This window comes from Alosa sapidissima, chromosome 6 (assembly GCF_018492685.1).
Source record: "Alosa sapidissima isolate fAloSap1 chromosome 6, fAloSap1.pri, whole genome shotgun sequence".
NCBI classification, from domain to species: domain Eukaryota; kingdom Metazoa; phylum Chordata; class Actinopteri; order Clupeiformes; family Clupeidae; genus Alosa; species Alosa sapidissima.
In genome coordinates, this window is record NC_055962.1 from 14,476,997 (window position 1) to 14,621,175 (window position 144,179).

At 40.3% G+C, this 144,179-nt stretch overlaps 3 protein-coding genes and 5 long non-coding RNA genes across 19 annotated transcripts; 7 read left to right on the forward strand and 1 right to left on the reverse strand.

Moving 5' to 3' along the window:
* The first annotated feature begins 8,063 nt into the window (after positions 1 to 8,063).
* LOC121712211 lies at positions 8,064 to 8,753 on the forward strand. Its single transcript, XR_006032549.1, has 3 exons — positions 8,064 to 8,174; positions 8,324 to 8,391; positions 8,513 to 8,753. It is a non-coding gene; the product is annotated as an uncharacterized LOC121712211 (long non-coding RNA).
* Positions 8,754 to 10,718: 1,965 nt separating this feature from the next.
* On the forward strand, positions 10,719 to 12,032 carry LOC121712207. 2 transcript variants are annotated; one of them, XR_006032545.1, is made up of 3 exons: positions 10,719 to 10,821; positions 11,298 to 11,364; positions 11,607 to 12,032. It is a non-coding gene; the product is annotated as an uncharacterized LOC121712207 (long non-coding RNA). The 2 variants fall into 2 exon arrangements; XR_006032544.1 differs by lacking the exon at positions 10,719 to 10,821 and adding an exon at positions 11,064 to 11,131.
* A 6,707-nt stretch (positions 12,033 to 18,739) lies between these two features.
* LOC121712206 lies at positions 18,740 to 20,019 on the forward strand. Of its 3 annotated transcripts, XR_006032543.1 has the most exons (3): positions 19,085 to 19,152; positions 19,319 to 19,385; positions 19,628 to 20,019. It is a non-coding gene; the product is annotated as an uncharacterized LOC121712206 (long non-coding RNA). The 3 variants fall into 3 exon arrangements; XR_006032541.1 differs by lacking the exon at positions 19,085 to 19,152 and adding an exon at positions 18,740 to 18,842 and having other exon boundaries at positions 19,319 to 20,019; XR_006032542.1 differs by having other exon boundaries at positions 19,319 to 20,019.
* Positions 20,020 to 24,609: 4,590 nt separating this feature from the next.
* Positions 24,610 to 54,191, reverse strand: LOC121712188 (cartilage intermediate layer protein 1-like). Of its 2 annotated transcripts, XM_042096290.1 has the most exons (9): positions 50,523 to 50,541; positions 40,956 to 41,048; positions 40,325 to 40,365; positions 38,707 to 38,776; positions 38,403 to 38,417; positions 34,911 to 35,082; positions 30,965 to 31,077; positions 25,215 to 25,389; positions 24,610 to 24,937 (listed from the first exon to the last, which is right to left on the reverse strand). In XM_042096290.1, the coding sequence occupies exons 3-9, from the start codon at positions 40,334 to 40,336 to the stop codon at positions 24,850 to 24,852; spliced, it is 645 nt and encodes a 214-aa protein (XP_041952224.1). In that variant the 5' UTR covers positions 40,337 to 40,365; positions 40,956 to 41,048; positions 50,523 to 50,541; the 3' UTR covers positions 24,610 to 24,849. The 2 variants fall into 2 exon arrangements, with proteins under 2 accessions (XP_041952224.1, XP_041952225.1); XM_042096291.1 differs by lacking the exons at positions 38,403 to 38,417; positions 38,707 to 38,776; positions 40,325 to 40,365; positions 40,956 to 41,048; positions 50,523 to 50,541 and adding exons at positions 53,137 to 53,172; positions 53,825 to 53,860; positions 54,135 to 54,191.
* Positions 54,192 to 63,354: 9,163 nt separating this feature from the next.
* On the forward strand, positions 63,355 to 64,147 carry LOC121712209. The gene is made up of 3 exons (XR_006032548.1): positions 63,355 to 63,644; positions 63,794 to 63,861; positions 63,982 to 64,147. It is a non-coding gene; the product is annotated as an uncharacterized LOC121712209 (long non-coding RNA).
* Positions 64,148 to 66,664: 2,517 nt separating this feature from the next.
* Positions 66,665 to 76,696, forward strand: LOC121712185 (pre-mRNA-splicing factor CWC22-like). 8 transcript variants are annotated; one of them, XR_006032527.1, is made up of 8 exons: positions 66,665 to 66,739; positions 73,612 to 73,698; positions 73,786 to 74,302; positions 74,489 to 74,536; positions 74,773 to 74,914; positions 75,035 to 75,093; positions 75,823 to 75,923; positions 76,370 to 76,696. XR_006032527.1 is itself a non-coding variant. In XM_042096284.1 (6 exons), exons 3-6 carry the CDS (start codon positions 73,795 to 73,797, stop codon positions 76,379 to 76,381), a joined length of 627 nt encoding a protein of 208 aa, XP_041952218.1. In that variant the 5' UTR covers positions 66,665 to 66,739; positions 73,612 to 73,698; positions 73,786 to 73,794; the 3' UTR covers positions 76,382 to 76,696. The 8 variants fall into 8 exon arrangements, 2 of the variants coding, with proteins under 2 accessions (XP_041952218.1, XP_041952217.1); XR_006032524.1 differs by having other exon boundaries at positions 74,773 to 75,119; XR_006032523.1 differs by having other exon boundaries at positions 74,773 to 75,093.
* A 2,749-nt stretch (positions 76,697 to 79,445) lies between these two features.
* On the forward strand, positions 79,446 to 83,408 carry LOC121712162 (zinc finger MYM-type protein 1-like). Its single transcript, XM_042096251.1, has 3 exons — positions 79,446 to 81,009; positions 81,285 to 81,399; positions 82,013 to 83,408. Exons 1-3 carry the CDS (start codon positions 79,475 to 79,477, stop codon positions 82,538 to 82,540), a joined length of 2,178 nt encoding a protein of 725 aa, XP_041952185.1. The 5' UTR covers positions 79,446 to 79,474; the 3' UTR covers positions 82,541 to 83,408.
* A 4,747-nt stretch (positions 83,409 to 88,155) lies between these two features.
* LOC121712195 lies at positions 88,156 to 95,299 on the forward strand. Its single transcript, XR_006032528.1, has 3 exons — positions 88,156 to 88,426; positions 88,623 to 88,738; positions 94,996 to 95,299. It is a non-coding gene; the product is annotated as an uncharacterized LOC121712195 (long non-coding RNA).
* The last annotated feature ends 48,880 nt before the right edge of the window (positions 95,300 to 144,179 follow it).

A 144,179-nucleotide genomic window follows, 5' to 3' on the forward strand; every position in this document is an offset into this window, starting at 1 on the left:
ACTTCTCGTGGTCTGAGAGTCATTCAGGTGCTTTTTGGCAAACTCCCGGCAACAAATGGCTTCTATCTGTCCACTCTACCATAAAGTCCTGATTGTTGGAGTGCTGCACTGATGTTTGTCCATACAGGATTACATTTCCCCAGCATGTACAATCATTTATTTTCTGATAAAAGGCTATATGCCTTTGAACTAAATACAACAGTGAATCTATTTTATTTTATTTATTCATTATTCATATACTGTACTGGTGATATCCATGCACTAGCCGCATAAACCATTACAACAGTTGAATGGGGAATGTGTGCAATGGACACAAAAGGATTAACATGTAGTGCCATAACAGTAGAGAACAGAAGATATTTTCACATTGAGGTAAGGGCAGAGAGACCCAAGAGCCACGCTGTCTCGCTGCTCATCTCTCACTGTGTCAAAATTAATACACACACATACACACACACACACACACACACAGAGCATTACTGACCCACATATCTCCATCTCCGCAATGGCAGTCGTAGCCCCTTGCGTTGGCCGTGATGCCCCTTTGAAAATCAGAGGTTTACAGGCCACGGTGGCCTTGGTGCCCCCTTCTTTCAATATTCTGCTTTGCATCCTACTAATAGCGATTTTTATTTAGCCTGTGGCCTGTCAAAATAATCTTAGCATTTACAGCGCAAATTAATTTAGTCTTTTACGCAGTGGAGAAAGTGACAGCGCAAGAAAGAAAGTGCGTCCAAATTCACCCATTCTTCTCAGTTGAACTACTTGCGAAGTAGCCTACTCATCATCACACAGACATCACAAATATCACACGAAAGAGCTTTTTCTCAGCTTTTAAACGATGTTAGCCGATAATTGCTGTGTTGAACGGTTCGCGAGAAAAGTAAATAATATAATTCAATTTAATTTAAAGGTTTTGCGTCCATGATCTCCCTACCCATTCATCTCTTATACTTCACGAACCCTTCTTTTAACACATGACAAACCAGATATCAGAATAAACAGCAGACCTTACCGAACACAAAGGTGTAAAACAGTCCCCTGTACAGTTAGCCGTTCCAGAGTAATCCAGTTTTGAATTTGCAGTAAATTTCGACATGCATGGATGTCTCCAAATTCAGGCTTTAAGTTTTACAATGTGGTTAAATTGTTCCACATGATTTCATAACGGACCAAATACAAAATAAATGTTCCAAATATCGCCTAGATATTGGTAAATCAGAGGACAGCTGACTGAGTTTGTGAAAGTAGCCTTAGCCTAATGATCACAAAATGCTAAGCATGCATCTAGGCTATTTGAGTTTCTTAAAGCTGACTGTGCTTAAATTGTTCAATACATGATTTCATAGCAGGCCAAATATAAAATAAATGTTATATATAGCCTAGATATCTGTAATTATTAGATCATCAGATGATTTACAGTTCTATGTAATATGTTATGTTTCATGTTTTTGTAATGTTTCATACAGTGATGCAGGTCTACTGCAATGAATAGGCTAAATACAACTTTGATCATTTTTATATGCTACTACTGTATAGTTAACTTTGGCCTTGGTGCCCTGACATGTGGCCTTTGTGCCCCCCACCAAATATGCCCAACTGAAGGCCAAGTGGCCTTGCCCCCAGAATGGTGAAATTCCAAGCCTGTCCACCACACATATAAGACGAAGTTTGGTTATGTAAAACACATCTTAGATAACAAAATATATCATAAATCTAAATTTTGTATTTCCAGACACTGCAAAAGAAAACCAGGAAACAGTCAAAAGTTTAGAAAACCGACACAAAAGTGTGAGATGATGAGTCTCCACTATGCAAAGGTTTAATCCAAAAAACAGTGTCCAAAGTCAAAATCAAACTGGAAATAGACATGACTGGCAATGTAATACCACATAAACGCATCCACAACAGAGTTGAAATGATCCACAACACAGAGTTAAAGCAGTAATTACAGTGGTAAGCCCCCCCCCCCCCCTTTCCCCTGAGGTTCGTTTGCTTTTTTTTGTTTATTATTTTTGTTGTTTTTTGTCTTTTGTAAAGTGACCTTGAGTTTGAGAAATGTGCTATATTTATAAATGTAACTTATCATTATTATTTAATTTTTATTATGTATTATTGCTGATGAGAGGATTGAACTCAGGTGATCTTGGCAGCTGAGTGTGTGGAGGTACATGATAAAAACAGAGTAGACAACATGGTATAAAGGGGAAAATAAACTAAAAACATAAACCATTAGGTATATAGTTGTTAGTAATGACACCTGTTTCTTATGTGCATACAAAACGATAGCCGTATAAATTGTAGAGCTTAGAAACAAGAGAAAATACAGAAATAAGTGACATGAAAAATAATTTATTGACAAGTTTACTTCGAATAAAAATAAATAATAACCTTCATAACATGATTCAAAAATAAAAGGTGTAATGAAAATACATATGTTTCCATATTCATATTTACATGTATATCATATTTACACATACAGTATAAATTAGAGAATATATTAGGCTAGATTTGTTTCCATATTTACATGTATATCATATTTACACATACAGTATACATTAGAGAATATATTAGGCTAGATTTGTTTCCATTCATATTTACATGTATATCATATTTACACATACAGTATAAATTAGAGAATATATTAGGCTAGATTTGTTTCCATATTTACATGTATATCATATTTACACATACAGTATAAATTAGAGAATATATTAGGCTAGATTTGTTTTACAATACATAACAAGTACACTTTAGTTCATTTCTTTCTGGTCATCCTTGTCCCTGTCCTCATCTTCACCGCTGGTTTCGGCATAAGGGCAGCTGGTCAACTGGATGGGATAGTTTAGTAGCAGCACCTCTGCATCATGGTACAAATAATCAAAGCATTGTGATTTCGACCAGAACAACCTACCGGGAAAAAAGGCTACAAGTTAGACATCACATCGGCATGGACTGTAATGCATGAACAAGTAGTGCAGTATGCATGAACAAGTCATAACATCGCACAAATGTTTATAGTAAAATCTAAAGTCAAATTATTTACTGTCACATGAGAAGAATTAAATGATATGTAGGCTCTGTAGCACACACCACATATGTGGGCCCTTTGTGTTCATTCACACACGTTCATTCTGGATTTAACCCTCTATGATACGGTGTTACCTGTAGGCAACATTATGCTATTTTGCCTTGTTGAAATAAAATGAGACATCCCTTAAAGAAAGTAAATACCTCTTTAAGAACTGGACAACTCAATACTAACCAATGAAAATGCAAAATAGTGGTCACATGCCCCACAGGCGGCTATTTTGACCCTTCTTTCAGCAGATGCACACGTTTGGCTGGGTATCATATTTTCTCCATTGAGAAGTGTAAATTTCACTAATTTCCCTCAAGTTCACATTCTTCAAAAAAATGACAACCATCATTTTATGTATATAAAATAATGAATATTGTAACAACTGATGCAGCACACAGATGACCAATCAAAGGTTTATTAACGGAAATGGGAAACACACCAAGACACCTTTACATAGGAACCACAAGGGAAGTCAATAAAACAAGCACAATACACGAACAGGGTAGTCACATACAATACACCGGGTAAAACACATGAGGTATAACCTAAAGAAAGACTACACAAGCTAACACATACATGACATGGTAAACATAATTACACTCACTAAAACCGACATTACGCAATCTAGCATTCACACACATTGCATTCTGGGAGGCTAGCACTCAGTCCAGAAGACACCGACGTTACAATATTTTAAAAAATAGCAAAAATCTGCATGTACCGTAATGGAATCACAATAGGCCATACGTGATATAATTGAGGGAATGTAGGGGATTTTTTACTTATTGTAATGCTTTTTACTACTTTTAATCTTAATAAACAGTCATTTAAAATAATCTACATGATGATTTGAAGATATTATGATTTGTTTATGATAGTGTTTCACAATGGTACAATGGTACCTGTGGGCAACGGGTGAATACGAACGGGTATGATACGATACTTTTTTGAGAAAAATAAATAATATTAGGGGGTAAAAACCACATAATTTTGTTTTCTATTACTTTGGTTAAATAAAAATATATTCTATAAGAAAACCTACATAGTTTAATGTTTTCCATTATGGTATAATGTTGCTTACAGGCAACGGTTTTATAAAAATAAAATAAATCTGAAATTTTACACATTCAGATCATAATGCGTACAATGGTCTTGGCAGATAGTCCAAATCAAAGATTCTAGAGCAGAGCTCTGTTCTAGAATCTTTGGTCCAAATCATGATTTATGTACAGTAAGGGATAACGGCCGCCGAGGTGTCCTGTTATACGGAATTAATGGACGAGGGCGAGGGGCAAAGAACTCCCGGACGCGCAGCGGAGGGGAGTTGCCTCCGCCCGAGTCCATTAATTCCGTATAACTGGACACACTTCGAAGGCCGTTATCCCGCTTATCACCCAGTTGCCACTGTAAAGCAAAGGAAACACACGGCTCCGTTTAAAAAGAAGCTCACTAGTTCAGCTTGTTGTACAACTTTCGTTGGCCCTATAACAGCAATAGCATGGACAGTTAGCTTGTTTACAGTTGATTCCATTGTTGCGAAGCCTTCCTCCAGGCTCAACCGTCATCCTACTATCGTTGTTATAGTTACTATTCATAAGCATTGATATGGAACGGCGATTAAACGTTTTTTTTACCAGATCTACTTCATAGGTGTCCCGTTACTCAGAATTAAAAGCCACCCCGCCAGCCAATCAGAAAAGAGTATTTCTTCTCTCCGGGTGATAAGCATTCCTAAAACAGGTGAACCTTAATCAGACAAGGAGGTTTAAACAAAGAAGTCTTTGCATTTTACAGAGACCTCGATATTGCCTTTGATTTCTATATGGGGAGGAAACCCTTTAAAAAAAGAGGTTCATAAATACTATCTCCACACAAGCTCTGCAAATTAATCAATGATCAATTCACTTGTAAGTTTAAAGCTGGCTTACCAAAATAAGGCCACTTAACCCATTTCACCCCATCGGTCACAATTGTGACCGAAAAAAAAAAATGTACTTATGAGCCTCTAAAACTGTAACTGGGGAATATCCCAATACTCTTTCAGTAAATATTGAAACAATAGAGTGTTTCAATGTAATGTGTGCAGTGACAAATGTTTTGAGTAAATTGTCACATGACCAGAGCTGTTTACTTCCTGGTTGCACCTTGAGAATGATGAGGATGTACGTGTATATATATATATATACACGAGCACACACACACACACAATATGCACACTAACTCTCACACCCCATGCAGATACACACACGCAGACCATATACACTAACTCTCACACGCACGCAGACATACACTTTCAGGGTTCTATTTTAACGAACCGAAGCTCCTGGTAAATAAACAATGTTTACATATTTTTCATATTTATTATTGCCATTGGTCTCAGTGTTCATATCAGTTTGAAAAGTCCTGTCAGAATACCTTTATTTTAACAAAAAAGCAATTTGAGCAACCTTTAATTGAGTATACACATATTATCCCACCGGTCACAATTGTGACCGGTAATAAAACTCACTTTTTCATCTACTTTTCTACATTTTAAAAAAATAAATAATTATTGATTCCTTCAAAGGGTTGCTAATAGCACATGATTTGCATATTTGCATGTCTGGGAAATTTTGGGCTTAAATGGGTTAATAGCTACGGTATTTGTGAGAATTTCAGCTTAAGCCATTATTTGGCATGGGATAATTCATCTTTGGTTAACCCTAACCCAGTTTCACACATTGTGTGTGTGTGTGTGTGTGTGTGTGTGTGTGTGTTATGCTAACAGAGAGTGAGGATTTTGACACAATGAAAGAGGTGAGCAGTGATACAAAGAGGTGTGTGTGGCTCTTGGTTCTCATGGTCACACACTCCTGACCCTTGTCCTGAACTCTGACTTTTCTGAGGGTGTAGATTTACAATCCAGAGATCCCTATGTGGGATTGTTTTGATATGTTGAGTGGTGATGTCTCCATAAGGATTGATGATGGTATTGTGGTTGCAGAACTGGGCTTTGAAGTGGAAGCTAAAAAGGTTTGGATTCAATTCCGGCCTGCTAATGTTTTGCCCCTGAGCAAGGCACTTAACCCTGACTTGCAACCAGGGAGACTGTCTCTATAATGCATATATGAATGAATGGATGGATGAATGAATTAATGAATTAAGTAATTATTAAATATTTTGAATAGCCTCATGCCTACAGTACATGCCTTGTGTTTGACCCCAGTTCATGCCCAGTTTATGACCCCACTAGAAATGTCATTGGAGTTGGGAGATAAGTGGCAAAGACACATTTCTCCTCTCAGGTGTGCTTAGTTACTCTGCCTCATTTGCAGTACAACATCTCTCACCATTCCTCCTTGTTTACTCCTCTGACACACTGATAAGTCTTGGCAGAATCTTCTCTTTACTGTAGTTTACTTGACTCTGTGTGCGTGTATTTTTTTAACAAGCCTATTGGTAAGTGATATTTGTAACAGGTGTTCATGTAAGCTTCTTACTGAATGTGTATTTCTCATGAGCGGTCAGTATTAGGGCCCCTTTTCTCTATTTACACCACTTCTTTAGGTGAGATCATTCACTCTCATTGATTTGGCTATCGCTGCAATGCAGATGATACTGAAATTTACCTGTCTTTCTCACCTGATGACTACCGTTTCAGGTCGTATTTCAGCATGCCTTAAGGATATTTCAGTTTGAATTAAAGATTGGAACCTCTATCTTAATCTCTCCAAGAATGAAACTGTTGGTGTTGGCAGCTATTACAGCTATTGCCCAACAGATTAATATCCAGCTTGGCTCATCTTTACTGACCCCAACTAAATCTTGGGCGTCACAATTGATGACCGATAGAAAAAATAGTTTTTTCTGAGTGCGGAGCCTCAGAGCGTCTGCTGTGTCGACCAGTCATTAATGCTAAGAGGTCACATCCAACACTCTATTTAATCTGTTGGTCCTTGTTGATGGAATGAGTTGCCTAGTGTTCTTGAGGGGTTTAATGACTCATCTGTTTCATTAATGTAAAACTAATTATTTCCATTATTGATATTTTATATTGTTATTGATATTATTGTTATTATTACTATTATGCTTAATGTAGGCTCTGCATGCATGCGAGAGAGAGAGAGAGAGAAAGATAGAGAGAGAGACGTGTTAATAGTTAGTGGGAATTTTGACACGATTAAAGGTGCTTGTCTGGCCAGGCTGGGGTGTGTGGTTGCTGGTTCTCATGTTCACACACGAGTGACCCGTATCTTGAACTCTGACCTCTCAGTACAGTTCTATCTGTGTGAGTCCTTGAATAACATATGTAATACAGCTTACATAATCCAGCAAAATAAATTATGTCTGTGGTGAACACATGAACATATGTAATGTAAGTTTATGAACATAAGCAGTAAAACAACAGCATTAAAAATGCAGTGAACTGAACAGTAACTGTAACATTCTCTGTCAGATAGCATTATCAGTTCCAAAGATGATTTCAAGACGGTTGAAGAAGGTACAGTTCAAGTAATTTTACACCACATGGAAAAGTTCTAAAGCACCGAGATGTTTAGGTAAACTGATATTATATAGTTCCTGCAATTGCATGAGATTATTTGACTGGTGATTAGGCCTACTGCTGTGGTGCAAGATTAGCCTACTACATTTCTACAAAGCAAGCAATGCTTGCCAAGTAGATAAACTCACCTTTAGAATGCTATTGCAAATCAGTGCATACGACCATTTGTGCAGTTGTCACCTCAACACACACCCCTTTCTGGCACATGTTTGCGCACCTACGTTGCACGCGTTGCCTGGCAGCGTGCCAAAATGAAGGTGTCAAACCACAATTTGACACGAGCTGCGTCTCCTTTATAAATGGATCCTTCGCTCAGATTCGTGAACATACTTCACCACAGACTCGAAGGATTAAGGACTTGCATCGCTCGGGAATAATCGTATGGAGTGCTCTACTTGTCAAACTAGGACTATGGAGATAACCATTCATTCTTGCCTTGGACATACCGGATATAATAATGAAAATACAACACACGAGCCAACATACACGCGTGCTCTGTTTTGGAGACCGTGGACACAAGGACAGTTGGAACAAAGGGACTCTCATGGAGTGAGTTTATTTTAATCAAATGATGGATTAAGAGAGATAAATGAACGGCTGGACAAAAACCTGTAATGTTCATATAAAAAACATAAACCGTGTTATTCTCATTGTTTCTTTGATCCCGCTAACGTTATTTTCTTTCCTTTCTTTCTCAGTTTTACGGCAAATCTCCAGTTGAATTATCAGATGCAAAGAAGCCCAACAGAAGCCCACATCCTGTAAAGTGAGTCTTAGCTCTCAATCACATCACGTTGCCAGAGTTTCTGTTTTCATCATACGTGACGTAGGCTATCAATTGTATTGGATTCCTGTGGTTTCTAACACAAACCTTGTTTCCTTGGTAGGTTATTCTGGCCTCGATCGCGCTGCTATGATTATCTGTATCAGGACGCCGAAGCGCTGCTTCGGAATTATCACGTCCAGGCGACTGTCTGTCTTTACGCAGACTCCAGCAGCGACGAGGACAGTGACGAGGAGGACGAGAAAGAAATGTACTTGACAGATTTATGAATGACAATTAGATGGGACATAATATATTTGGTAATTTATTTCGGTGCGAAATTTGTAAATACGTAATTTAATGGATGCTTATCGACACCTTTATTTTTGTATTACTCTTTCAAAGTATCACTATTTATATTAAAATATTTAAAGTATAACTACATTGTCCAGCTTGGTATAAAAATAAATATACAAAAATACATATTTGTTTACATAATGCCCAATTTATTTGTCGTCCATTTTTACCACATGATATGCTGTGATTCGACTATAAAATGAAATATGTTCAGAGAAATCATTAAAACCAATAATATCATTATATATTGTTTGGCAACAGTGGACAAATCATGTATAATATATACACCTTTGAAAGCTACTCTTGTTTTCATTGCTGTTACATCTCATGACTGGCTACCTGGTAGTGCCAACCAATTTAAGGTCTAAGTTGGTATTTATTGCATGTCTGAAGGATTGATGCATCATCCCTGCAAAACTGTGCAGTATGCTCTTTTGAACTTGATGAGAGAGAGGTAGATAGAAAGAGATAGATTGATAGAGCAATGACAGTGAAGAAAAAGGCAAGAGAGAAAGAGAGGGAGAAAGAGTATCAGGAGGAGAGAGATGGGAATTTTTTCTCCAGCTTTGAGGAGGCTACCTGCAGAGACATTTAGTGACTGTACACTATGCACACACACACACACACACACACACACACACACACACACTCATGAACACATGCAAACACACAAAAAGATACATGCACAAACATGCAGGCACACACATACTGTAAACACACACACACGCAGGCCAGTGTTTGGGAAGTTACTTTTTCATGCAGACCAGTGTTTGCTCGTTACTTCTTTAAAAAGTAACCCTTGACTTAGTTACCCTGTATGGAAAGTAGCTGTTTACGCTACTCGTTACTTTTACGTTATGTTGCTCGACTTTGGGCAGAACCCAATATCTGTCCTAAATGTGTTCTACATAAAGTTCTATGGAGGACATAACAGGTTCTTTTGTGCTCTTTATTATAAAAAATGCCACAAACAGAGCACTTGACAAGAAAACATTTTTATATATTATATAGGCTTCAACACCACCACTAAAGCACAATATCAAACAGCCTCAATGCACGTTATGGGCATATAGGTGAACACAAAATCCATAAGGGCTTATTTTATAGCCTTAAACAGGCTGAAAATGACACATTTAGCTTGCAAAAGGCTGTTACTCTCTCAAAACACTTAAAACATGCAGCAAAAGTTTACCCGAAATGAAGTGTTGGGTCTTCTATTCACGGACCCTGATTCTGAAGGGGAATATCTGCCTTCAGAAAATGACGGTGATTCGTTTAGTGAGGCTTCAGATGCGTCCCTGCCTTGCAATGGTGCAGCTGGACAAAGTGAGAGTTTAGCTTACACCAAGCACAAACGTTGAATCGTTTGCCCAATGTCAGTGGTGGGAATAATGTTTCACGGGGTTGGAGTGTTCATCAGGAAGTTAGCAGGGTGTTAGTGGTGTGGCGAACGAGGCTGGAGGTAATGTCCATGTAGCGCTAGCTTCTGTCTTCTGACCGTGTGCTTCTCCGCAATCGCGGCGACAGTAACGTGGTGGAGCCTTTGTCTAATGCCACTGGGTATGTTAGACGAGGTCGAAGTGCTCATAGGATAGTTAGGGAGGAACGTAGAGGCAGTGTGGGGAGTCGCAATGAGAATGACAGTAGGTCTAGTCCGAGCTGCGCAAATTCTCTCCACTCGGCGCGCGCGCGAGGCAGATCTGGCCATGCTGCTCGCAGCAGGAGGAGAGGTGGTGACACGGGGCAGGGGAGCCATTAGGCTATGCATAGTCTTTCACAAGATGATGGGAATGCCGGCCCTGTATGGATAAGGATAGGGAGTCATTATCTCTACAGCAAAAGGCCTGCTACATAAAAAAAAAATTGTCAGCCATTTATTAGTGTGAGCACGCCTACTGATTAGGCGCACACTAATTGTGCCCACCTGTGGACATGACACTGAGCCAATGGGCCCATCACTCCTTGGAAATATAATGGTGTTCTGTGAGGCTCGTAGGATGAAAGTTGCCGTCGCTGGCAGTAGGCTACTCTGGAGGACAGGAGCGTTTTCTTGTGCTTATTTCACGCTGGGCATCGGTAGGTGGACTTTTATACTAGGCTAACGTATGCGGTTGTGATTCATCTTGAACTGCAGTATCGTAGTCGATGGGCTTTAGCTATGTTTGTTTCTCTTGCTAACCAACAAACAAACCTTGGGCTGCTTGGTTAGTGACGGTAAGGGGGGGGGGATGATTCATACTGTTTAGTTTTATGGTGGTTTTTAAGGATGTTGGCTGATTGTGCTGTTCCGTATGGCCCAATCTCACTGCAGTGTGACAAAAAGCTCCCTGGAATCCTGCCTTATTTCACCCGACATTTGACTAGTAGACTACCCATGTTCATCAAGGTAGGCGATGCATGCTAATGAGCCTAGCAAGTAGCATAGTTGAGTGTTAATGTTCGTAGCGCAGCAATGACGTCTACAGCTGTTCTGTCTTGCCGTAACCAGGCCCTGCCTTTACGTTAGCTATGCCCTGTACATTGGCTCAATATTCCTTTTTTTCCATTTATAGCTGACGCGCCCTCCCTCCTCCACTCTGACCCCTCGGGCCTCTTGCCCATAGCACAAACAAGGCCAAGGTAGGCAGCAACGGCTTACTTGTACTGCCAGTTAACCATGCAATAATGATTGGGGTTGCTACATGGGTTTAGAAAAATGTGTATTTGTATGTTATTTATATTTTAAGATTTAAGTGCATCCATTTTGTACTGATTAAAAGTTCTTTGTATTGATAACTGTAAAGTTATGACTTGTGGCATGTAGGTGATAATTGAAGATGATGTATGTTATTAGTAAAATCTTGTTTTCTTGTTTGCTATAGATCACAGCTGGCTGTCAGTATGACAGCCTGACCACTGTTTTCCCCTGATTAAATTTAGTTTGTGTTTTTTTGATTGTATGCTCCCTAGTGGTGACCTGCTCTGTCCTTAGCCCATTATTGTGCCTTCCAACGCCAAGTAGCGGCGCTAGGTTGGTTTATGGTCAGGTTGAGTTAGTTGGTTGTTCATCCCCAGTTTGTTTGTTTTCTGCTTTTCCCTTCTCCTACCCTGTCGGCACTGGCCTAGTCGGCCAGTGTTTTTGAGCAGCCCTCTTAACCATCCGCTCGAGGGCTGCCTCAGTTAATGTTCCCCTCCTGATTTTTCTCCCTTTTACTGGTTTGAGTTTTATTATTTTTATTTGTCTCCTCTTGTCTCCTTGCCCCTCCTAGCTGTGACCAATTGTAATTTTGCTAGATAGCCAATGCCTGTATAGCAGTAGGCTCCTCCTTAGTATATGCCCTAGTGGCCAGTGTGGGTTTCAAACCATTTCATGAGTGTTCTTTAGTGTGATTGATTACTCACTCCTGATGATTGCAGTGTAGTGGCACTTGTGGGTGCGTGTGAGCAGTTTTGTTCCCTCCTAGTCGAGCGACGGCATATGGTATTTTGCTAACTAGTGCTTAAAAGACAGTCACAGCTGTACCCAGGGGTCCTTGTCTTTGTGTTATCCCCAAGTTTATTGGCTATTATTGTTTGTTTCTGTTCTGACATTCTCCCTGACCAAATCTCCTTTCCCCCTCCTGGAGCAGTTAAAGAGAAATAAAAAGCAAAAATTATTGACCAAAGCTCTCTGTTCCTATCCATTTATTTGGGTCACCTGCAACACACTTAAGGTCCACCTTGGTACATTTGGCGCTGCGAGCAGGGTGCTTTTGAACAGAGGCTGTTCTAGGTGTTTGTTTTAGCATTGTTGTTTTTTTAGTTTTGGGGGAAAACAGTGGTTGAAGACCATAGTACTTCGGACGGTGAACCGGCAGGAAGGAAGCCATCCATCAGAAGGTCCCGCCACATCCTACTGCCACCATCTGGCAGTTACCTACTCTGTGTATTTGATAAGTCTAATTTTGTTTGTGTTCTTCCCATTTTTTTCCCCTCTCTCTCAAGTATGGACGGGGAAGAGATGGCAGCTCAACTTAGAGTCTTAACCGAGCTTGTGCAACAGTTACAGGCAGACAACAGTAAGCTCAGGGAAGAGGTTACTAAGATGGCCACCCCCACTCCAGATAATGTGGGTCCTTCAGGCAGCTTAACAGGTCAGCCCTCTACCCCTAATTCCCCTACACTGTCTAGACCACCTGCACCTGTAGCTCCCCATATACCTACTCCAGCTGGAGTGGTGGAACGTTATGTCTATATACCTCGTGAACGTAAATGCCCTAGATTTTCAGGGAAATTGTCTCACGACTCCCTAACAGCAGAGGACTGGGTGGAGGAGGCCCGTCGACATCTGTCTTCACGACCCATGTCTCGTTCAGAGCAAGCTTTGATTGTTTTTGATTTATTAGATGGAGAGGCCAGGGCCGAGATCAAGTTTCGTCCTGTAGTTGAAAGGGATGAGCCTGACAAGATATTTTCAATACTTCTTAGCATCTATGGGTGTTCTCAGTCTTACGTTAACCTCCAGAAGCAGTTCTTCCAGCGGCGGCAGCTTGAGGGGGAGTCTTTGAGGGAGTATTCCCATGCACTTTGGCACCTGCTAGAAGCAGTGAAGAGGAGAGATCCAGCTTGTTTTGCCCACCCAGAAGTAGTCCTGCGTGACCAATTTGTGGAGAATGTGCGAGATGGTATGCTAAAGCGAGAATTGCGTCGTCAAGTCCGACTTCATCCCACCCTCACTTTCCTGGATGTTCGCAGTGAGGCTATACGCTGGGTAGAAGAGGGGGAGCACTCCAGTGGCCCTAGACCCCGTGCCCACTCCGTTAGCACCCATGCCATACAAGACTTGGAGGCAGCCTCCAGTGCAGTGAGGGTACAGCCCACTAACGAACTGGCAGAAGTAAAAGAGAGCCTTCGAAAACAACAGGCTCAATTGGATAGCATCCTACGGCGCTTGGACACCCCCTCCTTTTCTGGCCTACCACCATCTAGAGCACCGACCCGGGGTCCTCGCTATCGGTTTAACGCTGAGGGGAAACCCATCTGCTTACGATGTTCCCAGCCTGGCCATATAGCTCGTTTCTGCCCAGCATCTTCTACCAGTTCTCAGGTGGCGGCAGGCTCTAATTCTGTTGCCCAGCAACCGCAGGAAAACTAGTGCCCCCTGACGTTATGGCCCAAACGTTGGGTGGGGATTCTTTGGGCTCCCATTCAGTAGGCACATCACAACTCATTGGCAGATGTCCGGTCGTAGAGGCTCAGATTGGGGGTGTGGCGGTGGCCTGCTTACTGGATACTGGGTCAATGGTGACCACAATCACACAGAACTTTTTTTGAACAACAAGTGCACCCCCGCCTTCAGCTTGGCTTACAGCCCTGTAATTGGCTTACTTTAAAGGCTGCCAATGGCTTAGAGATACCCTACTTGGGGTATCTCGAGTTAGATGTACATTTGCTTGGCCGGACTCTTCCTAAAATGGACATTTTGGTTATCAAGAGCCCAGCTGACCCAACTGCCCAGTCCCAAAAGGATTCCGTTCCTGGCCTCCTTGGCATGAACATCATTCGGAATTGCTACAAAGAATTATTTGTAAACCATGGAAGTGCCCTGTTTCAATCTCTTGATGTCCAACAGGCAGGCAGAGGGTGGCAGCAAGCCTTATCAGAATGCCAACAGCTGGAACATGCCCTAGAGACGGGGAGGGTGGGCCAGGTCAGAGTACAGCAGGGCCCTGCAGTACGAGTGCCGGCTGGGTCCATGAAGTTAGTTCCAGCCACTTGCCACCAGGGTCTGGGGTCCACACTGTCCTCAGCTCTCTTAGAACCAGTGTCCTTCGCGGATGGCCAACTGCCGGGCAATTTGCTCGTGCCTACAGCTTACCTCTCAATCACTTGCGGCAGCGTTCAGGTGCCAGTTATTAATATTGGGAACCAAGACCAGTGGCTTCGGCCGAAGACCATGCTTGGAGAACTGCATATGGCCATGTCACCAGTCGCAAACTCATCCATCCACTTTGAACATCAGCAAGCTCATGGCGAGCAGGTAGTCTTCATTCAGTCAGTCAATGCTGAGGCCAATGATGGTGTCAATATCTCACAACTGGACTGGCCCACCCTGTCCGACAAAGAACAACAGGACGCTCGGGCCTTGCTTGAGAAGTACCGTGGCACCTTTAGTCGGGGTGACGGTGATCTAGGATGCACCACTCTTGTCCAGCATACCATCCCCCTGCTTGATGATGCCCCTGTGCGACAACGGTATCGCCGCCTCCCACCCTCGCAGTATGACTTAGTCAAGCAACATGTCCAAGAGCTGTTAGACCAGAACATAATCCGGCCCAGCTGTAGTCCTTACGCCTCACCGATTGTGGTGGTACAAAAGAAAGATGGTTCAATTCGACTCTGTGTGGATTATCGCCAGCTTAACTCCAAAACACGCAAGGATGCATTCCCACTACCTAGGATAGAGGAATCCTTGGATGCCCTGAGTGGAGCCACTTTGTTTAGCACTTTGGACTTAGCTAGTGGTTATAACCAAGTCCCTGTGAGCGAAAAGGACAAAGAGAAAACAGCCTTCTGCACACCGTTTGGGCTCTTTGAGTTCAATAGAATGCCTTTCGGATTGTGTAACGCTCCAGGAACGTTCCAGCGACTGATGGAGCGCATATTTGGCGATAAAAGTTTCCATGCACTGCTACTGTACCTGGATGACATCGTTATCTTCTCCACCACTTTCTGTCAACATCTTGAACGCTTAGAGATGGTTCTGGCCAGACTTCAGCAGCATAACCTGAAGTTAAAGCTCAAAAAGTGTAGTTTTTTCCAAACCGTGGTGAGCTACTTGGGACATGTAATATCTGCTGCGGGGGTGGCCACAGACCCAGAAAAAATTCGGGCCGTGGCAGAATGGAAGCGGCCATCTTCAGTTAAGGAGCTTCGCTCATTTCTGGGCTTTGCCTCCTACTATAGACGGTTTGTCGAGGGCTTTGCTGGTCTGGCATCCCCTCTGCACAAGCTGGTTGGAGCTCTACAGGGGACCAAGAAGCGACCGGGCCCAAGGGTTCAGGGGTCATTTGAGCAACACTGGAGCCAAGCCTGTGAAGATGCGTTTTTAAGCCTGAAGAATCGGCTGATCCATGCACCTGTTCTAGGGTATGCAGACTTCACTCGACCGTTCATTGTGGAGACGGATGCAAGCAATTCCGGGCTGGGGGCAGTGCTGTCGCAGGAACAGGACGGGCACAGACGGCCCATCGCATATGCCAGCAGGGGGCTACGTCCTAGTGAAAGAAACATGTCGAACTACAGCTCGATGAAACTGGAGCTTGTAGCCCTTAAATGGGCAGTAACGGAAAAATTCCGTGAGTATCTCCTCGGCAATAAATTCACTGTATATACGGACAATAACCCCCTCAGCTATTTGCGGTCAGCAAAATTGGCAGCTGTCGAACAACGTTGGGTGTCTCAGCTGGCCCTGTTCGACTACGAAATCAAGTACCGCCCTGGGACTGCCAATCGTAATGCGGATGCACTATCCCGCTTGCCTTCAGCTTCCACCCCCCTGACCCAGACTGCAGTTCTAAATGCCCCTGTTCCCCTGCAGGGTGTTGCACAAGGCCAGGCCCCCGGGCTGGGCCCCCGGGTGGGAACATCAAGTGTGAGCACCATCACTTCGGGTGCAACGTCAAGTGCCACCCTCGGGCTGGGCCCCCGAGGGTTGGAAACATCAGAGGTGAGCACCATCACCTTAGCTGCCACACCTGGGCTGGGCCCCCGGGTGGGGGAGGCGACAAAGGTGGCCAGAACACTGCAGCAGGAGCGGGAGCTACTTGTGCAAGGTATTCCAGTCCCCTTACAATGTGCACAGATTGGCGTGACTGCTGGGTTGGGCCCCCAGGAGGCAAGGTCAGAGGAAGTGGACGCAGCACCTTCGCGCAGCAAAGAGGACCTTCAGGCATTGCAGGCCACCGACCCTTGTATCTCTGCCTTCATGCACTTCTGGAGGCGGGGTCGCCCACCTAGGACTGCAGAGCTAAGGACCGCACCGGAGGGACTTCGAGAACTAACTAAACAATGGTCTCGAATCAGGGAGCGTGGGGGTGTACTGTATCGGGAAATTCAGATCCCTCCCTCTAGGGCCCAAGTATTCCAACTGCTATTACCAGTAGTCCTGAGGGAGGAGGTCCTGACTGGCTTACATGACAATCACGGCCACCAGGGAATAGACCGGACCACAGATCTAATCCGGCAACGGTGCTATTGGCCTAAAATGTATCTGGACATCAAGCGGTGGTGCGACCAATGCCAGCGTTGCACTGTGGCAAAGGCTACCCAACCCAAAGTCAGGACATTTCGGGGCAGCCTGATGGCCACTAGGCCTTTGGAGATCATAGCGATTGACTTCACTACATTGGACAAGGCAAGTAGTGGCCACGAAAATGTACTGGTGGTGACGGATGTTTTTTCCAAATTCACACAGGCCTACCCCACCCCAGACCAAAAGGCAAAGACTGTTGTGAAAGTCCTGACAGAAAAATGGTTCTTCACCTATGGAGTGCCTCAGCGTATTCACTCCGATCAGGGGCGATGTTTTGAAAGTGAGTTATTAACCCAGCTCTGCTCATTGTATGGAGTTCGAAAGAGCCGTACCTCCCCCTACCACCCTGAGGGAAATGGGCAGTGCGAAAGGTTCAATCGCACGCTCCATGACCTCCTACGAACTCTGCCTCCAGAAAGAAAGCGCAGGTGGCCACAGCTCCTCCCACAGCTCCTCTTCGCCTACAACACCACCGCACACCACTCCACCCAACATTCACCTTACGAGCTCATGTTTGGGCAGAAACCAAGGCTCCCAGTGGACCAGCTATTGGGGATTTCTGAAGAGGATACGCCTTACCAAGACCCGTCAGACTGGATGGCACAACATAAGGAACATCTTTCAGCTGTGTATAGCACTGCCAGACAGCAATTGGAAAGTGCTGCTGCCTACCGCAACCGGAATCACAACCAGCCCGCCCCCACCCTGCTCAGAGGTACACTTGTGTATCGTAAAAACCATCTCCAGGGCCGGCATAAAATTCAAGACATTTGGAACCCTGCCATCCATGAGGTATTAGAGTGCCTAGATGAGGTGGGAACCTTGTACAAAGTTCGGCCTGTGGGTGATCAGGGCCCAGGAAAAGTGCTTCACCGTGCAGAGTTAAAGTTGGTCCCTGGTGAACCCAATGGCCGGCCCAACGATGCAACCCACAGCTCCCTACCACAGCCAGATGCTGATGGCCCATTGTCAGTAGTCCCAGTAATGATTACCCGACCCCCTGTTGCTGCTACCCTCCGCCCAAATCCCTCAGCCCCCAGTAGGCCGCCCGACTCTGACGAGCTTGAAGATGACCTCTGGGCTATTGCAGTTACACCTGCAAGTCTAATCCTTACGGAGGAGAACAATCCCTCAGCCAGTGCCGGATCAGACGACGTGTTGACTCACCCCCTGCACCCCAACAGCATAAGGCCACCCCCACTGTCAAGTGGGCATTCTTCAACACTGCCACTTCATGGATCCTGCAGTGGTAACCCTATAGCCGAGGTCCCAGTGGGTTTTAACACGGAGCAGACTGGGGAAGGACCCGCTCCCAACTTTACCAGTCCATCTCCAGGGGAGCCTCCCTTGATGCCTCCAGCTGGACCTTTCAGCAGACCCTCTGAGGCCCTACAGAACTTGTCCCCAGAGCCAAACCTGGATGACGCAGCCTTAGACCATCAGCCCAGCATTAGACGCTCTTGCCGTAGTACGGCTGGCCAGCACTCCAACCCCCACCGTCTACCGCTGTCTGTTTTCCATGAACTGGGCCATGATGCAACGTCAGGACTCCGTAACGTTCCAACCCCTTGCCCCCCGAGCCACCCAGAGACGGTTCACCGGGACGGTGAACATTCAACGCTGGAGTGTGTGTGAGCACGCCTACTGATTAGGCGCACACTAATTGTGCCCACCTGTGGACATGACACTGAGCCAATGGGCCCATCACTCCTTGGAAATATAATGGTGTTCTGTGAGGCTCGTAGGATGAAAGTTGCCGTCGCTGGCAGTAGGCTACTCTGGAGGACAGGAGCGTTTTCTTGTGCTTATTTCACGCTGGGCATCGGTAGGTGGACTTTTATACTAGGCTAACGTATGCGGTTGTGATTCATCTTGAACTGCAGTATCGTAGTCGATGGGCTTTAGCTATGTTTGTTTCTCTTGCTAACCAACAAACAAACCTTGGGCTGCTTGGTTAGTGACGGTAAGGGGGGGGGGATGATTCATACTGTTTAGTTTTATGGTGGTTTTTAAGGATGTTGGCTGATTGTGCTGTTCCGTATGGCCCAATCTCACTGCAGTGTGACAAAAAGCTCCCTGGAATCCTGCCTTATTTCACCCGACATTTGACTAGTAGACTACCCATGTTCATCAAGGTAGGCGATGCATGCTAATGAGCCTAGCAAGTAGCATAGTTGAGTGTTAATGTTCGTAGCGCAGCAATGACGTCTACAGCTGTTCTGTCTTGCCGTAACCAGGCCCTGCCTTTACGTTAGCTATGCCCTGTACATTGGCTCAATATTCCTTTTTTTCCATTTATAGCTGACGCGCCCTCCCTCCTCCACTCTGACCCCTCGGGCCTCTTGCCCATAGCACAAACAAGGCCAAGGTAGGCAGCAATGGCTTACTTGTACTGCCAATTAACCATGCAATAATGATTGGGGTTGCTACATGGGTTTAGAAAAATGTGTATTTGTATGTTATTTATATTTTAAGATTTAAGTGCATCCATTTTGTACTGATTAAAAGTTCTTTGTATTGATAACTGTAAAGTTATGACTTGTGGCATGTAGGTGATAATTGAAGATGATGTATGTTATTAGTAAAATCTTGTTTTCTTGTTTGCTATAGATCACAGCTGGCTGTCAGTATGACAGCCTGACCACTGTTTTCCCCTGATTAAATTTAGTTTGTGTTTTTTTGATTGTATGCTCCCTAGTGGTGACCTGCTCTGTCCTTAGCCCATTATTGTGCCTTCCAACGCCAAGTAGCGGCGCTAGGTTGGTTTATGGTCAGGTTGAGTTAGTTGGTTGTTCATCCCCAGTTTGTTTGTTTTCTGCTTTTCCCTTCTCCTACCCTGTCGGCACTGGCCTAGTCGGCCAGTGTTTTTGAGCAGCCCTCTTAACCATCCGCTCGAGGGCTGCCTCAGTTAATGTTCCCCTCCTGATTTTTCTCCCTTTTACTGGTTTGAGTTTTATTATTTTTATTTGTCTCCTCTTGTCTCCTTGCCCCTCCTAGCTGTGACCAATTGTAATTTTGCTAGATAGCCAATGCCTGTATAGCAGTAGGCTCCTCCTTAGTATATGCCCTAGTGGCCAGTGTGGGTTTCAAACCATTTCATGAGTGTTCTTTAGTGTGATTGATTACTCACTCCTGATGATTGCAGTGTAGTGGCACTTGTGGGTGCGTGTGAGCAGTTTTGTTCCCTCCTAGTCGAGCGACGGCATATGGTATTTTGCTAACTAGTGCTTAAAAGACAGTCACAGCTGTGCCCAGGGGTCCTTGTCTTTGTGTTATCCCCAAGTTTATTGGCTATTATTGTTTGTTTCTGTTCTGACATTCTCCCTGACCAAATCTCCTTTCCCCCTCCTGGAGCAGTTAAAGAGAAATAAAAAGCAAAAATTATTGACCAAAGCTCTCTGTTCCTATCCATTTATTTGGGTCACCTGCAACACACTTAAGGTCCACCTTGTTACATTAGTAATGATTTACACTGTTGATTTGCTACCTATTTCCCTGACCATTTAGGACATACACTAGGCCTATGTGTTCTTTTTTTATGTGTTCATGTCCTTGTGATGTGTGTGTCTTTGTCAGCTAAGAAAAAAAACCATCAACATAAACAACAAAAAGAAAAAAAATACTAATATTGTCTCTTGTCTTGTCTCGTCATCTCACTCCTGATCTGTGCCTTGCCGTGGCAAGTGAGGTTTTGAACTAAACAGGTCTTGTCTACTTGTGTTTGTGTGTCATCTGAATAATATATATTTGCCCCATACATGGAATCAGAGTGCCTACTGTATGTAGTAAATGGAAAATCTCTACAGCAAAAGGCCAGCCTACCGCTACATGCATTTGGTTTGTTTCTGCCATTTATTAGTAATGATTTATACAGTTTGTTTACTACTTACTATTTACCTGAGCATTCAGTATTGTGCAATATAGCATACAGAAGGTGAGGGACATTTGGGGGAAAAGAAGTGGTGCATTTTATCATTCAAACATGCAACTTTTCACGAAAATTCTATAATCCAAGATGGCCGCCACCATATGACGTCATAATATGCAAATTAGATATAAACATTTAATCTCTACATAAACTTTGGGTCATCCTTAATATTTCTCTAATTTACAGAAAGTCTCTATCTCTTATCACTTTTAAGATATAGCCTAAAATCGAACGTTTCGAAAAAAAAACCTCTGGCGCCTAAAGGGTTAAAGGAACCATATGTAAGAAATGTATTTCAATTAATCATAAAATGGCCCTGATATGTCACTAGACATTAAGAAATCATGCTAATTTCAAATACTTATATCACTGACAACAGTAGTCCGGCCAGGATATTGTCATTTAAAAAGTGAAGTTGCAACCCTCAACTCATGTTGATGTTGTGTTTTGTCATGTCATGTGTTTTGGCCTGATGCGCCACCCTCCACCTATCTACTAATCACAAAGTCAGTTGTGTTTCAGCATCCGGGTTGGCAACCTCAAATCAGGGGGGAGGGGGAGGGCATACACCGCTCTACAGTAATTTGAAAGTGATTGCAGTACCAGTTTTGGCCACAATCTTACATATACAAGGATACAAGGAAGTTTATTGTCACATGCATATAGTTACTGGAAGTAAGAAATGCAGTGAAATTATGTCTGTTGTCAGCCTATTTGTGCATTAATGGGGGGGGGGGATAAAGTGTGCTGTAAGTATGTTGGGGATGTGTGTTGGAGAAGCTTCCTGATGAAATAATGTGCTGTGTATGTAGGGGATGGGGGGGCAGTGTACTGCAAGTATGGTGAAGGGACTTACTATTGCAAGCAGAGTACTGTATGTATGATGTATGTGAGTGATGATAGTGAAGATGTGTGTGTGGGCGGGAGGGGAGTGGAGCAGTGACTGTGTGTGGTGTGTGTGTGTAGTGTGTGTGTGGGTAGGTGGGGGCAGTGTGCTGTAAGTATGTAGAGGATGTGTGTTGGAGAAGATCCTGAAGACAATGTGCTGTGTATGTAGGGGGGGGGGGGGACATATGGTTCCTTTAACATTTTTATTCTTTAATAAATGTACTTATGATTTAAATTCTGTGTGTGGCCTCCCTTTCCTGTTTCCACGCTAGAGTCGGCATGTATTAAAGGTGCCCTGCCACCTGCCACACTTATTTCATTACTTTGTGGTAATGTCTGAAGTTCTACCATAGATTCTGTAACATTTTTTGTGAAAAACATGCCTTGGTTACCTTGTTTAAAGCCATTCTAGCTGTATAGAAAGCCTGCAGGAAGACTCCGCTTGATTTGCGCCACTTCTCATTAATATTCAACGAGCTAAGTTGCTTGACTGTAATTGGCAAACAGCTAGTCGGTTTTGTCCATAACATGACAGCTATCAACTAATTTGGCATGAACTTAGCTTGGCTAGCGAGTGCTAGCATTGTCCAAATGGGCATAAAACCTGCTAGGCTAGCAAGTGCATTAAACCTAATAACACTTCCTTGAGTTTACAATATCGTTTTACTTACGGACTGGGCACTGGTCGTAGACTGCCGCGATGGTAGCTGTTATCAACTAATTTTAGCTTTATTGCATGAACTTGGCTTGCGAGTGCTAGCCTTGTCCAAATAGGCATAAAACCTGCTAGGCTAGCAAGTCTATTAAACCTGTATAACATAGTGTAGTGAGAAATTCCAGAGTGTATGTACTGTATTTTAACATTCATTTTAATCATCACCCTAGTCTTTGATTATGCCAAACCCTTTGTCGACCAAACTGCTCTTGTGACCTTTGTCAATCAAATGCTCACGTGACCCATTGTTACTAGACGATCATGAGAACCGCATGAGGACACATGACGACAATAGAGTGGTGAAGTCCCGCCCCTTCCGTTTGCCTCCATGGGACCTATCTTTCAAAAAAATTTGAACGGCAGTCTATGGCGAAAAAGAAATTATTTTCTGGTCCCGGTTGACTTGTGCCTTGAATTACCCATATGATGTTTGTCAATTTTAAAGACAATTTTTCATGTAAAGACATTTGCAGTTTGTTTCGTAACTATTGAATTACAACATTGTGAAAGATCGTAATTCCAACAACTACAAACCCATCAGTCGCGCTAGTGACGTTAGCTCATTCACAGCCACACTAGATTGTACAAGCATACCAGCAACAGGTCTTAATTGGGCTTTCCTTGCCGAAGAAAATACCACGAGTCAGAGGATTAATTAATTAAGTAAGTTGTATTCGTCCATAGACTGTACATTACATACTGTTAAGTGACATAGCAGGCAGCAAGATGCAACCGTTAACTAGCATAACAGCTCTTATCGTTTCATTACGTTGGTGACGTACATCGTTCGAGACGAGAGATGTAGTCCACTGAGTGGAATCGCACAAAACCAACATAACTTTTGAAGTCTATCGAACAACAGTACTTTCTTGACGTGAAAAATTATCTTTTAAATTCACACACATCATATGTGAAATTTGTGGCACAATTCAAACTGGACCAAAAAATAATTGTAATCTCTCCATTAACTCCCGTTCATAATTTTTTGAAAGATAGGTCCCATGGACCGGAAGTATAAGGGGCGGGACTTCACCACTCTATTAATCATTTGATGATGAGTCCTTTCCTCTTGACACAATCAAAGAGGGTGGGCTACGCTTTAAATGCAGAGGGAAGACGCAGCTCTAGAGGTTCAGTTGGCCACCGCCATAAGCGATGAGCTATGCTGGCCTCTGAGCTCGTAGTTCTAACACCATTGTTAACCAATAAACGTTTCACCATGTTTTCAAACCTGCCTCTGTCTGTTTGCACTCAATTTTTCTTACAACAATAGCACTTACTTGAGTTGACAATAACGTTTTACTTACGACTGGGCACTGGTCGTAGACTGCCGCGATGGTAGCCTATACTGCTCCAGGCTTCAGCAGCAACGTTTTTGCAAAGCCTGTGGTATTGTTCCAAAAAATAAACTGAAGCCATTTGATCCTCAACTCAATTTTATCAACCACGTCAAACTGAAGAGCTATTGCAATTGGTCTGATGTCTCCGCTTATTTCTTTTCAGTGGCTAGAGCTGACAGAGGAGGTAGCTGTTCATTTTCACATTCACGACATACTGTAGCACAAACACATATGGACCTATAATGTATTTTTAAAAATACAAGTAAAAATGATTGTGTGGCAGGGCATCTTTAAGGGCCGTTCACACCAAGAACGCTAACTATAACAATAACGGCAAAATAATTATCATTCTAGCTAATATGAATGACGATGTCCACAGATAAACTATAACTATAACAACATGAAGAACGATATAGTTAGGGATCACTTTCAGAGCGATTTGAGAATGATAAAAGCTGACAGCCAATCAGAATCTATCAAATTTTAGCCATCACATTCATCAACACGAGGAGAGACTTTCCCTATCGTTGGTCAGTGTGGAAGCTTTTATCACCATAGTTATCTTTACTGTTCCTGGTGTGAACAGCCCTTAACACTTATGCACACAACAGCAACTGATATCTTGTTACACGCACGTAATACAGATGATATACATGTTTCCTTTCTGATATTAAACACGCCTTCTTTGAGAAGTTTGAACACAACACAACAAACAAACAGGTTTACAAACGTGTTTTTTTTTTTCATGCTACTTTTATTTTTACTTCACATGCTTGTTGACTTTTAAATGATCAAGACAGCACAATAACAACAGCTGTCATTGCTGTTACAGAAATACATCTCATCAACACAGATCACTGCTACACCAGTGTGGGAAGTCCACTTTAATGCATGTACTAATGGTCAATCAAACCCTTGGGTCCTCAGTGGGAGACTCATCCTTCCAACAGCCAGTTCTTCCTCAACAAGGACACCCAAACCGGACTTTGTAGTCCCGGCAGTCTTGTTTGGGCCCGTTCTGGCATACAAGCCCAGTCGTCGGAGAGTAGCTGTACAGAGAGGGGTGGGGGTATAGACATGTGCCAGTCATCGTACTTATAGAGCGAGACATTAATCTTACCCTATGTAATGGGATTTCCCATTTTTACACTTACAGCCCTGAAAAGCCTTTCTTAGGTAAAATCAACTATTTGTTTGTCTGTTTTAAACTCAAACTCCAAGATATATTTTACATTAATACTCACACTCTTGCTGACATATACAAGGGAAGTACATTGTAGTAAAATACATAAATAACTATATTTTGAAAATAAAAAAATCCCTTACTGGAGGAAGTCTTCGCCAGTCAAGGTCGCGGGCTTGTTTGTGTCCACAGTTCTGCTCTCAATGGCGATGGGATTGGCGCAGATCTCTCCAGGGTTCGCATTTTGCAGGTTGGTGAGTAACTCCCAGTCACCCGTACCGGAGGGATCGTCACGATCGTACCACTTTGTCCAGCACACTGCACGAGAGCACAAGAAAGGAAATCTGGTTTAAATAGAACGTCAGATGTGTTGTAGCAGTTATTGTTTTAGTGTACCTATACGGACCCGGTTGGATGAACATGTTAAGATGTGCATGTGAAGGTTTTTCACATGTATCACAGTTGAATAAAGAGTTGCCCTTATGGGCAGAAACAATATATTCAGGGCCAGATGTACGAACACTTTTGCGTGCGTGCATGCGTGCATAATCATTGCCAGGTATGTACAAACAGGCCGCACTGAGGTAAAAGCGCAAACTGCCTGTCGCGGAAGCTGAAAATGGCTACAGAATGCAGAAATGTTATGGACAAAACCGACTAGCTGTTTGCCAATTACAGTCAGGCAACTTAGCTCGTTGAATATTAAAGGTAAACTACATACATTGAGACCAGCACCGATCGGCACGCTGCAGCCAGGGGCTTCTGCGAAGGTAGCACACAGTCGAAAGTGGCACACAGTCTATGAATATGGGGGCGACATATTCCTATTTCGCCCAGGGCGCAGGATTGCCTTACCCCGGCCCTGAGTCTAGCAGCTGTGTTTTGTACCATTTGTAATCTGGCAATGTTAGATTGGGTCATGCCAGTGTATAAGGAGTTACAATAGTCAAGCCTTGAGGTGATAAAAGCATGGATAAGAATTTCAAGGTCATTGTGAGATTAAAAAGGACTTTACCTTAGCTATGGTTCTGAGCTGATAAAAACTGCTTTTAACCACACTACTGGTTTGTTTGTTGAAATTAAGTGAGTTGTCCAATAAAACTTCTTTCCACACTGATTTCTGACCACACTGCAGGCTGGCAGACAGGGGACCAAGTCCATTACTTAGACTGGTGACAGAGCCAAATAAAATTACTTTGGTTTTACTACCGTTTAGTTGAAGAAACCGTAAACAGTATCTTTAGTGAACCGGTTACATCAGATGTGAGTGGTAAGTACAACTGTGTGTCGTCTGCATAGCAGTTATATTGAATATTATGCTTCTGCAGGATAGAACCAAGTGGCAGTATGTAGAGAGAGAATAAAAGAGGACCTAAAATTGATCCTTGAGGGACACCATCTAATTTGACTGAGAAGGTTCTATCTTTCAAATAAGTCAAGTCAAGTCAACTTTATTTCTATAGCACATTTAAAAACAACTGAGTTGAACCAAAGTGCTTACAAACAAACATAAAACAATGACAATGGTACAACAACAATATAACATGGGGGGGAAAATAAATAAATAATTGAAATAATAAACAAATTGGTCAAAAATAAAATAAAGAATAAAGAGTGTGTATGTGTGTGTGTGTGTGTGTGTGGGGGGGGGGGTATTAAGGTAGATTAAAAGCTTGGGATAAAATGAAAGTCTTTAAGTTAGACTTAAAGCAGTCAATGGTTGGAGAGGACTTAATATGTACAGGTAGACTATTCCAGAGTTGGGGGGCAACAACAGAGAAGGCTCTATCACCCTTAGTCTTAAGGCGTATTTTGGGGATATAGAGAAGATTCTGAGATGAAGACCTAAGTGATCTTGGAGTGCTGTAAGGAATTAGTAGGTCACCTATGTAACTAGGTGCCAAACCACTGAGGGCTTTGAAGACAAAAAGTAAAATTTTAAACTTAACTCTGTGCTCCACAGGTAACCAGTGCAGCTTAGCCAACACAGGAGTTATATGCTCACGTTTCTTAGAGCCACTTAATAATCTAGCTGCTGCATTTTGAACTAGCTGAAGTCTGTTGAGAGTGGAGTTGGTCAGGCCTGCATATAATGAATTACAATAATCTAGTGTTTATGTTATGAAAGCATGTATAAGAGTTTCAAGATTGGAGAAGGACAAAAAGGGCTTCAGTTTTGCAATGGTTCTTAAATGGAAAAAGCTGCCTTTGACCACACTATTTATTTGCTTATTAAAATTTAAAGAGGAGTCAAAGAAAACCCCAAGATTCTTCACTGTGGCAGTTTGCAGAGAGAGGTCCTAGTGCATTTTTCAAGACATTTTTCGTTCAGTTGAAGAAAATTTCTTGCCATCCAGCATTTGATGTCACTGAGACAGTTAAAAATATTCTCCAAAGAACAAATGCCATTAGTGTTAACAGGCAGGTAAAACTGAGTGTCATCTGAATAGCAGTGATACTGAATGTTATACTTTTTAAAAATTGAGCCAAGGGGTAGCATATAAAGAGAGAATAAAAGAGGGCCCAAAATGGAACCCTGAGGAACACCACACTTTATAAGGGCAGAGGAAGAGGAGAAATTGCCTAAACTAACTGAAAATGATCTATCACTAAGATAAGAATAGAACCATTGCAAAACAGAACCCTGGAGACCAACTTCATCCTCCAAGCGTTTTAATAGGATGTTATGGTCAATGGTGTCAAATGCTGCACTCAGATCAAGAAGCACCAAGAGGGCGCAAGATCCAGAATCAACTGCTAAGAGAATGTCGTTTTGGACTTTAAGCAAGGCCGATTCAGTGCTGTGCAGAGATCTAAAACCTGATTGGAATTTATCACATATATTGAACTCACTCAGATAAGAAGAAACCTGAGAGAGGACAACCTTTTCTAGTATCTTTGACAGAAAAGGTAATTTAGAAATAGGCCTATAATTCTTCAGGTCACTGGGCTCAAGGTTAGGTTTCTTAAGTAAAGGTTGCACAATTGCACGTTTAAAACCTGAGGGGACCACTCCATTGGTTAGTGAGTGACTAATTATGGCCAATACAAGAGGGCAGATGATGGTAAAAACTTCTTTAAAAAGGTGTGCAGGTAAAACATCTAAGTGGCAGGATGTAGATTTCATATGGGAGACAACCTCAGAAAGCTGGGAGGAAGATATAGCCTGAAACTGTTGGAGGCAGCTAGGTGAAAGTTCTATCACTGAGGGATCCGAATCTGGAGGTGAGATTTGAGATTTTATTTTGTCAATTTTATCGATGAAGAAGTTGAGGAACTTCTCACAGATTTCTGTTGAAGAAGCAAGAGTAGATGACGCAGAGGCAGGATTTATAATAGAGTTAATGGTATTAAATAAAACTTTTGGCCTATGAGCATTATTGTTGATAAGCTGAGCATAATACTCAACCTTTGCTGCCTTAACAGAGTTTTGGTAGGTCTTTAGAGAATCTCTGAAAAGGTCATAGAAGACCTGAAGCTTCTCTTTTTTCCATTTGCGCTCTGCTTTCCTGCAAGATTTTCGCTTTTTTTGATTTTTCAAGATAAGAGGTGAACCAGCTTAACACCGGGCCCCCCAGGCCAACTGTATGTTCCAGGCGTTTTAGTAAGATGACGTGGTCAATCGGGTCAAAGGCAGCACTGAGATCAAGCAAGACCAGCAGAGTGCAGGAGCCAGAATCACCTATGCACCTTTAGCAGGGCAAACTCTGTGCTGTGTGGAGCCCGGAAACCAGACAGAAATGTATCCAGAATATTAAAATTGTTCAAGAAAGACGAGAGCTGTTCAAATACCACTTTTTCTAGGATCTTGGAAATGAAGGGTAGCATAGATTGGCCTGTAATTTTTAAAGTCAGCAGGGTCACGGCTGGGCTTCTTTAGCAGCGGTTGGACAATAGCATGCTTAAAGCTAGAGGGGACCACTCCCTTTGCTAGGGAGCTATGACTATGGCTAAAATGAGGGGGCAGATGATAGTAAAAACATCTTTATGGCTTCATGTGAGAGACCTTAGACAGCTTGGAGGAGGACACTGGTGTGTGCGGAAAAATCAGCCTTGCAACTTTCATCTGACTGGCCGCCAACCTCAGAGTCAGAAGTCTCGTGATCTCTCGATGTAACAAATTGCTTTACAGCACTACACACATACACGCCAGGCACTATAACAAGGTAGTGATAGAGTTTCTCAGACATTCGTCATGGCAGAGCTGGCGACAGGGGCGTAGCACCAAATTCTGGGCCCTATGCACAAGTGGTGGCCAAGAAGGCTGTTAACACTTGTTTTCCCTCATTTCTTTTTTTCTCCCTTTCTTGCCTCTCTTTTCTTTTCTGGGAACCGGATTTAGCTTTCTTAGACTTAGACATCTTCACACAGTGACCGTCTGCATTGCCGCTTCGGCAGAACGTTACTTCAAAAATGCGCCTAGCAGGGGAAGGCGGACTGAACCATTTCGTGCAAGGGAGAGGGAGCCTGTCCTCAAACAATGTTGGCTTGGAAACACAATTTAATACATCAATCAACTGATGCATTTACCCGAAATATTTGCATCTATATTAGTTAATAACATTTATTAAGATCTTTAAATTAAGGAAATTATTTATTATTAAGGAAAATAAAATTCAACTCCTTAGGGGCCCTCCCCCCACTTGGGGCCCGGGTAATTTATTCCCACTCGTCTCCCCACTACGACACCCTTGGCTGGCGAATAGAAGCACAAAGCGAGTACACCGTTGTTGGAGGAACTGGGTAAGAGGAAACGACAGACTGACCTAGCGAGGTGTGTCGTAAAATGTGTATTCTGAAGCTGTAGAGGGAGCTCTGTAGAGAAACTACGAGCAAAATGCGAGAAAACAGTGAAGAAATTGAACAATTGACCCTGAATCAATGCAAACATCCGCCCTTTAAAGTGGAACTTGGCAACTATTTCAACTTAATAAACCCGTTTAGAAATCATTTGGATGGTTAAATGACCCGTTCCGGTGAAAATGGTGACTTTCCCCGCTCCCCCTAGCGTCCCCAGGCAGAAAACCAACCTTGCAACTTTGGGACTACCGTCCTAGTAAGAGAAGTGAGAAACAAGAAACTCGTTTTAAAGGGACACCAGGCAACGTTTTTGTGTTAATTAATCATCTTCGGAAGTTGGTATATGGTTAAATGACTCATTACGGGGCGAATGAAGGCTCTCTCGCCCGCCCCTACTGCCTGTTGGAAGAATATCCCACTTGCAAGTTCGGTGTATCCTACCCGCCGACCGAAGCAGGATCAGTTTACAGCACAGAGGCAGGCTAACGAAACGCTAGAGATTGTTGCAAACGTGTCTATAATGGCAGAGCCGGCGAAGAAGCAGCGAAAACCCTTGACGGAAGACGCAAAGAAAAGGAAAAGAGCTTCAGACCGAGCGAGGGCAAGTTTCGTAGAGAAAAAGCATCAGGCTTGCCTGGTGTCCCTTTAAACTCGTGTTTCTTACCTTGTAACATCCACATTGTTCTACAATGTAAACAAATCCATGTGCTTTATTGTTATTTTTTTTCCAGAGTTTGAAATAGCATAATGCACAACTTCTCCAGCACAGGGGGAAATATAGCTAATCCTGCCAAGTTTCCCTTTAAAGAATCCTTGGACAAATAAAGATTTCTGTTATAATCCACTATTCAGAAAAAAGGTTTCCAATAGCCAGTTAAAATACACTCCTCAATGGTTAGACCTGTAGAGCAACATGTTGATTGGCTAGAATGGTATGTGACTTATTTGGTCTAATGTCCCATCTACACGCAGGAGACAGGTAGCTAGAGGACCACAAGGACAACACAGATGAATGTAGAATTTGACAAATGGTGTACTATATTAAAATCACAGACTGGGACTAATAGGAATGGTTGTCTACAGGTTCACATACTTTTCTCTGTGCCACAGAATGGAGGGTGGCAGATGAAACGGACTTTGTAGTCCCGGCAGAAGCATCTCTCCTGATCTGCGTTCTTACAGATGAGACCAGTGATGTGATCATTCCTGTGCCAAAAATAAACCACCATTAAACTGTATCGTTGCCAGCTCAGCAAACATTTGTTATATATGTCCTTACTGACTATGATAGTGACTACGCCACCCCCCTATATCTAGAGAGGAACCCCTGGAGCTACCCACTCAGCCCCCCAGCTGTAGGCTAATGTTCAAGACAGGGTATCAGGAGGCACAGGTGATGATGATACAAAATTTAATTTATTATATTCTTAGACAAAAGCTTAAAACATCATTTGCGCCCATACAAGCGTGTGGTAGCGAATGGGCAATTCTTGGACTAAACAGGCAAAGGCAATCCTAAATACCGTCCACACTCCCCAGCGAATGGGAGGAGAGGAATACAGGCCAAATAGTAATCAATACTAACAGGTGAAATAACATTAGTCATGCACAGCACACCGGTATCAAATCAAACTAGGCCTAAACCAGAAAGAAATTAAAGAAATAAAAATAATGAATCAAATAGGTTAAACAACACCAATATCACACCAGAGGCAATTTGCACTGCAAATCAACAATGGACCAAGTTACTAAAGCCTATCAGCAACAGAATACCAGTAGCCTTTTATCATAATTAACTGCTGAATCCAACTAGCCCTGTTCCCAAGCAGAATTTTGAGTGTTTGACCATCTAATTAGCATAAACAAAATGGCTGCCAAAATGCTGCCAAAATGGCGATTTTGGGCACTTTCTTCGGACGGGCATCATTATACCATGTAAATAAATTAATATTGTTCACATCTGTGCATCTCAGAAATCTCCCGTGGGCAATAAATAAAAAGTAAAGGCTATGAAAAATATAAAAATGCAAAAAAAACTAGTATTATGCTAATTAACCTTATTATCACCTGATTATACTCTTGACTATGTTTACGGTCCTCTTTGGCAAAGAGTGTGGCCTGACTTCATTGGTAAACATCTTCTTTGTCGTGGGGAGACACATGTTTGGAGTTTAAAATCATTGGAGTTCCTTTGAACTAATCATGAACAACCGTTAACTAACAAGCTAGCATCATATCCTTGATTCCAAATGGGAAAGATGGCCAGCAGTCACATGTTTCATTTGATTAGATTATCTTAGATTCAACTTCATTGTCATTGTGCAGAGTACTGAAAATATATAAGTGTATGTGCAGTATGAACAGTATAAATATCAGTAGAATATCGCTATGTTTAAGTGTAATAAAGTGTGTACATTTATAAATATAAATAGAATACTATGGGTGGGATAGGGGCAAAATGTTCGCCTCCTTGTTGTCCCTGTGAAGGTTGCCATCGACATGGACACCTCCAAGGGCGTAGCTTTCGTCTGAGCTTTGGTGGGGACACTACCCACTAATCCCCCCGAAAAAAAAGGAAAAGCCACTCAACTCTTTCACCAGCCACTATAGATATATAAAATGATTAAAATGTGCTACTGTCCAACTACCCATGATTAAAATGTGCTACTGTCCAACTTGATCTATACTGTGTAGCACATAATCTGATTTTAATATGTATACATATGTAGGCTACTGTATATTTAACATTTATTTTCTATTTGGTCTGTTATGATGTAAAGATGGCATCCTCTGTGCTCCTGTTCTGGCAAATTCTCTTGAAGCACTCTATACTGCAAACAAAATCTACCTCTGGGTACAAATAAAGTAACTTGAACTTGAACTTGCACTAGTTATAAAGTTATTAATCTAGCTATTAATTCACAGGACATTCAATCATTTTACTAACACAAAGGTTATGAAGAAATATGGGTAACACTTTATGGTAAAGGTACATGAATTATCATGAATTCATGCATGAATTAATTCATGATTTATGCATTACTTCCTTTATCCTTTATATCCTATTAATCATCAGGAATTGACATGAATTCACATACTCTCATTCATGATGACCTCACGTATGAACAACACATCAACTAAAGCATTAGGTGTGATGGGTATATCATTGTGATTTATGATTTCTTAAGCATGATCATCATGATTACATGAATTTTAGGATAATTGCTCATGCATTCATCATGTCTGTGGCCCCTCAACTAAAGTAGTGAATAATGACATGTGTTTAGAGAACTCCAGTTATGAGAATTTGAGCAGTGATGACCACATTTTTGGTAGAAAAATAAAGTCATGATCATGGTTAATACATCTTAATTCATAATGATGTGCCCATCGTACCTAATACTTTAGTAATGTGTTCATGTATGAGGTCACAAATGACAAACTATGGACTCAGTAAATTCCTGATGATTAATTAGATATTAATGAATGAAGTAATACATAAATCATGAATTACTTCATGTATCCTTATCGTAAAGTGTTACCGAAATGGGTAAAGGCCTGTGTAACTTAATCCGAGCCTACATACATTACCAACCTAATTAGATAGATAGATAGATAGATAGATAGATAGATAGATACTTTATTGATCCCCAGGGGAAATTCAAGAAATTCGCTTCAATTATGTAAAATGTAATGTAAATCAGGTTTTATGGCCAAGTATACTTGGGTATACAAGGAATTTGTCTCTGCATGTATCCCATCCGTGAATTAGTGAACACACAGGTCACACATTAAAGCACACATTAACCTGGAGCAGTGAGCTGCCTTGCTACAGTGATGCCCGGGGAGCAGTGAGGGGTTAGGTGCCTTGCTCAAGGGCACTTCAGCCGTGGATGTGGGCATGGGAGACTAGTGCTCAACCTTTCCACCACCCACATATTTCCTACTGGTCGGGGATCGAACCGGCAACCCTTTGGTTTCAAGCCTGAAGACCTAACCAGTAGGCCACAATTTTAAACTTTACATATCATCACTACACATCTTTCTTGACCCTCAAAAAAGTCTCATTCGTCAAATACCGTGTGCCTGCTCAGTTATAACATTTTAACAATTACATTTTTCAAAGGTTTTTTCAGGTAATTAACATAGGCATAATACTAGATTTTTTTTCTTTTTTTCACAGCCTGTATCCTTGATCTATTGGCCAAGGGAGATTTCTGTGAACAATATGAATTAATTTACATGGTATGACATCCGCCCAATGAAAGTGCCCAAAATCGCCATTTTGGCAACCATTTTGTATATGCTAATTCGATGGTCATAAACTCAAAATTCAGCTTGGGAACAGGGCTAGCTGGATTCAGCACACCTTAATTATGTTAAAAAGTCCTGTTCCCAACTTTTACTAAAAAAATGCCTCTAGGAAGCACATATCTCAAAAATATCACCTGTCTATGTGTAGATTTTAACAATATCTGCTTTGGTTCCTAACGGGAGCATTTACTGCCTGAAATATCCGATTTTGTTTACCATGCTCTGAGTTATAGTGCTGGCCTGATGGGTCGCCTACTTACGCCGTTTCAATGGCACATGAACGGTTAGACCGAGAATTGTAGCCATGAAATTAAAATGCCACTGGAGCTCCAAGCGGTTGTGTACACACAGCCTTACAACACTGTTTACAGCTCTTCATGTTACGGTAAAATGTCGTTTTTTGGTACATAGCTAATTTAGATACGCTTATGGTGTGGGTGGTTGCGTTTCTTTAGGAGTCCGTTTACCGTCGATCCTGTATTTCCGCCGTCTTGCGTGTATGTGGCACTTAATATCCATTTCTATACAACAAAGACGGCGGAAATACAGGATCGACGGTAATAGGGGGAGTTCCGATAGTTTTTTAATTGAGACAAGGCATTGCCCTTTTCAGCAAACCATTTGTGGTGGGGTGTACGAAGAAAATTATTGTATTATTTTTGAATACATATGCTTACATTACATTATATTATATATTGTATTACAATGCTCTTGTAAACACTCACGCATAAAACACGTTGCCTGCATCAGCCAGGCTGATGCCATCCACACTTGCCACCTCGATGGCGGTGGGGTTGGGGCACATGGTCTTGGGGTACTCCGTCTTCAGGTCACTGACAGTCTCCGAGTCTCCAGTTCCAGTTGGGTCATCATGGTCCATCCAGTCTGTCCAGCACTCTAATGGAGACCAAAGCGTCTGTCAAATCCCATAACCATAACACACCATAACAAACTAGATGTACCGCATAGCGGTACAAAATATGACAGCCGCTCAGTCCTGTACATCCGTTCCGTGAAAATAAATCACACTTCAATTTGTCTCCATATTTTACTCCATCCCCCACTCTTGAAACTTTTGTATGCTTGTTTGGCATGCCTGAGTGTGTGTGTGCGGCTGCACAGAAAGTAGCCTACTGGTGCTGAAAAGGTGGATAGATTGTAGAATAGCCAAAGAAGATGTAGCATTGTTATAAAACCTTTAAAATCTCTGAACAATCACAAGTAGGGCAGTTCATCACAGTTCATCCATTGCAACTGGATTGATGAAAGGTCACTTACACCTGTAGGCTACATTGTATTTGGGAAAAGCAAAAGGTATCAGCATAATGTTATTTATTTATTTATTTATTTTTTATGTATTTATAAACAAAAACATCTCTGTCAGTTCCATGCCGTTTTCAACAGCTATCAAAAACAAAGGTCATTTTTGGATGGATTTTTTGTGAATGTTTCTTCTTCTACATAAGATTTTAGTCATCTTTAGTTCATGTAATACTTTATTGTCAATGCACAAATTAAGTAACAGTAGTCTGAAACGAAATGCTGTTTTACATCTAACCAGTGGTGCAAATAACTGACATGTCCAAATGGGCCTTGATGAAATGCGTCGCTAGACTGAATACACATTTTAACGGGCCAAAGTTGAAGAGCTTTTGTCCGCTATTGTTCGTGCAAATATAGGCTGATTCATGTTCCCTTGCATTCCAGGTCCATGGCTAGTCTGGCTTTCATCAGACCAAGCTCAATCTTTTAAGAAATCAAAAAATAAATAGCGGGCAGATCAGGCTGGGTTCACCCAGCCTAGTCCATAGGCACCCGATATCGTTTAATTTTCCGATTGAGATATACACGCTCTGGCTATTCTAAATGCAAAAATGCATCAGGGAGTTATGACAAAACTGTAACTAACAAACTAGATCCTAATAGAAAGCTGTTAGCTTCCCTAAGCTACAGGTAGGATTATAAGGTAGGCCTATTTACAACATAAATTGGGAATCTCCTTGGGAAACCAATGGCTTACGCCTTACAGTATCAAGCGGACTTAAACTGCCATATCGTGGCGAAAAGTTGTAATAACATTCACGCAGCTCCATGAGTCAAGGAAAGCGCGAATGAAGTAGCCACTTCTAAATGGGACCCACTACACAGTAGCTTAAGGTGTGTTGCTAAAGCAGCCATAATGAAATGAAGGTGTCATTGTTTGGATACTTGACACACACGTGCTTTTTAATTTCACAGACTACAACTACCAAGCTGGAATCAAAGCACATCGATTCCCCTCTCACACCCTGCACACACTTAAAACAAAATAAACAGGCGTCTCAGTCTCACGCATGTATAGGCAAAACTGTATCAGACTGTAACGTTGGTAAATCTTCCATTGCACAGAATGATTTTGTAGCACGTGCAATAAATGACAGTCGAAAGATACAAACAGTGCTGCTATCAATTTGCTTGGTATAACCGCATTTATAGTTTTCTACAAATGCAAGCAATCAAATAGGCCTCCATCACTCAACCAACGCTAACGGTAACATTACCTAGGTCCTTATTGATATTACAAGATTAACATACCTGCAGTAAAAACCAAGCATGTCCGATAAACATCCTCAGATTTATTTCGGCTTCAAGAAGAAATGGGAATTACACTTCATGTGAACATCGTCCTATCCTTATTAGATGTTCGCTGCGGTAAATTACAGTCCTTGTAGGAAGCGTCCATTGTTTTTCCAACCCACTTTTAACTTCCAACAAAATTACGTCTCACTGCAACGATGCGCCATCTAGTGGACAAACGACTACTTATCGCCAATACTGAAAATGCAGCCATGATGATGATGAATATTTATTTTGGCTTTCTTTTAATCCTACTGAATTTGTAATTATGTATCGGCTGTTCTAATACCGATAGTATGTGGGTGCCTGTGTGTGTGCATGTGTATATGTGTGCACCGCCATTACAATGTACACATAACCTAATTTTTTTAGACCCCCCCATGGATGAAATTCTACGAAACTTGGCATACCCCCAGACCTCCAGAGAATGCCAGGTCAATCATACACATAAAATTTGGTGCAGTTCTGAACATCTTAACTGAAGATAGGGGCGATTAAAGCAGAATAATATTGCATTTTCATTTTTTACCGGGGGGAGACCAACATACCATAAAAGATTCTTCATCCTCAGTGCCACGGTTCAGGTAGTTATTTAGGAAAAACTGTTTTTTTTTTTGCGGTTCGGGGGGGCCCAGCACAGGGGGGGGGGCGGGGTGGGGGCATGCATTCAGAGGGTGTCATAATGATCCTACACTTTTAATTTCGTGCAGTTTTGACCTTGTCAGCCAGAGATATTGTGATGAAAACATCTAATTTTTTGCTTTTTAATTTTTAACTAGGTGGCGCTATACATGAAATAAGTGGTAATGGGATGGGTTGACATGCCCCCTTAAGACCTCCTAGAAGGTGGACCTCCTAGGCCCTACGGTTCTCGAGATATTCACAGAAAACTGTCTCCGGCCACCTACAGGCCAGTTGGTGTATAGTAACATAAATTAATTTATTGTGTGGCCCCCCATGAACGGAATTCCACAAAACTTGGCGTGCATACAGAGGGTGTCATAATGATCCTACACTTCCAATTTCGTGCAGTTTTGACTATGTTAGGTCACAGATACTTAATAACAACACCTCATTTTTACTTTTTTGTGTTTAACTAGGTGGCGCTATACATGAAATGAGTGGTTATGGAATGGGTTGACATGGCCCCTTGAGATCAACATACAAAAAAAAATGGTCCTCCTAAACCCTACGGTTTTCGAGATATTCACAGAAAACTGTGTCTGCCCTATCCTCCTTTCGGGGGGTCCAGTCCAGCTTGGGGGCTACAGATCAAAACGAAAAACGATGGTTCCATGCTATCCATGTGGGGTTACATGCCCACCAAGTTTCGTGTACCCCGGTCATTCAGTGTCCCGGGAATCATTGACGGAAATTTGGGCATGCGAAAAAAAAGAAAAATCAGACTAAACCTACAGTATATGACCGCCGCTTCGCTGCGCGGCGGTCATAATAACACACAATGACAAAAATGCACATCTCTTGTATATGTTTTACGCACTGTGTAGTGTGCAGACACTCAGAGAGTGGAACTTTACACAAACACACACACACACACACACACACACACACACACACACACTGCATGTTTTATCACTTACTGATGTGTTCATTGTCTGTGAAGATGAAAGAAAAGAAATGAATGTTAACACAAATATAAACAACACTAACCGTGGAATGATTGGTAGGTTGAGAATACATTTTTGGTGTTCCCCATGGTTCCATTTGAAGTACTTTATGTAATTTAATAACCCATTATATATGTGAAAAGGCATTCATTAATTGACTACATATCCAAAAGTAAAATGAAACAGTCATTTTCTTTTTACTACTTTCAGCAGGACCACATTGCAGACCAACTTTCTTTTAGGCATAGATCATACCATGGTGGTATACGATACATACATGAAGGCTTGGTCAGTTCCGGCAGAGGTTTTATTTGTGCCAAAGAAACGGCAACCAACGCACACACTACCTGGAACCAAACAAAATCATCACCTGAGTTTAAAACAACATTCAGTGTGGGACAAAACCAAGCAGTACCATCTTCACCAATACCATAGTAAAAAGCTTATTTGGCCTGCTATGGTCGCAATGATTTGTTTTGGGATGCTATGCTGTATTTGGATTGGTTGAAATACAAAATACAATACATTGTCTATGTGACGTGTAACAAAAACTCTACTGTAAGAGCCAATTTGAGTTTATTATTTGTTGCAAATTATTATTTGTTTGTTAATTACAATATTGTATTTACCTACTGTAAATTCTTCATTTAAGTTGTGTATAATTATACTTTTATTAAGTGCTTTAATTATATTCGTCAGTTCATCCATCAGGGGAGAGGTGCACTGGGATTTGCTAAGTAGCCTAAGTCATGTGATGCATACGTGTGCTTAGGTTGCATGAGACGGTCAGGCTAAGAAGGCAACACAGTTTTCTGACCGACACTGACGATGAGAAAAAGAGATAGAGCTAATGAGTTTATTCGAACGACGTCTAAAGATATTATGCCAGATTTGTATAGTTTGGTTACCTAGCAACCGAGGCTTATAGACGACAAGTGGGTGCGTTCAAAGTCGCAAACATTAGGCGAACGTTCGCGATGGATTTGAAACATGTTTCAGTTTGCCTTCAGTTTTCCATGAATGTCTGCGAACGTAGTTCTCCACAAACGTTACAAGACTTTGAACGCACCCACTTGTCGTCTATAAGCCTCGGTTGCTAGGTAACCAAACTATACAAATCTGGCATAATATCTTTAGACTGCTGACAAACTGACTGTTTTATGCGTTCGCTCAATAAAGATTATGGAAATGAAACACCACTTTTCCATCAGAAACATATTTGTAAAAAACATAACTTGTATGATATAGAACATTATCGGAATATAGAATCAACATTAACAATTTCGTCGTTATAATAGGTAGGAATGTGGCTCAGTAAGTAGCGCGGCAATTCACGACGCAGGAGATCGGGGTTCAAATCCTGCTCGCTGCAGCAATTTTGAAGGTGCATTTCTCACAGCTTAACCGAGTTAGATAGATAGATACAGTAAATATATAGAGATAGAAGGTTGGGCTTGTGGAACTATAGGCTACGTGGACCTCGCTTTAGATTGGGGGGCTGCAAAATTTACTACAAAAGGTTAAGAAAGGTCTTATAAGCGTATTAGTTATCCACCCTTTTATCTTATACACCATTAACTAGCATTAACATGCTGCTTGTTAACAGTTACAGGCTGCACGTCAACTGTTAACAAATATGCTTGTAAGTAACTTAAAAGGCTGCTTATAAACACTTACAAGCTGCATGTTAACAGTTACTTAATGTTATGAACAGTTAGCTAGCTGTTAGTTATGAATTGTTAACTGCTTATTATGCACTGTTAACGCCTAATAAGCACATGTTATTCTAAAGCGTTACCGATTATTGTAATAATGAAAATAACTTGCCGGACTTAAAATACATTTCTACTGGTGTAATGCAAGACTATTGGAAAAAGAGGGGATGGATTTCATACCAGCAGGATCATGGTGAAAGGCAGGTGAAATCTCAGTTACTCTGTGGGGGAGATAAAAGTAATCTATAAGAATGGTCTTTCTAATATATGGAAAGAACTGGGCTTTGCACGATTATTTAGGCCTGATCATTTGAGATGCTGGTATATGAAACACAAGTAACAGAAGTAAAATTACACTACATTACTGTTCTTGTTACATTGTAAATATATCAGTCTATGAGTAATATTCTGGTACACTCTAGAGTATTAAGGCTTTTACACTACCCTTACTTGAGCTTAACAAATGAGCAATGACAAAATAACAGATTTTTTTTTATTGTGCTCTTAGTGTACAATAAGGGACTCCCAAGTGCAATAATGTGTTTAACACTCATCAGTGTTAAAAGATCCATGTTTATTCATTTAGCTAGTTATCATCTTTAATATCAATTATTTATTTACCTAATATCAATTATATATCTAACCCTTGTCTACACCACTGCACTGCGAATTAGGTTGTATTATTTGTGCACTGACATTAAAGACATTCTATTCTGTTCTATTATATTATATGTATGCTATTCTGTTCTATTCTATGTTATGCTATTCTATTCTATTAATTTTCTTTTATATAAGAAAGAAAATTGCTTACCTGTAAGTCAGAATAAGGACACTGTGTGGACATGTACTGCCCAAGACACCCTGTATTTGTGAAATGGAGTGGACTGCCGTTCTTTTTTATATGCTGCAGACACACACACACACACACACATAACACACATAACACACATAACACGCACACACATACGCACCCCAGGCGATAGGCAGGATATTTTAAAATACTCAGGTAAAAGGAATCCACATGTGACCCAGTCAGAGATTAGTAACAAAAATGCATTCGGACATTTTGTTTACTTGTTTGTTTGAACATACTGTAAGACAAACACAGACACACAAAAATACCAACACACTAAAAGCTGCCCTTGACTGCGTGCATACAGTATGCTATAGGGAAATCTGAGACATGGGAAGGACACTCTAACCCTCTGTAAGACCCTGCGATTCTGAATAGACTGGGATATTATAACTCAAGATTGTTTTGTTTCACCAGCCATTTGAGACTATCATTCACAAAAGGACTGTGTACCTGTAAGACTATGCCAATACAGTCAAAACAGGGGATTCTGGTAGGGGATTCTGTTGTGTAATTACGGTAATGTTGCAGAGGCCTGTGGGAATTTTGGTCAACTCTGGTATATGGGATATCTCAGGGCAGGTTTGTTTATAAAAACCCTTTGTCACACTACCCTCCCATTAGGGGAGTTGGACCAGTTTAGACATTTTAGCTGCTGAATTACTTGGAGTTATTTGAACCCCAGATTCCCCAGGCCAGGACACCCCCAGGCGAGCTGGATCTATGCAAATCTTATACAGTATGTCTTGTCCCTGCTATGTAAGCCCCACCCATCCTCTGTTAAGCAAGGGACAAAAAGTTGACGCTGGAAAGTACTCACATTGTAAAGAGAAGATTGTCATCTGACAGGCACATCAGGAAAAAAAAACATGTTAAAATACATTTGTTTTTTATTAGAAATTTGGACTATTTGTATAGCTGTCTTTTCATTTATATGAACTATATTCAAAGTCCTTCAATGCCAATTGCCAGAGTTTTATTTTTTTTAATTGGCTGATTTTTTTTCATCAATGGCAGTGGATTTTTTCCCAAAGTCGTTGCGATTGTTTTTTTGTTTAAAACATTTTAAAATTACCTAATATCAACTGAATCAGAGGAAACAACACGTATGATATATTATCAAAACACCCATGCTCTGTCCCATAGGAAATAAAATGTCTAAATAAGATCTTCCTTTGTCTATTCTGTAAGGATTTCTGGGAAATTGAATTTGGGTCTCCTGCGTGAGAGTCAGGAACCTTACCCCTAGGCTACAAGTGACTGGAAGACTCAAGTGCAGAGACAAATTCAGTTGAGTTATTTACGTTCAAACGTTCTTTACTTTAAGGCTATGCAGAGGTATCCAAAAACAAGTAAGAGTAATCCAGGCACAAAGGGGAAAAAAATCCAGGCAGTCAATCAATCACTCAAATCCAACAGAGAAGTAGCAAAAAGGTACGGGGGAAAAAAGGTAAGTGGTAGGGATGTGACGCTCGAAGCTGACGTTTCGAAACAGTGTCGAGCTTCCGAAACGTGTTTCGAACAGTGTGTCGAAGTGTGGTTCAAAATGCCCATGTCACGTGACCATGGCTTAGTGAGGCTTCGTGGTGTTTCAATTTGGTTTGGACAGGTGGCACACTTGCTGCGTGAGCCAATTACCCGAATAGCCTAAACACCTGTTTGATCTAAATTACAGTCCCAGAATGCTTAAAAGTCATTCAAACACATCCTATCTTTGTGGGTTTTTTGTGAGGAGAGAGATTTTGAGAGATATAGCGACATAGAGACATATAAAGATATAGCGATTTATAGGTTAGTGATATAGATTAATTGACAGGCTAGACAGACAGTGAGCGATAGTTTAGATAGATAGTCTAGTGACGTTAATATTTAGATAGTAGCAGAAGTAAAAAAAATATATGACTGATGCCTTTATTTCAAGAACAGCTGACCCTTTGAAATACTGGCAGGAGAGGAGAGTGGTTTATCCAAACCTAACTGTGATGGCAAAAAAATATTTGTGCATGCCAGCAACAAGTGTGCCTTGTGAAAGAATTTTTTCCAAGGCTGGGGAGGTTTATTCAAAAACAAGAAACAGATTAAATGCCAAGACGGCAGAACAACTGTTATAATAAAAATGTATGTTGACATACAAAAAATGTGTTGTTTATTTTTCCCATGTTGTACCTGATTAGTCTAACCTGCTTCACATGTATCCTTTATTTCCCTACAACATGTTCCAAAAAAAAACCCTGGGCCATAAGCATAGCCTACACCTGTGGACGAAATCTTGCGTTCCATGTTGGCTATTTATATTCTTCGTCTGAAGCAGTTGTGCTTCACGGTCAAAATGTAATGTTAGCAAAACTGGCCACTAGATGTCACCATGGAGTTACGTGTGTCGGATTGTTTCGAAACCTCGACACATTCCGGCGCAATTGCTTCGAACGTTTCGTTGTTTCACAAAGCCTCGTTCTGCCCATCCCTAGTAAGTGGCCACAGCTCAGAAGTCAGATCGCTTTAACTAGCGTTCAACTTACACGGTGCCGTCATCGAGTATCAATTCAAGACTGAGCAAAACACAAAGGCTCAGGCAGCTTATATAGGAAGGTAAACAAGACTCAGGTGGACATAATTCCCTAATTGAAAATTAGACATGTGACTAATCAAGCACGCACACAGAGTTACCCACATGGGCAAAAGAGGCATTACAGTCCAAAACAAAGTCAACCTGCACACTGAGGACCCCACATGGCCAAAAGGAGCATTAAGTCCTATTCACACCAAGAACAATAACTATGGGCCTTATCATGACATTCTAAAGTGCATCGTCACTCGTCAAAAGTCTATTCAAATTTAGTAGGATGTCCATTTCACATTGGGAGGGGTTTCGTCATCAAACGTGGAGCGCATGGCGCAACAAGGTGTTCCTAGGTTTTTTAATCAGGCATATGGGTGTGTTTGGGGTGTAACATCATTTTAAACCAATGAGAATGACATCTGTCATTCCCTTTAACGGCGCAACGCGCAATATGTCAAATAAATGCATCGGTAATTTGGCATTCAACGGTGCATTTGAAGGAGGCTGCTTGCGAGACCGTATGGAATAGTCATTCTAAAACCATGCTTTACTAAAAACCTAGCATAGCCTTCACGCATTTGCACTCGTCTATTAATTGAACTCATTGGCAAAGTGAAACTAACTTCACCAAGGAGTCAGTCAACGACAAGACAGTTATATGCAGTTACTTTCACTATTGACTGACAATGGGTTACCACCGAAAACATTGGCTGGAAAAAGCAACACTTACCAATATTGCTCAAATGACTGAATAAAACAACATTTATCCTGCAGAGGAGTTGCTTATATCTCGTGACAGTTCGTCTTCAGCTGTGCTCCATACGTGTCTCTCGCCTCTCCCCTAATCACTTTTAACCATCATTACCAATTTGCAAATGATGGTGAATAACTACTCATTATGAGATGTACAGTATTTCGTAATATCTTTATTCTAATTATGTTTCCCATTGTAATCGTGCAATTTGTAATGCTTTGCATGGATGTGCACTGGTGTGCATTCATGAATGATAGAAGGATGGAGCGGGCACCTGCCAATATGACTGGTGACATGCGCTCTTAAAATAGCATATGAACAACTCGCCATTGACTTCTGACCAGGTTTAGGTGGTGTATGATAGCGATTTTTAGACAACGCACTAGGCCCCTCCCTAGGTTGTTAATTGCCACACCCCTGGGCGCAATAAACGTGCAAAATACCGAATTCAACTTTGCGCGTGAATAACGAGTATTACGCCATGCGCTGGTGACCCAAAATACAGCCCTATAACTATAACCATAACGATAAAAGCGTTCACACTGAACAACGATAAACAAAGTCTCCTTGTGTTAATGAATGTGACGGTTAAAATTCAATGGGTTCTGATTGGCTAGTAGCTTTTTATCGTTCTGAAAATCGCTCTGAAAGTGATCCCCAACGATATCGTTCTTCATGTCGTTATCGTTATAGTTTATGTGTGAACGTCATCATTCATATTAACGACAACAATATTTATTTATAGCCAGGGTAGGAATTTGGCCGTCTTGCGTTGGCCGTGATGCCCCTTTGAAAATCAGAGGTTTACAGGCCACGGTGGCCTTGGTGCCCCCTTCTTTCAATATTCTGCTTTCCGTCCTACTAATAGCGATTTTTATTTAGCCTGTGGCCTGTCAAAATAATCTTAGCATTCACAGCGCAAATTAATTTACCCAGCTAACACATGACGTTGCAGCAACTTCGCCATAAAGTTGTCATTTGGTCACCGCGACATTACCTTCTGGCTACGTTGTTGCAACGTCACAGATACTTTACAAGACAATGTTGTCACTTGGTACCATTAGTGACATTGCAGCGACGTCGTGACCTGGTCAGCTGATGATGTTGCAATTTGGTACCGTTAAGAAAGGTGCCACAACATTGTGATTAGGTCAGCTGGTGACATTGCCATTTGGTGCTGTGGGAAACGTTTCCGCGACATCTGCCTATGACGTTGCCATGTAGTATTGTGAGTGATGTTGCCACAACATCATGATCAGGTCAGCTGATGACGTTGCCATTTAGTATCAGGAAATGTCCCCGCGACGTCAGCCAATAACGTTGACATGTAGTATTTGGAGTGATGTTGCCACGACGTTGTAAACGAGTCAGCTGATAACGTTGACATTTGGTTCCGCGGGAAACGTCCCCGCGACGTCAGCCGATGATGTTGCCATGTAGTATTTGGAGCGATGTTGCCACAACATCGTGATTAGGTCAGCCGATGACGTTGCCATTTGGTGCTGTGGGAAAGGTACCGGCGACGTCAGCCGATGATGTTGCCATGTAGTATTTCGAGTGATGTTGCCACAACATCGTGATTAGGTCAGCCGATGACGTTGCCATTTGATGCCGTGGGAAATGTACCGGCGATGTCAGCCGATGACGTTGCCATGTAGTATTTGGAGTGATGTTACCACAACGTTGTAAACGGGTCTGCTGATGACGTTGCCATTTGATGCCGTGGGAAACATCACCACGACATCAGCCGATGACGTTGCCATGTAGTACCGTGAGTGATGTTGACCCAACGTTGTGAACTGGTCAGCTGATGACGTTACCATTTGATGCCGTGGGAAACGTCACCACGACATCAGCCGATGACGTTGCCATGTAGTACCGTGAGTGATGTTGACCCAACGTTGTGAACTGGTCAGCTGATGACGTTACCATTTGGTGCCATGAAGAATGGTGCCACAACATCGTGATCAGGTCAGCATTTTACCTATTGGTAGGGGATCGAACCAGCAACCCTTCGGTTTCAAGTCCTGACCAGTAGGCCATGACTGCCCCAAATTAGTTAGAAATATCCACCATAATGTATTCAGATGTATATGGGGAAATGTATTGGTAATATTTGTAAAGATATATGTACATATATATTGTAACAATATATGCACAATATATGTTACAATATATATGTATATATGAGACCATGCACATACAATGTATGCACAATACATATGTGGTGATATATACAGTATATGTACATTACATGTAACATCTAAAATATATGAGTACTTACAGTTTTTCTTAGTTGCTAAAACACTAAACTCCATTGGCTGAAGAAAGTTCTCAGATGCTTGAACTCATTTAGCTAATTGTTCAGTCTGTTGTCAATACCTTAAACCATTTCACCTTAAACCATTTCACAAGTATCACATGAAAGAGCAGTTACGAATTGTCACCTTTCACTTTGCATGTTGTGGCAACGTTGCTAAACCTTTCAACTCCACGTTGCTGCAACGTCACCTGATGTTGTGGTTACGGAGTGGCGACGTTGGGGAGTTACGTTGCGGTTACGAATTGTCACCTTTCACTTTGCATGTTGTGGCAACGTTGCTAAACAGGACTGGTGGCGTCGGTAACTTACGTTACGGTTACGAAACGGCACCTTTCAATTCCACGTTGCTGCAACGTAACTTAATGTTGCAGTTACGGATTCGCAACGTTGGGGAGTGACGTTGCGGTTACGAATTCTCACCTTTCACTATGCATGTTGTGGCAACGTTGGATACGACGTTGTGGCAATGTATTTTGGGTCATTCAATTACATTGCAGCAACGTACTGGCAATGTAACGGTGCTAGCTGGGTAGTCTTTTAGCAGTGGAGAAAGTGACAGGCAAGAAAGAAAGTGCGTCCACCATTCTTCTCAGTTGAACTACTCGCGAAGTAGCCTAGCCTACTCATCATCACACAGACATCACAAGTATCACATGAAAGAGCTTTTTCTCAGCTTTTAAATGATGTTAGCCGATAATTGCTGTGTTGAACGGTTCGTGAGAAAAGTAAATAATATAATATTAAAATTCAATTTAATCATACATTCTACCGAAGGTTTTGCGTCCATGATCTCCCTACCCATTCATCTCGGTGGAATACTTCACGAACCCTTCTTTTAACACGACAAACCATATATCAGAATAAACAGCAGACCTTACCGAACACAAAGGTGTAAAGCAGTCCCCTGTACAGTTAGCCGTTTTTGCAGTAAATTTCGACATGCATGGATGTCTCCAAATTTGGGGTTGAAGTTTTACAATGTGTTTAAATTGTTCCACATGATTTCATAACAGGCCAAATACAAAATAAATGTTACAAATATCGCCTAGATATTGGTAAATCAGAGGACAGCTGACTAAGAGTTTGTGAAAGTAGCCTTAATGATCACAAAATGCTAAGCATGCATTTAGGCTATCTGAGTTTCTTAAAGCTGAGCTGTGCTTAAATTGTTCAATACATGATTAGCAGGCCAAATATAAAATAAATGTTATATATAGCCTAGATATCTGTAATTATTAGATGATCAGATGATTTACAGTTCTATGTAATATGTCATGTTTCATGTTTTTGTAACGTTTCATACAGTGATGCAGGTCTACTGCAGTGAATAGGCTAAATACAACTTTGATCATTTGTATATGCTACTACTGTATAGGTAACTTTGGCCTTGGTGCCCTGACATGTGGCCTTTGTGCCCCCCACCAAATATGCCCAACCCAAGGCTAGAGGGTGTGGAGGAAAGGTTGTCTCCTGCTGCTGATCATTTGGGGAACAAGGTGTAAGAAATGATTGGAGCAGATTACACTTCACTTTAATATGTCTCAGTTGACCTCTGTCCTCTAGGCAGCACTCCTCACATCTACAAACCTGGTTTATCAATCAGAGAAGGCAATAACTTGACTTGATGTGTGACTCAATGACTTTGATGTTTTCTTATATTCAAATGTAATGACATTTACACCAGGGTTGTGCACAATTCAAATTTCAATTCTGCTTCCTGTTTGCTACCTCAATTGAAATGCAAGAATTGAATTGGAATTTAAGAGCCAGTTTCAATTAAATTCTGGAATTTTGCACAAGACTGATTTACACAAAATGTCTGTCTAAAATCTCTCAAAGTGGTTTCTCTACATTCAGTGCAAATTTGAGGGTAACTTAAGTCAGTGTTGCACCCACAAACCTATGGAGCATTGAAGGGAGGGATCTATTTTGGCTGTTGAGTTCAAATATCAACAATCTTTCTGCTCTATTGCTAACTGTACTTTCATTGATTGACTTTAGACTTGCCCTTTCTGTCTCAAACTGTGTAAAAATGAATTTCAAACATTTCCTTGGGGGAAGATGCCCCTGGATCCCCCCTTAAAGCTCTGAACGTCTTAAACTCCCAGCGCCTCTCCTGGGACTTTCCACAAAGGTCTGGCACAACTCTTGGTTTTGCATAATAGACAGACATAGACTTTGCTTTTGGTGTATGTGAATTTTTTTGCCGTTGTTTTGATAATCCCTTAGGAAAAAAAACTTCAAAATAAGATCTGACTTGTTTCTCAAAAACCCACCTTAGGAGAATTAAAGAGCAATAAAAACAGATTGAGAAGAACAAAGGGGTATTTTGAGATTTTTCAGCCATGAAGTACTCCTTTTTTCCTCCGTTTTTCCTCTCAATCTATTCTTATTGCTCCTCATTTCTCCTAAAGGGGATTTAGGAATAACAGGTGAGATATCAGTAAGGGCTGATTTATTTGTTGTGAGACAAAATAAAGACATTTTCAAGACAAGAAATTTTCTTTTGGGCACTCCCCTGTCATTTTGGAAAAAAACAAACTCCTCACTCTGACGATGATCCATGTCTTTTTGCCAAGGGCAACGTCTTCACCTGAACAGGTTAGACCGCCAACTAGACAGCTCATGATTCAGTTGGTTGACCTCAGTAGAGTCAGGTGTGATTACTCCAACACCAAAGACATCTGGAATATCCACATTCATTGGTGGTCAAAGTCTTTTGTGAAATAAAACACTCTGCTCCCATTCTATCAATCAGAAATGTGCAGTCAGCCTGTGTCCAAACTGCAAGTGGACGTCTGACTTGTCAAATAGCATTGTTCATACACTTCTAGTGCATCCTATTCAACTACTAGTCTCTTGTCCAATACATCATTTCAATAAGAGCAACCGGAAGAAAATGAAAACAGGGTGTCAGTTTTATTTTGTTAGTTTTATTCTCTGCATAGGTTTAAACCATCACAGCAGCAAAATTGAAGAGACATCAACAACAACAGCTGTCAGTGCTTTTACAAAAAAAACTAACCTTATCAACACGTATCATTGCTTCACCATTTTTTACATGTTGTAACATGCAGTCATGCCCTTATGGGTCTCTAATGGATACAGAATCGTCCTTCTCAAGAGCCAGTTTTCCAAAGACACAAGGACACCTAAAACGGACTTTGTAATCCTGGCAGCGCTGGTTGGGCCCGTTCTTGCAAACAAACCCGACCGTCGGAGAGTAGCTACAGGGAGGAAAGACGTAAATGCAGAGCTGCCAACCCTCACGCATTTGATTGGTGTAAAAGCGTGTTGAGCCAATCAAATGAATGAATCTCACTCTCAATGTGTGAGAGTTGGCAGCTCTGTAAATGATGTATTGTGATGAACTCCATTTCTATGCGTTCAACCTTATATTGTAATTAAAAAGTCATAATGTCAATATCTTTGCCCTCTTCTTCATAGGCCAAAACAACTGTTGTTGTTCAAATGTCTTCAAATGTTTATCAAAAGTCATTTGAAGACCCCTCTCTGCCATCTACAATCATTGCTGATTAAAGCTGGGAACAAGTTCAAGTTCAATAAGTAATGAAATTCTTGTGATCAAGAGCCAGCTCAACTTTAAAGAATAACTTCAAAGTAGTATTAAAAAGGTATTATTGTTTGTGTGTGTGTATGTCTGTGTGTGTGTGGAGGGGAGGGGGTTGGTGTGTGTGTATGTTTGTGTGGGGGAGAGGGGTGTACCTGTGTGTGTGTGTGGGGAGGGGGTATGTTCTTTGTTTGGGATGATGAAATGGTGTGTGTGTATGGGGGAGGGGGGAGTAAACATATGTAACTTGAGAAGAAAATTGAAGAGAAAAATAACACTACTCACTGTATGAAAATAAGAAAAATAACACTACTCACTGTGAGAAGTCTTGACCAGTAATGGTCGCAGGAGTGTCTGTGTCCACAGTCCTGCTCTCGATGGCGATGGGATTGGCGCAGATCTGACCAGGGTGTTCTTTCCACAGTTCCGTCAGCGTCTCCCAATCCCCGTAACCGCCGGGATTGTCACGGTCAAACCACGGTGTCCAGCACACTGTACGTGGGCAAAATAATAAAAACAGATGGGTTAAACAGATCATTTCAGGTCTCATCAGCTGGATTTGAATACCTCACTGCCAGGGGTTGAAACTGTTTTTTTATCTTGGCCTAGGCTACACATATAAACATATCAACATATAAATCGACATGTTCTATTTAAGCCAGAAGACATGAGTGAGAGTGGGTTTGGTAAAGGTTATCGCCACAGCTGTAATTTGGCCATAGGTACGAGCAGGGGCACAGCTACCCATTTTTTATGCAACAACAATATTGCCCCCCGCCCCCCCCAAAAAAAAACAAAACAACTAAAGCAAAACAAAAGGCCAATAATTCACACTATTACTGTGCATTAGTGTGTATAATATATATGTATATTTTAAAGAAATGCTGCCAATTTGATGTTTAACTTGAAGTATTGATAAATGGTGCATTGTCACTTTAAGAGAGTCTAAACGGTTCTCATAACGTCCTTTTGCCAGTTATTGCTCACAAAGGATACGGCTGATAGGCCTACTCTAGCCTTGTTTGTTTGCACCACATTGACAACACAATATTAAAGGACAATTCTGGCGCAAAATGAACCTAGGGGTTAGTAACACGTGTACCGAGTTCGACCGTTCGCTGGGATTTATTTTCATGCTAGTCGAATGTGACCAGTTTTATTGCAAACCGCTAATTAACGTTTAACGCTAGCCTTCGGGGCATACGTACAGTAAAAAGTAATTGCTATTTCTATACCACTAACAAGGCTCAAAATAGCACCACACTTACACGGTAGCATAATGAGGGTCTCTACATGTAAACCGAAGCATTGAGAACTTTGTAAGTGTACAGGCAGTTTATTAAAAAGAAACACATTACCGTTCACGTCTGGTTCACATACAGGCAGGCGCCTTGGGAAAACAGAACTCTGGGATGTGAAGTGAATTAATAGAGTTAATTAACCTTGAATCCATGAACACTTGTCTACCTTTATTAAAAATCTTTTGAAAAATAAAAAAATCACTAATGTGAAGAAATGACTGCAGATTCACATACTGTTTTGCAGGTCAGCCCAGTATGGAGGGTGGCAGAGGAAACGGACTTTGTAGTCCCGGCAGAAGCATTTCTCCTGATCTGCGTTCATTACAGATGAGCCCAGTGATGTGATCATTCCTGTGACAGAAAAAAACCTCTATTATCGTCCAGCATGCTGTTCCTGAGACATTATGCATGATCTTGTAACTTAAAGGTTTACCGTGTAACACTATGTGATTACATTCATATAATAGCCTACACTAATATTGCACTGCTATGAGCAGACATCCCAAGTCTCCCGGAAGTTCCAAAGGTGTACCCTTGTTTCATATGAGGAAAAAATAACGATAGTCTTGCATGCTGCACTGTTTGTAGTGATATAGCTGCTGTTACACTCTACCTAATGTTCAACAAGTGGATTATAAGTTATACTACACTCTAGTGGACAATAGCTGCATAGCATCCTTAAATCAATGTCAAGTACTTGTGTTTGTGTGTGTGTGTGTGTGTGTGTGTGTGTGTGTGTGTGTGTGTGTGTGTGTTTTCGTGCTTCATAGTGTGAGCTTAGTAAAAACACTATCACCACCTCTATTGGTCAGACTAGATTCCCTTTTGAATAATCTGGGGTGCGATCAGACAGGACACGCTTTGCCACTTGTAAAACGCGAGGTGCACTATGTTTTCATTGAACTTCTTTCAATTCGAGGCGCTCAGGGTGCCTCTGCAGAAACGCAAGGCGCAGCAGGCACACAAAACAAGAGGCACTGTGGGCGCATAAGCCGTGCACAAAACACTTACTACGCATATGAAACAACATAAAAAAGGCAGATCTCGCTGCAAAACCGTGTCCTGCCTAAGATAATTAGTTGATAACACTAACCCTATACAGCAACCTCATAGGCATGACAATTCCCTCACCAATGGGAATAACTTCCATTGGCTAATGTCATAGAAATACCCTAATGGGCTAATTTCGATTCCACTCCAGTTATCTATGCAGCACACTTGATATTGTCTTCCAACTATTCTTAACCATTTGGAGTGAAGTCTCATGAGAAATTAATTTGTAATACATGATAGTTGCGGTAAACACTCACACATGAAACACATTGCCTGCATCATTCAGGCTGATGCCATCCACAGTTGCCACCTCGATGGCAGTGGCATTGGGGCACATAGCGTTGGGGTACTCCGTCTTCAGGTCACTGACAGTCTCCCAGTCTCCAGTTCCAGTTGGGTTGTCACGGTCCAGTCATCCAGTCTGTCCAGCACTCTAATGGAGAACAAATAACACAATGACAAAAATGCACAGAGTGGAGCTCCAGAATCTTTGGTACAAAATTCACACCGCACACATACACGCACACACCATTTTTGACACACACAGTGACATTCTGAATGCTTAAAAGGTACTTACTGATGTTTTCCATGCATCCAGATTCAGTGCAGATGGCTATTAAGAGAAAAAGGAAATTCATGTAAATTAAATATATATTTGTATTTAAACAGGACAATTATCAGCATAAGAAAATGTGGGGTAAAGCTTGTCATGTCCCATGTGCTTTTTTTTAAAGAATTTCATGTAACTGGCTAACCAAATACATAAGTTTAAAGTGGGCTTATCAATCTTGTTTCCTGGCATAGATTAGACCATGGTGGTACAAATACATACGTGGGGGAGTGGCATTGTCGATACTCTGCATTTGTGCCAAAGAAACAGCAGCCAAAGCACACAGCAGTGTCTGGAGTCACACAAGTAAATAAACACTATTCAGTATGGAATATACAAACGTCCAATAATAAGGTAGTGCTATCTATATACCTGGTCAAATACCATACTAAGGAGTCTGACCTGCCATGTTCACATTGTTATGTTTTGGGATGCTGTATTTGGATTAGCCATTAAATTTAAATTCACAATGCTCAACAGGGTGACACAGAAATGGAAAAAAGCTCTTTATTTCCTAACTAAAATTAGGAAAGACACTAAAATTACATTTTGAACCTAAACTGTACTCTTAGTTGGCTTCTTTCTAAATGAGAAAAGAAGAGCTGGATATTTTTTTAGCAAGATAGTTGCAAAAAAATATGAGGAAATTGCATACTAGCAGTATCATGGTGAAAGGCAGATTTCAGACTTCCTATAATGGGGAGAAAGATCGGGATGTTAAGGTTTGCGAATCTATGAGTGTGACCTTCCCATTATTTGGGAATATATATATGGATTCGGAACATTATATTTTACCATGAAAACAAAAACATTATGAGTATATTTCTAGTATTCAAGTAAACAGTATTGTAGAAATGTTCCAAATCAGATTATAATTATATTTTGGCAATGCACTTGTTTATTATATTCATATTACAGATCATACAGTATATTCTGTCAGAGAAAGAAAAATAAACTATGGTTACCTATTTTTGTCACCAAAATGTTGAAATATGGAAAAATATTTCTGCGTAGTGACTACCAAGACTCAAGTGATCCTATATAAGCTCTGTGAAATAGGGTGGCTTGTCGTCGTTTTATTTGTTGCACTGGATTTTCCAGTGTTTTGTCACTCATTTGCAGATAGCATTCACAAAAAGATAGTGAACCCATAGTACTACACCAATCCAAATCAAAATAAATGTTGACTTAGCCTTTAAACACTGTTCGTTGCTACCCCCCTTAATTTACTGTTCATGGTCAAATTTGACCGGACAGTTTTAACTGCTCTTAAATACCAATACCATTACAAAAAGTATTATTTAATAGAACATTATTGTAAACAGAACATTTTTAGAACATTAACATCTACACAACGTGTGTGTGTGTGTGTGTGTGTGTGTGTGTGTGTGTGTGTGTGTGTGTGTCTTTCTGTATGTGCGTGAATGTGTATGTGCAAACACTGGTGGTTCACATGCACAAGTGGCAACATGACAAAATGAACTGTGTGTGTGTGTGTGTGTGTGAGAGAGAGAGAGTGGGTGTAAATGTGGTTATGTGTATCTGTGTGTGTCTTGTTTTCAGTGGGTTAAGTGTGGTTATGTGTATATGTGTGTCAATCTTGTTTTCAGTGGGTTAAGGCTGGCAGGGCTCTCCAGCAGAAAAACAAAACAGCTAGCAAAGTTTTGCTCCATATCTGCAGTTATAGGCAGCCTTGCAGTATGGCGCAGGAGATGTTTTTTGTACCCCTGAATACCATTGAGTGACAAAGCCCTATCTTATCTCTTGAAATATTTGAATCCTGTCTGTTGTAATATGATTTGTGGATTTAAATAAAGAATTAAAATGTGTGTGGGGTGTGTCGTGTGTGTGCTTCTGTATGCTCGTGCATGCATGTGTGTGCGAATATTGGTGGTTCACATACACAAGTGGCAACATTACAACATGAACTAACAACATGAACTTTGTGTGTGTGTGTGTGTGTGTGTGTGTGTGCTTCTGTGTGTGCATGCAAGCATGTGTAGGAACATTGGTGGTAAGTTGTAGGAAGACTGCCTAACAGCACTTGGAGTAAACACTCTTTTCAGCACTATGAATTTGGATGACTTCTGGGTTCTAGAGTTCCTTTGAGATGAGAGAAGCGTAAAGAAGGACAAACATCAGTGCAGCTCAGTGTCTGGTTTCTTCCACACACACTGTTGGGAATTGTGGCCAAATTGTTCAGTCTTTGTTTCATCAGACCAGAAGACTTTACTTCTCGTGGTCTGAGAGTCATTCAGGTGCTTTTTGGCAAACTCCCGGCAACAAATGGCTTCTATCTGTCCACTCTACCATAAAGGCCTGATTGTTGGAGTGCTGCACTGATGTTTGTCCATACAGGATTACATTTCCCCAGCATGTACAATCATTTATTTTCTGATAAAAGGCTATATGCCTTTGAACTAAATACAACAGTGAATCTATTTTATTTTATTTATTCATTATTCATATACTGTACTGGTGATATCCATGCACTAGCCGCATAAACCATTACAACAGTTGAATGGGGAATGTGTGCAATGGACACAAAAGGATTAACATGTAGTGCCATAACAGTAGAGAACAGAAGATATTTTCACATTGAGGTAAGGGCAGAGAGACCCAAGAGCCACGCTGTGTCTCGCTGCTCATCTCTCACTGTGTCAAAATGAATACACACACATACACACACACACACACACACACAGAGCATTACTGACCCACATATCTCCATCTCCGCAATGGCAGTCGTAGCCCCTTGCGTTGGCCGTGATGCCCCTTTGAAAATCAGAGGTTTACAGGCCACGGTGGCCTTGGTGCCCCCTTCTTTCAATATTCTGCTTTGCATCCTACTAATAGCGATTTTTATTTAGCCTGTGGCCTGTCAAAATAATCTTAGCATTTACAGCGCAAATGAATTTAGTCTTTTACGCAGTGGAGAAAGTGACAGCGCAAGAAAGAAAGTGCGTCCAAATTCACCCATTCTTCTCAGTTGAACTACTTGCGAAGTAGCCTACTCATCATCACACAGACATCACAAATATCACATGAAAGAGCTTTTTCTCAGCTTTTAAACGATGTTAGCCGATAATTGCTGTGTTGAACGGTTCGCGAGAAAAGTAAATAATATAATTCAATTTAATTTAAAGGTTTTGCGTCCATGATCTCCCTACCCATTCATCTCTTATACTTCACGAACCCTTCTTTTAACACATGACAAACCAGATATCAGAATAAACAGCAGACCTTACCGAACACAAAGGTGTAAAACAGTCCCCTGTACAGTTAGCCGTTCCAGAGTAATCCAGTTTTGAATTTGCAGTAAATTTCGACATGCATGGATGTCTCCAAATTTAGGCTTTAAGTTTTACAATGTGGTTAAATTGTTCCACATGATTTCATAACGGACCAAATACAAAATAAATGTTCCAAATATCGCCTAGATATTGGTAAATCAGAGGACAGCTGACTGAGTTTGTGAAAGTAGCCTTAGCCTAATGATCACAAAATGCTAAGCATGCATCTAGGCTATTTGAGTTTCTTAAAGTTGACTGTGCTTAAATTGTTCAATACATGATTTCATAGCAGGCCAAATATAAAATAAATGTTATATATAGCCTAGATATCTGTAATTATTAGATCATCAGATGATTTACAGTTCTATGTAATATGTTATGTTTCATGTTTTTGTAATGTTTCATACAGTGATGCAGGTCTACTGCAATGAATAGGCTAAATACAACTTTGATCATTTTTATATGCTACTACTGTATAGTTAACTTTGGCCTTGGTGCCCTGACATGTGGCCTTTGTGCCCCCCACCAAATATGCCCAACTGAAGGCCAAGTGGCCTTGCCCCCAGAATGGTGAAATTCCAAGCCTGTCCACCACACATATAAGACGAAGTTTGGTTATGTAAAACACATCTTAGATAACAAAATATATCATAAATCTAAATTTTGTATTTCCAGACACTGCAAAAGAAAACCAGGAAACAGTCAAAAGTTTAGAAAACCGACACAAAAGTGTGAGATGATGAGTCTCCACTATGCAAAGGTTTAATCCAAAAAACAGTGTCCAAAGTCAAAATCAAACTGGAAATAGACATGACTGGCAATGTAATACCACATAAACTCATCCACAACAGAGTTGAAATGATCCACAACACAGAGTTAAAGCAGTAATTACAGTGGTAAGCCCCCCCCCCCCCCCCTTTCCCCTGAGGTTCGTTTGCTTTTTTTTGTTTATTATTTTTGTTGTTTTTTGTCTTTTGTAAAGTGACCTTGAGTTTGAGAAATGTGCTATATTTATAAATGTAACTTATCATTATTATTTAATTTTTATTATGTATTATTGCTGATGAGAGGATTGAACTCAGGTGATCTTGGCAGCTGAGTGTGTGGAGGTACATGATAAAAACAGAGTAGACAACATGGTATAAAGGGGAAAATAAACTAAAAACATAAACCATTAGGGATATAGTTGTTAGTAATGACACCTGTTTCTTATGTGCATACAAAACGATAGCCGTATAAATTGTAGAGCTTAGAAACAAGAGAAAATACAGAAATAAGTGACATGAAAAATAATTTATTGACAAGTTTACTTCAAATAAAAATAAATAATAACCTTCATAACATGATTCAAAAATAAAAGGTGTAATGAAAATACATATGTTTCCATATTCATATTTACATGTATATCATATTTACACATACAGTATAAATTAGAGAATATATTAGGCTATATTTGTTTCCATTCATATTTACATGTATATCATATTTACACATACAGTATAAATTAGAGAATATATTAGGCTAGATTTGTTTCCATATTTACATGTATATCATATTTACACATACAGTATACATTAGAGAATATATTAGGCTAGATTTGTTTCCATTCATATTTACATGTATATCATATTTACACATACAGTATAAATTAGAGAATATATTAGGCTAGATTTGTTTCCATATTTACATGTATATCATATTTACACATACAGTATAAATTAGAGAATATATTAGGCTAGATTTGTTTTACAATACATAACAAGTACACTTTAGTTCATTTCTTTCTGGTCATCCTTGTCCCTGTCCTCATCTTCACCGCTGGTTTCGGCATAAGGGCAGATGGTCAACTGGATGGGATAGTTTAGGAGCAGCACCTCTGCATCATGGTACAAATAATCAAAGCATTGCGATTTCGACCAGAACAACCTACCGGGAAAAAAGGCTACAAGTTAGACATCACATCGGCATGGACTGTAATGCATGAACAAGTAGTGCAGTATGCATGAACAAGTCATAACATCGCACAAATGTTTATAGTAAAATCTAAAGTCAAATTATTTACTGTCACATGAGAAGAATTAAATGATATGTAGGCTCTGTAGCACACACCACATATGTGGGCCCTCATTCTGGATTTAACCCTCTATGATACGGTGTTACCTGTAGGCAACATTATGCTATTTTGCCTTGTTGAAATAAAATGAGACATCCCTTAAAGAAAGTAAATACCTCTTTAAGAACTGGACAACTCAATACTAACCAATGAAAATGCAAAATAGTGGTCACATGCCCCACAGGCGGCTATTTTGACCCTTCTTTCAGCAGATGCACACATTTGGCTGGGTATCATATTTTCTCCATTGAGAAGTGTAAATTTCACTAATTTCCCTCAAGTTCACATTCTTCAAAAAAATGACAACCATCATTTTATGTATATAAAATAATGAATATTGTAACAACTGATGCAGCACACAGATGACCAATCAAAGGTTTATTAACGGAAATGGGAAACACATCAAGACACCTTTACATAGGAACCACAAGGGAAGTCAATAAAACAAGCACAATACACGAACAGGGTAGTCACATACAATACACCGGGTAAAACACATGAGGTATAACCTAAAGAAAGACTACACAAGCTAACACATACATGACATGGTAAACATAATTACACTCACTAAAACCGACATTACGCAATCTAGCATTCACACACATTGCATTCTGGGAGGCTAGCACTCAGTCCAGAAGACACCGACGTTACAATATTTTAAAAAATAGCAAAAATCTGCATGTACCGTAATGGAATCACAATAGGCCATACGTGATATAATTGAGGGAATGTAGGGGATTTTTTACTTATTGTAATGCTTTTTACTACTTTTAATCTTAATAAACAGTCATTTAAAATAATCTACATGATGATTTGAAGATATTATGATTTGTTTATGATAGTGTTTCACAATGGTACAATGGTACCTGTGGGCAACGGGTGAATACGAACGGGTATGATACGATACTTTTTTGAGAAAAATAAATAATATTAGGGGGTAAAAACCACATAATTTTGTTTTCTATTTCTTTGGTTAAATAAAAATATATTCTATAAGAAAACCTACATAGTTTAATGTTTTCCATTATGGTATAATGTTGCTTACAGGCAACGGTTTTATAAAAATAAAATAAATCTGAAATTTTACACATTCAGATCATAATGCGTACAATGGTCTTGGCAGATAGTCCAAATCAAAGATTCTAGAGCAGAGCTCTGTTCTAGAATCTTTGGTCCAAATCATGATTTATGTACAGTAAGGGATAACGGCCGCCGAGGTGTCCTGTTATACAGAATTAATGGACGAGGGCGAGGGGCAAAGAACTCCCGGACGCGCAGCGGAGGGGAGTTGCCTCCGCCCGAGTCCATTAATTCCGTATAACTGGACACACTTCGAAGGCCGTTATCCCGCTTATCACCCAGTTGCCACTGTAAAGCAAAGGAAACACACGGCTCCGTTTAAAAAGAAGCTCACTAGTTCAGCTTGTTGTACAACTTTCGTTGGCCCTATAACAGCAATAGCATGGACAGTTAGCTTGTTTACAGTTGATTCCATTGTTGCGAAGCCTTCCTCCAGGCTCAACCGTCATCCTACTATCGTTGTTATAGTTACTATTCATAAGCATTGATATGGAACGGCGATTAAACGTTTTTTTTACCAGATCTACTTCATAGGTGTCCCGTTACTCAGAATTAAAAGCCACCCCGCCAGCCAATCAGAAAAGAGTATTTCTTCTCTCCGGGTGATAAGCATTCCTAAAACAGGTGAACCTTAATCAGACAAGGAGGTTTAAACAAAGAAGTCTTTGCATTTTACAGAGACCTCGATATTGCCTTTGATTTCTATATGGGGAGGAAACCCTTTAAAAAAAGAGGTTCATAAATACTATCTCCACACAAGCTCTGCAAATTAATCAATGATCAATTCACTTGTAAGTTTAAAGCTGGCTTACCAAAATAAGGCCACTTAACCCATTTCACCCCATCGGTCACAATTGTGACCGAAAAAAAAAAATGTACTTATGAGCCTCTAAAACTGTAACTGGGGAATATCCCAATACTCTTTCAGTAAATATTGAAACAATAGAGTGTTTCAATGTAATGTGTGCAGTGACAAATGTTTTGAGTAAATTGTCACATGACCAGAGCTGTTTACTTCCTGGTTGCACCTTGAGAATGATGAGGATGTACGTGTATATATATATATATACACGCGCACACACACACACACAATATGCACACTAACTCTCACACCCCATGCAGATACACACACGCAGACCATATACACTAACTCTCACACGCACGCAGACATACACTTTCAGGGTTCTATTTTAACGAACCGAAGCTCCTGGTAAATAAACAATGTTTACATATTTTTCATATTTATTATTGCCATTGGTCTCAGTGTTCATATCAGTTTGAAAAGTCCTGTCAGAATACCTTTATTTTAACAAAAAAGCAATTTGAGCAACCTTTAATTGAGTATACACATATTATCCCACCGGTCACAATTGTGACCGGTAATAAAACTCACTTTTTCATCTACTTTTCTACATTTTAAAAAAATAAATAATTATTGATTCCTTCAAAGGGTTGCTAATAGCACATGATTTGCATATTTGCATGTCTGGGAAAATTTTGGGCTTAAATGGGTTAATAGCTACGGTATTTGTGAGAATTTCAGCTTAAGCCATTATTTGGCATGGGATAATTCATCTTTGGTTAACCCTAACCCAGTTTCACACATTGTGTGTGTGTGTTTGTGTGTGTGTGTGTGTGTGTGTGTTATGCTAACAGAGAGTGAGGATTTTGACACAATGAAAGAGGTGAGCAGTGATACAAAGAGGTGTGTGTGGCTCTTGGTTCTCATGGTCACACACTCCTGACCCTTGTCCTGAACTCTGACTTTTCTGAGGGTGTAGATTTACAATCCAGAGATCCCTATGTGGGATTGTTTTGATATGTTGAGTGGTGATGTCTCCATAAGGATTGATGATGGTATTGTGGTTGCAGAACTGGGCTTTGAAGTGGAAGCTAAAAAGGTTTGGATTCAATTCCGGCCTGCTAATGTTTTGCCCCTGAGCAAGGCACTTAACCCTGACTTGCAACCAGGGAGACTGTCTCTATAATGCATATATGAATGAATGGATGGATGAATGAATTAATGAATTAAGTAATTATTAAATATTTTGAATAGCCTCATGCCTACAGTACATGCCTTGTGTTTGACCCCAGTTCATGCCCAGTTTATGACCCCACTGGAAATGTCATTGGAGTTGGGAGATAAGTGGCAAAGACACATTTCTCCTCTCAGGTGTGCTTAGTTACTCTGCCTCATTTGCAGTACAACATCTCTCACCATTCCTCCTTGTTTACTCCTCTGACACACTGATAAGTCTTGGCAGAATCTTCTCTTTACTGTAGTTTACTTGACTCTGTGTGCGTGTGTTTTTTTAACAAGCCTATTGGTAAGTGATATTTGTAACAGGTGTTCATGTAAGCTTCTTACTGAATGTGTATTTCTCATGAGCGGTCAGTATTAGGGCCCCTTTTCTCTATTTACACCACTTCTTTAGGTGAGATCATTCACTCTCATTGATTTGGCTATCGCTGCAATGCAGATGATACTGAAATTTACCTGTCTTTCTCACCTGATGACTACCGTTTCAGGTCGTATTTCAGCATGCCTTAAGGATATTTCAGTTTGAATTAAAGATTGGAACCTCTATCTTAATCTCTCCAAGAATGAAACTGTTGGTGTTGGCAGCTATTACAGCTATTGCCCAACAGATTAATATCCAGCTTGGCTCATCTTTACTGACCCCAACTAAATCTTGGGCGTCACAATTGATGACCGATAGAAAAAATTGTTTTTTCTGAGTGCGGAGCCTCAGAGCGTCTGCTGTGTCGACCAGTCATTAATGCTAAGAGGTCACATCCAACACTCTATTTAATCTGTTGGTCCTTGTTGATGGAATGAGTTGCCTAGTGTTCTTGAGGGGTTTAATGACTCATCTGTTTCATTAATGTAAAACTAATTATTTCCATTATTGATATTTTATATTGTTATTGATATTATTGTTATTATTACTATTATGCTTAATGTAGGCTCTGCATGCATGCGAGAGAGAGAGAGAGAGAGAGAGAGAGAGAGAGAGAGAGAGACGTGTTAATAGTTAGTGGGAATTTTGACACGATTAAAGGTGCTTGTCTGGCCAGGCTGGGGTGTGTGGTTGCTGGTTCTCATGTTCACACACGAGTGACCCGTATCTTGAACTCTGACCTCTCAGTACAGTTCTATCTGTGTGAGTCCTTGAATAACATATGTAATACAGCTTACATAATCCAGCAAAATAAATTATGTCTGTGGTGAACTCATGAACATATGTAATGTAAGTTTATGAACATAAGCAGTAAAACAACAGCATTAAAAATGCAGTGAACTGAACAGTAACTGTAACATTCTCTGTCAGATAGCATTATCAGTTCCAAAGATGATTTCAAGACGGTTGAAGAAGGTACAGTTCAAGTAATTTTACACCACATGGAAAAGTTCTAAAGCACCGAGATGTTTAGGTAAACTGATATTATATAGTTCCTGCAATTGCATGAGATTATTTGACTGGTGATTAGGCCTACTGCTGTGGTGCAAGATTAGCCTACTACATTTCTACAAAGCAAGCAATGCTTGCCAAGTAGATAAACTCACCTTTAGAATGCTATTGCAAATCAGTGCATACGACCATTTGTGCAGTTGTCACCTCAACACACACCCCTTTCTGGCACATGTTTGCGCAAATACGTTGCACGCGTTGCCTGGCAGCGTGCCAAAATGAAGGTGTCAAACCACAATTTGACACGAGCTGCGTCTCCTTTATAAATGGATCCTTCGCTCAGATTCGTGAACATACTTCACCACAGACTCGAAGGATTAAGGACTTGCATCGCTCGGGAATAATCGTATGGAGTGCTCTACTTGTCAAACTAGGACTATGGAGATAACCATTAATTCTTGCCTTGGACATACCGGATATAATAATGAAAATACAACACACGAGCCAACATACACGCGTGCTCTGTTTTGGAGACCGTGGACACAAGGACAGTTGGAACAAAGGGACTCTCATGGAGTGAGTTTATTTTAATCAAATGATGGATTAAGAGAGATAAATGAACGGCTGGACAAAAACCTGTAATGTTCATATAAAAAACATAAACCGTGTTATTCTCATTGTTTCTTTGATCCCGCTAACGTTATTTTCTTTCCTTTCTTTCTCAGTTTTACGGCAAATCTCCAGTTGAATTATCAGATGCAAAGAAGCCCAACAGAAGCCCACATCCTGTAAAGTGAGTCTTAGCTCTCAATCACATCACGTTGCCAGAGTTTCTGTTTTCATCATACGTGACGTAGGCTATCAATTGTATTGGATTCCTGTGGTTTCTAACACAAGCCTGTTTCCTTGGTAGGTTATTCTGGCCTCGATCGCGCTGCTATGATTATCTGTATCAGGACGCCGAAGCGCTGCTTCGGAATTATCACGTCCAGGCGACTGTCTGTCTTTACGCAGACTCCAGCAGCGACGAGGACAGTGACGAGGAGGACGAGAAAGAAATTAACTTGACAGATTTATGAATGACAATTAGCCTAGATGGGACATAATATATTTGGTAATTTATTTCGGTGCGAAATTTGTAAATACGTAATTTAATGGATGCTTATCAACACCTTTATTTTTGTATTACTCTTTCAAAGTATCACTATTTATATTAAAATATTTAAAGTATAACTACATTGTCCAGCTTGGTATAAAAATAAATATACAAAAATACATATTTGTTTACATAATGCCCAATTTATTTGTCGTCCATTTTTACCACATGATATGCTGTGATTCGACTATAAAATGAAATATGTTAAGAGAAATCATTATATATTGTTTGGCAACAGTGGACAAATCATGTATAATATATACACCTTTGAAAGCTACTCTTGTTTTCATTGCTGTTACATCTCATGACTGGCTACCTGGTAGTGCCAACCAATTTAAGGTCTAAGTTGGTATTTATTGCATGTCTGAAGGATTGATGCATCATCCCTGCAAAACTGTGCAGTATGCTCTTTTGAACTTGATGAGAGAGAGGTAGATAGAAAGAGAGATTGATAGAGCAATGACAGTGAAGAAAAAGGCAAGAGAGAAAGAGAGGGAGAAAGAGTATCAGGAGGAGAGAGATGGGAATTTTTTCTCCAGCTTTGAGGAGGCTACCTGCAGAGACATTTAGTGACTGTACACTATGCACACACACACACACACACACACTCATGAACACATGCAAACACACAAAAAGATACATGCACAAACATGCAGGCACACACATACTGTAAACACACACACACACACGCAGGCCAGTGTTTGGGAAGTTACTTTTTCATGCAGACCAGTGTTTGCTCGTTACTTCTTTAAAAAGTAACCCTTGACTTAGTTACCCTGTATGGAAAGTAGCTGTTTACGCTACTCGTTACTTTTACGTTATGTTGCTCGACTTTGGGCAGAACCCAATATCTGTCCTAAATGTGTTCTACAGTACATAAAGTTCTATGGAGGACATAACAGGTTCTTTTGTGCTCTTTATTATAAAAAATGCCACAAACAGAGCACTTGACAAGAAAACATTGGGCTATTATATAGGCTTCAACACCACCACTAAAGCACAATATCAAACAGCCTCAATGCACGTTATGGGCATATAGGTGAACACAAAATCCATAAGGGCTTATTTTATAGCCTTAAACAGGCTGAAAATGACACATTTAGCTTGCAAAAGGCTGTTACTCTCTCAAAACACTTAAAACATGCAGCAAAAGCAAATCTTGCCTTCAAACAACACATCCTGTCGTCAAATCACTGTGTGATTTTAATCAATCATTACACAGTTACATACAACAAAATGCAAAACATAGTTCTCAAAATGAGCATTTTTGCTATGTCTGTTCAGTTTATTTCTCATTTGATCTGGTATCAGAAAAAACTGAAAAGACTAAATGTACTGAATAAAAAATAATTGCATTCATTCCTCCCAAGATGTAACTGTCATTGACATGTAACTTTCTGTAACTTACAGAAAGCATGTAGACACAACAAATTTCATTGAACTACAACTTGTCATTTTTCATCAAAATAGTTAACACCTTGTAGGCTACTGTTTTCTTCACCAAATAGGCTATATAATCCTGTAATTTCTCTAAATGTGCCTTAGATCCATAGCCTACTTGCAAATAGCAACACAGAACAGGCATCTCTTATGAATAATTACAGTAAGCAATCAGAAAAAAACTGTAATGATTGCTGATTGAAGAATTGTGCAAAGGAGTTGCACACAGGTGTATCAGAGATTCAGACTTATTCAAGGAATCTCTCCCACCTGGGAAAATATGTTTTCCTTTTGTTCAGCACAGGAAAGAAAACCAATGGAGTTTGGGTTTTTTGAATGACATCTGTGTTAACTGTTTTGCAAAAGGGTGTGAGAACTGTGTGAACCCAATGAAAACGTGTTTACACATTCGCAAGATTGGACTTCTGCTGTGCAAAGAAAGTGTTCATGAGGACCAAGAGGATCCCAGTTTCCTTAAACAGGTCAAAGCAATCGAGAAAAACTGGAATTAAATCAATGTCAAAAACTGGTAGTTAAATGCAAACAAAACATCTCCTGATGCTAAATGAAGCACATGTGACTATACAAATAAGCCATTTCAAGAAGACATGCTACAGGTAGGCTACAATGAGCAGATAATTGCCATAAGGTGATTGCACATTTTCTTGATTAAGAGGACAACTAGCCTACGTCATGTGTTACGCTAATAAGCTCATGCTCTCCTCCTGTTGGAAGAACACGGCAGCTCACCAAGCATCTTCAAATACAGGTTCGCATAGCAATGGATAAAACTTAGTCTGTTGGTTGTTTTATGTGGACACTTTTGCCTACGAGCTAGATTAATATTAAACGTTGAAATGAGTAGCTGAAGGTTACGCGGGAAAAGAGGGGTGCACAGTTATGTCAAGTGACGTATCGGCTCCATCTGTTCTGGAAGTGGTTTCTGTTGTAGGTAAAGCTGTTTGCGCAGGCGCGGCATTGACAGCCGCTTTCTACTTGATCCGCAGAGTGTGTTTAATAATGGCCTGGAAATCAGGAGGAGCTAGCCAAGCAGAGCTCGTCAACAACCTTCGCAGTAAGTTTTGTTATAATATAGATAATCTTGTGCTCAAAAGACCTTTGCAAGTCGTGGAAGTCGTATAAGAAATGACAAATATTATAAGAATAACAAATAATTATAGGCTACAGCTGTGTCGGAGTCAATAAGATAAACAGCCTATAATTATACAGTTATACTTGCCTTGCACTACAAGTCCATATTGACAAGTACATGTAGCTGTAATGTTATAGTGCGTTAACCTCCACAACCCAACAGCATTCTATTGTAGTATGCGAACATCCACAACCCAACAGCATTCAAACACTAATGCTTCAAGTGTGATTTGAACTCTCAACCTAAGAATTACCAGTACAAGGAATTACCAGTACAAGGCATTATCACACTGAGCCACTGTTAATCCTACATGTTGGCCAGTCACATTCACATGGTGAAAATGTGTATTGGTAAACACACAACAAGAAAAACTCCAAGCATACATTTGACAATAAAATAAAGGGCTTCCTTAAAAGAGTACACCTGAAAACTTTTTGAAATTCTGGGGCAATTAGACATTTGTAGAGATGAACACTAATGGATAAAATATAAATATGATAGATGTAATGATGAAGGAAAAATAGTAAACAAAGAAGTTCCCCTAAATGTAATAGATAGTCCCAGCATTCTGATTCTTGGTAACTGATGAGTGTGAATGTTGATTGGCTGATGTCATTAAGGTGTTGTTCAATGGTGTGAATCTTAAATGACAAATCCTAAAGCTCTAACAGGGATTCGAACTCTCAACCTGAGAAACACCAGTACTAGGCATTATCCCACTGAGCCACTAACAATCATACACATTGGGCAGTCAAATTCACATGGTGAAAATGTGTGTTGGTAAACACACAAGAAAAACTCCAAGCATACATTTGACAATAAAATGAAGGGCTTTCCTGAAAGAGTACACCTGAAATCTTTTTGAAATTCTGGGGCAATTAGACATTTGTAGAGAAGAACACTAATGGATGAAATATAAATATGATAGACTTAATGATGAAGGAAAAATAGTAAACAAAGAAGTTCCCCTAAATGTCAGAGTGTCTCGGCATTCTGATTCTTGGCAACTAATGACTGTGTATGTTGATTGCCTGATGTCATTCAGGTGCTGTTCAATGGTGTGAATCTTCAATAACCAATAGTATTTGAGCTAGAGCCTAAAGCACTACAACACAACAAACACCAGCACTAGGCATTATCCCACTGAGCCTCTGACAATCCTAAATATTTGGCAGTCACATTCACATGGTGAAAATGTGTGTTGGCAAACACACAAAATCAAGAAAATTCCTAGCATACATTTGACAATAGAATTAAGGGTTTTATAAAAAATAGTACAGATCTGAAAATGTGCACTGTTAATGGTATCCACATAATGATGGTTGTATGGTTGTTCTCCAAGGAAAAAAAATACTCATATAGGAATATAGGTGATATAGGAGAAATGGGCTGAGTGGTCGAACTTTATTGGTCTATATCTCTGAAATGGAACAACATATCCAAATTCTTTTGATAACTTTTGTGAGGCTTTGTCTACACATTGTCTGTGAGAATTTTGGTGAAGATTTGATAATTTTTGAAGCCTGTGAAACTTTTTATGATGTTTGGCTTTTCTCTGAAATTGTGGCAAAAGTAAACATTTTTAGAGCATAAGACCAGGGTGAAAAAGATGCATCTAAATGTAGAGATTAATATGATGAACAAATTTTGAGTCTAGGTCAATCTGGTAAGGAGAAATAAGCATTTTTGACAAGAGCGCCACCTTTAGGTGCAGTACCCCAAATTTTGGGTTATGGGTAGAGGGGGGTACTGGTAACCATACCTGAAAATTTGAAGAGTTTTGGAGTTACGGTTTAGGCTGCAGTATGACTTTTACAGAATTTTGGCCAAAAATGAACGGTACAGAAACAATAGGGGTCCTGCAGCTACGCTGCTCGGACCCCTAATAAGTGTGCTGCTTTGCAAGCAAGCACACTTAATAAAGGTCACTGAATGCTGTAAATTGACTTCTGTTCTGTGGGCTGTGTAACATTGAGTTTGCCTTCTAACTTACTACTGCCCATACAAACACTGCTGCAATTAGTCGATGTAATCGACCATGAAAATTAGTCAACGGCAATCAGTTTAGTGGACGAGTCGTTTTACTATTGATTTATTTCTGGTCTCCCATCTCGACCGGCTCGCTGTGATGTTATTAAGTGTGCTTGCAAAGCAGCACACTTATTGTTCTTCTTAAGTTTTATTTTTCCCGTCTCCCTAATTTTTTGTCAGCTCTAGCGCCTAGGCCCTTTGAGACAGAGACACCGTTCCAACTTTAAAACGTCCGCTGAGTACCGGTGTAAGTTGGTCGCGAAGATGACGTCAGGTGGGCGTGTTGCTCGTCCGCCATATTGGATTGAACAGAAAGTGAAACAAAATTTTCACAGGTCACAAATTTGGTCCGAACGCCACGAAACTTACATCATCCTTGGACCAAGCCTGACAAAAGTTACCAGAAGGATTTTTGATTTTCGAAAGCGTTTGCCCGTCACAGCCAAACGAAATCGGCGGCGAAGCTCCGAAACAGGAAGTCGTCCATATCTCAGGAACACTGTCACATATTGATACCAAATTTTGTATTTGAACTCAGGACTCCAATGTGAGGGTGCATAAGCTAAAAAAAAAGAGAAAACATTCCAAAAGTTTCCATAATTTGGCAAATCACCAACCTGTATTTGGTAACTATCACCTTCCAGATTTGCAGTTGTACTGGTACATCTGTCACAATGCCTTGCAAGTATGCACAATGTCTCTGGGCAATCTTGCCCAATCATGAAATCCTTGCTCTGCCATGGGATAGTATGGACTTACGAACTGAAATGGTAAGGATAACATTAGCTATTTATTGCTGACGTAGTGCAGTTATTTTCACATTGACGGTGTTCAAATTAAATTTTTCATTATTGTTAAATATCATGATGGGAGAGTATTATTGGTAATTGGCAATGAGCTGGTAATCGCTCATTGAAGAGGGAACTATGATAAAAAGATTGTTTTCCTAAAAGCATGGAGTTGACGAAAGAATAAGCAAGCAATGTCACGTTAATGTTAAATACATCTGAACGCTAGGTGGCAACGTTGTATTACATTTTACTAAATACGGTGGCATTAGTGAGCTTCATAAGTAAGGAAGGTGCAAATATGTAATTTATCATGGGAAATTATTGGAAATGTTATTTCTTGTTTATTCTAATTGCAAACCACACACATCCATTCGTAATCACTCGTACACTTTTGATACCATTGGTATCAAAGACTGTCGTTTCGTTTATTTGTTGTTGCCTAGCAACTCTGGGAACAACAGAGCAAAGATTCTAGAACAGAGCTTCAGAGAGACACGTTTTGAGTTTGTGGCCAAGTGCCTAAAATATCGGTTTCCATGTGTGTGCTGGATCAAAGATCCTTGATTACTAGCAAGATAGAGCAACGTAATTCGTTACTATGGGAGCAAAACGGGACAGTTCCGGTCTGCATAAGTGGGAGTGTCACCCTACGTCACTAAATAAACTTTTTCTCTTAATAAGCAATAAGAACAAATAAACATAATTGTGTTCACAGTATTATTGTATGTAATCGTGTATGATACCAATGAATCATTCTTTAGGACATGATATGAATAATTTAATAAGTCATGTGAACCGAGCTAGCTTGCTAGCTAACGCTAGCTTAAAATGCTATACAAGTGGATGGGAGTAGCTATGGCAATAGTACAGCTATGCGCTAACAAGTGACTAGTTGAAGGACTTCGCTTAAACTTAATATACTGTTGCAAATTCACTTGAGTATAAACTATCCACTTTAACTAATGTCAGTAATGTTATTCAGCTAGTTGTCATTTCAAAGAAACACTTCTCCGTTTAAAATGTTACCTTAGCTAAGAGGCTAGCTAGCATGCTAACAACCGGACAGTAACTGCAGAGACGGTTGATAAAGCATGTATATTAAGGATCTTTGGTAACTGGCAGCAGCATGGTCTGATATTAGGTTATTTTATTACAAATCCGAACACTAAAAAATTACACTTTTAGGCTTGAAATGATCCCAAACACTTACAGATTATGACAAAATTTTCCAAAAAAAACCTCAACAAATCCAGAAAGACATAATGACCAATTTATTGGTAAAATTCCACAAGTCTCCATTGACATTAGTGCAGCGAGGGTTTACTCTGGTCTGCATAAAGGGGATTTTCCCCCCTCCCCTTGCAATAATCGAACGCGGAAACTGTCGAACGTTTGCGCCTCTCGCTCCGCTTTAACCCTCTCTGGCTGGATGGTGTGCGTCCTTTATGAAAGTAAGTGTTTTATACAGTTACAGATATAATGAGTCATATGGTAGTGGTCAACATAAATGTGCCCCTTCTGTTATTAGAATGCTAAGCGGAGAAGCATGCTAAGCAGAGATTTAACATTATTCATTTCTTGTGTGGCTAGAAGCTAGGGAGATGTTGCTGTATGGGATTTATGTTGCTTAGCGTGATGCCAGGGCGATTTGATATTAGATGCTTGTACTTGTAACTTTAGGACTCCTATTTTTTTTTTACTAAGAGTAATTCAGGAAGCATTATAGCCCTAAAAGTAGCGCCTGAGTCTGTAACAGCTTAAAAGTCTCGAAGACTCCTAACTCACTAAGACCGAGCAATTTTTTGTGGTGGCATTTCACGTCGCGATTTGAAATGTGTCTGCAGGAGCTAACAATCGCGAGAAAACAATTTTGCATTGTAGGCATAACTAAGGGATGCAGTAACCCCACCAACAACAACCAAAACTAGCCTACTCATTGTCAACATGTACATTAAATGTAACGTTTCATTGTGAATCAAATTAAAATGTTCTCCTCCTTGCAAACGTTGGCATAGGCATATGGTGTGAGATTAGTTTAATAATGTTGCTGCGTGGATCACGGTAAGTGTGAATGAAGTGGCCACTTCTTAATGGGACTCGCTGTATGGAAGTAGGCTAAGTAAAATAGAGATGCTTCAAATAAGATAAGGTTAGGATATGCCCGCTTGACAACGGCAGAGATAGAACTGGCCTTTGGCCATAGCAACCATCCATTTAGAACGACTGGCCTTCATAGCAACCAAAGATCTTAGCTGTGATTCATGTAGCCTACAGTATGCATTCAATGTGATGCAAAGTATAGAAAGGTGATAAAATATACAGAGACAGGTCAAGAAATATAGTGCAATGTAGACAGTAGTATACAGTTGATTTACAGAAGGTGGTTTAGAGTAATATGAATTAAATATAAATATGTGCAGTGTATTAGCAGTTACCTCATACAATAAGTAGAATAATGTATGTAGATGTAGCAGTAACAGTATAATAGTAGACATAATAATATAGATATATGCAGTGTATTAACAGAATATAATAAAACAGAATAATTATGGATATTCAATATGACATATATAACAGATATGTACATAACATACAGCTATGTGCAGTGTGGAAACAGTGTCATTGTAGTGCAGAAACAACATCATAAGAGTAGTATGAAGATCAGTAGAATAACTATGTATAAATGTAATTACAGTAGGCCTATGTACATTTGTAAATAAATAGAAAACTATGGGTGAGAGGGATAAATTAATTTTACTTAATCGTAAAAGTAAATTGCATTAAATTAAATTGCAATTAAAAATCTTTCCAGTAGGCTTTAATGTCACGCAAAAAGTACAACCAAAGCTGAGCTTGATCAACTACAACATCTAAAGAACCAGAACTTCAGTGTAGTTTTTTGCTGCCATGTTGTTCTGAGGGGGAATGAGAAAGCGGACAGTGCTGCTAAGCAAGCCCTCAATTAAGAAGTCACAGAATGTCAAATCCGTGCCCCAGACCTTAAACCTATACTGAACTCTTACATCACAGATAAGTGGCAATCTGAATGGGATTAATGTACCAACATCAAGCAAGGAATGTGAATTTTGGCATGTTTTCATGATCCACTGGGTCGTTATGGGCCACACAAAATACAGTGTTGCTAAAATTACTCCTATTGTGGCTATTAGAGACATGTGTTCATGAGTATTCAGCAACATTTAATGAGTTAAGTAAAATACATTCACACACACAAAAAAACATCACTAATGTTGTGGACATTACTTTATTCTGAGATACATCAATAGGCTCTCAAAACAATCCTAAACAGACATAAGGTTATTATAGAGCAAATCCATATAGATTATTTGTCAAATAAACCAGTAAAACAGAATTAGGGGATGGAATATATAACATTCACACTCATAGCTCATATTTTTAAAATAAATCAGTGAAAAAGTATCCTGACAAACAAGCAGCATTTTAATGTTTAATGCGTGCCTGCGTGCTTTCAGCGTGATTCATTATTAGGCAAAGCTAAGCCTAGGCTACGCTAGTCCAGACTCTGACTAATATAATAATGTGGAAATTGCAATAAGTGAAGTGAAGACGGTGTCTCACGTGGACAACGCAACGGCGTGTCATTGATTTATTCATGCTCTTATGTGCCAGTAATTAACTTTACACCACACACTGGTTTCTGCTCCTTTTTGTTATATATCCATAGAGATCCTTTCTATGTTGGCCAACATTCGTGATTAGCTTACATGTTGGACCTTACATATATTACATGTCAGTGGTGAAAAAGAAGTATATATGACTTAAGTCCATGAAAGTCTCTGGCCATATGCAATGGGCAGTAACCACGGTCAGGGTCATATAAACTCAAAGCCCATAATGTGCTTGTAAGCTGTAGGCTATTACTGTTAGCCTACTGTTGTGCAAAGGAGAATGAAAACTTTAAGGTGTTTAACCCTTTTTTTCTATCTCAAGTGCTGTAAGAAGTGAGGTGACCTTCCCTTTTAGGTCACTCTCAAGATGCATGCACAGCACCTCTGAGTAGAGACCAGTCGACACCCAGTGAGTATTCATCACACCACACTTTAAACAGTTACTTTTGTATTTTGTCAGGCCTTCTGAAATGTATGAATATTCTGTGTTTTTCAGGATCTCGACATGCAGCATGATGACCGATCCCGTAGTGACGCCCCCAGTCCTCCAGCCAGGTCCAGACATGATGACCGATCCCGTAGTGGCACCCCCAGTCCTCCAGCCAGGTACAGACATGATGACCGATCCCGTGGTGATGCCCCCAGTCCTCCAGCCAGGTACAGACATGATGACCGATCCCGTGGTGATGCCCCCAGTCCTCCAGCCAGGTCCAGACATGATGACCGATCCCGTGGTGATGCCCCCAGCCTCCCATCCAGGTCCAGACATGATGACCGATCCCGTGGTGATGCCCCCAGCCCCCCGGCTAGGTCCAGACTTGATGAAAGAGCACAGCGAAGTGATGACCGATCCCGTAGTGATGCCCCCAGCCCCCCGGCCAGGTCCAGACATGATGTTAGATCGCGGCGATGTGATGCCCGATCCCGTAGTGATGCCCCCAGTCCCCCGGCCAGGTCCAGACATGACAGACCCTGGCATGGTGATCTCAGCAGCCCCCCCTATGACAGGCATGGTGAGTTGCGGGCTGCATGCATAATACTCTCAATTAGGATTATTTTGCTATTCAGGTGGTGATCCTATCACCCAGGCTGTCTGTTCACATTACACAGTGCACACATGGTTTTGAACAAGAAATCATGTAATTTAGAATTCATTGGATGATAACTTTTAAAACAGATTTTTTTTTTTTGTGGTTCAGATGCAGTGACTGAGACTGGGAGATGGGCCTTCCCATTGCCTTGGGATGGTAAGTATTGATCTATTGGCAGTGGAGAAGACCCTTTTAATTGTACCACCTTCTCTCTTCCTTCACTGTTCTCTGTCCACAGAAACTGCTTTTCAGTTATAGCCGTAGCTTGGTTTCTTTCTTCAACACTGCTCTACTAACACTGAAGCTGATTACGAAAATAATTGTGAGCTAGCTAACCTTTTTATTCTAATTGGACCATGGTTATAATCAATAAATGTGTTTATTTATTTCAGTGTTCCAGAAAAGTCCTGAGCCTACTGGTCGATATCGGCAATCGTCTGAAGGAAACACAGCCTGCCTCTTCAGCTGTCCATATTGAGAGGATTTGAGTTACAGGAGCAACGCCTCTCTGATGCACAGACCTTTGATACCCTAGTAGGTTTTACAAGTCTCGAAGTAATGGATTCCCTAGAATAAAATAATACAGTGCACTCACACACTGTTAGATTCCTCTGTGGAGTGTCAGTCAACTTTATTATGGACTTATTTCAACAGGTGCTGCAAATTTCAAGAACTGGTGGGCGGAACACCAAGGACTGTGCTGGGTTGGACAGGTATCTACATGAGCATGTCAGAATAGGTGACGTTTATACAGTTGTGCTCATTAGTTTACACACCCATGCTAAAGTTGACTAAAAAGAGGAATAAAAAAATAAAATTGCCCCACATACACATACCCTTCACCATACTTAGAAATTGACATGGGGTGCTTTCCATAAGATCATCTTTCAATGCAAATCAAACCAGCTATTAGGCTAACTGAAATAAAACCATGTCAATCTCTAGGTATGTTTAAGGGTATGTGATGTGTGCTATTTTAATTCCAAAGGCCGAGGGACCTTTATCAGAATACACAGTATGAAATAACTATACAAATCTGCCTGCCTCTATGGGAATTAAAGATAGGGGTTGTATACTTATGCCCCCTGTATTTTAAGGAAGAACATTTATTTATTTGCTATACATTATTCATTCATAAAGAAAATTGGGGTCCTTGTTGGAAATAGGACAAGTTGGATTTGTCCTATGTTTTTGCTTAAGGCATCAAGATCATTTTACAAAAGATTTTTTTTTTTATTCCTCTTTTTAGTTAACTTTAACATGGGTGTGTAAACTTATGAGCTTAACTGTAGACCAGCTGTGGACAAGGAGATAAGTAGAGGGATAAAAGGAGGACCACCCTAGGGGACACTGATCAACTAGTGTAAATGATTTATTGCATTTGTAATGTTATTCCTACATATATCCTTCACATTCATTTATTGAAATGTATTTTTCTTTAGGCTCTTCACCAACAGCCTCATGGCCAAATTTAATTTGAAGGGCAAGGGGAAAAAGGGGAAACGTCCTTTAGAGGGAACAAAGGTTTATAGAGCAATACAAGGTAAGCCCAAGTTTCATGTGGGTCAGTCTTTATTTAAAAAAGCAATGCATAGTATGTAACATAGTATGATCACATCCTATCACTCCCATTCAAAATGCCATTAGACCTAAAAATGACAATACGTAATATCTTAAGTGGCGCTTCCGTCATAATTGTGCTTTTAAACAAAAGTTTGACCTGAGAACATTCACAAAAAGAACCTAGGTTGCATTTTGGTGAGAGTAACGATTTAAAGGATTTAAGCTTTCTCAAGAAGTACAGTCTGCTTAGTCCCTTCTTGTGGACAGCCTTAGTGTTACAGTTAATAGTTGCTTAGATAGTTTTGTATTAATCCAGTATTGGTAGTGGATACACAGGAAACATATTTTTGCTAACAAATTTGGGGACTTGGGTGTATGACTGCAGATTGCCTTTGCATAATCATTTGTCTTTTTCTGCTCGTGTAGAAGGGCTCATGAAATCCGATCCCACAGCCACCGAGGAGAACATCAAAGCGAACGTGTCCGAGCACCTGAAGCACGCGCCGCAGACGTGGAGGATTTACAACGCCCTGATAAGCCAGCGCCCTCACTCCGAGACGGCCCTAAATGATATCGGCCTCCACCTCACCAGTGTTGTGGCGACAGAGGCGTGGACATTTAGTCAAGATTGTGTTTCCCTTTTGGAAAGTTTTTTTTATAACACTGGAGCTACAATAAGTCACTGGATGGCTCACATACATACACACACACACACACACTCACTTACACAGGATTTTTAAAGAGTTAAATTTAAAGAGTTCAATTAAATTAAAATCTTTTTTATCAGATAGATAGATAGATAGATAGATACTTTATTGATCCCCAGGGGAAATTCAAGAAATTCATTCATAATTCTGCTTCAACTGTATTATGCTTGATATGTCTGGTGCCCTGATGCCATTCAGGGCCATTTGTTTTTGAATAAAGATGGAAATGGGTATTGAATTGTGATTTATTTGTGTGTGTATGTTTATATCTTTAGTCTTATGTTTCCAGAGGGTGGAGGACATGTTTTCTGTGACAGTTAATTTTCTTTTAGCTTTGGCTCAGCAGCTAGTTTGAACTGGAATGTATTACACCTTTGTATGCTTCTCTTATCTGCTGCTGAGACAATCAAATGGAGTTTCTGGAAAATTATCTAGTCCCATTTCAGAAGGTGGCATACTGTTACAGATAATTGTCCACAAACTCCATTTGATTGTCTCAGCATTAGGTGTTAATTGGAGATGCACACAAAGGTGTAATCCATTCCCTGTTCAAACTAGCTGCTGAGCTAAACAAAGCTACAGGAAAATTAACTGGTACAGAAAACATGTCCCCCACCCTCTTGAAAGTGATAGAAGTAGTATAAAACAACGTCTAAATTTGATGTTGAAAAGACGTCTAAAACGACCACATTTGGACTAGAGTGCGGATCGGGCCGCAAATTTCTGTCCGAACCCGGCCCGCGTCCGACAGAGTTGCGTCCGAACCCGACAGGCATTTTCATTTTTATGTCCGAGCCCGACGCAGATGACGCCTCAGTTATTCCCATGCTAGTGATTAAACGTTCACGTTCGTGGATAGCCTGTCTTTTTAGCCCATTAAACGGAACACACAACAAATTGTCTACAGAATCAGATGAGCGTGCACGCACGCAGGTCACACACAGCGCACATTAACACAAGAGGCCCAAGCAAGCATAGAATTCTTGTCTTACCATTGACAAAAAGTCTTAAAAATGAACTGCAACAGTCGTTGAAACTACAGTGCCTCTGTCACTGATCCATATGCAGCTTCGTTAATTGGGGCAACTCGAGGAAATCCTCATCCAGTTGAACGAGACGACCTACCGGTAGCCTATGTCTTTACCACAGTATGCAACGCAAATAATCTCAAAATCTCCTGATAGGCTAAAAACTTTTTTTAACGTCACCCAAGACTGTGCTTATGTGCATATGTGCGAAATGTGCATAACCATTTGTTTATGTATCGTGACAACGCGTGTGCATTTGAGGCGCCTGAAATGCGTTGTCACGATAAACAAATCTTGCACACAGGAAGAAAGCTATTAGGTCTTTTTTACTTTATTCTCAAAAAACAAACGTTTGCATCATGTAAAGCAGACCTGTTTGTTACCCAACATAATAAGGAATTTTAAATGTAAAGCTTCCAATGCATATAGCCACGATGTGTTCGAACCCGAACCGAACCCGACTACAATTTCTAAATATTTGTCCGAACCCGATCCGACCCGTCGGGTCCCGTCGGGCTCGGGTCGGGTAGCCATGGTGTGCACACTCTAATTTGGACTATAAATAGACCTTATATGGAGGTCCCACCGACGTGAACGTTAGATGTGCAGTGGACGTCAAAAAAAAGACGTCACCTGGCGTTACAAAACTATGGCAAGCCGTTCAAGACAAAACGTCTGTCAAAATAACGCCTCCACGTGTTGATTTTTTACCTCTTCAGGAGTAAAAAATAGACGTCTGAGCGTCAGACGTCAAATTTTTACGTGTGCCACGCGCAAAAACTTTGCGTCTGACGTCAGAGGTAAAAAAATGACGTCTGGGTGATTTGCTGCAATGCCAGAGCCTTTGTGCCAGAGTAGACACAACATTGGCTGCTGGAAACAGGAAATGCAGCCTATAGTTGCAGCAGAAGAAACAAGATGCCAGAGCAATGTGCAGCATATTCCTGCTCAAATCGGCGGACCATCGCAAACAGGGCTCGGGGGATTACTTTTCACAAGTAAGATTTAACATTATCGTACAATTGGTTGTATTTTGTGAATGCAATATTACCAGAGAGTTGAAAAGGAGCAAGGATCTTTGTTATTGTATGTAAATCGTAGCCAGCTTGCTAGGCTACTTGCTAGGTGTTCAGGTGTTGACCCGGCTATGAACTGAGACTTGATGAGTCATATTCCATAACACTGACTTACATTACAACTGACACAAGAATGCTATTGTAGAAATTAATCAAATATTACTAATATAACATTGGCCAGCGAATGTTACACAAGTAGCACAGACTGTAGCCTATTACATACCTGTCAACACTCCCGGGTTTCTCCCGTATTTCAAGGTCATCTCCCAGCAGTGGCGGCTCGCCCATAGAGGGCGCTGGGGCGCCGACCTCCCGCCAACCTGCCTGCCTGTTTTTTTTTTTATTATTATTTTTTTTTTTTTTTAAATCTCTCATTTTGAAAAATATAATCTGTGTTACTTAAATGCTAATAAGGATTTTACTTTATAATGTGTTTAGAACTTTCCAGAATGATATTTTCATTCACTTTCACGTTCAAGTTTCACAGTGGTGTAGGCTAGTAGCCAATAGGCTGTCTTCCCTGGGCTCCAGTTAGCTCAGCACTACTAGCGTTGGAATTTAAGCCAATGGCTCCCCGGTTGCTACGCAAAAAAGTATATATTTCGCCAATCATCATCGTCGAATTTTATGGTTTGGGGGCGCTGAAAATATCGCCCATAGTACCAAGTGCATCACTGAACATTAAAAGACATTTACCTCAGAGGGGAGTGTGAGGGCAGCATGTCGAGTGGCACTAATGTAGTCGTGGGAGTTCAGCTACTATCCCCAAATTCAGTTAAATATCTACACCTGTATCCATTCGAAAGAAGAACATTAGCGGAAAAATTAATAGTAAAAGAACTCGGACCAGACAAGCCAGAAGTAAATATAACACAGCAGGTGCGAGAAAAGGAGAAGACCTACAAGAGAACATTTTCCAGAGGTTGGTTCGATCGAAAGGCTTGGCTAACTAGCTGTGGGTATGCCAATGCAATCTTTTGCTTTCCTTGTTTACTTTTTAAAACAAGTGCGTGTGATAGTTCGTGGACACAGACAGGGGTGACAGACCTGAAACATATGTCAGAGCGCATTAAGAAACATGAGCTGGCAAGAGTGCATATGGACAACTCTGTGAAGTTAGCCATGCTAGGCCGAATTAGCATAGCCACACAGTTAAATGAGGGACACCGTATTAGCATAAGAAAACACAACGAGGAGGTGGACAGGAATCGGCATATTTTGTCAAAGATCGTTGATGCCGTGAACTTTTGTGGGGCCTTTGAACTTGCTTTGCGTGGTCATGATGAGAGTGACACATCAGAAAACCCTGGCATTTTCCTGGGTCTCATTGACCTAATGGCGTCAATCGACCGTGATTTGGAGGAGCACCTGGAGAACGCCACTGTTTTTAAAGGCACTTCGAAGACCGTGCAAAATGAACTGTTAGACTGCATGTTGTCAGTTCTCAGAGACCACATTCTGGAAGAGGTAAAACAGTCGGACTATATTGCCATTCAGGCAGATGAGACAACCGACATCTGCACTCATTGTCAGCTCGTGCTTGTGCTACGGTACATAGATGGCCACAACAACATTCAAGAACGCTTTTTTGAGTTTATCGCGCTTCCAAATGCGACCGCTGCTACGATTGCCACTGAATTATTGGAAAGGCTGAGGACCATTCTTCCTGCGGGACAAGAGCGAAAATTAATTGCCCAGGCCTATGATGGTGCCGCAGTGATGAGGGGTGCTACAGGTGGAGTGCAGCGTAAAGTTCAAGATGTCTACGGGAGTGCCTACTACGTTCACTGTTATGCGCATCAATTGAACCTCATCATGCAGCAGGCAACATCCCACATCCCGAAGATCGGCCAGTTTTTTTCAGACATTGGGGGTTTTTCTACATTTTTTTCTAAGTCTTTCAAACGAACGGCAGTGCTAGATGAGGTGGTGGCACACCGACTTCCAGGTGCTTCAACAACGCGATGGAACTTCCACAGTCGTGCTGTTAACACAGTTTACGAGCACAAAGATGAACTGGTCAAGTGTTTCCAAACCATCCGAGACAGAGGAGACTTTGATGCTATATCGAAGAGAGAGGCCGGGGGTTGTATGAGAATGTTGGAAGATGAGGTTTTCTGTTTCTTCCTGGCGTTATTTCATAAAATCATGCCACATGTAGACATGCTGTTTAACCAGCTGCAGAAGAGAAACATAGACTCTGTCTTCATCGCAGGCATCACCCAGCGGTTCACTCACAGCATACAGGCTATCAGGTAGGCTATGATTTTGCATATTGGCTGAAAACATGCTTATGTGGCCTAAACGATAAACACATAAATCTTCATGGCTAGGCACAATATAACCCCTCATAAATATCACAATTTCGTCACCATGTTAGACTAATGAATTTATTTGTGATGAATTTAGATAACATTGACTAGGCCCAACACAACAATAGCACATATTTTAATACAGTTTTAATACAAGTTGGTTTATGATACAGTAATTTCAGGGTGGACAGTGACTTGTGAAACTTGTTTTGGATCAGGGACTCTGTTGATTCTCTAGTTGAAGATGAGGACTATAGGGGACCTGTACAGGAACCACCCCCGAAGAAACGGATGGCAATGGGAGAAGAAACGCAACGACATCTGGCAATAGAGGTAAGCAGTAACATAAATTCTATTTCTGTATTAGATTAGCCCAGTGGTTCTCAAACTGTTGTACAAGTACGCAGACTCTCTATAGTGGTACTCCGGGAGTGTCCGAGATTTTTTCTTTCTTTCATAAAGATGAAATAATCATAATATATACGATAACAAATCTTTGATCAGTGAAGTTTAAACTAGTTTTGTCTTTCTTGGGGGGAAATAATGTAAAACAGTATGTACAATGTAAAATATGTAGTTTATTTGGTCTATACTACTGTATTTTAATGTCAGTAATAATGGTGGTACTTGGAGAGCCCATTTTTTTCTGAGGTGGTACTCATTGTGAAAAGTTTGAGAATCACTGGATTAGCCTATGTATTTGTGTTTGTTTGCACATTTTTGTATTCTGAATTGTCATTATTAGACATATTTATCTACTGGAGAATGCAGAAATTATATTATTTTCTTCACATTTATGCTTTTAATAATTACAGTAAGCCTAACTTGCTCATAACAAAATTGGAGCTGCTATGAATATGCTGATTTTATTGTAGTGTTGAACTGAGAAATGTGAAAACAAATGTTTTCTGTGTTTACTTTTCTACAATTCTGTATCATTTCATAGGTATGTGATACCATTATGAGCCATGCCAAGGAGAGGTTTTCTTTCACCAAGCATCTCATCAGTGCCACTCTCTTGCAAGGAGACTTGTTCTCACAACACAGCAGAAAGTTCCCAGACTCAGCACTACAAACCACGGTGGATGCCTATCCCATGTTGGACAAAGCGAGACTTAAAACAGAACTGTCCCTGATCTACGAAAATGAGGACTTCAAGGGTTGCAGTGGTGCACTGGCTCTCTTTCAGGTTCTAATGGAAAATAATCTTCAAGACACATTCACCGAAACTGTAAGTCTTCTCAAGATCCTCATCACCACACCAATGACAACAGCAGAATCAGAGAGGTGCTTCTCTACTTTAAAGAGGATAAAAACTTTCCTTAGGAACACTATGGCACAAGATCGCCTCAACGCTCTGGCTATGCTCTCTATAGAGAAAAAACTCACAAGGGACATTCCAGATTTCAACACCAGGGTTATTGAGAGATTTGCCACTCAGAAAGATAGACGAGCAAAGTTCCTGTACAAATAAGAGTTCTCCATCCACTTCACTCACTCACCCCCCGCATTCACTCACATATTCACTCCATCTACCTTTCTCATACACACAAATCTAACTCAGACACCATATCTTAGTCTCTCTTTACTCTTTACTCTCTCTAACTCACACTAGCTGTCATTCTCTTACTCAGTCTCTCACTCTCTTTCTCTCTCTCTCTCTCTGTCTCTCACACACTCGCACTATATGTCATTCTCTTACTCTCTCACACACACACACACACAAACACAGACTAGCTGTCATTCTCTAACTCAGTCAGTCTCTCACTCTCTCTCACACTCACACTCTCTCTCTCTCTCACACACACACACACACAAACACAGACTAGCTGTCATTCTCTAACTCAGTCAGTCTCTCACTCTCTCTCACACACACACACCTGCTATCTCAATTCAATAAGCTTTCTTGGTTGTCTGTCACTCTCACTCATTCACTGACTCTCTCACTCATATACATAATTTTTCACACACATTTGCCATTAAAATAGTGATCTCAATAGGAACATAACTGTATGTAACTGTATGTTTGCTTTGATTTGCTTTGATTTTGTTGTTGTTTCTAAGTTCAGAGCTGGATTACTGTGTTTCATACTAGCTAAAATGTTAAATTCATCTTTCTTCTCATACTTTGTGTTCACTACAAGAATGTTGTCCCACCCTCTCTGTGAGAGCCTTCTCTCTCTCTTTCTGTAGTATCAACACAGACTATTATTATCCATTATCCAATTGTCAATTTGTCTACAGTGAACTTTAATCAATTCCCAGCTGTAGACTACATATCTTTAGAACTAGATTGTTGTATTACCTATTATAATTTATCTTTATGTCTTTGAACTTTCTATCTGGACACAGAGCATAATAAACATGCAACTTGTTCATTATCATTACCTGTGAAATTGTTGATTTCTACATGGCAGTTCAATTAATATTGTCTTGAGTATGAGTTCACTCATACTCATATCATATATGAGTATGAGTGAAATACTAAAATTTACCCACACACAAATGTATCATTGTGAATGATTTGGGAGCTCCAGCTGGTCACCCTAAAATTCACCAGAATGCAGGAAATCACATCTACAAAATTCAAAATTTTCAGGGGGAGGACCCCCAGACCCCCCGCAGATACAGCCCCACCTATTGCATTTTTCACCAGCCGCCACTGTCTCCCAGCACCCTCCCGTTTTGTTATTTCTCCTGGAAAACTCCCGTAATTTGCATGGCCATCAAACTTCATTTTAAAATCATTGATGCATTCAGGTTGCCAGATTGTGTATGAAATACACCCTACACATACACGATCACTTAGTTTCAATTTCTGAAACTGATAGTTTTGCTCACTACAATTCCCAAGTAGCTTGCCCATCACTGTATTATTCACATGTAATTCACTCTAACAAAACTAAGATGTATCTCAAATCCCTTTTTATTACAGTGCATGAAAATGCACTGTACTGTTCTTCCTAGGCTTCTTATTACAGTGCATGAAAATGCAAAAAAAAAAAACGAATAAATGGACCTTTGGTCCAAATGTGTATATTTTGTCTTGCTGTTGTAATGTAAGGTAGTGTAGTGGATAGGGAGCCGGGTTAACATGCAGTAACCCATAAAGTTGGGGGTTCAAACCCCGGCGTCCACCAATGTGGCCTTGCCCTTTAATTTCATTGACGTGTAAGTCGCTTTGGGTGAAAGTGTCGGCTAAATGAATAAATGCAAGTGTAAACTTTATAACTCATTTGTAAATGTGTTGCAAGGCATAAAACGTCCTCACTTTAGATGAGCTCGCAAAATATCATTAACTAACCACTTGTAACTTCTGAGTTAATTATGAATTATAGTATTAGGAAGTGGTTTATAAAATATGTATCCTCACCCTTACTAATCATTAGTGCATGTGTATGTAACAACCGTTAAATAATGAAAATATTACTTAATCAAAAACATATTATTGCATCATGTATGAAGTATTAACAATAATGTATAAACATATTTTAGATTTTGGCTTATTTACTATGAACAAACTATTTATAACTGTGTAAACAAATGCTTTACTGATGATAAATTATGTATGAACAAGAAATTACTAATGATGAACAAACCATTAACTAATAAGTAACAAAGGCTTAATAAATGATGAATTGTGTGTAGTTATTATAAAGTGTTACCGTTTTTTGTAATTATTTATTTAAAAATAAATAAATACATATTTTGAATATTTTTTACTCATGTTTGTGTATACTGTATAATATGTCGGTTAAAATGAAATTACAATATTTTATTCATATTGCTTAGGTTGTGCTGATATAAGGATATAAGATAGTCAGTATTGCACTTTCCTGAGACCTCTATAAAGTCATTAAAATAGTAATGCAAAAACCTGCAAAAAATGGCTGGAGTTATAAGAGTTAAACCAGTGACGGACTGGGATTAAAAAACGGCCCTGGCATTTTCACCAACCAGCGGCCCACACAGGGACGTGCCCGCAACACACAGATATAACTTCACAGGCACGGAAATAACACGCACGTTTGTAGCCCCATTGGTGATGAACTCTAATATGCATAAAGACTTAACCAAGAACATGGATATATCAATGCACAACTCCAAAAAAATGAATGCAATATGAAAATGAAAAAAGAATAGCCTAGAATAGATCATCAGAGCAGCCGCTCCACAAACGTGTCTTAATTAACGTCATGCAGTTAACAAGGTGCGAAGGAGCTTGCTCTTCGCCGCAACCTTGTCTATCACGTAATCAGCATCCAAGTTCATTAGGACCTCTTTCTCTGTCGCCATCAGCATAAAGGCCTCCAAATTATCCTGTGACAATCGTATCCTTAGGTGATTCTTGATTTTCCTCCTCTTTAAGAGGAAAAACTGCTCGCATGCCACTTGAGTAGCCTTCATGACAGTGGGTGTGTTCGAAACGGGTAAAGTTGCTGCCTTTTAAGATATCTAACTGGGGAGCAAGGCAGCAAGTGCGGTTCGAAACCGAAAAACAAATTCTGCTGCCTTTTAAAGGGACACCAGGCAACGTTTTCGTGTTAATTAATCATCTTCGTAAGTCGGTATATGGTTAAATGACTCATTACGGGGCGAATGAAGGCTCTCTCGCCCGCCCCTACTGCCTGTAGGAAGAATATCCCACTTGCAAGTTCGGTGTATCCTACCCGCCGACCGAAGCAGGATCAGTTTACAGCACAGAGGCAGGCTAACAAAACGCTAGAGATTGTTGCAAACGTGTGTATAATGGCAGAGCCGGCAAAGAAGCAGCGAAAACCCTTGACGGAAGACGCAAAAAAATCAGATCGATTGAGGGGGGAGTTTAGTAGAGAAAAAGCATCAGGCTTGCCTGGTGTCCCTTTAAGATATCTTAGAATTCCCAAATAACGGTAATTTTTGGAGGCAGCATCGATGCACACTTCATGCTCCCTCCTACCCATAATCCCTTGGGGCAACGTCTGAAACAGCTGTAAAAGGTAAACAAACATAGCGGATGACATCGGTAATGGCTGCTGAATCTGTTTAAAATGTCATGTGTGTGACCTTATTTTGCTTAGATTTGTAGATTAGAGATGAGAAATAAACAATTTACTATCTGATTATGCCATTGTTGCAACCATTAATAGCGTCTGGTCTGATATATCTGCCGGCCGTAAAACAAATTTATACCGTTAGCCTGCTAGCTTACGTAAGCTAATTTAGTTTAACGTCAGGCCTTTGCTTACGTCATACCGTAGTGTTAACCAAAGATTCTAGAGTGCTACGCTCGTTTTTAAAAGATGCATTTAATCCAAAGTCATGTCCAATAAACCATTTATTGTAGGCACAGGTAAAGAGGTTTAACTGCTGGAGAAGGAAATAGCAACAGATTGCACAATTCTTGCAGGTAGCACATTTCTTGCTCACCAGGTTTATTTCTGTATCTTCCTCTATCTCCGCGGCATCATCAAAGTCCGACGCTCTGACTGTGTACTTGTTTAGAGGAGACTTTTTCAGGCTGTCCCAGTGCGTAGCGAGGTGTGTCACCTCGTAGCATCTTCACTGAATTTAAGCAGACATTCAATTATCTTTTGAAGTGCATTTGGGCGCAGTTTATTAGCTTTTATAAGGGGAAAATTCTGAGGATCAAGGCATGCTAGATCGGCATACAATTCCCCGTGCTGAAGGAAGTAGACGCATTCGGTTTTGAAATTCCCAGAAGTCATTGCTTCATATAAAACTTTTGTAAACCAATAATAAAATAAAAGATACAGGCATATTTATTGAATTTCAATTTCAAACAATGCACTTTTTAAACATTTGATTAAATAAGGCTACAAAAGAATGTAGACTTATGTAAATATTGAGGGTCACCATGATTGTAGTATAGAGACTCATATCTGGTATAAATACTGATAAATTTCCCATTATGTAAGAGAAGGAGGAGTTAGAGATATATGGCTGATTTTAAGCCAGTTAATACTATTGATGCTTGATAGTGGGCCGAGAGATAATGTGGAACCGGCCTTGTGATAAAGGGGCCGTGCGAATTGGCATGTCGGCCCAAACGGCCCACGAGAGGCCGCGGCCCCAGACCGTCCAGTCCGTCACTGGGTTAAACTGTGCAGTGCTGGTGGCACGAGGTGTTTATTGGTGGCTAGTGACACCAGAGGGTCAACTGAATTGTCAAACAACTTGTTCCTTTGAGCTGATAAAAGCATCTAGTATTTGTAAATAACATTTAATGGTGATTTCTGTCTTCTGTCCATGCTGAAGGGTATGTATTTAGCTAAATACTCATATAAACCGGTTAATTTATCACTCCGTTGTACCAACTGCCTGTGGACAGTCCATATTTGATGACTTTCTGATCATTATTTTCAAAGTTGCATCTGACAAAGCAAATTATGTCCTTTTTGAAGAATCCGGAATTTCAATGTTCAAATACCATCCAGAAAAACTAGTTGTACAGTAAAATCTTACATACATCCATACATTTCATAAACTAGAAATATAATATATATATAAGAAAAACATGATTGTGTGTTTTGTTCTACATCGTGGAGGTACCTCAACTTTTGAGGCCTCTGTTTCCTGTACTATGGTAGCCTGTCAGAGAAAAGTTGCCTAGTTATTTCTCTTAGGACTTTGCTATGTATGGGATGAAGTAATGTAGCATCATCCACAATTAGTTGTGATGACTTTGTACCCAAGATTGTATTGTATCTGTGAACTAATTAAACTTTATTTCTGGCTACACTGCAAACGCGGTGACTAGCAAAGACTAGCAAACTAACTTTCATTGGCTAAAAACTATACAAAAACAATAGCTCAAATTTATAATCTTTACATTACATTACATTACATTTGGCTGACGCTTTTTAGCCAAAGCGACTAACAACATAGTAAACAGTTTAAGTTTTAGAGCAGTTCTCAACAATATTAGGACAAAATTTTACCCATGTGACAGCTTTGCCCAGGAAAGACACATATGATAATACAGAGTCTTATTGTAGTTATTATATTATTGGCAACAGAGCTTGTATAATGACTCTTTTGTTTTTGCCAAATATTAATTAATAACTGCTTTTGTCTGTTCACAGATCCTCTTTAAGTTCCATGTTGCTTATTATGATGAAGAAGGAACATACATCTCTGGCTATAAATCTGCATCTCGGAACTATTTGTTTGGGAAAATGGGTTACTTCTTTGATATTGTGGCCTCTTTCCCATCAGGATTGATAGTGCTGAGTTTAATTGGTACTATACATGCAGAAACATATTTTGCTTTTATTATAAAAATTCGCCTCCTACATCTGCCAAAAATTCTTTCTGCACTGATTTTCATGAGAGAGGAAGAGAAATCCATTAGTACCAAGTATGTATTATGTACTGATATTTTAATCACTGATATTACAGATTACATTGTTGCTATGTAATGCAATTATTCAATTGTCTTGTTCTTTCTTCATTGATTTTTGAGAAATGATACATTTGAGATAAAGCACTTTACATAAAGATTTCTGCAATTACTATCCATTAACTTGTGCTGACACAATTATTTTCTTTCACAGTTTGCTTGTAATAAGAATCATCAAGTATTTGGTCCAAGGGGTTCTCTTTGTGCATATTACTGCTCTTATATGTGTGTTGTACGCAGAGAATACTGACAGGTTCCGTGGGGATATAGGTAAGATATTGCTATTACTTGCCACTTTTTTTCTATAAATGAATAAATGTGCTTCCCTTCAAGGTTGGATTTTTATTTATTGTTTTCATTGTGAGACCTAGAGAAATTGGTAAAAGGTTTTTATAGCCCCCTTTCCTCAAGTTGATTAGAGGTGGCAATGGATATGGAGAGTGTTGTATTGTTGTATTGCATTGTGGTGAGATACAGTGGGTCCCGGTTAAAAATTGACACTTCATTCACGATCAAGGTGATTCACGCAGCTGGGTGAAATGTAAGTACAACTACAGCCGCTTGGGGGCAGCATAGTCCGCTGTGGTGTTCCGCGGTTGAACCGGACGGAGCGTTCGACAGCAAGGGCTGTGATTGGCTGAGTTTTCAGTGTGTTTCTCTGTGTTTTTAGCAGCCCCTGCAACATGCTAGTCCACTGTAGCCTATAAGCTTTGTACATAATGTTAAACATAGTTTTAGATTCAGTGGCAAGATTTCTTGATTGTACAGTGCCTGTCTCTCAGTAATGTTTTAAAATGAGAGCTTCGTCAGCTGGCAGTAGGCTACTTTGTCGGCAGTCATGAGAAGTTCGCTTGCTAACAGAACATAAATATGCTGCCCAGAAACCTCGTGAATAGTTCTGATTTTTTTTACTACACTAATGAGGTTGAAATATAGCCTTTGCCTACAGCATCTCCTTAACAGTAATGTTAACAAAATGACAGTCATATGACAAAGGAAAACGAATTCAGTCACTCAAGACTGTGCCACAGCAACCAGTGTAGGCTACAGTCCTACCCAATAGGCAGCTCGAAGCAGCTATAGCGTTGTCTGACGGTCGAGTGGGTTAATGCACGTATTTCCAGAACAGGTCTGCAACTTTCAGGCAGTTCTGAGTTCGAATCTAGGCAGGAGTAGAGCCATATAAAGGCCTATTGTTATCATTTTTGCAAGGTGTTGCTCCTGGCAAGACTTGTTTATAAGACGCTTGGTGATTAATTGATAGCTGTTTTGGGGACACGTTAAACGTTCTTTATGATGAGCGCATACGGGGAGTAAAACGACTGTTACGCGCTCTTATAACTGTATGCTACAATGATTGCTATACAAAACTAGAAAATGTAATTTCAAGGAAATTACCAGTGCATGAAAATATAAACATACTGTATATTAACATAAAATGCCAAACAAACTTTTATTTGGAAACAGTTGGCAGGAGTCATAGTTGATAACAACTGACAGTTGAAATGGCTGAACAGTTAAATAGTTGAGTAGTTTAAATAGTTAAATTATTTAATAGTGAATTATTGTAGTGAGGACATTTATTTTGAAATAGTTGTGGGCAGAGGAAATAGTAGTCTTAAGAGAGCCAGATTGTATGCTTAAAGCCTGAGAGAGTATATAGTTTAAAAGTTGAATGTAGATAGTGTAATGGATGTTGATAGACAGAAAGTTAAATGGATGTTGATAGGCAGATTGTTTAATGGATGTTGATGGATAGTTTAATGGGTGGATGAGTGAATGGTTTGAAGAGGATGAATGGATAGAAAGTTGGATGGAATGTGCCTTATATCCTTGTAGAATGGAGACACAGAGAGCGTTGGCCTAGTTAAGCAGAAAGCAGTTGATACAGGTGCAATCAGTTTAACTGGCCCTTTGATGGGTCCTAGTAGTGAGCAGCTGGAAGTTGATACAGGTGCAAATCAAGTTAATTAGCCCATTGTGATGTCATCAGCCCATGTTAAGTCTATGGGGAAAAATAAGCTTGTTTTTTATTAATATCTCAAAAAGTATAAAGTTTACAAAAGTGAAAAATACATTCCCCACGTGTCCTTTTCAAGACCTACGTTACAAAGTTTGAACAAAGTTTCTATGTTAAACGGTTAAAGCTGAATTAGACGCAGAAATTTGGTGGGAAGAATAATAGGAAGAAGTAGAAGAAGAAGAAGAAGACTTCGGATAACAGAACAGTGCATTTTCATGCACTGTAATAATAACTAGAAATGCAATTCCAAGGAATTACCAGTGCATGAAAATGCTAAAGTTGTGATGTAAAATATCATCTATAGTTAAAACAGATAATACAGAGATGGTTAAAGTAGACTGTTTAAAAGCTGAATGTAGATAGTTTAAAAGTTTTTGATAGACAGTAGATAGTTTAAAAGTTGTTGATAGACAGCTAATTTAATAGATAGTTTAATGATAGTTTAAAAGTAGACCGTTTAAAAGTTGAAGGTAAATAGTTTAAAAGTTGCTGACAGACTGGAAGTTTAATGAATGTTGATATTCAAATAGTTTAATGGCTGTGTATAGGTAGATATTTGACGATAACTGAAAGTTGGAATGGCTCTAATGTTTGCTAGCAGTTATGCTAAGATTTTTAACTATGCTAACCATACTACTTAGCTAATGTTTTATAGCAGTGCTAGCAATGCTAACATGCTAACCATGTTACTTAGCTAACGTTTTCTAGCAGTTTTGTAAACATGCTAACAATAGTAACTATGCTAACCATGCTACTTAGCTAACTTAACTAATGTTTGTAGCAGTTTTGATAAACATGCTAACTATGTTAACATGCTAACCTAGCTTATCATTTTTAGTAGTTATGCTAACTATGCTAACTAACATGCTAACTGTGCTAACCATGTGACTAACCTAACACAGCAAACCTAGCTAATCATTTTTATCAGTTTTGCTCAAAATGCTAACACTGTTAGCAATGCTAACATGCTAACCATGCTAACTAGCTACAGTGGGTAGGAGTCATAGTTGATGACAAGTGTTGACATAGTTGATGACAAGTTAAAAGTTGTTGATAGACAGCTAGTTTAATAGATAGTTTAATAATAGTTTAAAAGTAGACTGTTTAAAAGTTGAATGTAGATAGTTTAAAAGTTGTTGATAGACAGCTAGTTTAATAGATAGATAGTTTAATGATAGTTTAAAAGTAGACCGTTTAAAAGTTGAATGTAAAAAGTTCAGTAGTTTAATGGGTTACATTGTTTAACAGTGGATTATTGTAGTGAGGACTTTTATTTTGAAACAGTTTTGGGCAGAGGAAACAGTTGAATAGGATGTGTAGTCTTAATTGACCCAGATTGTATGCTTAAAGCCTGAGGCTGCAGGTGGCCTGAACACCTGCCATAGGATTCTAATTGCTTAATGGCCGTATTGGTAAGTGGTAAGCGGAATAATAATAAGAAGCCTAGGAAGAACAGTACAGTGCATTTTCATGCACTTTAATAAGAAGAAGTTGCCTAGGAAGAACAATACAGTGCATTTTCATGCACTGTAATAAGAAGAAGCAGAAGAAGAAGACTTCGGATAACAGAACAGTGCATTTCACTGTAAATATGCGCGTGTTAGTTTAGTTAGTTTTGTGATGTTTTGCACTTTTGCCTCATGTATTTTCAGGTTTGAGGGCTTTTTTGGCAAGATTGACCATGGTTAGACTCTGCATATGTTATTTCTCCGTATGGAAAATGAAGTCAATTTGACACACGTCTGTTATTAGTTCAATAACAAGTGTTGCTTGTTAAAACATGTGACTAGTGAAACTCAAATGATTTTAGAAATATTTAGCCAAAGCCAAAAAGTGTTAGAGAGAAGGAGAGACGCCGGTGCAGCTCAGATGTCTTCTTAATTTTCTTTATTATTTAGTAAAAGAGGTGCAGAACATTTTTAAACTTTTTTACATTTAAAACGTTTCGATGTTCGTTAGTCAAAAACATTGACACATTGAAACGTTAGTCAAAGTTGAATCATGTTCTGCACCTTTTACTAAAGAATAAAGAAAATTAAAGAAGAGTGAAAGAAGAGGGTGGGGGAGGGGGGCTTAACGTGAAAAAGCTTAATGTCCCAAAACAGCAACAAGTCATAATGGTAGGCTACAGGAAGTGGGGGGAGGGTATGGGATGACCAGAGCCGTCTTCGCTGTGCTATTCAGAAAGCATCTTCTATTGTCTTTCCAGGTGCACACAGCTCATTACCATATAGTGCCTTAACAGATAGGCTCTGCTCTTGGGTTTGGCCTCACAGCGAACTCAACCCTCTTGTTGCTTGCAGTTTGTTAAATAAAGCGATGCAGATTACATTATTTATTTCTGATTAATTGCGTCTTTTGATGTCTTTTGCAACATCTGCTTGTTAGGCTGGGCTACTGTCAATGTCCTGTACAGGTAAATGTTCAACAATTGCTGGTGTAGGCCTACAGGCTATAATCAATTAGGGACTTTTGGTTATTTATTTAAGGGGCTACCGGAGGAGTTTTGGGAGCGTTAGTCAAAAAAGACGTGACCCTCCCTCGCCAGCAAGACATTTTTCTATGACCCTCCAAAGTGATTGAGAAAAAACGCATGACCCTCCCCAGTCCCAACAATTTATTGATGCCTTCTGTTGGCTACTGGGTCAATTTGGGAGCTTGCATGCTACGACTCCATCCTTAGAATGCCTTGAAAAGGCTGTCGTTTGCACAATTTCACAAATAATCACCGGGACCGAAACAAACCTGTCAACTTTTCCCGGGTTTATCGCGTATTTGAACTTTTTCCTCACTGTCTTCGGAGGAGCTGCAGGGCCGTCGCAAGGGGGTGCGAGGCCCTGTGTGAACTTGACAGATGCATGAACTTACGTGCATGAAATTATGCGATAGCACACATAGCCAAGGCTACCGTCGGTGCATTTTAATAGTAGCCTAGTCTAATAAGCTACACCAGCTTGTCTTTAAGAGGGGAAATTGTATAGCCTATAACAGTCACATATTTGGCCATATGGTGTTTATCATAGGCTACATCACGAAACCAAATAGTGTAACAAAGGCGAACACTTTAACAGGGGAAATTAATTGGGCATGAATCATTGTGCTGAACGGTATTTGTCAATGAGCAGAAACACACACGACATTCAAACTGTTGATAAGATGTGCACTATGGAAACTGGTCTGTAGGCTAATATTGGACAAATAAATGACACTGACTCGCCATATCCTGACAAAAAAACATTGTCTTGCTTTGCCGCAAACTCAAAGCAATGAAATCATAGGCCAGTTTGCAGATAGCCTAACGTCTTTTTCAATTCATAGAAGGGAGAGCCCTTTCTCTCCTGTGACATTGAGGTGCGCAAATAGTTTTTAATAGCCTAGCCTGTTCAACTTCGAAAAGCTTCGTTCACCCGATGCCAGTCACTGATCGCAATTTCAAATTTCGGGAAGAGTTGTTCAATCTTTAAGTGCAGTAGGCCCATCTGCCCCCTTTGGAATTATATCTCGAGCCTATTATAAGGTCCAGTGCGTTATGTCCTGGAATTCGGACGTGCTCAAAAGTAAAAGAAAACACTTTTTTTATAGATGGTTATGAGAAGCAATATGAGTCTGAACTCCGTGTCATTCAGACTCAACCCCCTTGGTTGATATTTTTCGTTGTCGTTTGAACGTCGGCAAGCAGGCATGTTGCGGTTGCATTTACCAAACCATTACCAAACATATATGATAATACAATAGCGTGAGTTTATATATCTTATACCCTATTTGTTACGGTTACTTATAGATTTGATAGTGTAACGATAAGTGCATGGGCATGTTGCGGTTGCAATTTAAGTGAAATTTCTACAGTAGGCCTACAACATGCAACATGCTTGTTAGGCTGGGCTACTGTCAATGCACTTGTAGCCTATTAGCTAAATCATTTGTCCAGCTGTTTAAAAAATTGTGTTTAAATGTAGCACGAACATTTTTTAAACAGCTGGACAAATGATAATTGATTATAGCCTGTACATCAGGCTAATTGATTATAGCCTGTACACCAGCAATTGTTGAACATTTAACTGTAGGCTACAAGTGCATTGACAGTAGCCCAGCCTAACAAGCATGTTGCATGTTGTAGGCCTACTGTAGAAATTTCACTTAAATTGCAACCGCAACATGCCCATGCACTTATCGTTACACTATCAAATCTATAAGTAACCGTAACAAATAGGGTATAAGATATATAAACTCACGCTATTGTATTATCATATATGTTTGGTAATGGCTCACTGCGTCATGGAAGCAGTTAAGTCAAGTCGCATCAAAAATAGTTGTGGCAGAACTCCCAAGTGACACCTTGTGGTTGTTTGTGTCAACTGCAGTTTGTGCCATTTCTGCTGAGAAAATGGGGTGCGTGATTCATGAAGGAACCCGTCCAAACTTAACTGGGACCCACTGTACATTGCTATTTCTGTTTCCAAGGTTACTGTTGGTAACTGCCTCTATTGTACCTTTTTCTTCCCAGAGGCATCATACTTTGTCAAAAAGTATATGTATGGAGCATACTGGACACTGGCAACGTACACAACAACTGGTTTTGGAGATTTTCGTCCTAGAAATTTCGGTGAAATGTTATTCACCATTTTTTTAATGATTATAGCGAAGATGCATGTAATTTACAACATGGGGGTCCTTTCCTCTTCTCAAACAAATAAGCAGTCACTCCAGGTTGCCTTTGAGGAGAAGCTACAGGTACAAATTGTGTTTAAAGTGATTTAAAAATGCAAACGCAATTAATCACATACATTAAACTGTATATAGTAAAACATTATTAATCGTTAAACTCATTTCTTTTCTTCACACCAATGAAAGAATTCATGTCAGCTAAAAGAGACAAATAAGAGCCCAGTTTCTCGATAGCGATAAGTCTTTGCGATTATAAGTGTTGTAACAGATGATCTAACAAGTGTTCGTTAATTTTTTCATGTGTTTCCTGAACATGTTTGTAGCATGAATACATGTGCACTGCTCTAAAGTAGTACTTAGCGGGTGCTGTCCTAGTAAACAGCCCTAAAACATCCCCTAATTTGGTGATATCAGAGGACGTTACAACTCTGCTGCTTTTTACATATTTACAATTTACATATTGTATTTTATTGACAATTTCACATATTGTATATTTTACATACTGTTTTGTGTCGTTTGTTGCTGTCAGTTGCCATGGAAGCTTCACTAGTCACATGTCACCAATTTCAGTTTTTGCTTGACATTCACCACACTTCTCTTTCTAATACTAATTGCATGAATGTTTTTGATCCATCATGTTTGCTTCCCTTTCCTTTGCTTGCCATCACAGCTTAGCTTGTCAACCATTTGCTAATGTTCCATACAGTTATCATAGTGATTATGTCATCATTATAAAATCTTGGGAGACTCCTGGAGTACCATTAGAAGGAGTCTTCGTACCACCAGTGGTACCCGTACCACAGTTTGAGAACCACTGACCTAGCATGTTGATTGACTTTAAGACAAAAAAACTTTGACATCTGCATAAACCTAATAAACCATACCTTAAGCAAGTTTATTCAATCTGCTTTACATAAACAAAAGCAATAGTAAATAAAACCATAAAAGGAAAATATCTGTAAAACATGGTTTAAGATAATAATAATAACTAGAGAATGTAATTCCAGAGAATTACGAGTGCATGAAAATGACGCTAGGACAGACATGGTGGTTGCATAGCTTAATAAAAGTTAATAGTTTAAAAGTAGACAGTTTAAAAGTTGAATATATAGGTAGATAGTTAATGATAACTGACAGTTGGAATGGCTCTAATGTTTGCTAGCATTGCTAGTTTTGTTATGCTAACAAAGCTAATAATGTTAACCAAGTTACTTTGTTAATTTAGCTCATGTTTTCTAGCAGTTTTGAAAAAAAATGTTAGCTATGTTAACGATGCTAACTATGTGACTTAGCTAATTATTTTTAGCAGTTTTGCTAAAAATGTTAACTATGCTAACCATACTACTTATCTAATAATTTTTAGTAGTTTTGTTAAAAATGTTAACAATGCTAACTATGCTAACCATGTGACTCAGCTAACTTAGCTAATCATTTTTAGCAGTTGTGCTAAATTGCTAATTATGTTAACTATGTTAACAATGATAATTATGCTAACTAGCTAGTGAGGACTTTTATTTTGAAACAGTTGAAGGCAGAGGATACAGTTGATGGGAGTCATAGTTGACTGACAGTTACAACAGTTGACAATCACTCAGCCCTTCACTTTCACTATGACATGCAGGTATGGGTCGCATACAGGGAACACCGGCGCCAACATGAGTGGCAGCCTGCTTAGTAGCTCTGTGTCTTTGTGTTTGTTTCTACGTCTTTTGTTTACTTTTTACTTGGCAACTTTTTGGATTACACACTTTGAGGAGTGTTTTTATTCTATCCTATGGATACGGACATATTACAACGCTCCAGTGGCAGCAAACTTGTGTACACAAGGAATCAGCTGATCGCACTACGACGGAATGTTGGCTGTGTTCGCGACAACATCCCAGAGGAACTGTGGTGCTTTCAGGGTTGCAGAGCGGGAGTAAAAGTGAAGACGAGGCGTCGGGAGAAGAAGTGGAGAGACAAGCCCTCAGTTCCATCGATTGTGATAGGAAACGTGAACTCACTGGCTAACAAGACTGACGAACTGGATGCCCTGGTAAGAAACCAGAAGTTGTACAGGGAATGTAGTTTGTTATGCTTTACGGAGACGTGGCTAACAAGCCATATCCCTACCTCTAACGTTGAGCTGCCCAGCTTCAGTGTAGCTTGTTTGGACAGAGACTGTAAACTTTCTGGCAAAAAGGGAGGTGGACTGGTGCTGTACATTAACAATAGATGGTGCAACCCCGGACATGTTACAGTGAAGGAGACTGTATGCTGTAAGGATGTGGAGTTATTAGCGGTTAGTCTCCGTCCGTACTACATGCCGAGGGAGTTCTCGCACGCAATTGCTGATGCCTTGACACTAATGCCTTTTTTGCGATCTCTGGCGACTTCAATCACATAACACTGGATTCCACACTCACAAATTTCTACCAGTTTGTTGACTGCCCTACAAGGAAAAACAGGACAGTAGACCTCATGTATGCAAACGTGAGGGATGCATACAGTGCAAACCCCCTTCCCCCACTGGGACAGTCAGACCACAACCTTATTCATCTCAAGCCAATGTACAAGCCCAAAGTACAGAGGCTACCAGTTGCCACACGCACCTTCAGAAAGTGGACACCTGAAGCGGATGAGGCTCTGAGAGACTGCTTTGAGTGCACTGACTGGAGTGTGTTACAGAATAGAGAGGACTTAGAGGAGGCCACACAGTGCACAACTGACTACCTGAACTTCTGTATGGACATTGTTGATCCCACCAGAACTGTACGCTGCTTTCCCAACAACAAGCCTTGGATAACCAGCAATGTCAAGACCCTTCTTCACAGGAAAAAGATGGCGTTCAGAGAGGAGGACATGGCAGAGCTGAGGCGCGTGCAAGGGGAACTCCAGGTTAAGCTGAAGGAGGCTAAGAAGGACTACAGAAGGAAGGTGTAACAGAAGTTGCAGGAAAACAACTTAAAGGTGGCATGGGACGGCATGAAGATTATCACTGGCCTGAAGAAGAGCAGCAGCTCTGTGGAGGGGGACCTGGACAGGGCGAACCAGTTGAACCACTTCTACAACAGGTTTGACTGCCCTGCTCCAGCTCCAATGGCGGTTGTCTGTCCACCACCCCCCAGCTGACTCAGACACGGCTATTGTTTGCGTGCCTGCCATACCCCCGCCTCCCAGTCTCTCCAGCTCTGCATCCCGGTGACACCCAACGACCTAAGCCACCATCACCTCACGCCCTGCCCCCGCCTGACGCCTCCTTGCCTGTGCCTGTCGAGGTGTCCACGACTCTGGCAGCCCCCACAATACCAGTGCAACACTCACCTCCATCATCACAAGCTATCGTACCCCCACCATCACTGGATATTGCACCCCTCCCCCACATAGCGATCACGAACAATGAGGTGACAACGACCTCAGTCAACAGCCATCAGGACGCACAGATCCCAGATGCACCCCTCCCCCTCCCCTCCCCTTACACCCCCCATCATCACAACAGATCAAGTGAGAGTCCAACTAAAGAAACTGCGCATCAATAAAGCAGCGGGGCCTGACAGACTGTGTCCAAGGCTACTCAAGGCCTGTGCTGCTGAACTGGGGGAGCCACTGAAGCACATCTTCAATTTGAGCCTACGCCTTGGACAAGTTCCAACACTGTGGAAGACATCATGTCTCACCCCTGTCCCTAAGAAGCCACACCCTAGTGAGCTTAATGACTACAGACCTGTCGCTCTGACATCACATGTGATGAAAACAATGGAGCGACTGGTCTTAGGTATGCTCAGACCCCAGGTACACCATGCACTAGACCTGTTACAGTTTGCATACCAGGAGAAAGTGGGTGTGGACGATGCCATCACTTATCTTCTACACAGGACACATTCTCACCTAGACAAGGGGAAAAGTGCTGTGAGAATCATGTTCTTTGATTTCTCAAGTGCTTTTAACACCATCCAACCCCTCAGACTGGGAGACAAACTCTTGCAGATGGGTGTGGACGCTCACCTGGTAACCTGGATTACAGATTACCTGACTGAGCGACCACAGTTCGTCAGACTGAAGAACTGTCTCTCTGACACTGTGATCAGCAGCACCTGACCGCCACAGGGAACTTTGCTCTCTCCAGTCCTGTTCACCCTGTACACATCTGACTTCTGCTACAACACCAAGTCGGGCAGGAGGAGGAGTACAGGAGCCTGGTGGAGGACTTTGTGCAATGGTGCAAACTCAATCATCTTCAACTCAACACTTCAAAGACCAAGGAGATGGTGGTGGATTTCTGCAGGTCTAAGCCCACTCTGCTCTGACTCTACTCTGATGGGGTCAATGTGGAGGTGGTAAGCACCTACAAGTATCTGGGTCTCCACCTGGACAATAAACTGGACTGGTCAGCCAACACTGATGCACTCTACAAGAAAGGGCAGAGCAGGCTGTATTTCCTGAGGAGGCTGCGGTCCTTCAATGTGTGCAGCAAGCTCCTCAGGATGTTCTACCAGTCAGTTGTTGCCAGCGCCCTCTTCTATGCAGTAGTATGCTGGGGAGGAAGCACAAAGAAGGATCCGGGGCGAATTGACAGGCTGGTAAGGAAAGCTGGCTCTGTAGTGGGAGCTGAACTGGAGTGCATCACTGCAATATCTGACAAAAGGACCCTGAACAAACTGATCAACATCTTGGACAATGAGACACCCACTCCACAGCACTATTGTTAAGCAGAAGAGCCTGATCAGCTGGAGACATCGGTCACTGCCTTGCACAACAGACAGACTGAGGAAGTCATTTGTCCCCAGGGCCATTGAACTCTTCAATTCTTCACTGAAGGGAAGAGGAGAGATAGACTTCTCTGCATAGTCTGTCTGCCTCTTCAACCCCTTCATGTTTGGATACTGTCTGTCCAGTAGCCACTTTTTACCACTATCTTTCTGCCTCACTGCGTGCTATATTAGCACATATGCATAACCCCTCCCTCCATGCCACAGCCGAACTGTGGCCACACTTATACCTTTTCTTAAAATAGTTATATAGTATATAGATATACAGACTTTATTCTTGCACTGTTGGACTTACTCATTTGCACATGTGATCACCATGACCACTATCACCATTGCACTATCACCGTGACGCTCACTCACACAGAGCACCTTACCTTACCTTACTATGCACAGAGAATCACAGGCTCAGTCCCTGCCTCAGTCATTGCAAGCGCCTCTTGATTGATTAACCCTTAGAACCCGATTGACGCAAAGTGCGTCAAAAAACACACCCTTTCTTCTCTGTTACATTGCTCCGGAACTGTTCATCGCAGTGAAGTGGGGCTTTCCAACGAGACCACGCACTTGTCTGTACGATCAAGTATGAAATAAATAAAAAAAATCATGAAATTAAATCAAATTGCATCATATTTACAGCCTATACTTCTCTACGTTCACCTGCGCACCCATCACTCTCGTTTGAATTACTCGTGAACCCGTGATCGCATAGATATGGCAAGCATATCAGATGAAAGAGGAGATACAGAGCTATTCATTGGTATCATGTATATCAATCCTTATGGCTTATAAAAACAAAGTGACTGCAAAATAATGTCATGTACACAAACCAACGCTGCACACCCATTACTCTCGTTTGAATTACTCGCGGACCCGTGATCGGATAGATATGCCACGCATGTCAGATGGAAGAGGAGACACAGAGCTATCGTTTGATACCAAGTACATCCTTCTGGGTTATAAAACAGATGAAGTGACAGCAAAATAATCACTTCATATAGCTTCATATGGCATCAAATTCAAGGCTCACATTGCATCCCAATTTGTTCAACAAAGAAACACCTTTTTTGCCTTTACTTTGTTTATGGCAATGCAGTAAAAAGTTGAGAATCATTATGAGTGCATACACACGCAGGCTAACCCGCAAACTCGGGTCAAGTCAGGTCAGATCAGTTCGTGTCACAGATATGGAGCGCAGAAAGGTCATTTTTCATCAATAAATAAAAAATGGCATTTATTTCCGTAAATCACACACCACATATTTCTGTAAATTGCTCAGCCCCAGAGTATCCCTCCAACATGGCAATTATATTGCCAGATTCAGGACAGTCTGCCCTACACACAAATGAAATGCATGTAGAGCTATGAGCTACAATGCTAGTACTAATACATGAAATGATGGCAGATCTGGATAGCCTAGACTCTGCTGAAAAAAAAAACAATATATAATATGTGTGTGTGGCACTTAGAATGACCAGAATAAATCCTTATGAATAAAGGTAGTGAAAATGCCCTAAAAACAGCTTAGGGTTCTAAGGGTTAATCACCACTATGTGGATACTGTTTTTAGAATTGATTTAGATTAAGTGTTAGTTAGTATAATTTGTATTTTAGTATATTCTTTATCTTCTACTGTCCTTATTGCTTAGTTGTGTTTTTATATTATATACTTTTAATTACTTTTTCTGCTGTTAGTGAATGTGTGTGTGTTGTCTGTATGCTACTGAGACCTTGAATTTCCCCTGGGGATCAATAAAGTATCTATCTATATGCTACTGAGACCTTGAATTTCCCCTGGGGATCAATAAAGTATCTATCTATCTATCTATCTATCTATCTATCTAGTTGAACAGTTAAAAAGCTGGATAGTTTTTAGAATTTTTATTTTGAAACAGTTGTGGGCACAGGAAGCAGTTGAATAGGATATGTAGTCTTAATACAGCCATATTGTATGCTTAAAGCCTGAGACAGTTGTTGCAGGTGGCCTGAACCATAGCTGTCAACATTGAGCACTGAAAATAAGGGAGATTTCCCGGGTTTCTCGCCCAAAATACGGAAAAATATCAACATTAGTCTCCCAACGTTGGAGTTATTAGTCCGTTTCGTAATTGCAAGCTTGTGCATTGGTCAGCTAATAATGTAGCCAACAAAGTACTTTATATACACCTAACAACAGCCTATAATAATTTGGTCAACTATACAGCCCGAACAAGGCTAAAGTTCTGTAATCGATGTCCTGTGTGCTGTCATTCTCTCTCCTGCGCAAACAATTGTGTGCGTTCCAAGTAGCCTAGTGCGGTAGGGCAAGGGGGTAGCAATAGGACAACAGCACAGAGACTGACAGGGCTATGCCAGGTTGACAGCTATGGCCTGAACACCTGGCATAGGATTCTAATTGCTCTATTGTGATGTCATAATCCAATGTTAAGTCAATGGGTAAATTGTAGTAGTTTTTAATTAATAGTTAAAAGTTGAAAATAACATAGCTGAAGTCACATAAGTAAGACCTACGCAACGCAGTTTGAACAAAGTTTCTACGTTAAGCGGTTGAAGCCGCATTAAACGCACAAAAAGTGTCAGCGGAATAATAATAACTAGAGAATGTAATTCCAGGGAATTACGAGTGCATGAAAATGCAAAAATGGCTGCTGAATAAAATATTGTTGAATATGGTCTAAAATATAATCTAAGTGAAAAGATGGAGGTCAGATAGAGAAAAAAGCTAGTGGGTAGTCATAGTTGATGACAACTGACAGTTGGAATGGCCGAACAGTTAAATAGTTGAGTAGTTTAAATAGTTAAATTATTTTATAGTGAATTATTGTATTGAGGACTTATTTTGAAGTTAAAGTTGAGGACAGAGGAAACAGTTGGCGGGAGTTGTAGTTGATGACGACTGACAGTTGGAATGGCTGAACAGTTAAATAGTTGGAGAGTGAAAATGGTTAGGTTATTTAATAGGGAATTAATGTAGTGAGTACTTTTATTTTGAAACAGTTGTGGGCAGAGGAAACAGTTGGCGGGAGTCAAAGTTGATGACAACTGACTGTTGCTAGAGTAATTATGGTGGTTGCTATGCTGGTTGCTAGGTTAATGATGTTGGTTGCTAGGTTTTAACTGTGAATGTGGTTGCTAGGCTGATGCTAGGGTACTTGAAGCCGTTGCTAGGTTGTTGCTAGGGTGTCCATGGTGGCCTCTATCAGAAATAAAGGAGTTACTACAGTGGTTTGCTAGTATAATCATGTTGGTTGCTATGGAAACTGACATAGATGCTTAATTTCAATGGTTGCTAAATTGGTTGCTAGGTAGGTGGTGGTTTAATATAGTAGGCTAGAGGTATAGTTGATGATAACTGACAGTTGGAATAGTAAAATAAAGTGAACAGTTAAATAGTTGGATAGTTTAAATGGTTAAATTATTTAATATAGAATGATTGTAATGATGACTTATTTTGAAACAGTTGTGGGCAGAGGAAGCAGTTGAACAGGATCTGTAGTCTTAATAGAGCCTATTTAAGCATATTGTATGCTTAAAGCCTGAGACAGACAGTTGCTGGAGGTGGCCGGAACACTTGGCATAGGATTCTAAGTGCCCTACTGTGATGTCATAATCGCCAATGTTAAGTCTATGGGGAAATTTTAGTAGTTTTTAATTAATAGTTTAAAAAGTATAAAAGTTACCAAGTTGAATACATAGCTGAAGTCACCTAAGTAAGACCTACGCAACGCAGTTTGAATGAAGTTTCTATGTTAAACGGTTGAAGCCGCATTAAACGCACAAAAAGCATCAGCGGAATAATAATAACATATAATAAGAATAAATCGGATAACAGTAGAGTGCATTTTCATGCACTCTAACTAGAGAATGTAATTCCGGGGAATTACGAGTGCAATGAAAATAAAGCTAGGATAGACATAGCATAGCTTAATAAAAAGTTGATAGTTTAGACATAGACAGTTTAAAAGTTGAATGTAGATAGTTTAACAGTTGTTAATAGACAGATAGTTTAATAGACAGATAGTTTAATGAATGTTGAAAGTTTAAAAGTTATATGTAGATAGTTTAAAAGTTGTTGACAGACTGATAATTTAATGCGTGTTGATAGACAAATAGTTTAAAGGCTCTATATAGGTATATAGTTGACGATAACTGACAGTTGGAATGGCTCTAATGTTTGCTAGCAGTTATGCTTACAAAGCTAATTATTTTGACCAAGTTACTTAGTTAACTTAGCTCATATTTTCTAGCAGTTTTGAAAAAAATGCTAACCATGCTAACTATGCTAACCATGTGACTTAGCTAACTTAGCTAATCATTTTTAGCAGTTATGCTAAAATGCTAACAATGTTAACTATGCTAACCACGTTACTTAGCTAACTTAGCTAATCATTTGTAGCAGTTTTATTAAAAATGCTAACATGCTAACTATGCTAACCATGTGACTCAGCTAACTTAGCTAATCATTTTTAGCAGTTCTGCTAAAATGTTAACAATGCTAATGATGCTAACTAGCTAACTAACTAGTGAGGACTATTTTGAAACAGTTGAAGGCATAGGATTCAGTTGATGAGAGTCATAGTTGACTGACAGTTACAGTAACAGTTGAACAGTTGATAACAGTTGAACAGTTAAAAAGTTGGATAGTTTAAAGGGACTTTTATTTTGAAACAGTTGTGGGCACAGGAAGCAGTTAAACAGGATCTGCAGTCTTAATACAGCCATATTGTATGCTTAAAGCCTGAGACAGTTGCTCCAGGTGGCCTGAACAATATAGTTGGTTTAATATAGTTGGAATGACTGAACAGTTAAATAGGTGGATAGTGTAAAAGGTTAAATTATTTGCTAGGTAGATGAGGTTTAATATAGTTGGAATGACTGAACTAGGTAGATGAGGTTTAATGAGGTAAGATGAGACAACAACTGCAGTGAGTTGGGAGAGAGAAAGCAAGAACACATAGGCTACTACTGGCCAATCCTCTCCACTTGTTTAGAATTGGACTCTGGGCGTTTGGGAACAGCTGAGGGAGGAGGCTACTTGAAACTGCGAGTTTCGGTCGGTGTGAGCGAGCGGACTTTCAGTTGACAGTAATTAACACCCTTTTGAACAATCTAAGCTGTGCGAACGTCAGAGGGCGGTCTACGCTGATTCATCATTAGTGAGACACGAGGACAGCTGCATGCAATTCCTGTCAGCATAACAATAGAGGCTGTTGCTGAAGCGTCGGCCCTCGTTTCAGCCGTCCTCGTTTAAGATGGACGCGGTCAAGACGAGCAAGTTTACCTGTGCAAGTTCACCGAGCACAGGCGCCGACAAAGGCAAAAATGTGCCATTCCACCATATCTGTTATCACCGGCCATCGCAGAAAACGGCATCATGCCAAAAGGGGCAGAAATCGCCTTAACCTCCAGCAACTTAAACGGTCCTTACCTACAGAAACCTCCTTCTCCATGGGCTTGTGGAACTGTCAATCCGCAGTCAACAAAACGGAGTTCATAGCTGGCTATGCCAACCACCTTTCATTGAAACTCCTTGCTCTCACTGAGACTTGGATCAAACCAGAGAACACTGCCACCCCGGCTGCACTCTCCACTAACCTTACACTATCCCTCGCCTATCTGGACGAGGAGGCGGGACGGGCCTGCTGATCTCCAACAAATGGAAATTCACCCCACTACTGCCTTCAAACAAATATGTCTCATTCAAATTCCATGCCATCACAGTGATCGCCCCAGCAAAACTCTACGTGCTGGTCATCTACCACCCTCCAGGCCAACTAGGTGACTTTATGGACGAACTTGACACTCTGCCGTCCTCCATCCCTGAGCATGACTGTCCGCTTCTTGTTCTCGGTGATATGAACATCCACTTAGATGCCCCAGGCTCAGCGGACTTTTTGGCCCTGATCCACTCCTTTGACCTCAAACTGGTTCAAAGCCCACCGACTCACAAAGCTGGCAAAGAGCTTGACTTGATCTTCACTCGGAACTGCAGCACAGACACCCTCATGGTGACGCCTCTCCATCTTTCTGACCACTTCTAAATCCAGTTCAACGTCAGCCTGACAGAATAGCCTCCGGCTCCTCAGCCGATGGTCACGTTCCGCCGCAACATCCGGAACCTGTCTCCAACGCACTTCTCCTCTGTGGTTGCCTCCGGTCTACCTCCACTCAACACCTTCTCCTCTCTGGAGGTTAATGAGGCCACAGACTCGCTCTGCTCCACACTGACCTCGTGTCTAGACAAGCTGTGCCCTCTTACCACAAGGCCAGCTCGATCCAAACACTCTCATCCATGGCTAAATGATACCCTCCGATCGCAGCGCACCAAACTCAGAGCCGCAGAGAGGAAATGGCACAAATCCAAAAACTACCAGACACTCCTGACCTCCTTCTCAGCCAGCATCACTGCTGCTAAGACGGCTTTCTACAATGACAAAATCAACAGCGCTACAGACACTCGAAAATTTTTCTCAACCTTCAAATCGCTACTCAACCCTCAGCTGCCTCCTCCTCCATCCAGCCTTACTGCAGATACCCTCGCCTCATTTTTTACAAACAAAGTGGCGGCAATCAGCAGTCAATTCTCTACATGCCCACTCAACGCATCTGACTCAGATACCTCACTCCTACAACCTCTAGGGACTGCTGGAACATCTTTTTCAGCATTCACGCCTCTCTCCGAGAGTGAAGTATCTAGACTCCTGACATGCAGCCGTCCTACCACATGCTCGCTGGACCCTATACCTACGAGCCTACTTCAGTCCATCAGTCCGACCATCGCTCCAGCTATCACACATGTGATCAATGCCTCGCTAACCTCCGGCACATTTCCAACAGCGTTCAAAATGGCCCGGGTAACACCGTTACTTAAGAAAGCTTCTCTCAACCCTGCTCAAGTCGAGAACTACCACCCTGTCTCACTCCTGCCTTTCCTATCCAAAGGCATTGAACGAGCAGTCTCCAAACAGGTCTCTGACTTCCTTTCACAGAACAACCTTCTGGATCCAAATCAGTCTGAGTTCAAAAGCGGCCACTCTACCGAAACGGCTCTGCTGTCTGTAACAGAAGCCTTAAAAGAAGCCAGGGCGACTGCTCGGTCATCAGTACTCATTCTGCTTGACTTATCGGCTGCCTTTGACACGGTTAATCACCGCATCCTTCTCTCTATACTCCCTAACATGGGAATCTCCGGTTCTGCTCTCTCCTGGTTTGAATCCTACCTCACAGGACGCTCGTTTAACGTATCATGGCTTGGTCAGCTATCTGCACCTCACCATCTCACCACAGGGGTCCCCCAGGGCTCAGTGCTGGGCCCCCTTCTCTTTGCTATCTACACCACCTCCTTGGGACAGATTATCCGTTCGCATGGCTTCTCATACCACTGCTATGCAGACGACACACAGCTCTATCTGTCCTTTCCACCTGATGACCCCTTGGTTTCAACACGGATCTCGGATTGCCTCTCAGACATAGCTACATGGATGAAGGCACACTACCTCCAGCTGAACCTCTCAAAGACTGAACTGCTGGTCCTCCCAGCTAAACCTACCATACACCACAACATCAACATCAAATTTGACTCCCTGTCTGTTTCACCTACCAGGACTGCAAGAAATCTAGGAGTTGTTCTCGACAACCAACTAAACTTCTCAGATCATGTTGCCTCAGTCGCCCGGTCATGCCGTTTCGCACTCTACAACATACGGAAAATCAGGACTTACTTGACTCAAGATGCTACCCAACTTCTGGTTCAGGCAATAGTCATCTCACGATTCGACTACTGCAATGCCCTCCTGACAGGTCTCCCAGCCTGCGCAGTGAAACCACTTCAGATGATCCAGAACGCGGCGGCGTGCCTGGTCAACAACCAACCCAAAAGGGCACGTTACCCCGCTGCTCATCCAGCTACACTGGCTACCTATGGCGGCCCGCATCAAATTCAAGGCTCTAACGCTTGCCTACAAAGTAGTCTCCGGTTCTGCTCCCACCTACTTGAATGCCCTCATACAGACATACGCTACCTCCAGACCGCTGCGCTCCTCAGACGAACGACGTCTAGCTCTACCACTGGTACGCTCAAGCCAATCCAAACTTTTCTCATCTGTTGTTCCTCGTTGGTGGAACACACTGCCAGTTCCTACAAGGGCAGGGACATCCTTCTCCATTTTCAAAAAACTCCTGAAGACCCAGCTCTTTAGAGAACATCTCCTCTCATAGCAACACTTACAACAAGTCTTACTGATCCTAGCACTCACCAGCCGTCTTAAACTGACAAGTAACTGTTAAAAACAGCACTCACTGATGCACTTATTCTTACTGTACTCTAATGTTTTTAAATTGTCCTAAAATTGCTCTAAAATTGTCCTGAGAATTGCTCTAAAACTTAAACTGTTTACCATGTTGTTAGTCGCTTTGGCTAAAAATGCATCAGCCAAATGTAATGTAATGTAATATAGTTGGAATGACTGAACAGTTAAATAGGTGGATAGTTTAAAAGGTTAAATGATTTGCTAGGTAGATAAGGTTTAATATAGTTTGAATGACTGAACAGTTAAATAAGTGGATAGTTTAAATTGTTAAATTATTTGCTAGGTAGATGATGATTAATATAGTTGGAATGACTGAACAGTTGAAACAGTTGAACAGGATGTGTAGTAAGAGAATGAGACTGTATGCTTAAAGGGGTGGTTCAGGATTTTGGACATAGGACCTCATTTCCAAGTAAGCAAGTGTGATATTTATGAGTGGAGACCGTTTTCAACACGTTTCATCCAGTCCTTCTAATTGCAGAGTTCGCAGGTGCTAGGCTAGCGCAAGTCAACGGTATGTGCTAGCCTGCCACTAAAGACCCACTCCAAAGTACACCCGAGGCAAATAAATTATAACGCCAGACTATCGATGTAAATGTCTGTATTGACAGTGTTATTTCTAACGTTATTCTATCCTTGCATTTCAACGATCGCATTACATTTTGAGGGACTAGTTTCTTGGCAGCGGCGGAATTATACTTGCTCCGGTTAGTAGTACTGCGCCGAAAAGTAAACAGTAAAGCGCACTCCAATGGGGATACCTAGTAGTAGCCTTGGTAATATCAGTCCGCTGCTGAGTTGCAAAATGACTACTAACAACTTTAGGGACCAAAGTATAACTATTGCAACGCGATGCAAGGGTAGTTGTATTTCTTACACTATTCTATCAACACAGACATTTACATCGATTGTCTGGAATTTGCCTCAGGTGTACTTTGGAGTGGGTAAGACTGTCTTTAGTGGCAGGCTAGCACATACCGTTGACTTGCGCTAGCCTAGCACCTGCGAACTCTGCAATTAGAAGGACTGGATGAAACGTGCTGAAAACGGTCTCCACTGATAAATATCACACTTGGAAATAAGGTCTTATGTCCAAAATCCTGAACCACCCCTTTAAAGCCTGAGAAACTGACAGTTGATACAGGTGGCCTGGCCACCTGGCACAAGATTCTAATTGCTGTGATGTCATAAAGGGCTAATAGTTTTTAATTAATAGTTTAATCAATTAATCAATCAGTTTAACTGGTCAAGTCAAGTCAAGTCAAGTTTATTTATATAGCACATTTCATACACAGAGGTCATTCAATGTGCTTTACATAAACAAAACCAAACAATAATAACAAATAAAAGCATAGAAGGGCAATATAGTCAAAGAATAGTTAAAAGGTAAAGATCATAATAAAAAGAAAACATAAAACACAAGGTAAAATCATTTAAAAATAAAGAATAATTAGTAAGCAAAAACAAAGGCAAAAGTAGTAAAAAAAAGTAATAAAAGACAAAGTAGAATAATTATCGAGGCAGATTCAGAATTTGTAACTCGGCACAGTTAGCAGAAAGCATCTGAGAACAGTTTGGTCTTAAGTCTAGATTTAAAACTGGCTACAGTTGGGGCCTTTTTAATGTCATCCGAAAGTTGGTTCCACAGCTGAGCCGCATAGCAGCTAAAAGCTGCTTCACCATGTTTAGTTCTAACTGTAGGTTTTACTAGCAGGTTTTTCACCTGGGACCTGAGAGGACGAGAAGGTGTGTACTGCTGAAGCATGTCTGACAAGTATTTAGGTCCTGCTCCATTTACTGATTTATAAACAAGCAATAGTGCTTTAAAGTCAATTCTGTGACTTACTGGAAGCCAGTGCAAGGACTTAAGAATTGGAGTAATGTGGTCAGTTCTTTTAGTTTTTGTTAGAGTCCTAGCTGCTGCATTTTGTATCACCTGAAGCTGTTTAATAGTCTTTTTAGGAAGGCCTGTGAACAGTCCATTGCAGTAATCAACCCTGCTGGAGATAAATGCATGAATGAGTTTTTCTAAGTCATGTTTTGACATCAGCCCTCTGAGTTTGACAATATTTTTGAGGTGGTAAAAAGCTGATTTAGTTATCGCTTTCATGTGGCTGTTGAAATTTAGATCACTGTCAATTAATACACCAAGATTTTTAACAGTATCCTTTGCCTTCAACCCTTTTGTGTCAAGGAGAGTGGCAACCCTAAGTCTTTCCTCATTTTTACCAAATATAATTACTTCAGTTTTTTCTTTGTTCAGCTGAAGAAAATTTTGAGACATCCAGGTGTTGATTTGTTCTATACACTGACACATAGATTCAAGAGGACCATAGTTGTTTGGTGATAGAGCTAAGTAAATTTGTGTGTCATTTGCATAGCTATGATATGAAATCAAATTATTTTGAATGATTTGTCCAAGTGGGAGCATATAGAGGTTGAATAATAGTGGCCCCAAGATCGACCCCTGGGGAACACCACAGGTCAAGGACGTTGGTGTTGAGGTACAGTTTCCGATGGCAACAAAGAAGCTCCTTTCTTGTAGATATGATTTTAGCCAGCTGATAACTATGCCTGTGAATCCAACCCAGTGTTCTAGTCTGTGTAGTAAAATATTGTGATCAACAGTGTCAAATGCTGCACTAAGGTCCAGTAGCACTAGGACTGATGTTTTACCTGAATCTGTGTTGAGGCGTATGTCATTGGAAACTTTAATGAGAGCTGTTTCAGTGCTGTGATTTGCCCGAAAACCAGACTGAAAGTAATCAAAATACCCATTTGATGTTAGGAAGGTGGTTAATTGATTAAAGACTACTTTTTCAATAATTTTGCCAATAAAAGGTAGATTGGATATGGGCCTGTAATTGTTTAGCATGGAGGCATCCAGGTTATTCTTCTTGAGAAGTGGCTTTACAACAGCTGTTTTCAGTGACTTAGGAAAAGTGCCAGACAGCAATGATACATTTACAATTTGAAGGACATCCGCCGCTATGAGGTGAAAAACAGTTTTGAAGAAATTGGTAGGCAGAGTGTCTAAGACACATGTGGAAGGGCTGAGATTCTGTACCGTTTTTTCAAGTGTTTCGTAGTCTATCAAGCTGAACTCTGACATCAAGTTTAGTTTCCCTCTGTTTGTTGCTGGAAGTTCAGGTTGTTGAATTTGTAATTGAGCAGATATGTTGAGTCTGATTTTGTCAATTTTACCTTTAAAAAAAGATGAAAACTCATTGCATTTATTAGTTGAGAGAAGTTCAGGCGCTAATTGTGAGGGGGGATTTGTTAACTTATCAACAGTTGAAAATAGAATACGAGTGTTATTTGAACTTCTATTGATAATGTTAGAAAAGAAAGACTGTCTTGCTTTGCATATTTCAGAGTTATATGTGCGGAGCATCTCTTTATGGATTTCATAGTGGATCTGAAGTTTGTATTTACGCCATTTTCTTTCAGTCTTCCTACACTCTCTTTTTAGAAATTTAACTGCTGGATTTTGCCTCCATGGTGCTTTCTGTTTGTCCTTAACTTTCTTGAATTGTAATGGAGCAATGTCATCCATAATGTTTGCCATTTTTGCATTAAAGTGATCAAATAAGTCTTCAGAGTCTGACAGTTGACTTGACTTTAGTGAAAGTGCTTGCTCAAAGAGAGCACTTGTCTGATCATTTATGATTCTCCTTTTTACCATCATAGCTGTGTTTTGAGTGTGTGGGGACATAGACACATCAAAGAACACGCAAAAATGATCAGATAAGGCCAGGTCTTTAACAGCTGTAGAGACATCGAGACCCTTTGTGATAACAAGGTCGAGGGTATGGCCGAGAGAGTGTGTTGGCCCCTGTACATGCTGTGTTAGGGAGAAAGTATCGATTAGTGCAATGAATTCCTTGGCATAATTGTTTTCAGGATTATCCACATGCAAGTTTAGATCCCCTGATATAATAAGACAGTCATACTCTATGCAAACAACTGATAGCAGTTCACCTAGCTCTTCAAGAAAAACTTTAGCTGAATGTTTTGGAGGCCTGTAAATTGTCAGTAATAAAATCTGAGGAGAAGACTTAATGCATGCACACAGATATTCAAATGAAGTAAAGTCACCGAATGACGACTGATTGCACTGAAAAGACGTCTTGAAAATTGTGGCTATCCCCCCACCTCTTTTATTTGCTCTGGTAGCACTCAAGAAACTGAAGTTTGGGGGAGCTGATTCGATGAGAGTAGCAGCACTGTTTGCTTGATCTAACCATGTCTCAGTTAAAAGTAAAAAATCAAGGTTGTGTGTGCAAATTAGATCATGAATTAAGAATGATTTGTTTGAAAGAGATCTGATATTTAGGAGTGCTAGTTTTGTTAGTTTAAGTGTTGGGGAAATATGATCCATGGGGGAAATCTGAGGTTGATGTGGTACGGGTAGGAGATTGGACTGGTTTACCCTATAAGCTCGATGCATTTGTGTTCTATTTCTTGTCAATACAGGAATAGAGAATGTCATGGGCTTACTGGGTCCCGGCATGTTCTCAAAACTACTGTCAGTACCATTTATATTGCAGGGACCCTGAGAATATCATGCAATACAGTCATCATATAATTGTCCCCTGCTGCTGCCATCTGTATTTTCCACTGCACATTCCATGCTATATGCCGGCTGAGAAAATGAACTAAGAGGTTGCTGCTGCTTAAGAGATCCTTCTAAACGGGGAGGGGGAGGGCGAGGGGGTGGAGGTGCCCTTCGCTTCTTTGGTGCTAATGATCTTGGGCTAGTAAAACTCTGCATGGCTACTGGTAGCAGTCTCTCCATTCTTGCAGGGAACATCATGTGCTTGGGTGGGGATGGTGATGGGTATTCAGGGGATCCTGTGGAGTTTGAGTGGGTGGTGGGATGAAGGGGTGGGGATGGGGATGGGAGATTAGGGGGGTTTGTGTGGCCTGGGGAGTTTGATTGGGTGGGGACGTGATTGGGTGTGGGTGGTGATGGGAAATCAAGGAGGTTGGGGTTGAAAATTGATCCAGAGTCTCCATCTGCCTGCTGAGGTTCTGGGAAGTTTGTTGCAGACGCTCCGCTTTCAGCATGTATTCCAGTAGTGTATTCCATGTTGTTGTGTCTTTGTGGTGACAAGGAGACGACAGAGGTGGGGAGGGGTATTGGTACTGGTGTTACAACATGACCCTTCCTTTCTGATATCCTCTCAGCAGCTTTGATAGGTGCTATCTCCTCATGCTCATCACATCCATTTGTTTGCTGAGATTCCAGGGAGTTTGACGCCAGTGATTGACTTTGAGTCATTTTAGCAGCACCCATTTTATCTTGTCCAGTGGACATGGCTTGGCATTGTTGAGCTGGTTGTTTATGTTTCTCCAAGGTCTGCATTTCAGTGGAGGCTAGCGGGTGGTTATCAGAGGGCCCCACAGCAGGGGAGGTTGGGCATATCTCTGTTTCAGCCTGTGCAGAGTGTTTTGGTTTAGCTGAGTTGTTGATGTCATCCGCTTGTTCCGTCTGTATGGCCACTGAGCGCTTATCAGAGGCTCGGCTCAAGGTTGGCAGAAAAAATGTTGGGTGCAGGAGAGAGAGGTGATAGTATTCGGTTAAGATCTTGGCCCCAGTCCAACTCAGCTCTGTGCTATTTGGTCTGAAGTATTCCCTGCGATTCCAAAAAAGGTTAAAATTGTCAATAAAATTCATCCCAACTGAAAAGCATGTTTTTGCGAGCCAGGTGTTTAAACTGAATAGTCTGGAAAATACAAAGCTTCCCTCTGCTGGGAGTGGGCCACTGATGAAAATTTGTATTCCAAGCTCATATAGGGCCGAGAAAAGTTCCTTGAAATCTTCTTTGACATACAGCTGTTCTCTGTAGATGTCATTTGCGCCAACATGCACAATGATGCGCTTGATAGTTGCATATTTTGACACCAGTTCAGCAAGCTTGTTTTTTGTGTCAGACACTGAAGCATTTGGGAAACAACATACAATCATCCTTTTCCCATTTATATGTCTCACAGCAAAGTCGCCTAGAACGAGGGTTGTGGGATGAATAGGGGTCGAGTGCTGCTTCTTGTCTGTGCCCATCTTTCTATTGTTGTGGTTTGATCGCTGCCTGCTTTGGGTCTGTTCCCTGGGAAATTCCTCTCTCACGTCCCTAACTGGCTCTTTGATGGGGCCTAGATGAGCAGCTCGAAGTTGATACAGGTGCAAATCAAGTTAATTAGCCCATTGTGATGTCATCAGCCCAATGTTAAGTCTATGGGGAAATTTTGAGTAGTTTTTAATAAATAGTTTAACAAGTATAAAAGTTACAAAGATGAAAAATACAAAGCCCAGATGTCCTAAGTAAGACCTACGTAACATAGTTTGAATGAAGTTTCCACGTTAAACGGTTGAAGCTGCATTAATTGCGTTAGAAGAAGAACTAGAAAATGTAATTTTGAGGAAATTACCAGTGGATGAAAATATAAATATACTGTATATTAACATAAAATGCAAAACAAACTTTTATTTGGAAACAGTTGGCAGGAGTCATAGTTGATAACAACTGACAGTTGAAATGTCTAAACAGTTAAATAGTTGAGTAGTTTAAATAGTTAAATTATTTAATAGTGAATTATTGTAGTGAGGACATTTATTTTGAAACAGCTGTGGGCAGAGGAAATAGGAACAGAATCTGTAGTCTTAATAGAGCCAGATTGTATGCTTAAAGCCTGAGTCAGAGTATATAGTTTAAACGTTGAATTTTGATAGTGTAATGGATGTTGATAGACATAAAGTTGAATGGATGTAGATAGGCAGATTGTTTAATGGATGTTGATGGATAGTTTAATGGGTGGATGAGTGAATGGTTTGAAGAGGATGAATGGATAGAAAGTTGGATGGAATGTGCCTTATATCCTTGTAGAATGGAGAGACACAGAGAGAGTTGGCCTAGTTCAACAGAAAGCAGTTGATACAGGTGCAATCAGTTTAACTGGCTCTTTGATGGGGCCTAGTTGAGCAGCTGGAAGTTGATACAGGTGCAAATCAAGTTAAATAGCCCATTGTTATGTCATCAGCCTAATGTTAAGTCTATGGGGACATTTTGAGTAGTTTTTAATTAATAGTTTAAAAAGTATAAAAGTTACAAAGTTGAAAAATACAAAGCCCAGATGTGCTAAGTAAGACCTACATAACATAGTTTGAATGTTATGTAGGTCTAAAGTTAAACGGTTGAAGCTGCCTTAACTGCGTTAGAAGAAGACGAAGGAGCCTAGGAAGAACAGTACAGTCTGTAAAAAGCTTAGGAAGAACAGAACAGTGCATTTTCATGCACTGTAACTAGAAATGCAATTCCCAAGGCATGAAAATGCAAAAAATATTATGTAAAATATCATACAGAGTAAAAACAAATAATGCAGATACAATAGTGTTGCTAGGGTACATATGTTGGTTGTTATTCCAAATTAAGTGGATACTATTCTGGTTGCTTGGGTAATCCTGTTGGTTGCTATGGTGGTTGCTAGGTTGACATTGTGGTGGTTGCTATGCTGTTGCTAGGGTATTTTACATGGTTGCTAGGCTGTTGAGGTGGTTGCTAGGCTGTTGCTAGGGCAGTTGTGGTGGTTGCTATGCTGTTGCTAGGGTACTTGAGGTGGTTGCTAGGCTGTTGCTAGGTTAGTTGTGGTGGTTGATGCTGGTTGCTAGGTTAAACTCATTGGTTGCTATATTGGTTGCTAGGTTGTAACTGGAAGTGGTTGTAAAGCTGTTGCTAGGGTATTTGACATGGTTGCTAGGCTGTTGCTAGGGTATTTGACATGGTTGCTAGGCTGTTGCTATGGTACTTGAGGTGGTTGCTATGCTGGTTGCTAGGTTAAACTCATTGGTTGCTATATTGGTTGCTAGGTTGTAACTGTGGAAGTGGTTGCTAGGCTGTTGCTAGGGCAGGGGTGGGCAAACTGGATCCGGACCGCCAAGCACTTTCATCCGGCCCGCCGAGCATTTCATTTGGCTATCAGGCTGCTCGCTATTTTTTTAGGTACTGCACTAGCCATAGCAGAGCAAGCAGAAGATCATTGAGAAATAAACGTGAATTAAAGCGACTGTCTTAAAGCAATTAATATTTTAAAAGAAATACTTTTCATACTAAATTATAATTATAGGCTATAAAACATTATTATTTTTTTATGTGTGTGTGTCGTGGGGGGGGGGGGGGGGGGTTGTTGTGCAGTCCACCGGCCAATTTTCAAAACCCAATGTGGCCCTTGAGTCAAAAAGTTTGCCCACCCCTGTGCTAGGGTATTTGACATGGTTGCTAGGCTGTTGCTAGGGTACTTGAGATGGTTGCTATGTTGGTTGATCTGTAGATTGTATGGCTTAAGCCTGGCCCAGGATTCTAATTGCTTAATGCCCCTTTTGTGATGTCATCAGCCCAAAATAGAAGCCCTCAATACAATAATTCACTATTAAATAATTCAACTATTTAAAGTGATGGTTCGGAGTAATTTCACCCTAGGGTCCTTTGCACCATGACCTCGAGCCAAACACCCTCCCAGAAGCTGTTTTCCCTTGGTCGAACATTGGTCGAGTAGCGCTATCAGGGGAATACAGAAACGAATGGCTTGTGCAGGCACTTAAGGAACCAATAGAGTATCTCGTAAATTACCCCAATAATAATGCCCTCAATGGTACGAAACTTCTACAGTAGTACAAATATGTTCTGTACTAAACGAGGCATTGGAAAGTTTGTAAGTATACCAGGAGTTTATTTAAATAACACTTGCCTGATGGCTTTTACTCTCTGCTGTTAGCTACCGCTGCGTCGATGTTACTTCTGTGATTTGGGAAAAGCCCGTAAAAGTCCTGGCAGGAAGCGATTACATAAGTTTTTTGGTATACAGTTTTTAATATTTTTTTTCCGAAGTGTTTACAACTTAGTGTTAACTAATAATTGTTGCAAACTGGTACTACAAACAAAATATTAGTGCATTCCTGGATCTACATCCTTATGCATCGCTTCCTGCCAGGACTGTTACAGGCTTTTCCCAAATCACGGAAGTAACGTCGACGCAGCGGCGCATTGCCGACGCATTGCCGCTGCATTGCCGCTGCATTGCCGCTTTGGGTCAAATCAGTGACGCATGCACGTCAGGTCAAAACCAGGCCATTTATTTTCGTGGGTTTATCACTAGGTGGCAGTCTTTGCCAGAGTGCCGAATATGTTGGCGATAGCGACACAGACATTACCGACCAAGAGGAGGAGGAATTATGCACCCGGACAGCAGTAGAAAGGTGGTTCCTGTTCAGTCGCAATAACGTATTTGGACATAGGGACACAAACCCCACATAAGCACCACCGATTGTTTTCTGTACGCTCAGATACATCTCTCTCTCGATCATCTATTTCTCCTCCATAGTCAGGCTCTGTGGGGGGCACTAAAACTCCCACTGCTCTTACTGGCTCAAAAGCATAGGCAATTGGATGCCTGTCCTCATTGGTGGCGAAAACCAGACTGAAAGTAATCAAAATACCCATTTGATGTTAGGAAGGTGGTTAATTGATTAAAGACTACTTTTTCAATAATTTTGCCAATAAAAGGTAGATTGGATATGGGCCTGTAATTGTTTAGCATGGAGGCATCCAGGTTATTCTTCTTGAGAAGTGGCTTTACAACAGCTGTTTTCAGTGACTTAGGAAAAGTGCCAGACAGCAATGATACATTTACAATTTGAAGGACATCCGCCGCTATGAGGTGAAAAACAGTTTTGAAGAAATTGGTAGGCAGAGTGTCTAAGACACATGTGGAAGGGCTGAGATTCTGTACCGTTTTTTCAAGTGTTTCGTAGTCTATCAAGCTGAACTCTGACATCAAGTTTAGTTTCCCTCTGTTTGTTGCTGGAAGTTCAGGTTGTTGAATTTGTAATTGAGCAGATATGTTGAGTCTGATTTTGTCAATTTTACCTTTAAAAAAAGATGAAAACTCATTGCATTTATTAGTTGAGAGAAGTTCAGGCGCTAATTGTGAGGGGGGATTTGTTAACTTATCAACAGTTGAAAATAGAATACGAGTGTTATTTGAACTTCTATTGATAATGTTAGAAAAGAAAGACTGTCTTGCTTTGCATATTTCAGAGTTATATGTGCGGAGCATCTCTTTATGGATTTCATAGTGGATCTGAAGTTTGTATTTACGCCATTTTCTTTCAGTCTTCCTACACTCTCTTTTTAGAAATTTAACTGCTGGATTTTGCCTCCATGGTGCTTTCTGTTTGTCCTTAACTTTCTTGAATTGTAATGGAGCAATGTCATCCATAATGTTTGCCATTTTTGCATTAAAGTGATCAAATAAGTCTTCAGAGTCTGACAGTTGACTTGACTTTAGTGAAAGTGCTTGCTCAAAGAGAGCACTTGTCTGATCATTTATGATTCTCCTTTTTACCATCATAGCTGTGTTTTGAGTGTGTGGGGACATAGACACATCAAAGAACACGCAAAAATGATCAGATAAGGCCAGGTCTTTAACAGCTGTAGAGACATCGAGACCCTTTGTGATAACAAGGTCGAGGGTATGGCCGAGAGAGTGTGTTGGCCCCTGTACATGCTGTGTTAGGGAGAAAGTATCGATTAGTGCAATGAATTCCTTGGCATAATTGTTTTCAGGATTATCCACATGCAAGTTTAGATCCCCTGATATAATAAGACAGTCATACTCTATGCAAACAACTGATAGCAGTTCACCTAGCTCTTCAAGAAAAACTTTAGCTGAATGTTTTGGAGGCCTGTAAATTGTCAGTAATAAAATCTGAGGAGAAGACTTAATGCATGCACACAGATATTCAAATGAAGTAAAGTCACCGAATGACGACTGATTGCACTGAAAAGACGTCTTGAAAATTGTGGCTATCCCCCCACCTCTTTTATTTGCTCTGGTAGCACTCAAGAAACTGAAGTTTGGGGGAGCTGATTCGATGAGAGTAGCAGCACTGTTTGCTTGATCTAACCATGTCTCAGTTAAAAGTAAAAAATCAAGGTTGTGTGTGCAAATTAGATCATGAATTAAGAATGATTTGTTTGAAAGAGATCTGATATTTAGGAGTGCTAGTTTTGTTAGTTTAAGTGTTGGGGAAATATGATCCATGGGGGAAATCTGAGGTTGATGTGGTACGGGTAGGAGATTGGACTGGTTTACCCTATAAGCTCGATGCATTTGTGTTCTATTTCTTGTCAATACAGGAATAGAGAATGTCATGGGCTTACTGGGTCCCGGCATGTTCTCAAAACTACTGTCAGTACCATTTATATTGCAGGGACCCTGAGAATATCATGCAATACAGTCATCATATAATTGTCCCCTGCTGCTGCCATCTGTATTTTCCACTGCACATTCCATGCTATATGCCGGCTGAGAAAATGAACTAAGAGGTTGCTGCTGCTTAAGAGATCCTTCTAAACGGGGAGGGGGAGGGCGAGGGGGTGGAGGTGCCCTTCGCTTCTTTGGTGCTAATGATCTTGGGCTAGTAAAACTCTGCATGGCTACTGGTAGCAGTCTCTCCATTCTTGCAGGGAACATCATGTGCTTGGGTGGGGATGGTGATGGGTATTCAGGGGATCCTGTGGAGTTTGAGTGGGTGGTGGGATGAAGGGGTGGGGATGGGGATGGGAGATTAGGGGGGTTTGTGTGGCCTGGGGAGTTTGATTGGGTGGGGACGTGATTGGGTGTGGGTGGTGATGGGAAATCAAGGAGGTTGGGGTTGAAAATTGATCCAGAGTCTCCATCTGCCTGCTGAGGTTCTGGGAAGTTTGTTGCAGACGCTCCGCTTTCAGCATGTATTCCAGTAGTGTATTCCATGTTGTTGTGTCTTTGTGGTGACAAGGAGACGACAGAGGTGGGGAGGGGTATTGGTACTGGTGTTACAACATGACCCTTCCTTTCTGATATCCTCTCAGCAGCTTTGATAGGTGCTATCTCCTCATGCTCATCACATCCATTTGTTTGCTGAGATTCCAGGGAGTTTGACGCCAGTGATTGACTTTGAGTCATTTTAGCAGCACCCATTTTATCTTGTCCAGTGGACATGGCTTGGCATTGTTGAGCTGGTTGTTTATGTTTCTCCAAGGTCTGCATTTCAGTGGAGGCTAGCGGGTGGTTATCAGAGGGCCCCACAGCAGGGGAGGTTGGGCATATCTCTGTTTCAGCCTGTGCAGAGTGTTTTGGTTTAGCTGAGTTGTTGATGTCATCCGCTTGTTCCGTCTGTATGGCCACTGAGCGCTTATCAGAGGCTCGGCTCAAGGTTGGCAGAAAAAATGTTGGGTGCAGGAGAGAGAGGTGATAGTATTCGGTTAAGATCTTGGCCCCAGTCCAACTCAGCTCTGTGCTATTTGGTCTGAAGTATTCCCTGCGATTCCAAAAAAGGTTAAAATTGTCAATAAAATTCATCCCAACTGAAAAGCATGTTTTTGCGAGCCAGGTGTTTAAACTGAATAGTCTGGAAAATACAAAGCTTCCCTCTGCTGGGAGTGGGCCACTGATGAAAATTTGTATTCCAAGCTCATATAGGGCCGAGAAAAGTTCCTTGAAATCTTCTTTGACATACAGCTGTTCTCTGTAGATGTCATTTGCGCCAACATGCACAATGATGCGCTTGATAGTTGCATATTTTGACACCAGTTCAGCAAGCTTGTTTTTTGTGTCAGACACTGAAGCATTTGGGAAACAACATACAATCATCCTTTTCCCATTTATATGTCTCACAGCAAAGTCGCCTAGAACGAGGGTTGTGGGATGAATAGGGGTCGAGTGCTGCTTCTTGTCTGTGCCCATCTTTCTATTGTTGTGGTTTGATCGCTGCCTGCTTTGGGTCTGTTCCCTGGGAAATTCCTCTCTCACGTCCCTAACTGGCTCTTTGATGGGGCCTAGATGAGCAGCTCGAAGTTGATACAGGTGCAAATCAAGTTAATTAGCCCATTGTGATGTCATCAGCCCAATGTTAAGTCTATGGGGAAATTTTGAGTAGTTTTTAATAAATAGTTTAACAAGTATAAAAGTTACAAAGATGAAAAATACAAAGCCCAGATGTCCTAAGTAAGACCTACGTAACATAGTTTGAATGAAGTTTCCACGTTAAACGGTTGAAGCTGCATTAATTGCGTTAGAAGAAGAACTAGAAAATGTAATTTTGAGGAAATTACCAGTGGATGAAAATATAAATATACTGTATATTAACATAAAATGCAAAACAAACTTTTATTTGGAAACAGTTGGCAGGAGTCATAGTTGATAACAACTGACAGTTGAAATGTCTAAACAGTTAAATAGTTGAGTAGTTTAAATAGTTAAATTATTTAATAGTGAATTATTGTAGTGAGGACATTTATTTTGAAACAGCTGTGGGCAGAGGAAATAGGAACAGAATCTGTAGTCTTAATAGAGCCAGATTGTATGCTTAAAGCCTGAGTCAGAGTATATAGTTTAAACGTTGAATTTTGATAGTGTAATGGATGTTGATAGACATAAAGTTGAATGGATGTAGATAGGCAGATTGTTTAATGGATGTTGATGGATAGTTTAATGGGTGGATGAGTGAATGGTTTGAAGAGGATGAATGGATAGAAAGTTGGATGGAATGTGCCTTATATCCTTGTAGAATGGAGAGACACAGAGAGAGTTGGCCTAGTTCAACAGAAAGCAGTTGATACAGGTGCAATCAGTTTAACTGGCTCTTTGATGGGGCCTAGTTGAGCAGCTGGAAGTTGATACAGGTGCAAATCAAGTTAAATAGCCCATTGTTATGTCATCAGCCTAATGTTAAGTCTATGGGGACATTTTGAGTAGTTTTTAATTAATAGTTTAAAAAGTATAAAAGTTACAAAGTTGAAAAATACAAAGCCCAGATGTGCTAAGTAAGACCTACATAACATAGTTTGAATGTTATGTAGGTCTAAAGTTAAACGGTTGAAGCTGCCTTAACTGCGTTAGAAGAAGACGAAGGAGCCTAGGAAGAACAGTACAGTCTGTAAAAAGCTTAGGAAGAACAGAACAGTGCATTTTCATGCACTGTAACTAGAAATGCAATTCCCAAGGCATGAAAATGCAAAAAATATTATGTAAAATATCATACAGAGTAAAAACAAATAATGCAGATACAATAGTGTTGCTAGGGTACATATGTTGGTTGTTATTCCAAATTAAGTGGTTACTATTCTGGTTGCTTGGGTAATCCTGTTGGTTGCTATGGTGGTTGCTAGGTTGACATTGTGGTGGTTGCTATGCTGTTGCTAGGGTATTTTACATGGTTGCTAGGCTGTTGAGGTGGTTGCTAGGCTGTTGCTAGGGCAGTTGTGGTGGTTGCTATGCTGTTGCTAGGGTACTTGAGGTGGTTGCTAGGCTGTTGCTAGGTTAGTTGTGGTGGTTGATGCTGGTTGCTAGGTTAAACTCATTGGTTGCTATATTGGTTGCTAGGTTGTAACTGGAAGTGGTTGTAAAGCTGTTGCTAGGGTATTTGACATGGTTGCTAGGCTGTTGCTAGGGTATTTGACATGGTTGCTAGGCTGTTGCTATGGTACTTGAGGTGGTTGCTATGCTGGTTGCTAGGTTAAACTCATTGGTTGCTATATTGGTTGCTAGGTTGTAACTGTGGAAGTGGTTGCTAGGCTGTTGCTAGGGCAGGGGTGGGCAAACTGGATCCGGACCGCCAAGCACTTTCATCCGGCCCGCCGAGCATTTCATTTGGCTATCAGGCTGCTCGCTATTTTTTTAGGTACTGCACTAGCCATAGCAGAGCAAGCAGAAGATCATTGAGAAATAAACGTGAATTAAAGCGACTGTCTTAAAGCAATTAATATTTTAAAAGAAATACTTTTCATACTAAATTATAATTATAGGCTATAAAACATTATTATTTTTTTATGTGTGTGTGTCGTGGGGGGGGGGGGGGGGGGGGGGTTGTTGTGCAGTCCACCGGCCAATTTTCAAAACCCAATGTGGCCCTTGAGTCAAATAGTTTGCCCACCCCTGTGCTAGGGTATTTGACATGGTTGCTAGGCTGTTGCTAGGGTACTTGAGATGGTTGCTATGTTGGTTGATCTGTAGATTGTATGGCTTAAGCCTGGCCCAGGATTCTAATTGCTTAATGCCCCTTTTGTGATGTCATCAGCCCAAAATAGAAGCCCTCAATACAATAATTCACTATTAAATAATTCAACTATTTAAAGTGATGGTTCGGAGTAATTTCACCCTAGGGTCCTTTGCACCATGACCTCGAGCCAAACACCCTCCCAGAAGCTGTTTTCCCTTGGTCGAACATTGGTCGAGTAGCGCTATCAGGGGAATACAGAAACGAATGGCTTGTGCAGGCACTTAAGGAACCAATAGAGTATCTCGTAAATTACCCCAATAATAATGCCCTCAATGGTACGAAACTTCTACAGTAGTACAAATATGTTCTGTACTAAACGAGGCATTGGAAAGTTTGTAAGTATACCAGGAGTTTATTTAAATAACACTTGCCTGATGGCTTTTACTCTCTGCTGTTAGCTACCGCTGCGTCGATGTTACTTCTGTGATTTGGGAAAAGCCCGTAAAAGTCCTGGCAGGAAGCGATTACATAAGTTTTTTGGTATACAGTTTTTAATATTTTTTTTCCGAAGTGTTTACAACTTAGTGTTAACTAATAATTGTTGCAAACTGGTACTACAAACAAAATATTAGTGCATTCCTGGATCTACATCCTTATGCATCGCTTCCTGCCAGGACTGTTACAGGCTTTTCCCAAATCACGGAAGTAACGTCGACGCAGCGGCGCATTGCCGACGCATTGCCGCTGCATTGCCGCTGCATTGCCGCTTTGGGTCAAATCAGTGACGCATGCACGTCAGGTCAAAACCAGGCCATTTATTTTCGTGGGTTTATCACTAGGTGGCAGTCTTTGCCAGAGTGCCGAATATGTTGGCGATAGCGACACAGACATTACCGACCAAGAGGAGGAGGAATTATGCACCCGGACAGCAGTAGAAAGGTGGTTCCTGTTCAGTCGCAATAACGTATTTGGACATAGGGACACAAACCCCACATAAGCACCACCGATTGTTTTCTGTACGCTCAGATACATCTCTCTCTCGATCATCTATTTCTCCTCCATAGTCAGGCTCTGTGGGGGGCACTAAAACTCCCACTGCTCTTACTGGCTCAAAAGCATAGGCAATTGGATGCCTGTCCTCATTGGTGGGTCTATCCCAGTGGTCCATATCCATTTTGTTGAGGCAGTAAGCTAACTGTGAGGCTATGACGGCCGCTATATAAACAACATAGAATGTTGTACCAACCATTCTCGCGATGTCATCATGTTCTGAAAACAAAGATGGCGGCGCACAGGCTGAAATTAATGCAACTTGTTTGTGCTTTATTCTGAATAACGGGTCATATTTCCGACTTTATTTGTATTTATAGTATATTTAAATATTTTAAATAGTACTATAGACGTCTGTTTTATTTGACTGCTTCATTTCCACTTTAAAGTCTCACCTTTCAAACGAGCTATAGTATGTGTCCATAGCTATAACATAGAATACTCTGTGGCTCTACAAAAATCGTCAAGAATAATCTAGATTGCTGGCATTCAAAATGTTAAATAATTTAACTATTTAAACTACTCAACTATTTAACTGTTCAGCCATTCCAACTGTCAGTTGTCATCAACTATGACTCCCGCTAACTGTTTCCTCTGCCCACAACGTTTTCAAAATAAGTCCTCATTACAATAATTCCCTATTAAATAAGTCTACCATTTCAACTACTCAACTATTTAACTGTTCGGCCATCCCAGAGCCCGTTTACGGAGAGCCGGATCACTCCCTATTAACTCCATTGTACCTGCAATCTGCTGCAGTTCCGCTAGGGGCGATCACGAATAAGTGCAAAAACAATGGGGGTCTATGAAGCTAGACGGCTAAATGTGTCTCTTTCACCTGGTTGTCGTTGAAAAATCGAAGATTGGATTGTGGTTTCTGCAAGATCAATATGGATTATAGGTCAAAAGTTGAATGAACGAGTACTTGCGTCCTTTCGATTTCTTACAGGTTGGGTCGTTGTTGCCCACAACACACTAGCTTTCTGCTAACGAATGGCGTCACTGACGCATTTGAAAGGCTTTTTAGAACAAATAAGTGACTCAAAAAATATAATACTCAGCGGTATGTATTTTCTCTGCCCCCTCTTTCGCATGCAACATTCAAATTCCTGGGCAAAAAATTATATCTCGAGAAAAGTGGATTTGAGGGGTACAGCGCCATAGACCTCCATTCATAGCGATAGCGACACAGACATTACCGACCAAGAGGAGGAGGAATTATGCACCCGGACAGCAGTAGAAAGGTGGTTCCTGTTCAGTCGCAATAACGTATTTGGACATAGGGACACAAACCCCACATAAGCACCACCGATTGTTTTCTGTACGCTCAGATACATCTCTCTCTCGATCATCTATTTCTCCTCCATAGTCAGGCTCTGTGGGGGGCACTAAAACTCCCACTGCTCTTACTGGCTCAAAAGCATAGGCAATTGGATGCCTGTCCTCATTGGTGGCGAAAACCAGACTGAAAGTAATCAAAATACCCATTTGATGTTAGGAAGGTGGTTAATTGATTAAAGACTACTTTTTCAATAATTTTGCCAATAAAAGGTAGATTGGATATGGGCCTGTAATTGTTTAGCATGGAGGCATCCAGGTTATTCTTCTTGAGAAGTGGCTTTACAACAGCTGTTTTCAGTGACTTAGGAAAAGTGCCAGACAGCAATGATACATTTACAATTTGAAGGACATCCGCCGCTATGAGGTGAAAAACAGTTTTGAAGAAATTGGTAGGCAGAGTGTCTAAGACACATGTGGAAGGGCTGAGATTCTGTACCGTTTTTTCAAGTGTTTCGTAGTCTATCAAGCTGAACTCTGACATCAAGTTTAGTTTCCCTCTGTTTGTTGCTGGAAGTTCAGGTTGTTGAATTTGTAATTGAGCAGATATGTTGAGTCTGATTTTGTCAATTTTACCTTTAAAAAAAGATGAAAACTCATTGCATTTATTAGTTGAGAGAAGTTCAGGCGCTAATTGTGAGGGGGGATTTGTTAACTTATCAACAGTTGAAAATAGAATACGAGTGTTATTTGAACTTCTATTGATAATGTTAGAAAAGAAAGACTGTCTTGCTTTGCATATTTCAGAGTTATATGTGCGGAGCATCTCTTTATGGATTTCATAGTGGATCTGAAGTTTGTATTTACGCCATTTTCTTTCAGTCTTCCTACACTCTCTTTTTAGAAATTTAACTGCTGGATTTTGCCTCCATGGTGCTTTCTGTTTGTCCTTAACTTTCTTGAATTGTAATGGAGCAATGTCATCCATAATGTTTGCCATTTTTGCATTAAAGTGATCAAATAAGTCTTCAGAGTCTGACAGTTGACTTGACTTTAGTGAAAGTGCTTGCTCAAAGAGAGCACTTGTCTGATCATTTATGATTCTCCTTTTTACCATCATAGCTGTGTTTTGAGTGTGTGGGGACATAGACACATCAAAGAACACGCAAAAATGATCAGATAAGGCCAGGTCTTTAACAGCTGTAGAGACATCGAGACCCTTTGTGATAACAAGGTCGAGGGTATGGCCGAGAGAGTGTGTTGGCCCCTGTACATGCTGTGTTAGGGAGAAAGTATCGATTAGTGCAATGAATTCCTTGGCATAATTGTTTTCAGGATTATCCACATGCAAGTTTAGATCCCCTGATATAATAAGACAGTCATACTCTATGCAAACAACTGATAGCAGTTCACCTAGCTCTTCAAGAAAAACTTTAGCTGAATGTTTTGGAGGCCTGTAAATTGTCAGTAATAAAATCTGAGGAGAAGACTTAATGCATGCACACAGATATTCAAATGAAGTAAAGTCACCGAATGACGACTGATTGCACTGAAAAGACGTCTTGAAAATTGTGGCTATCCCCCCACCTCTTTTATTTGCTCTGGTAGCACTCAAGAAACTGAAGTTTGGGGGAGCTGATTCGATGAGAGTAGCAGCACTGTTTGCTTGATCTAACCATGTCTCAGTTAAAAGTAAAAAATCAAGGTTGTGTGTGCAAATTAGATCATGAATTAAGAATGATTTGTTTGAAAGAGATCTGATATTTAGGAGTGCTAGTTTTGTTAGTTTAAGTGTTGGGGAAATATGATCCATGGGGGAAATCTGAGGTTGATGTGGTACGGGTAGGAGATTGGACTGGTTTACCCTATAAGCTCGATGCATTTGTGTTCTATTTCTTGTCAATACAGGAATAGAGAATGTCATGGGCTTACTGGGTCCCGGCATGTTCTCAAAACTACTGTCAGTACCATTTATATTGCAGGGACCCTGAGAATATCATGCAATACAGTCATCATATAATTGTCCCCTGCTGCTGCCATCTGTATTTTCCACTGCACATTCCATGCTATATGCCGGCTGAGAAAATGAACTAAGAGGTTGCTGCTGCTTAAGAGATCCTTCTAAACGGGGAGGGGGAGGGCGAGGGGGTGGAGGTGCCCTTCGCTTCTTTGGTGCTAATGATCTTGGGCTAGTAAAACTCTGCATGGCTACTGGTAGCAGTCTCTCCATTCTTGCAGGGAACATCATGTGCTTGGGTGGGGATGGTGATGGGTATTCAGGGGATCCTGTGGAGTTTGAGTGGGTGGTGGGATGAAGGGGTGGGGATGGGGATGGGAGATTAGGGGGGTTTGTGTGGCCTGGGGAGTTTGATTGGGTGGGGACGTGATTGGGTGTGGGTGGTGATGGGAAATCAAGGAGGTTGGGGTTGAAAATTGATCCAGAGTCTCCATCTGCCTGCTGAGGTTCTGGGAAGTTTGTTGCAGACGCTCCGCTTTCAGCATGTATTCCAGTAGTGTATTCCATGTTGTTGTGTCTTTGTGGTGACAAGGAGACGACAGAGGTGGGGAGGGGTATTGGTACTGGTGTTACAACATGACCCTTCCTTTCTGATATCCTCTCAGCAGCTTTGATAGGTGCTATCTCCTCATGCTCATCACATCCATTTGTTTGCTGAGATTCCAGGGAGTTTGACGCCAGTGATTGACTTTGAGTCATTTTAGCAGCACCCATTTTATCTTGTCCAGTGGACATGGCTTGGCATTGTTGAGCTGGTTGTTTATGTTTCTCCAAGGTCTGCATTTCAGTGGAGGCTAGCGGGTGGTTATCAGAGGGCCCCACAGCAGGGGAGGTTGGGCATATCTCTGTTTCAGCCTGTGCAGAGTGTTTTGGTTTAGCTGAGTTGTTGATGTCATCCGCTTGTTCCGTCTGTATGGCCACTGAGCGCTTATCAGAGGCTCGGCTCAAGGTTGGCAGAAAAAATGTTGGGTGCAGGAGAGAGAGGTGATAGTATTCGGTTAAGATCTTGGCCCCAGTCCAACTCAGCTCTGTGCTATTTGGTCTGAAGTATTCCCTGCGATTCCAAAAAAGGTTAAAATTGTCAATAAAATTCATCCCAACTGAAAAGCATGTTTTTGCGAGCCAGGTGTTTAAACTGAATAGTCTGGAAAATACAAAGCTTCCCTCTGCTGGGAGTGGGCCACTGATGAAAATTTGTATTCCAAGCTCATATAGGGCCGAGAAAAGTTCCTTGAAATCTTCTTTGACATACAGCTGTTCTCTGTAGATGTCATTTGCGCCAACATGCACAATGATGCGCTTGATAGTTGCATATTTTGACACCAGTTCAGCAAGCTTGTTTTTTGTGTCAGACACTGAAGCATTTGGGAAACAACATACAATCATCCTTTTCCCATTTATATGTCTCACAGCAAAGTCGCCTAGAACGAGGGTTGTGAGATGAATAGGGGTCGAGTGCTGCTTCTTGTCTGTGCCCATCTTTCTATTGTTGTGGTTTGATCGCTGCCTGCTTTGGGTCTGTTCCCTGGGAAATTCCTCTCTCACGTCCCTAACTGGCTCTTTGATGGGGCCTAGATGAGCAGCTCGAAGTTGATACAGGTGCAAATCAAGTTAATTAGCCCATTGTGATGTCATCAGCCCAATGTTAAGTCTATGGGGAAATTTTGAGTAGTTTTTAATAAATAGTTTAACAAGTATAAAAGTTACAAAGATGAAAAATACAAAGCCCAGATGTCCTAAGTAAGACCTACGTAACATAGTTTGAATGAAGTTTCCACGTTAAACGGTTGAAGCTGCATTAATTGCGTTAGAAGAAGAACTAGAAAATGTAATTTTGAGGAAATTACCAGTGGATGAAAATATAAATATACTGTATATTAACATAAAATGCAAAACAAACTTTTATTTGGAAACAGTTGGCAGGAGTCATAGTTGATAACAACTGACAGTTGAAATGTCTAAACAGTTAAATAGTTGAGTAGTTTAAATAGTTAAATTATTTAATAGTGAATTATTGTAGTGAGGACATTTATTTTGAAACAGCTGTGGGCAGAGGAAATAGGAACAGAATCTGTAGTCTTAATAGAGCCAGATTGTATGCTTAAAGCCTGAGTCAGAGTATATAGTTTAAACGTTGAATTTTGATAGTGTAATGGATGTTGATAGACATAAAGTTGAATGGATGTAGATAGGCAGATTGTTTAATGGATGTTGATGGATAGTTTAATGGGTGGATGAGTGAATGGTTTGAAGAGGATGAATGGATAGAAAGTTGGATGGAATGTGCCTTATATCCTTGTAGAATGGAGAGACACAGAGAGAGTTGGCCTAGTTCAACAGAAAGCAGTTGATACAGGTGCAATCAGTTTAACTGGCTCTTTGATGGGGCCTAGTTGAGCAGCTGGAAGTTGATACAGGTGCAAATCAAGTTAAATAGCCCATTGTTATGTCATCAGCCTAATGTTAAGTCTATGGGGACATTTTGAGTAGTTTTTAATTAATAGTTTAAAAAGTATAAAAGTTACAAAGTTGAAAAATACAAAGCCCAGATGTGCTAAGTAAGACCTACATAACATAGTTTGAATGTTATGTAGGTCTAAAGTTAAACGGTTGAAGCTGCCTTAACTGCGTTAGAAGAAGACGAAGGAGCCTAGGAAGAACAGTACAGTCTGTAAAAAGCTTAGGAAGAACAGAACAGTGCATTTTCATGCACTGTAACTAGAAATGCAATTCCCAAGGCATGAAAATGCAAAAAATATTATGTAAAATATCATACAGAGTAAAAACAAATAATGCAGATACAATAGTGTTGCTAGGGTACATATGTTGGTTGTTATTCCAAATTAAGTGGTTACTATTCTGGTTGCTTGGGTAATCCTGTTGGTTGCTATGGTGGTTGCTAGGTTGACATTGTGGTGGTTGCTATGCTGTTGCTAGGGTATTTTACATGGTTGCTAGGCTGTTGAGGTGGTTGCTAGGCTGTTGCTAGGGCAGTTGTGGTGGTTGCTATGCTGTTGCTAGGGTACTTGAGGTGGTTGCTAGGCTGTTGCTAGGTTAGTTGTGGTGGTTGATGCTGGTTGCTAGGTTAAACTCATTGGTTGCTATATTGGTTGCTAGGTTGTAACTGGAAGTGGTTGTAAAGCTGTTGCTAGGGTATTTGACATGGTTGCTAGGCTGTTGCTAGGGTATTTGACATGGTTGCTAGGCTGTTGCTATGGTACTTGAGGTGGTTGCTATGCTGGTTGCTAGGTTAAACTCATTGGTTGCTATATTGGTTGCTAGGTTGTAACTGTGGAAGTGGTTGCTAGGCTGTTGCTAGGGCAGGGGTGGGCAAACTGGATCCGGACCGCCAAGCACTTTCATCCGGCCCGCCGAGCATTTCATTTGGCTATCAGGCTGCTCGCTATTTTTTTAGGTACTGCACTAGCCATAGCAGAGCAAGCAGAAGATCATTGAGAAATAAACGTGAATTAAAGCGACTGTCTTAAAGCAATTAATATTTTAAAAGAAATACTTTTCATACTAAATTATAATTATAGGCTATAAAACATTATTATTTTTTTATGTGTGTGTGTCGTGGGGGGGGGGGGGGGGGGGGTTGTTGTGCAGTCCACCGGCCAATTTTCAAAACCCAATGTGGCCCTTGAGTCAAAAAGTTTGCCCACCCCTGTGCTAGGGTATTTGACATGGTTGCTAGGCTGTTGCTAGGGTACTTGAGATGGTTGCTATGTTGGTTGATCTGTAGATTGTATGGCTTAAGCCTGGCCCAGGATTCTAATTGCTTAATGCCCCTTTTGTGATGTCATCAGCCCAAAATAGAAGCCCTCAATACAATAATTCACTATTAAATAATTCAACTATTTAAAGTGATGGTTCGGAGTAATTTCACCCTAGGGTCCTTTGCACCATGACCTCGAGCCAAACACCCTCCCAGAAGCTGTTTTCCCTTGGTCGAACATTGGTCGAGTAGCGCTATCAGGGGAATACAGAAACGAATGGCTTGTGCAGGCACTTAAGGAACCAATAGAGTATCTCGTAAATTACCCCAATAATAATGCCCTCAATGGTACGAAACTTCTACAGTAGTACAAATATGTTCTGTACTAAACGAGGCATTGGAAAGTTTGTAAGTATACCAGGAGTTTATTTAAATAACACTTGCCTGATGGCTTTTACTCTCTGCTGTTAGCTACCGCTGCGTCGATGTTACTTCTGTGATTTGGGAAAAGCCCGTAAAAGTCCTGGCAGGAAGCGATTACATAAGTTTTTTGGTATACAGTTTTTAATATTTTTTTTCCGAAGTGTTTACAACTTAGTGTTAACTAATAATTGTTGCAAACTGGTACTACAAACAAAATATTAGTGCATTCCTGGATCTACATCCTTATGCATCGCTTCCTGCCAGGACTGTTACAGGCTTTTCCCAAATCACGGAAGTAACGTCGACGCAGCGGCGCATTGCCGACGCATTGCCGCTGCATTGCCGCTGCATTGCCGCTTTGGGTCAAATCAGTGACGCATGCACGTCAGGTCAAAACCAGGCCATTTATTTTCGTGGGTTTATCACTAGGTGGCAGTCTTTGCCAGAGTGCCGAATATGTTGGCGATAGCGACACAGACATTACCGACCAAGAGGAGGAGGAATTATGCACCCGGACAGCAGTAGAAAGGTGGTTCCTGTTCAGTCGCAATAACGTATTTGGACATAGGGACACAAACCCCACATAAGCACCACCGATTGTTTTCTGTACGCTCAGATACATCTCTCTCTCGATCATCTATTTCTCCTCCATAGTCAGGCTCTGTGGGGGGCACTAAAACTCCCACTGCTCTTACTGGCTCAAAAGCATAGGCAATTGGATGCCTGTCCTCATTGGTGGGTCTATCCCAGTGGTCCATATCCATTTTGTTGAGGCAGTAAGCTAACTGTGAGGCTATGACGGCCGCTATATAAACAACATAGAATGTTGTACCAACCATTCTCGCGATGTCATCATGTTCTGAAAACAAAGATGGCGGCGCACAGGCTGAAATTAATGCAACTTGTTTGTGCTTTATTCTGAATAACGGGTCATATTTCCGACTTTATTTGTATTTATAGTATATTTAAATATTTTAAATAGTACTATAGACGTCTGTTTTATTTGACTGCTTCATTTCCACTTTAAAGTCTCACCTTTCAAACGAGCTATAGTATGTGTCCATAGCTATAACATAGAATACTCTGTGGCTCTACAAAAATCGTCAAGAATAATCTAGATTGCTGGCATTCAAAATGTTAAATAATTTAACTATTTAAACTACTCAACTATTTAACTGTTCAGCCATTCCAACTGTCAGTTGTCATCAACTATGACTCCCGCTAACTGTTTCCTCTGCCCACAACGTTTTCAAAATAAGTCCTCATTACAATAATTCCCTATTAAATAAGTCTACCATTTCAACTACTCAACTATTTAACTGTTCGGCCATCCCAGAGCCCGTTTACGGAGAGCCGGATCACTCCCTATTAACTCCATTGTACCTGCAATCTGCTGCAGTTCCGCTAGGGGCGATCACGAATAAGTGCAAAAACAATGGGGGTCTATGAAGCTAGACGGCTAAATGTGTCTCTTTCACCTGGTTGTCGTTGAAAAATCGAAGATTGGATTGTGGTTTCTGCAAGATCAATATGGATTATAGGTCAAAAGTTGAATGAACGAGTACTTGCGTCCTTTCGATTTCTTACAGGTTGGGTCGTTGTTGCCCACAACACACTAGCTTTCTGCTAACGAATGGCGTCACTGACGCATTTGAAAGGCTTTTTAGAACAAATAAGTGACTCAAAAAATATAATACTCAGCGGTATGTATTTTCTCTGCCCCCTCTTTCGCATGCAACATTCAAATTCCTGGGCAAAAAATTATATCTCGAGAAAAGTGGATTTGAGGGGTACAGCGCCATAGACCTCCATTCATTCTGCACTTATTCCTGAGCGCCCTCATGTGGAACCAGAAAAGGAACTGCAACCAGTTCAGAAACCGGAAGTTTCCCGAGAGTGGCGGTTCTCAGGGGCAGCCGTGGCCTACTGGTTAGCACTTCGGACCTGTAACCGGAGGGTTGCCGGTTCGAACCCCGACCAGTAGGCACGGCTGAAGTGCCCTTGAGCAAGGCACCTAACCCCTCACTGCTCCCCGAGCGCCGCTGTTGATGCAGGCAGCTCACTGCGCCGGGATTAGTGTGTGCTTCACCTCACTGTGTGTACACTGTGTGCTGTGTGTGTTTCACTAATTCACGGATTGGGATAAATGCAGAGACCAAATTTCCCTCACGGGATCAAAAAAGTATATATACTTATACTTACTTATACTCTCCCCTTATTAGACATTCTCTGGCCATCCCAACTGTCAGTTGTCATCAACTATGCCTCCAGCCAACTATATTAAACCACCACCTACCTAGCAACCAACCTAGCAACTATTGAAATAAAACATCTGTCAGTTTCCATACCAACCAACATGATTACCCTAGCAACCATCATAAAAACAGCTTTATTTAGCATTGCAACAACCATGTCTACCTAAGCAAAACCATTCTCTACAACTATCTCTACATTGTCTGTTTTAACACTGTATATTTTACATCATATGTTTTGCATTTTCATGCACTGGTAATTCTTCGGAATTACATTTTCTAGTTCTTATTACAGTGCATGAAAATGCACTGTACTGTTCTTCCTAGGCTTCTTATTCTTCTTCTGCTTATTACAGTGCATGAAAATGCACTGTACTGTTATTCCAAGGCATTTTATTATTACAGTGCATGAAAATGCACTGTACTGTTATTCCAAGGCTTTTTCTTCTTTACAGTGCATGAAAATGCACTGTACTGTTCTTCCTAGGCTTCTTATTCTTCTGATTCTTATTCTTCTTCTAACGCACTTAATGCAGCTTCAACCGTTTAACGTAGAAACTTCATTCAAACTATGTTACGTAGGTCTTACTTAGGACATGGGTGCTATGTATTTTTCAGCTTTGTAACTTTTATACTTTTTAAACTATTAATTAAAAACTAGTCAAAATTTCCCCATAGACTTAACATGGGCTGATGACATCACAATAGAGCCGTTAAGCAATTAGAATCCTATGGCAGGTGTTCGGGCCACCTGGATCAACTGCCAGTCTCAGGCTTTAAGCATACAAACTGGCCCTATTAAGACTACACATCCTGTCCAACTGCTTCCTCTGCCAAAAACTGTTTCAAAATAAAAGTCCTCACTATAATATTTTACTGTTAAACAATTTAACCCTTTAAACTACTGAACTTTTTAACTGTTCAGCCATTGTAACTGTTACTTGTCATCAACTATGACTCCTACCCACTGTAGCTAGTTAGCTAAGTTAGCTAAGTCACATGGTTAGCATAGTTAGCATGTTAGCATGTTAGCATGCTAATTAGCATTTTTAACAAAACTGCTTAAAATAATTAGCTAAGTTAGCTAAGTCACATGGTTAGCATAGTTAGCATGCTAGCATGTTAGCATGCTAGTTAGCATTTTTAGCAAAACTGCTAAAAATGATTAGCTAAGTTAGCTAAGTCACATGGTTAGCATAGTTAGCATGCTAGCATGTTAGCATGCTAGTTAGCATTTTTAGCAAAACTGCTTAAAATGATTAGCTAAGTTAGCTAAGTCATATGGTTAGCATAGTTAGCATGCTAGCATGTTAGCATGCTAGTTAGCATTTTTAGCAAAACTGCTTAAAATGATTAGCTAAGTCAGCTAAGTAACATGGTTAGCATAGTTAGCATGTTAGCATGCTAGTTAGCATATCTGCTAAAAATAATTAGCTAAGTTAGCTAAGTCACATGGTTAACATACTTAGCATTTTAACATTGTTAGCATGCTAGTTAGCATAGTAACTTGGTTAACATTATTATCTTTGTTAACATAGTTAACATAACTGCTAGCAAACATTAGAGCCATTCCAAGTGTCAGTTATCGTCAACTATCTACCTAAATAATTTAACCATTTAAACTATCCACTTATTTAACCGTTCAATCATTCCAACTATATTAAACCTTATCTACCAAGTAAATTATTTACCTATATAAACTATCCACCTATTTAACTGTTGAGTCATTCCAACTATATTAAACCTCATCTACCTAGCAACCAATATAGTTTGTTTTTACTCTGTATGATATTTTACATCATATTTTTGCATTTTCATGCACTGTATTTCCTTCAGGAAATGCTTTTCTAGTTCTTATTTTTCTTCTTCTAACGCGTTTAATGCAGCTTCAACCGTTAAACGTAGAAACTTCATTCAAACTTTGTTACGTAGGTCTTACTTAGGACAATTGGGCTATGTATTTTTCAACTTTGTAACTTTTATACTTTTTAAACTATTAATTAAAAACTATCAAAATTTCCCCATTGACTTAACATTATGATTATGACATCACAATACGGCCGTTAAGCAATTAGAATCCTATGGCAGGTGTTCGGGCCACCTGGACCAACTGCCAGTCTCAGGCTTTAAGCATACAAACTGGCCCTATTAAGACTACACATCCTGTTCAACTGCTTCCTCTGCCAAAAACTGTTTCAAAATAAAAGTCCTCACTATAATATTTTACTGTTAAACAATTTAACCCTTTAAACTACTGAACTTTTTAACTGTTCAGCCATTGTAACTGTTACTTGTCATCAACTATGACTCCTACCCACTGTAGCTAGTTAGCTAAGTTAGCTAAGTAGCATAGTTAGCATGCTAACATAGTTAGCATGCTAATTAGCATTTTTAGCAAAACTGCTTAAAATGATTAGCTAAGTTAGCTAAGTCACATGGTTAGCATAGTTAGCATGCTAGCATTTTTAGCAAAACTGCTAAAAATGATTAGCTAAGTTAGCTAAGTAACATGGTTAGCATAGTTAGCATGTTAGCATGCTAGTTAGCATTTTTAGCAAAACTGCTGAAAACGATTAGCTAAGTTAGCTAAGTAACGTGGTTAGCATAGTTAGCATGCTAGTTAGCATTTTTAGCAAAACTGCTGAAAACGATTAGCTAAGTTAGCTAAGTAACGTGGTTAGCATAGTTAGCATGCTAGCGCTAGCATGTTAGCATGCTAGTTAGCATTTTTAGCAAAACTGCTAAAAATGATTAGCTAAGTTAGCTAAGTAACATGGTTAGCATCCTACCATGCTAGTTAGCATAGTAACTTTGTTAACATTATTATCTTTGTTAACATAGTTAGCATAACTGCTAGCAAACATTAGAGCCATTCCAACTGTCAGTTATCGTCAACTATCTACCTAAATAATTTAACCATTTAAACTATCCACCTATTTAACTGTTCAGTCATTCCAACTATATTAAACCTCATCTACTTAGGAACCAATATAGTTTGTTTTTATTCTGTATGATATTTTACATCATATTTTTGCATTTTCATGCACTGTATTTCCTTCAGGAAATGCTTTTCTAGTTCTTCTTCTTCTTCTAACGCGTTTAATGCAGCTTCAACCGTTTAACGTAGAAACTTCATTCAAACTATGTTACGTAGGTCTTACTTAGGACATGGGTGCTATGTATTTTTCAGCTTTGTAACTTTTATACTTTTTAAACTATTAATTAAAAACTAGTCAAAATTTCCCCATAGACTTAACATGGGCTGATGACATCACAATAGAGCCGTTAAGCAATTAGAATCCTATGGCAGGTGTTCGGGCCACCTGGATAAACTGCCAGTCTCAGGCTTTAAGCATACAAACTGGCCCTATTAAGACTACACATCCTGTTCAACTGCTTCCTCTGCCAAAAACTGTTTCAAAATAAAAGTCCTCACTATAATATTTTACTGTTAAACAATTTAACCCTTTAAACTACTGAACTTTTTAACTGTTCAGCCATTGTAACTGTTACTTGTCATCAACTATGACTCCTACCCACTGTAGCTAGTTAGCTAAGTTAGCTAAGTCACATGGTTAGCATAGTTAGCATGCTAGCATGCTAATTAGCATTTTTAGCAAAACTGCTTAAAATGATTAGCTAAGTTAGCTAAGTCACATGGTTAGCATAGTTAGCATGCTAGCATGTTAGCATGCTAGTTAGCATTTTTAGCAAAACTGCTAAAAATGATTAGCTAAGTTAGCTAAGTCACATGGTTAGCATAGTTAGCATGCTAGCATGTTAGCATGCTAGTTAGCATTTTTAGCAAAACTGCTTAAAATGATTAGCTAAGTTAGCTAAGTCATATGGTTAGCATGTTAGCATGCTAGTTAGCATTTTTAGCAAAACTGCTTAAAATGATTAGCTAAGTCAGCTAAGTAACATGGTTAGCATAGTTAGCATGTTAGCATGCTAGTTAGCATATCTGCTAAAAATAATTAGCTAAGTTAGCTAAGTCACATGGTTAACATACTTAGCATTTTAACATTGTTAGCATGCTAGTTAGCATAGTAACTTGGTTAACATTATTATCTTTGTTAACATAGTTAACATAACTGCTAGCAAACATTAGAGCCATTCCAAGTGTCAGTTATCGTCAACTATCTACCTAAATAATTTAACCATTTAAACTATCCACTTATTTAACCGTTCAATCATTCCAACTATATTAAACCTTATCTACCAAGTAAATTATTTACCTATATAAACTATCCACCTATTTAACTGTTGAGTCATTCCAACTATATTAAACCTCATCTACCTAGCAACCAATATAGTTTGTTTTTACTCTGTATGATATTTTACATCATATTTTTGCATTTTCATGCACTGTATTTCCTTCAGGAAATGCTTTTCTAGTTCTTATTTTTCTTCTTCTAACGCGTTTAATGCAGCTTCAACCGTTAAACGTAGAAACTTCATTCAAACTTTGTTACGTAGGTCTTACTTAGGACAATTGGGCTATGTATTTTTCAACTTTGTAACTTTTATACTTTTTAAACTATTAATTAAAAACTATCAAAATTTCCCCATTGACTTAACATTATGATTATGACATCACAATACGGCCGTTAAGCAATTAGAATCCTATGGCAGGTGTTCGGGCCACCTGGACCAACTGCCAGTCTCAGGCTTTAAGCATACAAACTGGCCCTATTAAGACTACACATCCTGTTCAACTGCTTCCTCTGCCAAAAACTGTTTCAAAATAAAAGTCCTCACTATAATATTTTACTGTTAAACTATTTAACCCTTTAAACTACTGAACTTTTTAACTGTTCAGCCATTGTAACTGTTACTTGTCATCAACTATGACTCCTACCCACTGTAGCTAGTTAGCTAAGTTAGCTAAGTAGCATAGTTAGCATGCTAACATAGTTAGCATGCTAATTAGCATTTTTAGCAAAACTGCTTAAAATGATTAGCTAAGTTAGCTAAGTCACATGGTTAGCATAGTTAGCATGCTAGCATTTTTAGCAAAACTGCTAAAAATGATTAGCTAAGTTAGCTAAGTAACATGGTTAGCATAGTTAGCATGTTAGCATGCTAGTTAGCATTTTTAGCAAAACTGCTGAAAACGATTAGCTAAGTTAGCTAAGTAACGTGGTTAGCATAGTTAGCATGCTAGTTAGCATTTTTAGCAAAACTGCTAAAAATGATTAGCTAAGTTAACTAAGTAACGTGGTTAGCATAGTTAGCATGCTAGCGCTAGCATGTTAGCATGCTAGTTAGCATTTTTAGCAAAACTGCTAAAAATGATTAGCTAAGTTAGCTAAGTAACATGGTTAGCATCCTACCATGCTAGTTAGCATAGTAACTTTGTTAACATTATTATCTTTGTTAACATAGTTAGCATAACTGCTAGCAAACATTAGAGCCATTCCAACTGTCAGTTATCGTCAACTATCTACCTAAATAATTTAACCATTTAAACTATCCACCTATTTAACTGTTCAGTCATTCCAACTATATTAAACCTCATCTACTTAGGAACCAATATAGTTTGTTTTTATTCTGTATGATATTTTACATCATATTTTTGCATTTTCATGCACTGTATTTCCTTCAGGAAATGCTTTTCTAGTTCTTCTTCTTCTTCTAACGCGTTTAATGCAGCTTCAACCGTTTAACGTAGAAACTTCATTCAAACTATGTTACGTAGGTCTTACTTAGGACATGGGTGCTATGTATTTTTCAGCTTTGTAACTTTTATACTTTTTAAACTATTAATTAAAAACTAGTCAAAATTTCCCCATAGACTTAACATGGGCTGATGACATCACAATAGAGCCGTTAAGCAATTAGAATCCTATGGCAGGTGTTCGGGCCACCTGGATCAACTGCCAGTCTCAGGCTTTAAGCATACAAACTGGCCCTATTAAGACTACACATCCTGTTCAACTGCTTCCTCTGCCAAAAACTGTTTCAAAATAAAAGTCCTCACTATAATATTTTACTGTTAAACAATTTAACCCTTTAAACTACTGAACTTTTTAACTGTTCAGCCATTGTAACTGTTACTTGTCATCAACTATGACTCCTACCCACTGTAGCTAGTTAGCTAAGTTAGCTAAGTCACATGGTTAGCATAGTTAGCATGCTAGCATGTTAGCATGCTAATTAGCATTTTTAGCAAAACTGCTTAAAATGATTAGCTAAGTTAGCTAAGTCACATGGTTAGCATAGTTAGCATGCTAGCATGTTAGCATGCTAGTTAGCATTTTTAGCAAAACTGCTTAAAATGATTAGCTAAGTTAGCTAAGTCATATGGTTAGCATAGTTAGCATGCTAGCATGTTAGCATGCTAGTTAGCATTTTTAGCAAAACTGCTTAAAATGATTAGCTAAGTCAGCTAAGTAACATGGTTAGCATAGTTAGCATGTTAGCATGCTAGTTAGCATATCTGCTAAAAATAATTAGCTAAGTTAGCTAAGTCACATGGTTAATATACTTAGCATTTTAACATTGTTAGCATGCTAGTTAGCATAGTAACTTGGTTAACATTATTATCTTTGTTAACATAGTTAACATAACTGCTAGCAAACATTAGAGCCATTCCAAGTGTCAGTTATCGTCAACTATCTACCTAAATAATTTAACCATTTAAACTATCCACTTATTTAACCGTTCAATCATTCCAACTATATTAAACCTTATCTACCAAGTAAATTATTTACCTATATAAACTATCCACCTATTTAACTGTTGAGTCATTCCAACTATATTAAACCTCATCTACCTAGCAACCAATATAGTTTGTTTTTACTCTGTATGATATTTTACATCATATTTTTGCATTTTCATGCACTGTATTTCCTTCAGGAAATGCTTTTCTAGTTCTTATTTTTCTTCTTCTAACGCGTTTAATGCAGCTTCAACCGTTAAACGTAGAAACTTCATTCAAACTTTGTTACGTAGGTCTTACTTAGGACAATTGGGCTATGTATTTTTCAACTTTGTAACTTTTATACTTTTTAAACTATTAATTAAAAACTATCAAAATTTCCCCATTGACTTAACATTATGATTATGACATCACAATACGGCCGTTAAGCAATTAGAATCCTATGGCAGGTGTTCGGGCCACCTGGACCAACTGCCAGTCTCAGGCTTTAAGCATACAAACTGGCCCTATTAAGACTACACATCCTGTTCAACTGCTTCCTCTGCCAAAAACTGTTTCAAAATAAAAGTCCTCACTATAATATTTTACTGTTAAACTATTTAACCCTTTAAACTACTGAACTTTTTAACTGTTCAGCCATTGTAACTGTTACTTGTCATCAACTATGACTCCTACCCACTGTAGCTAGTTAGCTAAGTTAGCTAAGTAGCATAGTTAGCATGCTAACATAGTTAGCATGCTAATTAGCATTTTTAGCAAAACTGCTTAAAATGATTAGCTAAGTTAGCTAAGTCACATGGTTAGCATAGTTAGCATGCTAGCATTTTTAGCAAAACTGCTAAAAATGATTAGCTAAGTTAGCTAAGTAACATGGTTAGCATAGTTAGCATGTTAGCATGCTAGTTAGCATTTTTAGCAAAACTGCTTAAAATGATTAGCTAAGTTAGCTAAGTCACATGGTTAGCATGCTAGTTAACATTTTTAGCAAAACTGCTTAAAATGATGAGCTAAGTCAGCTAAGTAACATGGTTAACATACTTAGCATTTTAACATTGTTAGCATGCTAGTTAGCATAGTAACTTGGTTAACATTATTATCTTTGTTAACATAGTTAGCATAACTGCTAGCAAACATTAGAGCCATTCCAAGTGTCAGTTATCGTCAACTATCTACCTAAATAATTTAACCATTTAAAGTATCCACTTATTTAACCGTTCAATCATTCCACCTATATTAAACCTTATCTACCAAGTAAATCATTTACCTATATAAACTATCCACCTATTTAACTGTTCAGTCATTCCAACTATATTAAACCTCATCTACCTAGCAACCAATATAGTTTGTTTTTACTCTGTATGATATTTGACATCATATTGTTTGCATTTTCATGCACTGTATTTCCTTCAGGAAATGCTTTTCTAGTTATACTTCTTCTTCTAACGCGTTTAATGCAGCTTCAACCGTTTAACGTAGAAACTTCATTCAAACTTTGTTACGTAGGTCTTACTTGTGACATAGGGGCTATGTATTTTTCAACTTTGTAACTTTTATACTTTTTAAACTATTAATTAAAAACTACTCAAAATTTCCCCATTGACTTAACATTGGGCCTTTATGACATCACAGCAATTAGAATCCTATGGCAGGTGTTCGGGCCACCTGGACCAACTGCCAGTCTCAGGCTTTAAGCATACAAACTGGCCCTATTAAGACTACACATCCTGTTCAACTGCTTCCTCTGCCAAAAACTGTTTCAAAATAAAAGTCCTCACTATAATATTTTACTGTTAAAAAATTTAACCCTTTAAACTACTGAACTTTTTAACTGTTCAGCCATTGTAACTGTTACTTGTCATCAACTATGACTCCTACCCACTGTAGCTAGTTAGCTAAGTAGCATGGTTAGCATTTTTAGCATGCTAGCATGTTAGCATGCTAGTTAGCATTTTTAGCAAAACTGCTTAAAATGATTAGCTACGTTAGCTAAGTCAAATGGTTAGCATAGTTAGCATGTTAGCATGCTAGTTAGCATTTTTAGCAAAACTGCTGAAAACGATTAGCTAAGTTAGCTAAGTAACGTGGTTAGCATAGTTAGCATGCTAGTTAGCATTTTTAGCAAAACTGCTAAAAATGATTAGCTAAGTTAACTAAGTAACGTGGTTAGCATAGTTAGCATGCTAGCGCTAGCATGTTAGCATGCTAGTTAGCATTTTTAGCAAAACTGCTAAAAATGATTAGCTAAGTTAGCTAAGTAACATGGTTAGCATCCTACCATGCTAGTTAGCATAGTAACTTTGTTAACATTATTATCTTTGTTAACATAGTTAGCATAACTGCTAGCAAACATTAGAGCCATTCCAACTGTCAGTTATCGTCAACTATCTACCTAAATAATTTAACCATTTAAACTATCCACCTATTTAACTGTTCAGTCATTCCAACTATATTAAACCTCATCTACTTAGGAACCAATATAGTTTGTTTTTATTCTGTATGATATTTTACATCATATTTTTGCATTTTCATGCACTGTATTTCCTTCAGGAAATGCTTTTCTAGTTCTTCTTCTTCTTCTAACGCGTTTAATGCAGCTTCAACCGTTTAACGTAGAAACTTCATTCAAACTATGTTACGTAGGTCTTACTTAGGACATGGGTGCTATGTATTTTTCAGCTTTGTAACTTTTATACTTTTTAAACTATTAATTAAAAACTAGTCAAAATTTCCCCATAGACTTAACATGGGCTGATGACATCACAATAGAGCCGTTAAGCAATTAGAATCCTATGGCAGGTGTTCGGGCCACCTGGATCAACTGCCAGTCTCAGGCTTTAAGCATACAAACTGGCCCTATTAAGACTACACATCCTGTTCAACTGCTTCCTCTGCCAAAAACTGTTTCAAAATAAAAGTCCTCACTATAATATTTTACTGTTAAACAATTTAACCCTTTAAACTACTGAACTTTTTAACTGTTCAGCCATTGTAACTGTTACTTGTCATCAACTATGACTCCTACCCACTGTAGCTAGTTAGCTAAGTTAGCTAAGTCACATGGTTAGCATAGTTAGCATGCTAGCATGTTAGCATGCTAATTAGCATTTTTAGCAAAACTGCTTAAAATGATTAGCTAAGATAGCTAAGTCACATGGTTAGCATAGTTAGCATGCTAGCATGTTAGCATGCTAGTTAGCATTTTTAGCAAAACTGCTAAAAATGATTAGCTAAGTTAGCTAAGTCACATGGTTAGCATAGTTAGCATGCTAGCATGTTAGCATGCTAGTTAGCATTTTTAGCAAAACTGCTTAAAATGATTAGCTAAGTTAGCTAAGTCATATGGTTAGCATAGTTAGCATGCTAGCATGTTAGCATGCTAGTTAGCATTTTTAGCAAAACTGCTTAAAATGATTAGCTAAGTCAGCTAAGTAACATGGTTAGCATAGTTAGCATGTTAGCATGCTAGTTAGCATATCTGCTAAAAATAATTAGCTAAGTTAGCTAAGTCACATGGTTAACATACTTAGCAT

What these genes read in the sequence shown, in the direction of transcription:
- LOC121712185 (XM_042096283.1), top strand. Translation starts at nt 73,795, where the DNA reads ATGCAGCATGATGACCGATCCCGTAGTGACGCCCCCAGTCCTCCAGCC. An exon ending in CCCCCCCTATGACAGGCATG is followed by an intron (nt 74,303 to 74,488) that starts GTGAGTTGCGGG and finishes TTTGTGGTTCAG; the next exon opens with ATGCAGTGACTGAGACTGGG. An exon ending in CTTCCCATTGCCTTGGGATG is followed by an intron (nt 74,537 to 74,772) that starts GTAAGTATTGAT and finishes TATTTATTTCAG; the next exon opens with TGTTCCAGAAAAGTCCTGAG.
- LOC121712162 (XM_042096251.1), top strand. Translation starts at nt 79,475, where the DNA reads ATGTCGAGTGGCACTAATGTAGTCGTGGGAGTTCAGCTACTATCCCCA. An exon ending in CACAGCATACAGGCTATCAG is followed by an intron (nt 81,010 to 81,284) that starts GTAGGCTATGAT and finishes GTTTTGGATCAG; the next exon opens with GGACTCTGTTGATTCTCTAG. An exon ending in AACGACATCTGGCAATAGAG is followed by an intron (nt 81,400 to 82,012) that starts GTAAGCAGTAAC and finishes ATCATTTCATAG; the next exon opens with GTATGTGATACCATTATGAG.
- LOC121712188 (XM_042096290.1), bottom strand. An exon ending in GCAGGCAACGTGTTTTATGC is followed by an intron (nt 31,078 to 34,910) that starts GTGAGTGTTTAC and finishes TTTTTGGCACAG; the next exon opens with GAATGATCACATCACTGGTC. An exon ending in ATTCTGTGGCACAGAGAAAA is followed by an intron (nt 25,390 to 30,964) that starts GTATGTGAACCT and finishes GCTCTCGTGCAG; the next exon opens with TGTGCTGGACAAAGTGGTAC.